Source organism: Lethenteron reissneri, chromosome 3 (assembly GCF_015708825.2).
Source record: "Lethenteron reissneri isolate LAM-NWPU_2019-01 chromosome 3, ASM1570882v1, whole genome shotgun sequence".
Classification (NCBI taxonomy): Eukaryota; Metazoa; Chordata; class Hyperoartia; order Petromyzontiformes; family Petromyzontidae; genus Lethenteron; species Lethenteron reissneri.
The window spans coordinates 8,742,627-8,867,186 of NC_083781.1; the positions used below are offsets into that span (position 1 = coordinate 8,742,627).

A 124,560-nucleotide genomic window follows, 5' to 3' on the forward strand; every position below is an offset into this window, starting at 1 on the left:
TCAGTACAAAACAGCAACATTGTAAAAAATCATCACGTACTATTGTTGAGGATAATGGGTAATTAATAAATACAACTGCTATACAATTAGGGGGGGGGGGTGACATGGCCAAGCGGTGGCGCATGTTCGTCGCTTGTTGCAGAGGTTCACAGTTCGATTCCATCAGGCCGCCCTGGTCATTAATGCGGCAATGACCAGGGCGGATGAAGCACCACACGGATAACGCAAAACGTGTGAAATAAAAATAATAAAACATTCATGTAGACTGTAGCCTGGTTCTTAATCGGAGTGAGTGTACTGGCAGTCTATAATGTAGACTGTAGCCCGGTTATTAAGTTTGGTGAGTGTACTGGCAGTCGATAATGTAGACGTAGCAATGGTTAAGCTGGGTGAGTGAACTGGCAGTCTATACTATCGACTGTAGCCTGGTTCTTAACCTCGGTGAGTGTACTGGCAGTCTATAATGTAGAATGTAGCCTGGTTTTAAGCTGGTGAGCATATTAGCAGTCTATAATGTAGACTTTAGCCTGGTTATTAACTTGAGTGAACGTACTAGCAGTCTATAATGTAGACTTTAGCCTGGTTATTAACCTGAGTGAACGTACAGGCAGTCTATAAGTCTATAATGTCGACTTATTCTGGTTCTTCAGTAATAAAAATAAAAAATAGAAACAAAAACCACGACGTTTCGATCACGACACAAGCGGTCATCATCAGGAAAAGGGGGGTTAGCCTCTAAAGGCAAACTCTTTATAAAGGTTTAGAGATGGGCGTAGCCCAAGTGTGTCAGCAGCATGGTCGGGGTAGTTAATGTAGGAGAAATCAACGCCAACGCAGCGGGTCTACACCAATCAAAGGGCCGCCAGGCAATCATTGCACCTAGCTCCACAACCTTTTCCTGTTGCGATCAAAACGTCGTGGTTTTGGTTTTATTTTTATTACTGAAAGAACCAAAATAAGTCTACATTATAGACTGCCAGTACGCTCACTTAGGTTAATAACCATTGCTACAGTCTACATCATAGACTGCCAATACGCTCACCAGCTTAAAAACCAGGCTACATTCTACATTATAGACTGCCAGTACACTCACCGAGGTTAAGGACCAGGCTACAGTCTACATTAGTGGTTTTTAGTTTTTTATTATTACTTTTTTTATTATTATAAATGTTCTTCCATCTACATGACTTTACCGAAATAACCAAATAATAAATTATTTTCCTACGTACAATGGGGATGAACGAGGACAGAAAGCATCATCTGTTTTTATTCCTTCTTAAAGTAATCGATTTTCTTGCTGACGTGTTTGCAGTCATGTGGGCACCGAGTCGCTAACCGTCGACAAGTAAAGAGCAGCCAGTAGTACAACCGATAAAACCAGCACGCCACAAATATTTATTTTGTTCACAAGCATGATTAATCCACAACCCGGTAAATCCATTCACGGATAATCAAGAGTTAACTGTACTGCTACATTTACAAACACAGACAAACCCTCAAGGCAAATTCAACATTACCAATCTTTCAAAAGAACACAAAAAGCATTTTTTTATCTCCACTCTTCCATCCTGAGAAACATCACTTTTAAAATCTATTTTCAGAGACAGATCTACAGTATTACAACCGTTATCGTGTTTTGTTTTTTTAAAACAGCACGCAAAAGCGTTTTCCATTGCCCGTGAGCATAATTCAGTGTTGTACTCTCTTGTTATTGCTGGTCCGAGGAATGTAACGATGATAACACACACCGATTCATCAGTTAGCCATGTCCGCTCAGCCGATCATCACCCCCACCTGGCGGGTCGGTTAAACCACCTCGTGGGTGTGTCAATCCCGCACGTTGTAGTTACGCACCCGTCCCCGTCCCGGTGTGCGCGGCTTGCCCGATGAATTCGTCGAGTCACCCCAAGGGTTACGCCCGGCCACCTTTCGGGGTCGGGCGTGCGGGGTCAGCCCCCGCGCCCGCACTGCAATCTCCTCGGGCCCCGCGTCGCGACTGGGCTTCTCCGGGGTGTGGGGCTCCCCGGTGACGGCAGTGGCTGTAGGGCATCTGGGCGAGCGGGAGGTCGAGGGACGGGCTGCACCCTTGTCTGCAAAGAGGTTACAGTGGTTAGTATGGATCTGGTCACATGAATGATATTCCTGGCCTTGGGTAATGTCGGTAGCGAGCGATATGTGAATCCTCGTCTGTTATTTGTAGCGGTCACCGTGGTTAGAAAGGTGCACTTGGGCACCTGGCGACCCGAGTTCGATTCTCACCTAAAGTCTGAACCCTTGACTGGGGTTGATGTTAGACTGTACCGTTGACCTGGAGAGTTAAATTTTTATCAGCCATGGTTAATGTCATTGGCGAGTGATATCTGCACCCGTCTTCAAGGAAAGCAAATCAATAATTGCCGCTCTTTGTGGTGGTCGCAGTGGTTAGTGTATTGCACTATGAACCTGGTGACCTTATTTTGATTCCTGGCCATGGCTAACATCAGTGGCGAGGGACATTTGAACGGGTCCTGGTCCCCCCACCCATCCGCCAACCTGCATTGAGCAGCGTGGTGAAGTATGCTCAAACGACTCACGTGACTGATACAGCACGTGGTGGGGGGGGGGACGTCATTAATTCAGTGTATTGACAAAGCGCTGTAAATTATTATTATCCTTGTTAAACTTATACAAATAAAACAATTCTGGGTAAGTGGGATAACTTTTTTAAGTACTTAAAATAGTATTGTTTTGTTAACAATCCCATATATATATTCTTGGTTCTTTCGGTAAAGTCACGTATAAGGGAGATAATAAAATAATATAAATATAAAACAATACAAATTCTCACGACGTTTCGACTGCAACACAAGCAATCGTCATCAGGTGATGATATTTATATTATTTTATCTCCCTTCTACGTGACTTTACCGAAAGAACCAAGAATATGAATCTCTGCAGTCACGAAAGCTTTAAATCACAATCCCATATATATTTTCCAAAACCTTTCACTACTCAAACAATCCATACCTATTTCAGCATCAAGCCAGGCAAGTGGCCGTTGCTTCTACCGGCTCGGCTAACGGCTTGGCGGGTGCACACAGTATTTTTAAAGCGAGCAGGTGAAAAGCGTTGCGCGGCTGAACAGAACATGCCCTCCTCTCCTCGCGACGCCGGCTTGGCCACTCGCCCCAGCTCTCTCCTCGGGGGGGGGGGGGGGGCCCCGTTCTTCCGCTCGCCGAGCGTCGCTGGCGTGAGAACCACGCAGCGCCGCGCACACAAAGCCCCCTCTGTGCGACGGCGGCAATGGGTCTCAAAGCCCCGCTGCGCGAGGACTGAACGCACCCCGCGCTTTCTCAAGATCGAGTGGACTCGTTCGAGGCGAGATTTCTCTTGATATATTCTCTCATGAGAGCCAATTTGCTTCGTACAAGATTGAAATACTTAACGGCCAATCCTTCTGCTGCCCCCTCCCCCCCTCCACAGCAAAGTTCCAATACAAGCGATATATCTTAATAACGCAGCCGAAGTCACCCAAGTGTGTTTAGTCTCATCCACACGGCTGCGTTTAATCACCACACTGAAGGTCACAACACTTCCCCCTATGCTCTTCTTCCCTTTGTAATTACTTCCCATGGTCTCTTATCCCAAGCTCTTATAATAACCTAGCTCAATTTAAGAAACGTGTTACACTCTTATCTGTGATAATGGGGTGCTGTTTGCTGCTGGCCGCTTGGTGTTTGTGTCTGTGCTCAACAACTGTGACCATCACATTCATGGTCCTACGATGCGACTATCCATCGAGTGGTTCACTGAATGTCTTACCCCAACGTGTTATCATTTATTTCTGTTTGCTCTGTTTGTTTTGTGATGTCATCCTCGGTCTCTTTTCACAAATCAACGAGATGTGTGTTTAGTGGAAATTGCAGCTGTCTTGTAATCATTGTGAAAGCTATTATGTTGTTTTTATTAAGATGCACTGCCATAGCAAACAATTTAAACCGTGGTGGTTCTGATATTAGGGTTATGGTAAAACATGTTTTTATACATTTATAATTGCCTAAAATATTGTAAAAAAAAATCTTAATCAAACTTCGTCTGAGATTGTGTTTTGCTGCCTTGTGGTGAGCAGACAGGAGAAGGGCAGCCACTCGTGGTGTTGATTTTTGGCCAAGATTCCAGCCTAGTTGGGCAGGATTCATGTTCTGCTTTTGGTTGCCAGTAACCAGAAGCAATTCTTAACAGAGTAAAAACAAAACAAAACACTCATCACATCTATCAATACCACTGCCTCCTTCAAAGAAAAAGTATATACTGTAATAGTCGACGTTTCGGGGAATGAGCCTTCTTCATAGCACATAATTGGAGAATTACCCTGACCAGAAATACCGTTATATATATTTCTAAGGAAGAGCTTTTTTTAAAAAAAGTGCTTTTTTGTTGTTAACTGGGCTTGTGTGCAACTGCCAAGAAATCAGCAGCATCACTAAATTATGAATGAATATTCTGAACAGAGGAAGTCATTTAACAAAAAGGTCACTTGTGAACCTTTTAAAAGTGGGTGGAAAACAGCTCAGGGGTAAGGGATATCCAAGGGGTAAGGAATAGCGCCAAAGTGATTTCCTACTCAAATGAACATCGTGGGACTCTGATGCTCCTCATCTCGCCTTCTTACTGCCCCTGAACGAGCGGTACAAATTCCACATTCCTACGGCGGAAGTGAGTCTACACATACGACAACCACTGTTATCTTGCCCCCCCCCCCACCTCGCCCCCAAAGTGGTGACCATTTTATGGATCCGAGAAGGATGATGGGCTGAGCAAATCTCCAACTAGGATTTGAACTCACGATCTCCCGAATGCTAGCTACTCACTCTATACCGCTATGGATATTTTTTTTACAAAATAATAAAGTCAACAGGGCGTTTCTTGCACATACACCCACAGCCTTACAGCACTATTTTATTGCAGGCCTAGATTAGTGAGAAAAAAGGATTTAAAGTCACATTCAAGTGCGCTCTATTGAAGTCATTGCAGCGCCACTCTCATGCTTCTAGTACGACAACTCTGTAGTTGTTCATCACAGGGTTCTCAACAACCAGTCGAAATGCCCGAGTCTCAGAGGGTCAAAGAAAGGCATTCAGCCAAGTCAAAATCACCCATCCGCACCTTTACCCATGTCCTATAATTATGTGGCCCCCTAAATGTAATTTACCCCATTCCCACGTCACTACATTGTGTCCTGTGCCCTAGGAGCATGTGCCTTGTGCCTCTGTGCCACCGTACCCGTGTCCCACATCCCCCCCCCCCCCTCTTGTGTACCCTGTGTCACTGAGCCCTGCATTCTCATGCCTCGTACCATGTGCACCGACACAGCCCCCTGTGCCCCAATGCCCCCATAACTCCCACACCCCCATAGCTCAATGCCCCCCACACTCTGCGAACTCTGTGCCCCAAGCCATTTCTCCAGCGCCCCTCCCCTGCCCTCCCGCCACGTCTGATTTGAATTTGAATCGAGAGTGAATCGGACCGTGCCGCGTGTTCGCTGCAGCCCTTCCAATCTCAAGTGGCTCCGAGCGGTTCGTAAGGAGCTTTCTTCGTGAATGTGGCCTCCCCACCATTTTAACCCCAACCACCCAATGCACCCGCCTCAACCAACCAATCACCCACCCTTTCCCCCCCTAAGTGGATGGCTCCTGTTTGGCATTGATGCCTCTCGCTCACATGGGGCAGAGGATTTCATGTCATGCATTGGAGGGGGGGGGGGGGGGGGTAGGAGAGTGCTGTGCCTAATCCTATAAAGTTAACTCGTGGCGTAGCGTGGTTGGCATAGGCCCTGGTCACGCAAGGAATTACAATGCGTCCGCCCCTGTGCAAGTTCCCAGCCCCCCCTCCCAGCATCGTATCCCGGCACCTGGGCTATGGTGGATCGACAGACAGACAAGACGAATGCACATATGCTTTAAACCTTAAGTTGAATAAATAAGTAATATTTAAGAATACTTTTTTTTTTAAACACGCCTTAATGAAATGTACCGTACGAGTAATGGCAGAACTCCACGACTCCAGGTAGTGGACCCGAGGCTTGCCATAACGTAAGGGACTGTGGTGATTTACAGCCAACGTGAGTTGAGCATGGACAATTAGACCCAAGGCGAAACATAAGATATAAAAAGATGACTTAAAAATGTTTATTTAAAATTTTTAATGATATAATATAGTATTGTCATCAGTATGACATAAGTATACCAAAGTTTGCAGTCCATACCACATTGGGAAGTGGGTTAAAATTGAGTTACAAGATTTGAGGATACGACAACAACAGACAGAGTGAATTCATAGAAAGCGTGTAAAAAGATAGTTAACATTTTTTGTTTATTTTTTATGATAGAATATGGTATTGTCAACAGTATGACATAAGTATACCAAGTTTGCAGTCGATACCACATTGGGAAGTGGGTTAAAATTGAGTTACAAGATTTGAGGATACGACAACAATAACAGACAGAGTGAGTTAAATAAAAGCGTGTAAAATACAAAATAATTAAAAACAATATGTGAATAAACAAGGCGTCAAGGCTCACCTGCTCATCCAACCGCCTTGAAAATCCACGCTTCATATGAAATCACGATGCCCATGACCAAACGTATAATATTGCACGGCAGTATTATACGGGAAATTATTTACGTGGGAATACAATGGTGCTGGGAGCTCCGTTTGAATGTCACATTTGGTGGGTGGGGGGGGGTGGTTTCCTCCCCTTTTTGTTCTGGGACGAAATAGAATCGGCGATAAACCTCTGCACAAGATCTACCTCGCTGCGTTGTACGCTATTAAAATGTCAATGTGCACCATACTGTACCAATTATATACGGGCAAAGGCCGGCAGCGATTTCCGTGCCGACTGCCCACGGTGCCAAATAGGCTCCTTACAAACATACGGCGGCCTCCTCGCGCATTCTGGCTTTGTCCACGCATTCAAGAGCTCTTAAAAACATTCTTCAACACTTCAATACATCTTGTGACACCACAACGCCTCTTCGCGCCAGAAGCCTGCTCATTGGAAGACACAAAACAGCTAGCTCCCTGCTAAACCACAAGACCATCCAATTACTCTTTGGATAATTATTTTAAAAACTGGTCATCAAAAAATATGAAAAAGTAATTAGGCTCCACGATGTAATGTGCAATCTCCACATTTTATTACCCACTCTGGCCTCTAAGTTGTGCGCTATGAAGAAGGCCATTGCCCAAAACGTCACCTATAATATATTTTTCTTCGGAGGCCACAGTGTTATTGATGGACGTGTTGAGGTTTTTTTTGTTTATTGTGCTTGAACACCACTGTCAAATAATGCATTAATAATTCATTAATAACTTGAAGGCATGATGGCAGTTGGTCAAGAACAATGGGTGGCAGCCAAGGAACGCGACTTGAGAATCAACCACTGAGGAGACGGAGTGATGGAATCAGCTCGTGTGCAGGTGCTAGGCGGATTATTATATCACAGGATAGTGAGAGATGGTGGCAGCTTAGAGAAAGCCAAGGTGAAAAACAAACACAGACATAATTTCAACCGTGATGATGGGTACAAACTTAGTAATCATTGGAAAGATGTTATTAACCATGCAAAAAAGATTTAACTACACATTTTTGGACCATCTTATCTGACAGGCACTATTTAACTTTACCGAGTGTTAACCTCCCCAGCGTTTAACAGTACTCTCTTTATTGTCAGCCAACACTGGGCATTTTCGTTCTCTTCTATCAGGTGCTTGTGCACAGGCATGTCCACGTACACGTGCACCTCGTGCTCTCTTTTAGCCCCCCCCCCTTCCAATACGTTATCATGCGCACCAACAGGGACTTGCGCACAAACACGTCCATGTCTACGTGCACCTCGTGCTCTTTTAGCCCCCCCTCCTTCCCGATACGTTCCATTCATTGGCTACCACATTCTGATAAGCTCCCCCCCTCTCCTCCCCCTTAACTTGTATTTAAGAACTTGCATCTTGGAATCCCTGCCTCACTTGATACAGCAAATCTGGCTGTGACGGTCCCACCTGATGATGGAGACTTGCGTTGCCTCCGAAACGTCGTGATTTATTATTATTGTATTTTTATTAATTTTAATTTAATTTTTTACCTACGTGACTTGACCGAAAAAACTAAGAGTATAAAGCCTTCATCCCTCAGTGGGTTGACCATGGCCGATGATGATGTTGATGTTGAATAGGCATTCGCTAACAGCCATTGCCCTTGAGCCAATGGGTTCAGCGTGTGAACACGCCGCCCCGCTACGCCGCGTCACAGGCGTCATCGAAAGCAACGCTCACCGCGTTCGGTCAACATAAGAGACCCCATTGTCTTCCGTTTTTATTTCAATGGAGCGAGCGAGCCTAGTGTGTTCACAGGTCGCCCCGTTTCATTGTCCAGCCTCACCCATTAATTCTAGAGTTGAAGCTTTCGTGACTGCAAGGATTCATATTCTTGGGATTTTTCGGTAAAGTCACGTAGGTAAAACATTTAAATAAAAAAAAAGTAAAATAAAATAAAAATCACGACGTTTCGAAGACGGAAGCTTGTGTTGCCTCCGAAACGTCGTGATTTTTATTTATTTTATTTTTATTAATTTAAATGTTTTACCTACGTGACTTTACCGAAAAAAACCTAAGAATACAGCCTCAGCCACTCACAACACTGCTGCACCCTACCAAACACTCTGGCGGGGGAGGGGCATATATTAAGGAAAATGGTACATGACAAGATGATATGGACAAGACGATACACCGCCAATGGATACCCATTGTCATTTATATGCAGTCATTAATCTCTCCCCCACTTCGCGCAAGAAGGACACACAAGTGACGCCATCACATCTACCCCTCTATTTAAGGAACGAAATAGGGGGAATTTCTCCACAAATCTGGCTGTCGCCTGGTGAAGCTAGTTGTAATTACTGGCAAAACGTCGTACTCAGATTGTAAATGTGGCTTGGCTCTCCAACACACCGGTGTGCTGCACTAGTAACGAATTGGCATGTTCTGTTTACGTGACAACCCTTACTAATTGGCTGTCTGGTGGTGGCGGGTTTAACGACACATTTATATATTTACGTGATCTAACCCAAAAAAACCTGTATTATGGACATACCTGGCTATCGTTGATCACACGGTGCGATGGACTGCAGAATGCACTAGGGTATTCATTTGTTTGGCCGAGTCGGGCTACAGAAGAATCAGGAATGTTTGGATATCGTTCATAATGTGTCGTAGCCAGGGATCACAAGCCAGGTTGAGTGTAGTGCAGTTGACAAATCACTGCGCCATTGCTCCCAGCCTTGCCTCTAAACACCATGGATCTGTCTGTCACAACCAAATACCATCACCACTATAACTCAACTAGAGCCACCAGCACTCCAACTACCATCCCAATCACCACTGGAAACTACCACCATCGTCAGCATCCCAACTACTACCATCACTGCAACCACAATCGTCACCACAACCACTACCCCATAAACACCAGGCAACCACAATCACCACCTCCACCACAAATATCACGCCAACCACGACTGCCACAAGCACCACAACCACCACTAAAACCATAAAACATCACCTAATGACAACTACGAATCTAAACCCTACCACGACAATCACCACCTCCACAACACCCTAACCATCACCATACCCATCACAACCACCACTCACTTCCTCTCTTAAGCCGGGCCCGCACAGTCGCCCGTTCTCCCACACGCATTACTCACGCCGACCTTCAGCTCAACAATCGCGCCATCATCACAAGAACCACCCCCACCCCAAAGCCCGGCCGTTCGTATCCAACCGGAGAACGCCATCTCGCTCTGCCCCGATAAACATCCCAGTACCACCCCCACACCGCCCCTTGCCGTTTACATTACGCGGGACAACGGCATGGCTTGGCTTCATTAGAGGACTCGGTGCTCCTCATTGCTTGAACATGCAAAACCAGCACCTCCGTCATCAGCAGCAGATGTGGTCTATCCACCGCTCCATGCCGTCGCCAGCCCTCATGGCCCTTGTGATTCTCTCTGGGTGGTGGTGGCACACGTCTGTTATCCAGCACTGTGGAGAAATGGGTTGGTCCATCGCACAAACGTGAAACTCCCTTCTCACGGGTGACAAGGTACCATACCCTGGCTCACGGGCAGACGGCAGTACAGCAAGTGGACTCATCGCCATCTGTACGGGGATAGAGTGTGCTGCCCTCTCGCACGTGTTGGTTTTCTCCGGGTGCTCTGGTTTTCCCTCGCACGCAAGCACAATCATTATTAATTGGCTGAAACAATCTTAAGGTTAAAACCCAAGGGAGGACCCTTCTGAAAAAAAGTTCTCCGACTTGGCGAGGCTCTCCTGGATAAATAATAACAACTATTCACCGATCTCAGCACTTCATCTCTGCGGTGGTGTTGCTCTCAGGCGAGCTCTCTTCTTTGGCTGCCATTCCATCACAAGTCTTGTCGATCAGCCATGGTCCCTTCCAGCCACGTGTGCTGCCTGAACTCACGCCCAATTTTTCAACAGCCAATGTGGTCTCTGAAATGCGTTTGTTCCCCGACGCAAGTGTTCCGCACCTACGATTAGCGCGGTTGGCTACCTACGGTGCCAAAGAAGTTCAACGTACATACGTATAACACGTAGGCTTTCGCGACCAATATCATGGGTTAGATCGCGTAAATATGTAATGCGGGCGTAAATGGGCGGGGCGGATATGACGATCCGAGAGGGAGGAGTCAGGGTCACGTGGGGGAGAAGTTATAGCGGGGAGACAGGAAGCCATCTGGGTCAGTCGGGGGAGTGAAGGGTGGTGAACACGTTGGGTGGTCGCCGTGCCTCAGCCTGGTGGCTGAGGGGCTCATGACGGCGCCAGCCAGCGGGGTGGAAGAGAGTTGGGGATAGAGCTGAGGTTGGAGATGGCGAGATAGCCACAGAGGCCACGCAGGGCTGAGGTTGGAGGTGGCGAGATAGCCACAGAGGCCACGCAGGGCTGAGGTTGGAGATGGCGAGATAGCCACAGAGGCCACGGAGGGCTGAGGTTGGGGAGTGGCGAGATCGCCACACACGGTAAGACTCGGCACCGCCGGCCAGCGGTGACCGAGCACGGAGGAACAGGGAGCAGCGGTGGAGCTGCTGTGAGAGCAGCCAGAGGGCTGCACCAAGAGCCTGCAGCGGAGCTGCAGGAGCGCGGAAGGCTACGGGAGCGAAGGCAGCTGTGGAGCTGCCAGGCAGAGAGTCTCAGGAGGAGTGCCGTGAGGGAAGGAGAACGCGAACCCAAATAAAGGACACGGAGACAGAACCAGGGTCGAGTCCTTTATTACAAATATATAAACGTGTCATGTGGTGGCGGGTTTTAACGACACATTTATATCTTTACGCGATCTCACCCAAAAACCTCTGTTATGGATACATACACGTATGCTCCACTTTTCGTCTCCCAATGTAATTCCGAAAAATACATTTCTCCACGCTCCTGTGCCCTTTTCAGCTTTTGTGGCATTCTCTTTGTCGGTGTCCCTGTTTCTGGTCAATGTGCCATAGCTGGCAGTATATACCGATTGAAAACTTTCCTCTTCAGGTGCATTGGGAATGGAAAGCAACATGATAAACATGGTTGTCAGTTAGGAGTTGGCGTTTATCACCCAACAAAATTCTCTAGATAAACGATATTCTACACCCCATTTTGGTCTGTTTAGTCAATCAAGTTGCACTTTAGCAAGTAATTCTTGTAAAAAATAAATATTTTCCAACGATGAGTTCCTCTGGTTACTTTTAAATTGTTCAGTAAATAAATTCAGCTTCATAATTTTCCAAGCCAAAACAACTGAGAGGACTATCTCAGTGTTCAACACAGAACGCTCGACTCGCAACATGAAGGGTGAGTTCAATTCCCGGCCTGGGAATGACTCCATCCATTATTACTTTTATGGTTGTGAATGTAATTTATTTTAGCGTTATATATAAAAAAAATAAAATGCAAAAATAGATATAAAAAATATATGATTTTCTACATTGATTTAAATGAGTGAAGAATAAAAATAAATGTCCAGCCGTGTGTGTCTTGTTGGAACGCACCACGCGGTGACCGATGGGGCCTTGCCGCTGGTGCCTCACGGTGGCTGTCGCCGGCCAATCCACGCTGGAACGCGACGAGCGGTTTCAACGTCCCGCTCCGTTCAAGCGTCACTAAAATTGAACTGGAGTCGATTACCGATTTCATGATGTTTGCCATCATTTATCGACTCCGAAAAAGATTGTCGATAATTTAGTTTTTTTGTATCAATTTACAACCCAAACAACTTCGGGCACGATAAAATCAGCACCACTCTGTGAGCAGTCAATAAAAAAAGTTATCTCTCTCATGTATATACCCATGCCCGTCATAGGAATGTGGAATATCCAATTCTGTCTCAGGACCTCCGCGGACGATGAGCACACACCTAGCCAACGAGGATGCACTCCCGACTTTAAAAAAATGTTTACGGCGGACATTTAATCTGTCCCCTCGTGTTCCCATGAGCGTCACTGATCTTAGCTCCGCTGCCAACTGGGTAGCCTTGATGAATGGGGTTGCTGTGTACAGGGTGAAGGCGGATTTGCGGTGGGGGGCAGGGGACACAGTGGGGGGAGGAGGTGGGGGGGGCACAGAAGAGCCACATCTTATCCCCTCAAGTTTTTGACTATGGAAGAGTAGTCACCGTATACAGAGGGGGAATTTGCGGTGGGGGGCAGGGGACACAGAAAGGGGTACATTTTAGCCCCCCATAATTTTTTTAATATGGGAGTGTAAAGTCATATGCTGTCCAGATGAAGAGATCATCATGGCTAATTTTGTTGATGCCACCCCATACCTCTCCATCGCTTCCTTCTCCGAGATATCACAGCCGTTCTAAAGTGGACAACTTGACCTGCAAGTCTCACCATCGCCATCATTTGACTTCAAGGCCTCCTTCCCCTCATTACGCAGGGACACATCGTGCACGGGGACTACGCTATCTCACCACTGAAATGTATTTTTCACGACACAATAAAATACGACACCACCAAGTGGCTTTATGTTTTCCCCTTGGTCGCCAACCTCTGGGTGTCACTCAAATGCCTGTCCCAGTAACCTGCCCTCTCTCCTCCAGCCTGCGTGTGTCCACGCTAGTTATGCTGCACTCCCTATAATAGCTCGTAAACAAACAGCGAGAGCGAGATTCTCTGGTGACGGCAATAGGCCGGCCCCGGAGTGGTGGGTGACCCGCCTCGTAGCCAGCCACACGCACCTCGTCACTCGCCCAGTTCACGTGGTTGCTCCTCACCAAACGCGACACCCAGGCTCAGATGACAACAAAGTTTGCTTAAAGGCAGGCGTAGTATGGAGACACTGCTGTGTGTTTGATTGTGTGTGTGTGTTGCTTTTTTGGAACGTAGTCACTGAGCACAGGCCCAAAATACACAAAAACGCCAGGCGGGCAGCAACAAATAGCACTGTCAAAGCTGTAATTGATAAGAGTAATGCAAAATGTTTCTGGAATTGTACGAGGCTATAAGAGACCATGGGAGGGAATTCCAAAGTTGAACAAAGTTACGACTAATATGCGAGCAAGTGTGTGTCTGTGGGTTGTGTGTAACATGTTTGGCATATGCATTAATGAGAGTTTGGCTTCATGTGGGAGGAAATTGGAGTACTTAGAGAAAACCCACGATGCATATATGATAGAAAAACTCCATGTTCCACACATGACAGATGCAATAATCCATTGCTGCGCTGCTCCTCATGACCATGCAACCCAAGACTACAACACCTTGAATAATTATGTACTGTAGTCTACTATCAAAAGTATTGTAGATGCATGTTCTTTGCGGTGGGAATTATTTTATTCTAATTCAACACGGTGGTCAGTGCAGGTTTATGAAGGCGGAAAGTATATATGTGAGAACACGGAAGTGCAGTACAATAATGGACTTTGGTGTACTGCCCTCAGCTGCCCACCATGTGGCCCCAAGGCCTATAACAGCTGTCACACACATGGTGGTTGCGCATCCAAGAACAATTCAGGCTCATCCGGGCTTAGCTTGCGCAATCTGGCACATTCAGGACGATTTGGTTTTGATTTGGGGCCGGGTTGACCGAGGAGGAAGCCAAGGCCATGTTCTAACACATACAAATATCCAATCGCATAGCACACCCGCAGTGTCAAGGATCGAACCCGGGTGGCCAGTAGTCGGCACACGCCGTCAAGAGGTGGGGCGACGCGCGATCGTTGCGTAACGGCCGTGCAACGTCGCGTCAAATCGCGACCACGAGGTTCGCACCCACGCGCACAACCCCACACGCTCTGCGCTCGCAAGGCTTGCACAACACCGCCGTGCGTGACGATAACGCGCGCCTCCGCCCGCCGCCGTTGCACAAACGCGCTCATTAAATAAAGGTGCGATCCCAGCGCCAAACAGCGAAACGCGAGCACACAAAGTGAAAATGGGGCCGCGTGATGCGACGAGAGACGTGGGCTAGGGATTGCGGCTAGGGTCAGGGATAGGGCGAGTACGAGGAGATGACTGTCGGCTCGTTGTGATTTTGGATTTAGGAAGAGGGCTCAAGCTATGGTTTTTGTTTAGCCAATTCGATAGGTTTAGGAGCAGGGTAGGATTAATGCTATGGGCTAGTTAGTGAGTTCATTAGATGTTCGGCTCAGGGGTGGTGGCTAATATGTTAGGGTTATGATCACAGGTGGAGCTAGTGCTAGGATCTGGCTGGCTACTTAATTACGTGAATGGCTAATTATTAGGGTGGACTGGCTAGCTCATTAGAATTAAAGGGGCCAATGCAAGGGAGCTGCTTGGGCAATTATGGTTATGAGTATGGATAACAATATGGAGGGATTTGTTAATATTAGATCTAGGGCCTCGCTTACTTGTGCTGAAAGACATGCTTGGGGATATTGGTAGTTTTAGGGAGTGGTTTTCTAGTTTTCTATGATTAGACATAGGTCTAATTTCTGGTTGTCCATTATGGGTGGGATTCGATGTAGTGTTTGGTTGGCTAACAAGGTTAGGTCGAGTGCTAATGTCTCGTTGGTTGGCTGCTACGCTGTACTCTCTACAATCAGCCGCTTCCTCACTTATGAATGTTGCCTTTTAACTTTTTGTTCACTTTCACACCTTGGTTCCGTGTTCACACCCCACTCGAAACAGCCGAAACCCCCCCAGCAGTGTTCGGGGGGGGGGGGGGGGTGGTGGGGAGAGCGACCTGCGGCGTTGTTGGCGATGCAACACCGGCATGTTTCTCGTCCCCTCTCACCACCCCAAAAATAAATTTAACAAAAAACTCGTGAATCTGGAACACTGTGTTTCCAGGCACATATGCACACACCCACATCGAGGAGAGGGATCATTGGTCTGGCATTGTGCCACGCAGCCCCTCTGCCCTATATTCCCCGGCCAGTCTGAGGTTAGGAGGGATGAGGACGGCGATATGCTGAGAGGGGGTGAGGGTTAGGGGTTGAGAGGATGAGGGGGGGGGGGCTGCAAGTAAGAACAGGCAGAGTTCAGTTCAGGAACATGGGTAGCTCTTGTCATTCGGCACATTATGATTAATCGATTCAAATCAGTTCTTGCAATAGTGAAATGCGATGGAAATCATGCGTGCGAGTATTTGTTCCTTATGATTCATATGCTGTTTTATGTAAAGCAGTAGCTATTATCATGTTGTAAAGTAAGAATCTTACCAATGTACCTCTATCTCCACTGCTATTCCAGTGTCCAGATTTTGGATTACGATTCCATTGAAGAATCAATATTTTTTTCCCTATTTGGTTAGTACTCTTTTGGACCGTCTTATTAGTATTGTGTCATCTTTCATGTCTGGACATCTGTGCAAAAGAGCTTTATAGCTCCAGATTCCTCCAGTCTAAATAAAGATTCTGATTCTGTCTGTTTTGTCTGTACCATCTGTCGCGTTTTTTATATCTCGTTTGTTCTGTCCCGTTTGTTTCAATCAATTGCCTTGAAAAAGATATATATATATATAATGCCTATAGTTCATACCCTCCACGATTCAAAGAATTGTCACGAATAGGGATCAGGATTATCGGATTCATGAATACATTACTTGTGGCTTTGAAGTGCATTTCAATTTCTTAGTGTCTGCAGAATTTACAAGAAGCACGTAAAAATAGGAGTACTACATTTGAATTTTAGGGCATCAATGCTTACACTCTTAAATGCACGTACCATCATAAAAAAAATTTGAGTGATGAATCATTACACCCCAATTGAACCGAGGCCACCGTGGTGTAATGCTTAGCACACTGCGAACTTGCAATACAGAGGTCTCAGTGCGAGTTGAAACGATGGTCACGTCATAAATATGCCCCCCCCCACCACCCCTGTTCACCTCAGCAGTATAAATGGGTACACGCCACGGTCGGTCAGTAAGTGGCGTGTAGTGGCGTACGGTGTAGGCACCCCCAGCTCTTCCAAAACATCTGCCCAGCATGGAAGAGTAGGCCATATAGCCTCTGGAGGGGCTCTCTAGAGCTCCCTCTATTGGAGGAGCTCTTGCCAGCAGTGGCGTGAGCAATTAATCAGAAGCAGAATATATTTATTTATAAATGGAGGGCTGCACCCTTAACAACCAAACTGCATGGCATGAGAGGCAAGGGCATAGAGGAGGAAGCCACAGAGCAGTGAGCACCAAAACTGCAATGCGAACACAAAAGTGAAATCGGCCCTGGTGAAGGGGCACAGGTGAGGAGGTTAGGGTTAACGGTCAACAGGAGGGCTAATACTCACAGCTAATTGGTTAGATGGTTCGGGTCAATGGGAGGGCTAGTATGAGTGGCCAATTGGCTTGTTGATTTTGGATCGGGATTATACAAGTGGATGATGAGTTTGTGTTCATGTTAGAGCTCGTACTTGTGGCTGGTAAGAGAGTTAAGAGTTAGAACTTGTACCCGTAAGCGAATTGGATAGGGTTAGGGGCTCGGACTAATTCTAGCATTTGGTTGGCTCGTGTGCTCCACTCCCATATTGCTGCTTGTGCCCCTTTTCATCATTGGTTTGGTTTCTGCTGCTTTCAACTCTACTGTGTCGTGCCAGGCGACTCATCACTAATATCCAGCCAAAATGTCAGGCTGCCATGGTCCAGAGTCCAGGTGATTTCGGATAACAATAGGGGGGAGGGGGGGTAGATGGGTGGAAGCTGTAGTAAGTTCAGGGAGCGGTGAATTTGAAGGTCAATGGCAGGTGAGTCTTCTGTCCCTCCTGCTGCGCATGTTTATGCCGATATTACAAAAGGTCATTCTGCAGAACCTCCTATTGCTGCTGCTTTAGAAGCAGCTGCTGCTGCTGCTGCAGCTGAGAAGTAACAGGACGAGGAGGAGCATCTCTGTCAGGGGGGCGGGTGTGAGACTGTGGAGACTGGTGGCGTGACGCTTTGAGGCCGGGTAGAGCAACATTCCTGAGACCTCCCACTTCCTAGATACATAATGATTCGATTCTAACAGACTCTTACATTCACGGTAGCCAATTCGAATCATGCGTCGCGTACAAATCAGTCAGTCGCGCTTAATGTTAACACCGCGAGGCTAATGGAATGAACCGGACAGAACAAACAACAACACAAGATGGAGCGCACGAGAAAGAAAACACAAGCGAGGCAGCAGAAACGAGATGAAGAGTATCCGTTCTTGAATCGAATCGTGACAATCCGAATCGCGACAATTCGTCGAGGGTGGAGGGAGGAGTGAATTGTTACACGTCTACCACTTCCAACCAGCTTCTCCAAGAACATGTTTTGCCTTAGGACAGTGTTGGCTTGTGTCTAAAAACCTCAAGCTAGCAGCTATGGCTGTTACCCTTTGAGAGATATGCTCACGATTTATTTATACTCCCCCCCCCAATCCCAACTCATCCTTAGTTCTGGATCATTGATGAAGTGAGCACAGAATCAGTTTAGGTGTCACTCACCATTAATTTTAGCCAAGGCCAGGAATAAAACTTGGGTCATTGTATGTTTAACTTTTTTCGCACCGTACGGAGCCAACCATACTAAATCGGAGGTGCGGAACATTGCATTTATAGATTTGAAGCTTTTGTGACTGCAAGGATTCGGACTCTTTGTTTTTTTTGGTAAAGTCACATAGGTAAAACATTTTGTTGTTGTTTTCATTTATTTTATTTTATTAATATTTTACCTACGTGACTTTACCGAAAAAACCAAAAGAGTATTGCATTTATAGTTTATTGCTAACGGTTACAGGTTGTGAGCACGTCTCTAATTTTCCTCGCTGTCACCACTGTCTAGAACTCCATCCCTCTAGCATTTCTCACTGCCACCCATGAGAGATGCAAGATATGACAATCAATAAAATCCATTGTTACTTTTTCGATTTAAAGCTTTCGTGACTGCAGGGATTCATCTTCTTGGTTCTTTCGGTAAAGTCACGTAGAAGGGAAGTAATAAAATAATAAAAATAAAACATAATAAAATAATTCTCACGACGTTTCGGCTACAACGCAAGCAGCCGTCTTCAGGTGAAGAATGAGACACTGCCAAGCTAGGAGCTTATATATATGCTGGGTTGGAGGTGCAAGAAGAGCGCCTTAACAAAAAGAATGTGCATATCAAGAAGAATTTAGCATATTCATGGGAAATGCGTAGGAGGTGGGCGGGGGGGTTTCAAAGTCATATTATGCCCATGCAATTGTCTTGAATTAATTTCTAGTTTGTTTTTGTACCTGTATAGATCGTGGTTTTATTGCACCAGAATATATTATCAGGTGGAGCAGTGGCACAGTAATTCCCGCACTGCGCGATATACCAAGAGACCCAACTTTGGTTCCAAGCTATGACTAAACTGAGTGGTGAGTGATACATATGAACAAATCCTGGCCCACTTCTTCGCTAATCCCCCAGTGATCAGCGTGAAGTATGGTCAAACAAATCCCATGACCAACATGGCATGGGGAGAGATTGCGGGGAGATTCACCATTTTATCTTTGGAGAAAGCACTTCCCACTGTGGTGCCTAGCAAACTACATTACCCAACCAATACAAATTCCACATGCACCACGAGTAACTTTCTGACCCGACCCTACGAGGCCATCTGTGAAAAAGAGCTTCGGAGCTCATCGGATTTCTCCGGAATAAAGATTCTGATTCTGAAAGATAAACCACTGCTGAATCGAATCGTGATCACAAAATCACGACAATGCATTGCATCATAGATTGGCTGGATCATTACTCAACGCCTGCCGACTCTGTTGAAGTATTGGCTCGAAACTCCTGCGGTTAACCACTCAACTTTAATTCCTATCCTCGGTGAGCTCACATTTCATGACTGCAATGTTGGTTTCTTAAAGCACAGGGCGGCACAATGATTAACACAGTGAGAAGTCCCTGGGTTGTTTGCCGGACTCGGGCATCTTTCTAAGTGGAGTTTATGTTTTCCTCTTCTTCTGCATGCATTTAATCTGCTTGTGTCCGTTTCCTCCCATAGCTAAAACACACGTGTAGTCTAACTGGTATTGGCTAAACATCCCAATGCAAAAATAAAATACCTGCAAATTACTCAATTCGGATTACACGTAGCAACATGACCGCCTACTGACAGAACTCTCCTGAAAACGAGTCCAGAGACTCGTTGAGGCGTTACCTTGTTAAAAAGATAAATGCTTGACAGCACGCACAGCAACACAGCACCCCCTTGTGGACACGAGTTAACACTCAAAATATAATAATAGCTCTGTAACTAATTCGAGGAAAACTTTACCGAGTCTCGAGATTCGTTTCAGGGCGCATCCTGTAAGTGGGATATTTGGCCAATGTAATTTCGTGAGCTTTTTGGCATATGGGAGTAAACTAGTGTACCTGTATAAAACCCACCATGAGTGCGAGGTTCAACAATGGCCCGCTATACAGAAAGAATCACAGGCCAATTTTCTAGACTATACTGCCATCGCCTGGCCACCTCATCGCGCAGAGCGTTGAGTGTTTTCCAAGATACCTGTGTGATCCACCAACCATCAGCACCAACATCCGGATTTAATCCAAGTACTGTAGTGACTGAATCGGTTTGGGGCCCCCCCTAGGTCGACTGGACATTAAAATGCGTAGCTTATGCAGTGTGTGAATATCAGCATTGGGGAGGCAAAGGTGTCTGGGCACGGCGATGGCCACACCACCACTTCATGCGCTATACCCACCTTGCGAGGGGATCACTAACAGCACTTGCCCTAAGAGCTCGTGTAGGCTATACGGGGATATGTCCTTGTTGTGTATATGCGTATGTGCACGCGTGTGTGGGTATGTGACTGCACTGACCGTAGCTGGGAGAGCTGCCGGGGTCGTCTTGTTCCAGCATCTTCCACAGCTCGTGGAGCGAGCTGCCCCCTCCATCCGACGAGAGCAGTGCCTGGACAGGAGCACGTCCGGCACCGTCGTCGTCGTCATCATCATCATCAACCATTATAGTCAACAGCGACCTCAAGCTTAGTTTTAAAACACTACACATTTTGGGTTTCCTCCAGGTTCTCTAGATTTCCTCCCACAGCAAAAGAAACAATGTCACTGGCATTGACCAAATAGCCCAATGCTGAAAACGTACCTGCAGATTACTCAATTGGGATTACACACAGCAACGTTGCCCCCAATTGCAAACATTTGGCAAAACCCTCCTGAAAAATATTCTTGAGACTCAGCGAGACCTTGCGGGATAAACAAGCAATTTGATAACAGTCGTAAATAGTGACACCCCGAGTGCCGACAAACAGTTGATCTCTCCTGTCCCCATCACCAGAGGTCGCAATCGGGTACCCGATACCCGTACCGTACCCGATACCCGGCCGGGTACGGGCACCTGTTTGCGACCCTGGTGCGGCCGGGTACGGGTACGGGTAGGCCGTGAGTCACTGCTGAGTATCCGTTTGTCACTCATTTCGGGTAGGGTACGGGTAGGGAACGGGTACCCATTTGCGACCCTGGTGCGGCCGGGTACGGGTAAGAAAACAAAACCCGTTTGCGACCTCTGCCCATCACTACTGACCTCACGCTGGGCCGGCGTTGGCGCCGTCAGGCTGCTCCTGTCGGTCTCGCCGGAGTCGGCCGGCGCCGGGAGCGGAGGCACGCGGCGGGAATGCTGGGCAAACTGCAGCTCCTGCAGGTGAATACGCACCATCTGTCTATGTGCAATTAAGTGGATGTGTGTCGGCAGCTGAGTACATGTGCGGGTGTGCACTTGGGTTTTTTCTTCTGCGTGCATGTAAGTGTATGTGCATGCGTGTGTGTCAAAGTGCACGTGGGACAGTTATAGCGGTCGGTGCACTGCGTTACAAACCCAGCAACCAGAGTTTGAATCCCACTCACGGCCAACATCAATGGAGAATCTCGTAACTGGTGCTGAGCCTCCCCTATGTCGACTCAGCGTTAAAATAAGTACCCGGAGTGGTGTGCAAGTCATCACTGAGAAGAAAAAGGGCGGATGTGCGTGGTGCTGTTCCGTGCTGGCCTTTATAGGTGCTCGCGAATATAGCACTTGCCCCAACAGTCTGTTAAATACTCTACGGATATTTACATTGTTTTATACAAGTCTGTGTATGTGTCAGCATATATATTAGAATCTATTACTCATCAGCGGCCAGCCTATAGACCCTATTGACTATGGAGTCATGACCTCTGCTGCACAAAAACACCCACTAAGCAAGTGAGGTGTGGTTTTTCATGTTTGTAATCCAGTGCTTTGGTAAGCAAGGGTAGGTGGGTCACAGACATTTGTGATGCTCCAACATCCTTTGGGTTGCGAGATGGTCAAGAGATAGCAGCACAACAAGTCGGCGTGTAGGTTTGTGAACCCATCGCGTTTCTTCCACTTGTACGCATGGTGGGTGTTCTCCGGGTACTAGTTTCCTCCCGCATGAAGCAAAAGACTCCTTAATAAAGGAATTGGCCAAGAATGCAATGTAGCAGAACCCTCCTAAAAACAGTACAGGCAGTCCCCGACTTACGATGGTCCGACTTACGATATTTCGATCTTACGATGGCGATAGCGATATGACAAAATTGTCAAATATTTTACATTTCGCGCGGCAGGCAAACGCAGCAGCGTAAGAGGTATGATACTGTACGTTGGGACGCTGCCGGGATGTACTGTACGCATATAGTTTATACAGTACGGTACTGTAAATTGCTCTGTTTTGCTAAATTATCACCATTCTTTAAGACTCCTGGGTAGGCTAGGCCATTTTCGACTTACGATATTTTCGACTTACGATGGGGTCGTCGTAACGCATCTCCATCGTAAGTCGGGGACTACCTGTATTGAGACTTGGCGAGACTGTCTCGGGTAAATAAATCTCAATACTATTATTTGTATGTTGTAACGCCACCTGTGATGTCAGCTGGTACTGTAGCTCCTCCAGCTGGGACAGCCGCGTCTTGTCCCCGTGTCCCCGTGCAGACAAGCGGCGCTGTCCGGGATCCGTATCCTCACCCTCCGACTGAAGTTCATCCTCGGACTCTATTGAACAAAAAAAATAAACGGGGTTTAAATGATGGATAAATACCGTTTGTGGGCCGTTTCAAAGCGTGGCAGGCCTCGAGTGGTTGTGGACATATGACATAAAGTTGCGGGAATGGGCCATAGGTCCCCCACTCCTGCTGTAGACTGACAACTAGTTAGATACATTCCAAAGATGGTTGGCCACTAGACTGCTCTGGTAGCGTCTAGTGGATTGTGAGTGAGCCTCCTTCGTGTAGTTTTATTTCACAGATGTATGTAAATGTTTCTTCGCAGAGTCCCGGGATTTCCAATGGCAAGGATTTGTGCCTAACCGCAGACCACAGCAGGAAGCTAGAATTAGACTTGCGACCTGCATGAATGAGAATGCCAACTTCCGTAGTTCGCCGCACTATGTACGTTGAGCTTCTTTCGCACCATACGTAGCCAACCGTGCTAATCAGAGCTGGGACAGTGGTGGGCGATGGGAGGGTGGATGCTGCAATGCTCTGTCCCGTCATGTATCCTCCCACACTTAAACAACCCCTGCCTAAAACCTCATCCGGCCCTCACCGTGCAGGCCTGGCGCTGGCCAGCCGAGCCCTCAGCCGGTTCCCCAGCTCCAGCAGCTGCTGGCGCTCACGGGAGAGTCGTGCCACGTGCCGCGCTGCTTGCCTCAACCTGACCTGCACACGGTACACACCACGTGGATGTTACCACACACGGTGGTGGTGCTTAACAGTGAGGTGACGTGGTGGTGAGCAGTAAGTTGCAGGTGGCAAGGTAATAAGTGAGTAGTGAGGTTATAGTGGCAGCTAGTGGTTAAGTGGTGGTGGTGTAAAGTGAGATGTAAGCCAATGGTAGTTTGCGGTCATTGGTGAGGTGGTGGTGAGGGATGCGATGGAGGCAGTGAATGGCGAGGCTGTGCTTGCAATGTGTTGAGGAGGCAATGGTGTCAAGCGGTGAGGTGGCGTGGTAGCGAGTGGTGAGCAGTGAGGTAGTGGTGGCAGCGAGTGGCGAGATGGCAGTTGTGTAGTGGTGAGTGGTGAGGTCACGGTAGTTGGGAGCCGTGGGCTGCGAGGTGGTGAGCGTTGCCTGCAACTCGGCGACACGAGGATGGGAGGTTTCGGCAACAGCGGCGCCACCGGGATCAGCGATGAGACGCAGCCTGCGCAGATCCTCCTACTCCGAGTGGATCGTGTCACATGGGTCGGAGCGGTAGTGGTGGAGGGTGGATACACACCAACCAGGGATGGAGGGGACAAACACGGGATGGGAATAAATTGCTCCAGTGAAACCGTGAAACTTTCCTTGTTTGGAACGTTCATACTGCTTGGCGTCCACCTCCTGTTCCATCGAGTTTCATGACTTTTTATTTAAATAAGCGTTGTTTATTCAATTATAAGTGCAAATGTTTGAACACCCTCGCTTACTTGAGCATGCATGCACACACATGGACGCACACACATGGACGCACACACGAATACACAAGTGGTGGCGACGTCACCGTGGTGCCTATGGCTAGGCTCGTGTGTAGGCGTGACTGACACACAGAGATACAAACACGAACAGATACACGAATGCACTCACACACCAATGAACGCACACACGCAAAGTACACACACGCACACACGCAAAGTACACACACTCACACACACACACACCTGCCGCGTCAGCTGGGCCACGGTAGCGGCTAGCCGTGCTACCTGCCCCGCCTGCCTCCTCACGGTGGCCTCCAGCTGCGGCTCAGCTCCCCGTATCGCTGGCGCCACACCGGCCTCCCTGATGGCCTTCCCGCCAGCGCCCGTGAGCGCCTCCATCTCCCGCCGCATCTCCCCGATTACGGCGCGCAGGGCAGCGTTCTGGGCGCGCAGGGATGAGTCATCCGTGCCCGCCAGATCGGACTCCTCATCCTAGCAGCAGCACCAGCCACCAGAACAGCAGCAGCAGCAATTAACAAAGCAGCAGCAGCAGCCGCCATAGAACACTACTGGCCAAAGTAACAGCAGCAGCAAATATAACAGCAGCAGCAGTTGGGGCAGCAGCAGCCATATAATAGTAGGGGCTAACAGAACAGCACCAGCAACAGCCACCAGAACATCAGCAGGCAATATAGCAGCAGGAGCAACAGGCAACAAAACAGCAGCAGCAATAGCTGCAGCCAACAGAAGTGCACCAGAAGCAATAAGAACAGCAACAGCAGAAACCAACAGAACAGCAGCAGCCAAATAATGGGAAGCAGCAGCCAAACCAGCTTAGGCATGCTAAGGATTTAATCTATTAATTGATTAAAATCGATTCTTATGCTCACGATACGCACATAGAACCGTGCACGTGAGAATCGCGATTACCTGTGTGGCTCGTTATTCGGAGACACGTTACCTGCGGTTCGGAATCCTGCATAGCGATGCCGTGCTTGAGAAGAGTCGCCACGGCCCTGTCGCGTTCGCGTCTCAGCCGCGCCCCGGCAGACGCCGCCTCGCTGCGCTCGCGTTCCTTCAGCCGCAGCACGGCCTGGGGGCAGCACGAGCAGAGACACACGACGACGCAGAGGGATGGAAGTGATACGACAGGAACATACGGGGAGATAAGAGGAACACACAGGAAGAGTGGGACATTGTGGCACCAGTGGGAGGTACACAGACAGAGGGAGACAGACACATCAGGACACAAGAGTGACAGCCAGACAGTCACAGGAAGACAAAGACAAAGGTTACCCATATAGCCTTAACAGATTGTCGAGGTAAGTGCTGTTAGCGAAGGCCAACACGGCACACAAAGGGGTGGATGGCCAGCACCACTCCCGCCTGCCTTTGTCTCCCAAATGGCGATGTTTACACATTGCACAAGGTACTCATCGAAGGCTGAGTCAACCTCGGAAAGGCCCAGGGCCGGTTCAAATAATTGTCACCGGTGTTGGCCGAGAATTGGAATCGAACTCGGTTTGCTTGGTTCATAGCGCAGTGCGCTAACCACTGCGCCACTGCTCCCCGAAGCAAGATACAGAGTGACAGCCACAGAGACACCGCAGGACACACAGAGACTTGAGCACCTGGTCTCGCGCATGCATGATGGGTTGCAGCACTTTGTCTCCCTGCCGGTGGAGGGCGCTCTCCCGCTCCTCCGCCCTGCGCTGCGAGTCCAGCGCAAGCTGCTCGCGCTCCCTCTCCAGCTCTTCCTGCCGCTGCACGGCCAGCGCCAGCTCTTGCTTGTACCTGCGAGCCAGACGAACCACCGGTGAGACGGCAGAGATGCCACAAGCAGCGAGCGCCTGCACATTCACTTTACAGAAAACGCCACCCAAAAATATAAGCGGCCTCACCTATGCCTCGTGGGGGTTGTATGACCATACTACACCATGCTATTGTATGATCAGTGCAGGTAGACATCACGATATTGCCCACGTTTTGCGGTTTCTGGCCCATATATTCAACCACCAACTTACTGACCAACGAACCCACTCACACACTTTTGCAGAATCTGGCCCAACTACTTGGGGAACTCATTGCCAGTCACTGTCCGCAGTAGACTCAAGACGCAAATGTTCTGTAATGCTTGCAAAGAATAAAAGCACATCCATGACAGCCTTTAGGCTATGAGAACAGCACAAATAATAAACGTACCATTCTATGGTTTATTAGTATTTAATTGAAGAGGCATGGTGGATGCTAAGAACCGGCACTGTATCAACATAAATATATTAAGCTATTGTAAGTCAATGCGAGCTCGGGTATTTAAAATACATGAAAGCTGCGCTTGTTCCTAGGACGGGTTAGAAAGGATTTAGGGAGAATACCGGCGATTTGTATTTATTTATTTAAGACAGACCATTTAAATTTAGACAATTCCCTATATCGATGTTGCTTTGGAAAAGTAAATATGACACTCACGCATGTAACAATTCACCCTTGTCCCTATTATTTGAACAGTAAAAAATTCCGGGTCACGAATTGAAGTAACTCCTTTTGTCTGCTTTGTATATTCTGTCTTGTTCAATCCATCAGCCTACATGTAACATTATATCGAGGTGCATTATGATTCGCTCACACGATGATTCCATCATCACAAATCCGGGTCACGATAAGACTCAAGTTTGCATTGTGTCTTGTGTCTGTGGACTTTTGGCTCCGTCTCTATCACTGGATTAGCCTCAATGTGATATGAGCATTAGGTATGTAATGGGGTCGCGATTTGATTCAAGAATATAATCGTCTTCATCTCCCTTTTGCTGTCTCAGTTGCACTGAAAATAAAATTAAACGTTGTATACAATTTGATTGTTAAATTGGCATCATTTGTAAATAACTTGCATGCACAATTCAATGCAAATATCAAGAGCAATGGGTGTTGCCATGGTGGCGACCTCTGGACTTGCAATCCCAAGGTCGCCGGTGCGATTCAATCTCCCGGTGCGACAATTGAAACGATGGCGCAGCTTTCTTAAATCCCCCCCCCCCCACATCACCATCCACCAAGCGGTATGAATGGGTTCATCACAAGATAGTCTATCAGCAGGTGGTATGTGGTGAAGTAAAGTGTGGGTACTCCGATCTCTTCCAAAACGTCTGGCTGGACTGGAAGAGAAGGCCAAACACACCCGAGTGAAGGCTCTTCCACCAACAGTGGCGTGAGCTTAGAAATTTCAGTGCTGTGCCTTTAGCCGGGCAGTGGTGGCGCACGCCGGTAATCCAAAACTGTTGAGGCGAGGGTTGGTGGATCGCACGAATGTTTCGAAAACTCCATTCCCGTGGGCATCAAATCCCACACCCTGGCTTTCCAGAAGCCAGTACAGAAAAATGCGGATTAATATCATCGATGTCATCTACATGGGATAAAGTGGTGTCCCTTCACAAGCGTGGTTTCCTCCAGATGCTCCAGTTTCCTTCAACATGTTAACACTAATTAAATGGCTGATAACATATTCTATAGAAATTCTGCAGAGTTTGGCAAATGGTTGGCATCGGCTCATCGCCTGGCTGCTGCCTTCCAACTTTGTTCCTCTGCAATTGTTTGTGGTTCCCCAGGAATTGTGAGACGCAATTTGCATGAATGAAGATGCTACATCAAACATATTATTACGACCAATTCATCACGAACAGGAGCATCAATTCAAATTGAAAATGGAGCAGCGAGCCTAATTTGGGCTCCCTACCCCACCCCAGGGACTCTACGAAAGCTGGCAGCTGATGGTGCCGCCATCAGCCGCAAACACCAGAGATCTGGTACGAGCCTGGCGGAGGCGTCCTGACATGCGATGAGCTCAGCGCGCATCTTGGCAAGCGCCTGCCGGTCGGCCTCCGTCTCCACGTCCCTGCGCACAGTCTGTCGCGCCTGCTGTGTCACGTGCGTGTCCCAGGCAGTGCGCGCCAGCTGCAGCTCCTCCCGCAGCCTGACACAAACATTCCCCACATAAGGATTTGCATTTATAGGGCGCTTGTTCATATGCCGCAGCAACTCAATGCCCCTTACGTCACATCTCATCTAAACCGTTTCCATTTCCCTGCTGCAGCCTTACTTCGGGAACCACCAGTGGCAGCTGTGAGTGTGCGGCACAATGTGTACACAACACTGGCCAAACAGTAGGGGGGGGGGTGATGCTGCGGTGTGATTTTTCATGATGTAGTAGTTGGCAGTAATTCATAAAATTTGGAAGACTTCGACCGTGTTGCCAGGACAGATGGCCTACTCTTTTTCGAATAACGTCATAGGATCCTTTATTGTCAACTGTGAATCAGACGTGAACATTCTACGGTTAATATTCCCTCGATATTAACCTGGGTGGCCCCTGGCCTCGAACCGCAAAACTCTGTAAACAAGCAGCAAACGCGCTCCCACATGTCGTTTATTACCCAGCTGCCTTTATCTCCCTAGTGCTGAAGTTCACACGTGGCCAGTTACTCATGTTACAATGCAAAAGGTGATTTATAGGCTGCAACAGACACAATTGGGACCATTAAATCGGTCCTCCCATCATGACTTGCATATCACATGACATCACCATACCGCGTGTATAATTCACAGAGCCTTGTTTTAGACCACCAACTCAAGATCCAAATTTGTGGCCATGTTTTGTTGATGATTTACTCTTACACATTTCCAGCCTGGAATAACTTTTCCACTCGATACATTTCTCAATTTACATGAAGCGTTAGAATTAGTTTAATGTTGACAGTTCCTCCGATTGAGAGACGGATAACGACGTTGATCCGTGCGCGTCTCACTTCTCCATGTCATGGTCCTTGAGGTGTAGGGCATCAGCGTGGCTCCACTCCAGCCGCTTGCGCTTCACCTCCCCATCCTGGAGCTCCCCGCGCAGCTCCCGCAGCTGTGCCTCCAGCGCTCGCTCGCGCTCCGCGCCAGCCGCCCTCACTCGCTCCAGCGAGGCGGCGCTCTCCCGCGTTTGACGGTCCAGCTCAGTGCACCTGCAGCCGCCCAGGGGAAATGTGCATTCTGGATAAGACTTATGGGTTCACGTGTTCCTTGCAGCCACTGGAGGAGCTAGGTTATCCAAAGTCGAAAAAAACATCGATTCGTGTCCCCCCCAAACGTGACGATTCATCGAATGATGGAAACATTCGAATCTGTGGCATTTCAACCATTGGCTCAGTTAAGGTCAGCCACACCATAATGACACTATAACGACATCACTCAAATCCAGGGTTCTCAAGTGTTGCGAGTAGATGGTCTCTCAGCCTGGTCACCAATGGCTGCACATTAAAACTCAGCACATCAAATTTGGTTTTAATCTATTTTGGCTAAATATTAGCTCTTGAGAATTAAAACAAACATTTGGAAAGGGCATGTGGGAAAGCTCGGCACCGCGAGTGTGTGGACAAACAACAAGTCCATTGAAGGGATCTCAGAAGCAGTTCTGTTATAAATCGTGGCCATTCTCGCACTTGCGGTTCAGCAGCTCCAGCTCCTTGGCGTGTGCCGACCGTGCATCCTCAGCCCGTTCCTCCAGCTCCTTGATCCTGCGGCAGAGATAATGGATCGTCGGCATTACCCATTACGTATGTATGTTCAACTTCTTTCACACCGTACATAGCCAATCATGCTAATCGGAGGTGCGGGGGAAGGACAACAAACTAAACACAGCGGACCACCACAGCAGCAAAAACCGCGACCACCCAGAGTTTGCTTGTGTTGAACCAATGCTGTTGAAATTGTGCGCTCGCATAAGGCTGTATGGCTGATGGGATATGTCAAATATAATATTATTGTTTACTGTGGAAGAGTTGGCAAGGAGGCGTATTATCTGCTTATTTATTTTGCTACTTATATTCTTATATTCTCCACGATTTGTGTGAACAAAAGCCAACAATGCAAAGGAACATCAGAACTTAGGGCCGAGACCAAAATGGAACAGAGCAAGGGATCAAAGATTAATACAAAGCACTTGACCCTGTTCTCATCATTCATCAGTTTTTCCCATTCTTGCAGTATTGTTACTATCACCCAGCTTGTTCAGCACCTTGATATTCAGAAGTAACGAGGAACTTAATAAACACAGATTCTACAATTCAAACAGCCTCTCTACTTTAAATATATATTAAAGGTATACATCCATACCATGTTCGCCAGATTATAAAGACACTTCAAAAAGTAATATGCACCCAGGGTCAAAAAATGTATACAAATGTGGTCACACACACACACATACCAGATTATAAGATGCACTGGCAATGATTTATTTAGAGAATAAGGTATATATATCTACATGATATATTTTTAAAACCAGATGACAGCCCATTGAGGAATAAAATCTCTTTCACAAGAGCGACCTTGGGTAAAACCCTGCCAGGTTTCTGATAAAGCCGCCCCAACGTCGTAAATAATCTTCTCAACAGGGCTAAGCAATGGCGGTGTCGCCAATGGCAGCGACGGCAGCTATAGTGCAGCAGCGGTCGTCACCTGGCGTCACGCACGGCCACCTCGTCCCGTAGGGCCCACTCGGCCTCGCGCAGACGCTTCTCCAGCTCCACCTGCGCCTGTCTCGGCGGCTGCCCAGCGCGGCCCCATAGCGCTCGTTCGCTGCCTGAGCTGCCTCCAGCTCCTTGCCCAGCAGCCGAACCTACAGTCCCACAGCAGCATGGCGCTCAGCTCCAGTCGGAAGGCCTCTAAACATTGCTGAACCAATGCTGCTGACATTATGCACTCCCAGGAGGCCGTGTAGCTGATGGGGATGTGCAAAAATATATACTTATATGTTTTATGTGGCGGGACAGATATGTGGAGGCATATCGTCTGCTTATTTATTAATTCTAATACTTTTATTCTCCACAGCGACGCTAATGATATTTTAGTCCTACATAAAGCAGTTCTGAGAACAAAATTTGTTTGATTGACAAATGTGCCGAGTTTTATTTTATGAAGATTTAGTAGGTATAGCTTGGCCCAGAAATGCATCAATAAGTATAAAATTGGTCTTTGTTTCATGACATGATGCCGATAGAACAATTTGGATACAAACCAAGGGAAAAGACAAAATCTACTTGTAAAAATAACATGGCAAATAAAACAAATTCATCAAATTGATGAAGATACGATGGGAAAAAATTCAATGGTCTAACAGTGCAAGGAAATTCAATGTGTCCTACAATACAATGGCTGAACACAATACGGATGAGGAAAGGAGTCATTTAAATGGTTGGAGGTGCCACTTTGTGAAGTTAATGGGAACAATGATCACAGTACTTACAACAGATCTATGTTTTGTCCGTTGTGTCGTGCATTACGTGTGCCTGCCTGCATCACTTTAATAATCACCATTAGCCACCGGAACCAATGGCATTGCCGTGGTTACCTTGAGCTCGTGTGCCAGCACCGTGTTGCTCATCTGGTCGGCATGGAGACGGAATTCGTGCTCGCGCTTTTGCAAGTGCACATCAAACTCGGCGAGCAGCTCCTACAGGACGACACAAGAACACACACAATGCACGTACGCATGCACACACACACACATTTCATACACACGTGCATCACACACGCACACATGTGCATCGGTGCACATACACAATATATACATGCACTGCACACAAAGACATCATGCATACACATTTAGATTGCGCATACACACACCATTCACACACATGCATCTCACTCGCCATACACAAAAGTGCATCGCACAAACACATACATATGTAGCGAAGTAAATTGAGTCACTACGGCGTTTTGCGCCAGCTACTGAGAGGAGAGTGCAACTGTGCGTGTTAGAGCCTCTCTCTGGCACCAGAGTATGTATGGCATGGAAGGGGGCCCTAGGGGGTATGGTTCTGGTGACAGCCAGAGAGAGGGCGGTTGAGGACGTGACAGTCTAGGCCAGGGGTCGGCAACCTACGGCTCCGGAGCCGCATGCGGCTCTTTACGGGCTGCTTCTTGACGATATGTACGTATGTACAGTATGTTATCAGATGCATTGCGGCTCTTGAAATACTGAATGTTGTACCGAATTGGAAAGAAATGTCTCTTCTTGTTATTTTGGTTGCCGACCCCTGGTCTAGGTGAACCCGAGAGAGCACGTGACCAGGACAGGACAATGAGGGGGGACAAAAGGTGGCGAGACTGACACGTGATGTATAGCCCAGAACCTTCTAGTAGGATCTAGAAGGGGGCGTGGCCGACGGCAGAGCCAGGCCACGCTCAGGGGCATAAAAGGGAGGTCCCCGAGAGCTGATCGAGGCTGTCTGTTGGAATGAAACTTGTCGGTGCTACGTCTCTTCAATCCTCGGTCTTCGGTCTTTACGCTCGGGACAGTGGGTCAGGCAGTGTGTTACTGACTGACCTGGTTATGTAGTTACCCCGTTGTGGTCTAGTTACCCCGTTGTGGTCTAGTTAACCTGTGTACGTTTATGTAGTTACTCTGTTGGGTTATGAGAATAAACGTGTTGCCTCCAAAGTCAAGTGTATGCGTCCAGTAAACCTACGACACATGCACCAAAAGCTGACATTTTCACACATGCAGCCAGACACAAATATGCACACACGCAGCAAATACACATGCTCTGAACACAAATACACACAACCACACACAAGCACATTTAGCTCACGCACACACACACACACAAAAACAAAATGTATAGCTTAACATACACACATGCATCACAAACACACTCAGCATACACATCCAGTGAGCATCTACTATTGGGCGGGGATGGTGTAACCAACACCATGCCTGAATATGACATTTACACATCACAACAGGTACTCATTTAAGGATGCGTCAACATCCGTCACTAATGTTCGCTATGGCTCGGAATCAAATCGATGTCACTGGGTTCATAGCGCGATGCCCTAGGCATTGTAGCCGCCATTCGCTACGGCAGTTGTACCACCACACACACAAATTATGGCTAGGCTTTGAAATCCACAGCGAAAAACCCACAAATGCATGCATTCACTTGCCACAGACAAGAGGCCTGCCGTGGCATCTGAATTTCAGGAATGGATGGCGCTCCGAAAGAGTTGCAGCTAAACTGCCCCCTCTCCACGCACCTGCTTCTGCAGGCCGAGCTCCCCACAGGTCTCCTCCACCTTTCTCTCGAGCTCCCTCCTCAGCCGCTCCAATTCCTCGCTGCGCTGGCTCAGCTGAGCCTCCACCACCCTGTGCACATCGCACACACAAGCAACAGTTCAGCACCAGGGCAATATACAAACAAGCTGACAAAGCAGAACATTATGGGCACCTCTATTCTGATACGATGCACTGCTGGAAGGCAATTTGGCAAACAGGTTGTGTGAAAAATATTTTTATATTTATTTATGTGGCAAGACAATTATGAGGTTATTTATTTGATTAATGTTCTCCACTGACATTTGATAACTTTCTGTTCTGATACACGAGCCCACAAACACCCACTAGCGATAATCGTGTTGGTACACATTGTATAAAAAAGTGCTATATATAGTAAAATGCAATTATCTGATTCCCAATCTTACTCCGAAAACTATATGCATCTGGGCAGTGGCATTGGGGAGCTGTGGTACGTTTCGTAGTGATTGCTTTAAGGGTTAATACAGTTTTCGTGGAAACGTGGGTAACGTTTACAGACATACAGACAGACAAAACATTTCCCGGGCATAGCAATAAGAAGCCTATGTTACATGTATAGTGTGGGAATGAGGCTTCTCCACTTCGTGTGGGTCAGAGGGGTTATCTGACCATACTTCGGCATGCTGGTCATTGCGGGTTGGTAAAGGCGGGGGACAGATGCTGGAGCATAGCATAGTACTACAAGAGATGACTGCACTCACCTCTGCTGACAGCTAAGCCCTGCATCTAAAAAGATTGGAACATTCTGGATGCTTATGCTAGCAGCCTACTCAAGCAATTAGTCAGGAAATCATGTGTAAAAACAATCAATAATTATATTTACAACACCTATATTCCCACATTACATGCTATTTTTTTACGCTCGCATTACACATGTAAAACACACTTTTTAGTTGGTGATGTGTTGAACTAGAGCTTCATGTGTCCATAAACCCATTCATATGCAAATGAATTCCGCAACGTAATTAAACAAATATGCTAATAGCTAAATACACATTTGACTATTAGCACAGCAGGGTCATCTCTACCATTAGCAATGGGACTCCACATTCAACATGAATGCCAACACATTCGTTTTGCACGTACATCTGTAGACCTTTGTCAATCCGCTGCTGGCTGAGGGGTGCTCCCTTCACCTGAGCACGTTGTGGAGATAACTTTACCATACTTCACCACCATTACTGTGGTTCGTGCAAGTTGGTGGAAGTGGGGAGCAGACGTGACAAAGATCCCCCATATAACCCTTTAACAGACTATTAGGGCAAGTGCTGTTCGCAAGCACCTACAAAGGCCGGCCACAGGGCACGAGGTGGTGGGTGGCCAACACCACGCCCAGCCGCCGTTGTCTCCCCCAATGGAGATGTTTACACACTGCAACAGGTACTCATTTGAGGCCGAGTCGACCTAGGGGATGCCCAGAACCGGTTAAGATAATCGTCACTAGGTGTTGGCCTTGAGCGGGCATCGAACTCAGGTCGCTGGGTTGGTAGCGCAGCACGCTAAACGCTGCACGACAGCTCCATGATTTATCCGTGTTGAATGCTGTACGCCAGTGATGGGCAACCTCTGATTAGTACGGTTGGCTATGTACGGTGCGAAAAAAGTTCTACATACATAGTGAGTAATAACATGAGCCCCCCTTCTTCAACTCAGTGGGCCACAAGCTTGAAATCGTGCTTGTGCACTAAGCATGAGCCAACGCACAAACCTAAAGACACTAAAAACAGGCCACCACGAGGGGCACCTTGAGTCACAAGTTGCCCACCACTGCTGTACGCAGAAAGAAAACATTTATATCAGTGAACACATAAAATGCAGGCATGCAGCGTGTTGCGTTTATAGCAAAAACTTTACCAAGGGACTTATTTTTTTCAAGGATTTTACGGGTCACTACAGTTCAAGACAGTGGTTTTAAATGTTACAGCCTACGCTGTGCACATGAACTCCTTGACATCTTGAAACCAGCATAATAAAATGTTTCTCAACCACAAATAATGTTTGCGGTTGGGAAACATTTTTGGTTATTTTCAACATACTTATCCTTACACTATGGGGACCTCATTTGCCAGTAAAAATATGATAATTGGTTCTTTAACCAGATAGAAGGGTAAAGAACCAATTATCATACTTATCCTTCACGCAAATATCAAACATGCATAATTAAACCATTTAATATAGATCCTCTTCTCGTAAGCCACATTCCTTTCGACAATTCATTGTGAAAGTGGCACATTTTGTGCCCTGACCAAGTGCTGATTTCACGCCAGACAAAAATGAACCTCCGGCCCAAGTTTTTAAACAGAACCGTCTGCTGAGTCACAACCAAAGTCAGACCGACCCACGTGCCCTCTCCGTGTCCAGGCGGAGTTCCCGCAGCCTTTCACGGTGCTGCGCCATCTCCTCCTCGCCGTCGCGCCTCGCAGCGGCCAGGGCGGAGCGCAGGCGGTCGGCCTGCACGCTCAGCTCGCTGACGTGGGCACGTAACTCCACGTTGTCGGAGCGTGCGCTCGCCAAATCCGCCTCGCAGTGCTCCAGCTCACCATCGCGCTCCTCCAGCAGCCTGAGGTTGAACTGCACACGATGGAGATGAGACATGGTGCAAAGTCATGATTAGAGTTAAGATAATTGATTTCTGAAGTAATGAATTGGCTCATGCTTAGTGCACAAAACAGCTCTTGCATGCGTTATGTTTATTTGTCTTTGACTTGACAAAAACCATCAAGCATATCGGTGATTACGACTACACACCAAAGACAAGACTAAATTAATGAGTATGAATGAAGACACAGGCTGAAATCATTTGGCAATGTTGAGAAACAGCAGTAACTGAGAAAGACCAAATATGATCATTGGTTATACAGTATACGTATTAAAACATGTTTTGAAAAATATTATGTACCCCTCACACCAAAATGTAATAACCAAGAGCATCTGACTTGAATGTCATTGACTAGACTAAGAGAATTATGAAATACAATCCAAGACTCGACGTCCACTCCACAGGTCGTCGTCATCAACTAAACCGAGGCTAAAAATAAACAATGCAAACTAAGTTAACACTGGGATCCCACGAGGCACCTTGAAGTCATCCTTGAGCTGCAGGAAGCGCTCCCTCTCCTCAGCAGTCGCCCTCTCCGCTCGCCGCACCGACTCCGCCAGCACACGCGCTCGCAGCTTCTGCAGCTCGTGCCACTCCCGCTCCTTGTCCCCGAGGAGCCGCTCCAAGCGGCTGCTCTCCTCGTCCACTTCGGCGTCTGGTACGGCGCACGATAGGGCCACCAGGGGGGCCACCGGCAGCGGTTCGGGTTCACCGCCCAGCATCGCCGGCGTGAGAAGCTGCTCGGGAGGAACCGGCATCTCCTCCCATTTACACCTGGGGTCAGCGGTGGCGACGTGAGGGCTTCAACTCTAAGAGACATGGCAAAGGAGGTTACTGGGTTTCCGATTCACTTATTCAGTTAATGAAGACGCTTCCAAGCACGTGCCGAACAATTGTTTTTTCCGCAGCTAAGGTCCACTGAGCTATATAGCTCTTTTTCAGAAGCAACCTGGCCACAAATGGTAGCTCAACGAAGTGGCTTAATATGTGGAAATTTATAGCAGCGAAATACTCTAAACATGGAGGACCCGGAGGAATCCACGCGACCACAGGGAGAACATGCAAACTCCAAATATAAGCAGGCGTCAGGGTTGGGATGAAACCCACAACCTCCTGTATACCAGGTGAGGCAGTTAGCATCTCGCCACCATGGCACCCCAACGCACGGGACAACCCAAGAACATTGAGTACAACCAGGAAAACCTATGCTGTAGTATGGTTAACTTTTTATTTCAAGTGACCATTATTCGATATAAGGTGGTTTGACCAGCATGGTGAAGTATGGTTAAATAACCCCAATGGCTGGCATGGAGTAAGGAGCCCTCATCCAGCAGTGGATTGGCAAGGGCTGTACAAATACACGGTAATTTGCATGTTTTGTTACTGCAGGTTCAACCTGAACTAGAACTGAATTGGCTTCTCGCAAGCGGTACTCCTTAGTGTCCTTGAAATATCGTGGCCGGATAATACCTTGTCCCTACATGTGATGTATTTTTGGAGGGCCAAATAAAACCTGTGAAGAACATTGTAACGGGACACTGGAAGCTCAAAAATGTAACAACGTGGAGAACTATGCTGCCTTGTTATCCATAATACAGTTTTTTTTTGGTATTAAGCTGCCTTGTTGTTATCTGGGCCCGAAAGTTGCACATAAAAGTCACGAGGCATGCATGCAATCTGTTTAGTTGTGCAACGACTGTAGCATTGGGACCGTGCATTCCAACTTGTATTTTCAGTGGTTTTAACCTTTTCCTTGTTGCTATAGGTATCTTACATTACAAGCTGTAATTGGACGGATTTGGTCTTCATGGAAAGAATAGGGGTTTTGTGATTGCTCCAACTCAAAGGTCATACCCATTTACATGGTTTTAAAATTGGGTGGGGAGCTTTCAAACACTTTTCCTTCAATTACATCCTTTGCTTTATACACTCACTGTAACCTTTGCAATATCTACAGGGCCAATCATGACAAATCCAATTTACCCCGGTATTTCCAGATCACGTAGTGCTTCTTCATTGGTCATTGTGCTGATCATAACCAACCAGATTGATGCTGGATTCTGCTCTTGTTACAGAATTCAGCATGGCAATTGCTCAGGGTCTCAATACATATACAACTCCTTTTAAAGTTCATAGCTGGCTGAGGGCCTACCTACAAAGTACAGTACGGCAATGTTTCCTGGCCATACTTCTCCACACTTGGGTGGTGCAGGCTAGGATCATAGACAGAGTAGAAGTGATTTTCTGAACCTGCTATAAATAGGATCCGACTCGACCTGCCAATTTTAACATAGCCCGACCAGCTCAAACTTCACCCATCCTGACCTAGCAAAAGTGAACTTGACCCGAGCAGGCCAAACTTGACCACGTAACACAACCCTTACCCACAGACAACCAGATCTAGCCTAACTTGGTAAATACAAAACCCAAGCGGAACGTGTCAGAACATAGAAAAATAGCGTGGTTCAAAAACGTGGTCATTGTCAAAAAAAAGTGTGCCAAGCATGAAAGATTAATGCTTGCAATTACGGTACAGTATATACGAAGGAACGCACGGTACAGAAAACATACGCAGGTAAAATTACACGATTCTAACCGCTTATTAAAGTGGGCTTGGGCAGGACAAGTGGCTACAAGCCACTATGAACCACGGTGAAGAGTTGTCAACCACGACCACCAACGGAGTGACAAGACAAGGAAATAGAACGTGGAGACGGAGCGATGGCACGGGCTCGTGTGCAGGATCTAAAGTTACATCGTAGGATTGGAAAGATAGTGGCTTTGCATACCTGTCAAACCCTTCTTATCACCCTATTGCAGACCAACTCAGACCTTACTGGTCACCATGTGCCCCTTATAAAGCTCAACGTTCAGCCTGCAACGTCCCATCGCTAAGAAGAAACACAAATACTCACCACTAGTACACTCACCACTAGTACACTCACCACTAGCACACTCACCACCAGTACACTCATCACTACAATCACCACTACTACACTCACCACTAGCTCACTCACCACTAGTACACTCACCACTACACTCACCACTAGTACACTCACCACTAGTACACTCACCACTAGCACACTCACCACCAGTACACTCATCACTGCACTCACCACTACTACACTCACCACTAGCACACTCACCACCAGTACACTCATCACTGCACTCACTACTACTACACTCACCACTATTACACTCACCACTAGCACACTCACCACCAGTACACTCACCACTAGCACACTCATCACTAGCACACTCATCACTAGCACACTCACCACTATTACACTCACCACTAGCACACTCACCACTGCACTCACCACAAGCACACTCACAACTGCACTCACCACTAGTACACTCACCACTGCACTCACCACTGCACTCACCACAAGCACACTCACCACTAGCACACTCACCACTGCACTCACCACTAGCACACTCACCACTAGTACACTCATCACTGCACTCACCACTACTACTACACTCACCACTACTACTACTCACCACTAAATACCTGTCAACCCATTATCAGTGCCTTACCTTATTACAGACCAACTCAGACCTTACTGGTCACCCCGTGCCCCTTATACATCTCAATGTTCATCCTGCAAAGTCCCATCACAAGGGAGAAACACAAATAGACACTCACCACTAGTACACTCACCACTAGTACACTCACCACTAGCACTCACCACTAGCGCACTCACCACTAGCACATTCACCACTACACTCATCACCAGCACACTCACAAGTACACTCACCACCAGTACACTCACCACTAGTACACTCACCACCAGTACACTCACCACCAGTACACTCACTACTACTACACTCACCACTAAATACCTGTCAACCCATTATCAGTGCCCCATCTTATTACAGACCAACTCAGACCTTACTGGTCACCCCGTGCCCCTTATAAAGCTCAATGTTCATCCTGCAAAGTCCCATCACAAGGGAGAAACAAGAAACACGTTGTTGTTCTGTTGTTGTTGTGTTGTTGTTGCCCGCACTGAAACGACTGTACGCCGTCTGGCCGTGACAACTCAACTTTCCCTGCACAACAACACGTGGTGAACCGTACGGGTTGACAGGTATGGCTTTGACGGGGGGAGGTGGGGGGGAAGAGGAGGCCTTCATCCAGCAGTGGATTGACCATGGCTGCTGAGGAGGATGATGAGGAATGATGAGGAGGAGGATGATGATGAGGATGATGATGATGAGGAGGATAAGAAGGATGATGATGAGAAGGATGACGACGATGATGAGGATGAGAAGGATGATGATGAGGATGATGATGATGATAAGGATGATGATGATAATGATAAGGATGATGATGAGAAGGATGATGATGAGAAGGATGATGATGAGGATGATGATAAGGATGATGATGATAATGATAAGGATGATGATGAGAAGGATGATGATGAGAAGGATGATGATGAGGATGATGATAAGGATGATGATGAGGATGATGATGAGAAGGATGATGATGATGATAACGAAAATCCGAACCCACGCGGCTCCTCACCCAACGCGGCCGCTCTCGAGTCTGAGCCCAACGGCCGCTTCCGTCGCCCGGCTATTTATTTATTTATTATTTACAAATCTCGCGAGACTTCCCCACCCCGCCGTGCACGTTCATGGGAGGGAGAGAGGGGGGGGGTAAGTCTCGCGAGATTTTGAAAGCGCGCGAAATTTGATTAACTTGTATTAGTCGGCGGTCTACCCGATGTAAACAAATACGATCACAGTAACTTGGGACCGTCGGCTTTGATTGTAAATCGTGTCACAGACTAAATTGGCCGTGCGTTTCTCTCATTACAACTCAGAGGAGGTTTGATCGATTGCCTCAGTGTTGTGCATATGCAAAGCTGTCATCCCATACGGTTTACGCCGTGTTCTTGTACAGGGAAAATTAATACTCTTAGGTTTTTTCGGTAGTCAGGTAGGTAAAAAATAAGTAAATATTACAATAATAGAACTACTAATATAATTTTTTTTCTATACTATATCTATTAGAAATAATATAAATAATAATAGAAAAATAATAATAGCATTTTTTTTTCTATTATTATTTCTATTATTTTAATATTTACTTATTTTTCCCCTACGTGACTTTACCGAAAAAACCTAAGAGTATAAGTTTTTCCTGTATAAGAACACGGGGTAAACTGTATGGGATGACAGCTTTGCATATGTACAACACTAAGGCAATCGATCAAACCTCCTCTGAGTTGTAATGAGAGAAACGTAGGCAAAAAGAAGTAAATAATAAAATAATAGAAAAAAAGCTAATCTTATTTTTCTATTATTTTTTATATTATGATATAATAATATTTATATTAATAATATTTATATTATTATATAGATTTATATTATTATATAATAATAATATATTTTTTCTATTATAGAAATAATATTTTTTTATTTCTATTATTATTTATATTATTATATAATGTAATAGAAATAAAAAACAATAGTTATTTCTAATATTTAATTATTTACTTACTTTTTCCCTACGTGACTTTACCGAAAAAAAACCTAAGAGTATGAATCCTTGCAGTCACGAAAGCTTCAAATCTAGAATCAGGGAAAGTTAATTTTCAGGTCCATACGGCGTACAGCCGATTCAAGACGGACAAACAAATTGTCTATTTGTTTGTGTTCCTAGCGATGGGACTTTGTATGATGAACGTTGAGATTTATAAAGGGCACGGGGTGACGTCTGAACTTGTCTGTAGTAAGGTAAGGGCACTGACAGGGGGTTGACAGCTATGCATCATATGTAATGCACATGTCCCCATGCCTTTTGTCACAGCACTTCTGAAGATGCCGTGGAATTGAGCAAATTAAATTTCGATTTAAAGCTTTTCGTGACTGCAGGGATTCATCTTCACCTGAGGACGGCTGCTTGTGTCGTGGCCGAAACGTCGTGAGAATTTTATTTTATTGTGTTTTATTTTAATCATTTTCTTATTTCCCTTCTACGTGATTTTACCGAAAGAACCAAGAAGTATTCTTTGGGTTTTTCGGTAAAGTCACGTATAAAGATAAAATAATAAATTCAATAATAGCATACGACGTTTCGATTGCAACACAAGCAATCATCATCAGGTATAATGAAATAGCGACATAGAATCTAACCAGAAAACTATAGACAGACATATAAGCACACATATATCACCAAGATACACAGAGAGAGCAACCCAGAGAGCAACCCCTCTCTGTACTTGTGTTGCTCTCTCTATGTATCTTGGTGATATCTGTCTGCTTATGTGTCTGTCTATAGTTTTCTGGTTAGATTCTATGTCGCTATTTCATTATACCTGATGATGATTGCTTGTGTTGCAATCGAAACGTCGTATGCTATTATTTAATTTATTATTTTATCTTTATACGTGACTTTACCGAAAAAAACAAAGAATAATTCCTGCAGTCACGAAAGCTCCAAAATTAAGATTGAACCAAGAAGATTGTGCAAGTTCCCCGCTGATTTCGCCATTTAAGCACGAGGGGGAAAGAAATCGGTGAAAACCGTTGCACACCACACACACGCGACAATAACAACAACAACAACGTTTAAATCGTATTCTTGGTTCTGTCGGTAAAGTCACGTAGAAGGGAAATATTAAATAATAAATATATAAAACAATAACAAAAATTCACGTTTCGACTGCAACACAAGCAATCATCATCAGATGTGAAATCCACAGCGAGAAAAAAAAAATCTTTTTTTTTCTTTTTCAAGATTTCTTGCTGTGGATTTCACACCTGATGATGATTGCTTGTGTTGCAATCGAAACGTCGTGAGAATTTTATTTATTGTTTTATATTTTTATTATTTCCCTTCTACGTGACTTCACCGAATGAACCAATAATATGAATCCCTGCAGTCACGAAAGCTTTAAATCAAAATTTAACGTTCACATCGTTTGAATCACAAGGTCAGGTTGTATTGTGATCTAAAGGACATCTCGTATCCGACCCTGCGTGTTGGGGGTAAGAATCACAACAAGCACGACCCACCAGCTACCTCCTAAACGCTAGACTACAATCAGTGGTTGGTAGAAATCTCTTAGAGGTGTATTAAAAAAAGTATTAATTGCTTGGGGGATATAAAATACTGTACTTTAAATGTACAATACATTCCTGTGGTATGTAACGGCTGGATGAAGCCAGGGCCACGGCGTCTCGGTCAATGTGGTTGTGTGTTCATAGTTGACACAGTTGGAAACAATAGGGGGGGGGGGTGTGCACAGCCCAATCACTTTAAGATGTTTTATTGTTTTTGTTTTTTGTTTGTTGCGGTTGCACCCGATTCAAGAGCCGAATGGCTCACAGGGCTCTCCCAAAAAAATGAAAAACTGAAAAAAAAATCTCAGTCGGTCGACCCCATGGCACCTGCCAGCGGGCGTTCGACACTACCACGTGGCCTTAACGTGCACGTAGCCTGGCACCGGCGCCGTGGCGACATCACCGCCACCTAGTGGCGAATGGCGGTTGTTGTGTTCAACGTGGGGAGCGGTGGTGTAGTGGTTAGCGCGCTGCGCTGCGAACCCGGCCACCCGAGTTCGATTCCCGTTCACGGCCAACACCGGTGACGATTATCTGAACCGATCCTGGGCCTCCCCTAGGTTGACTCAGCCTCAAACAACTACCTGGTGCGGTGTGTAAACATCGTCACTGGGGAGACAAAGGCGGCCGGGCGTGGTGCTGGCCACCCACACGTGCCGTGCCGGCCTTCATAGGTGCTGCTCGCTAACAGCACTTGCCCTACAGTTTGTTAAGGCTATACGGGGGATCTTTGTCTTTATCTTTGTCTCCGTGTTTGTGTGCGAGGGTGTTCGTATATCTGCGTGTATCTGTGTTTCAGGAGAGTCCTGACAAGGTTTTAACAGCAGGGGGCGATGTTGCTGTGTGTCATCCCAATTGAGTAATTTGCAGGTAAATTTATCAGCATCGGGATGTGGGTCGTCCAATGCCATTTACAGGCTGCGGGGCATTATTAGTTTTAGATATGGGAGGAAACTGCAGAATTACGCACGTTTAAATCTAAATTTAAAACACATTCTTAGGGTCTTTCGATAAAGTCACGTGCTTTCCTACGCACCTTTCGGGGTTTGTTCGACCCAAACCATCGGCGGTGGAAATTCCACACTGCCGTGTCTCGGGCTGTCCGTCTGTATGTCTGTCTCCGTATCTGTTTCCGTGTCTGTTGTGTGTGCGTCTGTTTGCCCAACATCATAGTTACCCTATGAGCTGCCCTTCACACACACACACGTGTAGACTCTTCTGACACACACACACACACCTCTGTTACGAGGGTGATTTCCACAGTGAGATTTCCACGCTTCTTGGCAAGGGCTCGTACTTGTGCCTCCTCGCATTGATTCAGAAGTCACCAGCAGCCCCCGCTAACTTTCATTATCTCACCGGGCATGGGTCCTAAAAAAATTTACCCGTAAAAACAAAGTTTTTCACTATAAATCCTTTATATGCGTGGCATCGGTTTTATTTTATTATTCATTTCTGTTTTTCTTGAGTAAGAGTTTCATTTTTATCACATTGGTATTTTAAATAAAATATGAAAAAAAAATTCCACAGACTCGTTGTCACGAACAACGAGTCTGTGTGCAAAATGTCAGCTCGATTGGATCACGGGAAGTGGGTTAAAAAACGACCGAAAGATTTGCACGGTCGTAAGCTGCTCAGGTAGGTCCTGATTTGGGAACGTTTTTAAACCCCTGATGTTGTGTATGGTGCATTTTTTTAATGTTATGCATTGATGCTATGTCGTGTATAGTGCATTTCAATTGTTTTACAGTGATGTGTATAATACTGCACATCCTTGAAACAGAGCTTTTTTAGCTCATCGTATTCCTCCAGTTTAAATATTTGATTCTGATTAAAGGGGATAGAATTTTAACATGGAACAGAGTAGCAAGCTACTGTTAAAGTAGATTATCGGTAAAAATACTGTTAAAGCAGATTATCGGTAAATATTGATATTAGTGTACGAGTCTGTAGCTTCATCTTATACTACTTCTTCAAATTAGCTTCTCAAACATTGGTGTGCCTATGTGTTCACATGTGGAACAGCTGCAACTGTCTTGGAACTTTTAGGCTGGGCTGCCTACGATCCATCATCCTGGGTTTAATCAGGCTGGATGTATAGTCATTCCTAATCTAGTGTTTAACTTTTTCAATAATTACAAGATATGTTTTGCCCGCCATTCCCTACCCAGATACTTGGAGAAAATCATTGCCCAGTGGTGTTTCTTATGGGCCACGGTTCGAGAATCCTCTGCTGGAATATATCTCTTCTACCTTTAAGAATTGTGATCAGTTCCAGATAGGAAACCAATTCTGATGTATCTTCTTGGTTCTTTCGGTAAAGTCACGTAGAAATAAAATAATAAAAATAAAACATAATAAAATAATTCTCACGACGTTTCGGCTACAACGCAAGCAGCCGTCTTCAGGTGAAGAACAGGTCTGTCAAGGAGACAGAGTCTGAATGGCCATTCAGACTCTGTCTCCTTGACAGACCAGGGTCTGAATGGCCATTTAAGACAGACCAGAGTCTGAATGGCCATTCAGACTCTGTCTTTTTGACAGACCTGTTCTCCACCTAAAGACGGCTGCTTGCGTTGTGGCCGAAACGTCGTGAGAATTATTTTATTATGTTTTATTTTATTATTTTATTTCTACGTGACTTTACCGAAAGAACCAAGAAGATGAATCCCTGCAGTCACGAAAGCTTTAAATCGAAATTCAATTCTGATGTAGTTTGTGATGTAATTAGAAAAGAGCTAAATGGGTGATTGCTGGATTAGATGATGTCACGTGCTTAGCCACCCCATTAGAATATCAGTGAGTTGACTATACCGATAAGGGGTCATTCAGTTCATCTCGCTCAGTTGGGGGGTGGCGGTGGTGATGAAACGCAAGCTGTGAGAATCAGTGCTGGACTACGAGACAATCGCCGGGCTGAAAGCATTTAAAGTACGATTTAAAGCTTTCGTGACTGCAGGGATTCATCTTCTTGGTTCTTTCGGTAAAGTCACGTAGAATGGAAATAATAAAATAATAAAAAATAAGAATACAGCATAATACAATAAATCTCACGACGTTTCGGCCACAACGCAAGCAGCCGTCCTCAGGTGGAGAACAGGTCTGTCGAGAAGACAGACAGACTCTGTCTTCACTATGGGGACCTCATTTGCCAGTAAAAATATGATAATTGGTTCATTACCCTTCTATCTGGCAACAAAACTGACACCTTTTTGCAAGGAGTCATGTTTGCATAGACCGCAATACCTGCAGTCATAATACAAACAAAAGAACATAACTCTGATAATGTGCAATGTGCACATTATCAGAGTTATGTGAAGAACAGGTCTGTCTTTCCGACAGACTTGTTCTTTCCGACAGGCCTGTTCTTCACCTGAGGACGGCTGCTTGCGTTGTGGCCGAAACGTCGTGAGAATTATTTGATTTGATTATGTTTTATTTTTATTATTTTATTATTTCCCTTCTACGTGACTTTACCGAAAGAACCAAGAAGATGAATCCCTGCAGTCACGAAAGCTTTAAATCGAAATTTCAGAGTGAGGTGTTTTGGGTAAGTGAGCGTAAACAAAATGAGTGTTCAAGTTCATCGTGTTAACGCAGTTGAGAACGCAAAGACACCTGGAGAGTCCCTTTTGCAAGAGGGACCCTTGGTCACTCCGAAATGCCAAACAGCAAAACAAATAAAGTCGAGCAATGACGCGAGTGAAGCTGAAGCAAACGGAAAGCCCAGGGAAATGAATGACCATGGGTGATAAATACGTTCAAACAAAGACCCCCCTTGATATTGGGCAACTGCAGGCGCCACATTATTGAAGTGTCATCGAATAACCGCATTGACCGGCAGGTGCCTTGGAGAGGCCTTCCTCCAGCGGATGATTGGTGACTGACAACGAACTGCAAATTATTATTTACAGCTTTGTGACGGATTAATATTAGTTCAAAGAATATGTAAACCATTGGAACCTCATTTGCCAGTAAAAAATATGATAATTGTTTTTTACCCTTTTATCTGGCAACAAAACTGAGGTTCCAATGGTGTAAATGCTTACCCCGAGTTCTCATACTCTGATGGTGCATTGTCTTTGAGTTGTGCACCTTTTGGCGTCATCTGGCCCAACACCATGTGAGACTAGGCTCTAAGGAAAGCTGTCTCGGGTGTGGACCAATGAACTTCAAGGACAGTGCATACATTATCAGAGTTATGTTTTTTGTTTGCATTATGACTGCAGGTATTGTGGTCTATGCAAACATGACTCCTTGTAAAAAAAGGTGTCAGTTTTGTTGCCAGATAAAAGGGTAAAAAAACAATTATCAGAATATGTAAAGTCCGCACCCTAAAGTGTTGGCAAAACCAGCGACAGTCCCCCATCGTTATCATGACTGTCACTGGCAGGCCCGAGTAACCATTTGCTGCATAGAGACAGCTGTCACTGGGGGGGTCTCCTCCTGCGAATGGTTGAGATGGGGAATTTAAGCAATGTCCTATGAATGCAGCAAACATTATTTACGACTGTCATTATCAGTTATTGAGGTTAATCTACAGGTGGTGTTGGTGGTAGCATGTACATTGGTGTGTAACCCCTGTGCCTACCATATATTTTAGCCGTCTAAAAATATAATGAAATGGATACTTATCAGAAGAACAGGAATGTTTTCTGCCGCTTTCATCCACTTATTTTCACTACACTAAAAGTACAGCGGATATGCGTAGGTTTACTTTCGTATGCGATACTGGGCCTATGACAAAATCACCTGGAATGTGTCCGATCTTGTCTCAACTGGGCGGCTAGGCTGGGTTGCCAGTGGCTACCGAGGGATCATTGTGTGTCTCGGCCTCGATGTGCACTGCGTTGCAGCACTATCCGAGTAGTAAAACCTCGCATTCAATAAACCTTCAGAGCCAGGGTGAACATCCGATTCCAACGTATTTAATTAATTAAACGAGGTAAAACCGATGGAAAAACAGCACAAAATACAGCATCTTTTAATACTTGCAATATCAATACAATTAATGAACACTTCAGCATCACAACATTGTCTTAGATAACATGAATCTCAACAATAGGTCCTAGATGGACCAGGCACCTACATTAGCACTGAATAGCTATACAAGAGAATAAGTTATTGTGTTAAATAAGGTCACTTTGTGTAATCACCATACTGCAGCCTAAATGAACAGTGCTGCATATAACACTGAACTGTGGATGAGAAACTTCTTCATCCTTGCTCTCAAGATCGCAGTAAAGTTACCTTGGCACAAGTCTGGCTCGACTTATCCAACTACAAATAACTTTCACAATAATGCTAGTGGCAGGATTCGTTGTTAACTAGGCCCCATATTCATCTTAACAATTTAACAGCATTATAAAGGCATTTACAGCATTATAACGGCAATCCCAAAATTATAACAGCATTCCCAGTATTATAAGAACATAAACGAACTTACAGACAATGCTTCTTAAAGTCTCGCAATGAACAGATGCACCCGTCTTCACTGAAACGCTAATTGTGCCTCCATTTTGTACTCTGTGTAATGGCTGACACCCCCGCCTTGCCTCGTGGCTTCGAGACCCTTAACTCGTAACTTCCTGGTCACGTGACCAAACTCAACACCATCATATCAGGAAGTTCTTGTGTAAGCACACCCCCATATCTGCCGTGGGGCAGAACATTGTGCTATGGCCAATTCACTGACCCGACATAGACGGACCGCATCGTTTTTTAAATCCAGTCACGCGTGTTCACCAACATGGCCTAAACAACGTTCATCAACGTTGTTTCGTCTTGGCTCACTAAACACATGCGCAAAAACGCAACAGATAATTTGTGATGCAGAGGGCTGACTCTGGTTGACGACCCACTATTATCTCAAGGCTTTTACTTAAACATTACTTTATTGCCTTTGAATTTTGTTTTAGTCTACAATGTATTGATACCCCCTTGAGTGGAGGTGATATTACATTTAAAATGAATCCGCTTTCACGGTTGATGGTACATCGAGTGTCAAAGCCAGTCCAGAGTTTGCTTGCGTTGAACCAAAGCTGCTGAAACCATCGACTCACATAATTCTAGATTTGAAGCTTTCGTGACTGCAAGGATTCATACTCGTAGTTCTTTCGGTAAAGTCATGTAGGTAAAAAACTAAATTAAAATTAATAAAAATAAAATAATAAGATCACGATGTTTCGGAGGCAACACAAGTCTCCGTCATCAGGTGGGACCGTCACAGCCAGATTTGCTGCATCAAGTGAGGCAGGGATTCAAGATGCAAGCTCTTAAATACAAGTTAAGGGGGAGGAGAGGGGGGGAGGAGCTTATCAGAATGTGGTAGCCAATGAATGGAGCGTATCGGGAGGGGGGGCGGGGCTAAAAGAGGGCACGAGGTGCTCGTGGGTGTCGTCGACGTGGACAGAAGCCCGTGTGGCTGATGGAGGGTTGTCTTGCGTGTCTATTTAAAGGCTATTGTATAGGTGAAGGGAAGTCTAAGAGCCTCTCAGCTGACAGTGATGTCATCCACATGCATGGATCTTGCATCAGTGGCCATCAGCAAAAAAACATAATATCTAAATATACACTGCACAAACCACATACCTTGTGTACGATGCATATTGCACAATGCTCACTGCGAGGCTGACGAGTGGAAACAACAAGCTCAAAATATCCCAAGATACTCTTTAAAAAAATGCCTTCCATTTAAATAAAGGCTTAGTGTAACGAAATCTGGGACCCGCATTGATAATAGACAGGGCCCTTGAATGTAAACTGGTTGAAGCAAGCCTGACTGTCGATATAGATGTGAATCTGCTTCGTAGAATTTGTACGCAGGCAATTCGCCTCCGCGCATGCATCTCTTCCCGTAAAACTAAATATCGGTATATTTATTACACAACCCATCAGCTGATCAGCCGTACGGCTTTCTGGGACTGAGTGCATCATTTCAGCAGCCAAGCAAACTCTGGACCGGTTTCCGGCGTGCGTTTGTCTCATTGGCAAAAGTCAGGCTTAAATTTCGATTTAAAGCTTTCGTGACTGCAGGGATTCATCTTCTTGGTTCTTTCGGTAAAGTCACGTAAAAGGGAAATAATAAAATAATAAAAATAAAACATAATAAAATAATTCTCACGACGTTTCGGCCACAACGCAAGCAGCCGTCCTCAGGTGAAGAACAGGTCTGTTTTATTATTTTATTATTTCCCTTCTACGTGACTTTACCGAAAGAACCAAGAAGAAGTCAGGCTTACTTTAACCAATGCTGGTGAACTCTGAAATCCCGTGTGACTCCGTCGTCTGTGAGGGGTTCAGCTACACACGCTTAGAACAGGTGCAATATCACTTAAGTAAACTTCTTCTACCGAGGCTGCTACGGTGGGGTAATGATTAGCAGTGCGTTGGACAATCCAAAGGGCGTCCGTACGATCCCATCTGCCTGAAACAACGGGGCAGGTTTAATTAATCGATTGGCAGGTTGCGTGTGGTGGGTTACGTGTGGGTACTCTCACATCTCCCAAGACATCTGGACATTGTGGATGAGAAGGCACAAAAATACCCTCCCCAAGACGGGGTCTCGAGTGGGAAGGAGATTCATCAGAAGCTCACGTCTCTTCATTTTGTTTTATGTGCTGTTCGATGTAAACACCACCACCACCAACAACAACAACCTGAGTTAGTTCTAGATTTGAAGCTTTAGTGACTGCAAGGATTCATACTCTTAGTTCTTTCGGTAAAGTCACGACTTTACCGAAAGAACCAAGAGTATGAAACCTGAGTTAGATTCTGGGCCATGGCTAACATCAGTGGTGAGTGTTTATATGAACCACCACCAACACGCCAACCCGCATTGCCCAGCGTGGTGAAATATGGTCACCCCCCCCCCCCCCATCAAGGATATGGCAAAGGGGAGGGCCTCCGAACAGCAGTAGATGAGTGTAGGAGTGGGGAAGGGTAGGCGATTGTTTGCAGCTGGCAATAAAGGTAAATTATTTACCCAACTCAACTAACACCTTTGCCTTGTGGGCGAATGTGATAAGGCAAGGCCAAGTAGAAGAACACATTGATGCGAGCAGAGCCGGCCCAGCCACTAAGCGACCCTTGCAATTGCAAAGGGCCCCGTGGCCAGCAGAGGGCTCCCTAGAGTCACTGCTAGCTAGTGGGTGAAAAAAATCATACATCAAAGGGGCCTCCAACCACATTTTGCTTAGGGCCCCCAAAGGTCTAGGGCCGGTTCTGGATGCGAGTGTGAATGCCGACTCATAAAAGCAAATGATGAGAGCCTTTCAGAAGGCCTGAAACAAAAAGTTAGAGAAAGTGGACACCCCCCCCCCACCCCAGGTGTGGGGGTAAAACATTGATCCAACAGGTTTCCAAAAACTGTCGACTCCTCCCCAAAAAATTAACCCCCCCAAATGTTTGTATTTATTTTGTAGGCATATATACCTGCACACCCTACTACAATAGTAGTATCTGCATACATTAGAGGGGAGGACATCAGTGGGGGCGACGGGTGAGGCGCCGAAAAGCCCTCTGCAGGAGCTACAATTCCGTAGGCCGCCGAAATTCTAATTTATACAAATTTAGGCCACGCGTGTAAGTGGCGGTCAGTTGAGTGTCCGCGTTATAAGTTTGACCATGACCATCTCCGGGCGTCAAGCGCAAGAGTGGAGATGGGGCATTTCGTGTCGCCCGCGTCACGGTCCAAATTTGCCAAATTCGAAAACTGCCCCGCAATGTATTCAATTGTCACGCAGCAGCAGCAGCAAACATCGCGACCCGCTGGCCGATCAATGCCCGGTCTTGCAGGCCAGTTGCCGAGCTGATGTTGTTGCAGCACAGGGACAACTGCCACTGGGGGTGCCCTTTCAAACTTGTTGAGATCATCGCGCGAGTTAAAAAAAAATATCCGAGACATCCCAGCGTAACGTACAGTCCGTCAATAAAAAACCTAAACAACCTTCTAATTATTCTTTGAAAGAATCGTAAATTTTTAAAGATTACAAGTTTATTGTGGCAACTCGAGCAAACACGAGAACACAACCGCGTGATGTTCGGGTCGTAAAGGAGTCCAATAAGCGAAGTGAACACGCGTGTCCAAAGTGGCCTCAATGTTAAAGCTGTAACACGTAGAGGCGCGAACATATTAGATTACATAATAATCACCCAGGAATGTCCTTAACGCTCGTGACGTCACTCCTCATCGAACAGCCCCCCTCATTAGCACATTCAGACGCTGTCTTTCCGACAGACCTGTTCTTCACCTGAGGACGGCTGCTTGCGTTGTGGCCGAAACGTCGTGAGAATTGTATTTTATTATGTTTTATTTTTATTATTGTATTATTTCCTTTCTACGTGACTTTACCGAAAGAACCAAGAAGATGAATCCTTGCAGTCACGAAAGCTTTAAATCGAAATGTAAGCCCCCCTCATTAATAATCATTATATGGTGACGTCCTCCAAATTGACACTCCCTCCATTCATAATAATTAGCGGCTGACGTCACTCCACATGGGGGGGGGGCGAGGCGCCTCCTCCCCCCTCCTCGGCGTCAACTGACAACCTTCACGACAAAGGCAGAACCCTCACGTCATCACGTGATCTCCGCAACGCTGTTGAGACATCAAAGTAAAAAGGACGTCTTGATGAACAAGGGATTATAACCTTAAAATGAAATAAGTCTGTGTCAACGCGCCCTTACAAATTGCACACGAATGGATGCAATGAATATATCACATCGAGGTCTGCTTTTCGCTCGCAAGTTTCGAGATTTACTGCAATACATCCGTCCTTGGACGGGCAAAAGTCGAGTTGATAATAAAGACTTCTCTCGCGCCTCGTATAATCCACAAGGGCTATTAATGAAAGTGCACGACGTGGCGTGTGGGTGGCTAGCACCACGCTCGGAGCGTGTCGCTTCAAAGCTGATATTTACCGGGTACTAAAAGGCTGAGTTGACCTAAGGGAGTTGGGGGAGGGGTGCTTGTGGAGGGAGGCCCAGGACCGGTTCAGATGTTCGTCACCGATATTAGCATTGGGCGAGAATCGAACTCGGCTCGCCGGGTTCGTAGCTGCAGTTACCGCCGCTGTCCAAGAGTACCTAGACACACACGGACAAACACACACACACGCATCTCTAAACAAAATGTAAAGCAATGATAGATGTCCGACCTCGGGCTATTTCAGTTAAGTATATACCCGCTCAAAATATAAAAGACATATAAGTTGCTGGATTCCTGGAGGCCCGGGACAAAATGCACATTGGAGCCCCCTTACTCATTCGCGACGACAACAAAAACCCAGGTTTCCCCTTTTTTTTTTTACTCCCACTCAGCTCTTCTGTCCTTTCCCTGCACCTCCGATTAGCACGGTTGGCTACGTACGGTGCGAAAGAAGTTCAGCATGCTGTACATACAGGGCGTCGAGGTCGCCATTTCCATCCACACTTGCCAGGGTGTATGATGGGAGTGCATCAAGACATGCCAGGGTATGAAGCGGGTTGATTTCCATCTCTCCGTGGAATGAGTGCGACCCATCGTTTTTCCTCCCCACGTGTATTTAAAACTAAAACTCCCTTCCCCTCCCCTTTCGCCTTCCTCCGATGTTGCGCTTCGCTCTTCCCAGGCGCTTCCCTCTTCTGGGCTTCCTCTCCTTGCGCCCCTCCCCTTTTGAATTCCCTTTTGCCTGTCCCCTTGGTTTGGTAAGTTGGACAGCCAGGGAGTGACGGCCACGTTCTGGGCCAGAGCCAGAGGTCGCAAACGGGTTTTGATTCCTTACCCGTTCCCGGCCGCACCAGGGTCGCAAATGGGTACCCGTACCCGTACCCGGCCGGGTACGGGTACGGCCGGGTACGGGTACCCGTTCCCTACCCGTTCCCTACCCGTACCCATACCCTACCCGAAATGAGTGACGAACGGTTACTCACCAGTGACTCACGGCTTACCCGTACCCATACCCGGCCGCACCAGGGTCGCAAACGGTGTACCCGTAGCCGGGTATCGGGTAGGGTACGGGTATTGGGTACCCGGTTGCGACCTCTGGCCAGAGCCCAAGGCAAAAGGGATACCTCCACAACTATTTGACCTCCCTTAGTCTCCGGCAACCGATTCAGATATTTTTCCTCCCTGCTTACCACTTTTTCTCCCCATCATTCCCTTCCCCTTTTGGACTACGTCCATTGCTCCCTTATCATTACCATGGAAAAAAACAACTCCACACTAGGGGAATTGCACCATGCATCCCAATGTAGGATCACAGGAGCTTGGGCAATTGTTGGTAGCGCAAGTGCCTTGGCCTCTCGCCTATCTTCTGTGGTTTCCTCCTTCTCCTCCGTGGGAAAAAAATGAAAAGTAGAAAAAATGAAAAAACTCCGTTCACACTAGGGGAATTGCACCATACATCCCAATGTAGGATCACAGGAGCTTGGACAATTGTTGGTAGCGCAGGTGCCTTGGCCTCTCGCCTATCGTCTGTGGTTTCCCCCCTTCTCATGCGTGGGTAAAAAAAATGACTGGAGGTGGGGCACAGCGTCGCGGTATTTTCATCTGCACTTTGCGTGCTTGACGTCGCTATAGGGAAACAACAATAACAACAAAAAACACATGATCGTGAAAAAAAATACCGGTGTGTACACAGCAACCGCGTGACAAAACAAGGCGAGACAAAGCCACCGGAACGGCGATGTTTAGAGGACATGAATAAATGAAATCGAGAATATGAGACGTAATTTTAACACCGCTCGCATGAGTGCCAATGTACCGTTACAGTCCGAGAGTCGAGATACTTTTTCTGCCGAGTGCCCGTGGTCGCCGTTTCGTGCGACCCGAGTTTGATTCCCGCTCACGGCCAACACCAGTGACGATTATTTGAACCGGACCTGGGCCTCCCCTAGGTCAACTCAACTTCAAATGAGTGTTTCAGCCACACCGAACCTCACAAAAATAATATTCAGGGCCTACCTTGGCTCCTCCCACCCTCAACCAGTATATATACAAATACTGTGTTCTTGGAATTTCTCTCACTTGATACAGCTATTGTGCTGTGACGGTTCCACCTGAAGACGGAAGCTTGTGTTGCCTCCGAAACGTCGTGATTTTTTTATTTTACTTTTTTTATTTTAATTTTTTATCTACGTGACTTTACCGAAAAAACTTAAGAATATTCAAATGAGTACCTGGTGCGATGTGTAAACATCGCTACTAGGGTGACAAAGGCGGTCGGGCGTGGTGCTGGCCACCCACCCCTTCGTGTACCGTTCCGGCCTTCATAGGTGCTCGCTAACAGCACTTGCCCCAACAGTCTGTTAAGGCTATACGGGGGATTGTTGTCTTTTTACATGTGTTCACGCAAGCTTGACTCGTGCTCCTGAGACACGGAATGTGGATACGCGTCCAGAGTTTGGCTCCCTGCTGACATGTTTGCTCTTCCTCGAAGGTCGTGTGGCTGATGGAATGTGTAAAGTAAATATACAAATACACGTTAATGTCTATTTTTACGCGGACTGACAGATATGGGATCGTTGCATTATTTCTCAGATGCGCTCACATCGAGGTGTGTCCTCCAGAACACAGGTGTGTGTGTTTTCACCTGCCCAAAGTTGTTGTCAGGTAGCCAATGGGGTGGTAAGTTACCAGAGACGCGACATGCGGGGGGGGGGGGGGGGGTGTAGTTGCCATGTGTATCTATGTCGGCCCTACCTGTGCCAGGTGAGCGTGCCGCGTGCCAAACAAGACAGATCATTCGCCTCCTCATGTACAGGGTGCTTGCTTCAAACATTTGTTTTTAACACTTACGTGGGGCTATCGTTTTTAATGGAAAAAGAACGGATAATACTACACTGTAACATGATAACAAATGTGATGTTATTAGCTTCAAAAACTCTGCACTTGTTCGCCATCATTGTCAACACGTGTCTGGAATCTTCACCAGGTAGTCTTCAGAGCTCAGAGCTACGTTTCTCGTGGTACTGTTGCAAATTCTCCAAAGTGTTAACATATTTTTGAAGCAGCTAGTATGTTCCCTACCTCAAAGGGTCCTCCTCTACTGGAGCCGATAGTATTTCCGTCTTTGCTCTGCGAACTGTTGCTCACATAATATACCAGGTACTCATTTGAGGATGAGTCGACCTAGGGGAGGCCCAGGACCGGTGTTGATGGCCGTGAGCGGGAATCGAACTCGGGTTGCCGGGTTCGCAGCGTAGCGCGGCGATCCGTTTCACTGCCGCTCCAAAATAAATGTTGACACCCAGACATTCACAACAGCAGACATTGGACCGGTGGTGGTTTGTGGTGGTTTGTGTTGGTGGCGCTCCGGCTGTAAATGCACTTGAGGGCGTGTGAAGCGAGAAAGACTTCAACGATGTGGTTCACGGGACATACTACCCATGAACGTTGTCGTGTGCTACATGACTGGAATGCACACACACCCAGCGCAACGAACGCACGCCCTTACAAGGACACACGCACAAACACCGAGGATTGCCCAATGGGCTTGCTGGGGCGAGTGCTGTTCGCGGGCACCTCCGAAGGTCGCCACGGGGTACAAAGGGGAGCAACAGAACGCTGGACCAGCTTTGTCTCCCCAGTGCTGAATGCACACACAGAATCCACACGGCGCGATCCGCGAGCGCGAGGCCTCACAAAAGCTCTTTTGCACAAAGTAACCCAAAAGCTCTTTTGCACAAAGTAACCCAACCCTAAACAACACCCTTCACGAATGCAACTGAAGAAAAGAAATCTAAATGAAATATATATGAAACGAATAATTACGTTATTACACTAAACATTATTTTTTTATTTTACGAGGTAAGTGCCAATCAGCTATGTAGCTCTTTTTTAGAAGCGACCTCAACAAAGTGGCTTATCATCATGTGGACATTTATAGCAGCCAAATGCTCTAAACGCGTGATGTTGATTCTAAATGTGGAGGGAAAACCGGAGGACCCGGAGAAAAGTCCACGCGACTATACGGGGAGACAGACACGCAAACTCCAAATATACATCAGGCGTCAGGGTCGGGATCGAACCCACGACCTCCGGCACACCAGGCGAGGTAGTTAGCATCTCCTAGCCACCGTTATGATTATTAGAGAGACGCAAACTCCAAATATACATTAGGCGTCAGGGTCGGTTTCGAACCCACGACCTGCATACCAGGCGAGGTAGTTAGCATCTCCGAGCCACCGTGATGATGATTAGGGAGACGCAAACTCCAAATATACATTAGGCGTCAGGGTCGGTTTCGAACCCACGACATCCTGCACACCTGGCGAGGCAGTTAACATCTCCTAGCCACCGTGATGATGATTAGAGAGACACAAACTCCAAATATACAGCAGCAGGCGTCAGGGTCGGTTTCGAACCCACGACCTCCTGCACACCAGGCGAGGTAGTTAACATCTCCTAGCCACCGTGATGATGATTAGAGAGACGCAAACTCCAAATATACAGCAGCAGGCGTCAGGGTCGGTTTCGAACCCACGACCTCCTGCACACCAGGCGAGGTAGTTAACATCTCCTAGCCACCGTGATCATGATTAGAGAGACGCAAACTCCAAATATACAGCAGCAGGCGTCAGGGTCGCTTTCGAACCCACGACCTCCTGCACACCAGGCGAGGTAGTTAACATCTCTTAGCCACCGTGATGATGATTAGAGAGACGCAAACTCCAAATATACATCAGGCGTCAGGGTCGGGATCGAACCCACGATCTCCTGCACACCAGGCGAGGTAGTTAACATCTCCTAGCCACCGTGATGATGATTAGAGAGACGCAAACTCCAAATATACAGCAGGCGTCAGGGTCGGTTTCGAACCCACGACCTCCTGCACACCAGGCGAGGTAGTTAACATCTCCTAGCCACCGTGATCATGATTAGAGAGACGCAAACTCCAAATATACAACAGCAGGCGTCAAGGTCGGTTTCGAACCCACGACCTCCTGCACACCAGGCGAGGTAGTTAACATCTCCTAGCCACCGTGATCATGATTAGAGAGACGCAAACTCCAAATATACAGCAGCAGGCGTCAGGGTCGGTTTCGAACCCACGACCTCCTGCACACCAGGCGAGGTAGTTAACATCTCCTAGCCACCGTGATGATGATTAGAGAGACGCAAACTCCAAATATACATTAGGCGTCAGGGTCGGTTTTGAACCCACGACCTCCTGCATACCAGGCGAGGTAGTTAACATCTCCTAGCCACCGTGATGATGATTAGAGAGACGCAAACTCCAAATATACAGCAGCAGGCGTCAGGGTCGGTTTCGAACCCACGACCTCCTGCACACCAGGCGAGGTAGTTAACATCTCCTAGCCACCGTGATCATGATTAGGGAGACGCAAACTCCAAATATACATTAGGCGTCAGGGTCGGTTTCGAACCCACGACCTCCTGCACACCAGGCGAGGCAGTTAACATCTCCTAGCCACCGTGATGATGATTAGAGAGACGCCAACTCCAAATATACAGCAGCAGGCGTCAGGGTTGGTTTCGAACCCACGACCTCCTGCACACCAGGCGAGGTAGTTAACATCTCCTAGCCACCGTGATCATGATTAGGGAGACGCAAACTCCAAATATACAGCAGGCGTCAGGGTCGGTTTCGAACCCACGACCTCCTGCACACCAGGCGAGGCAGTTAACATCTCCTAGCCACCGTGATGATGATGAGAGAGACGCAAACTCAAAATATACAGCAGCAGGCGTCAGGGTCGGTTTCGAACCCACGACCTCCTGCACACCAGGCGAGGTAGTTAACATCTCCTAGCCACCGTGATCATGATTAGAGAGACGCAAACTCCAAATATACAGCAGCAGGCGTCAGGGTCGGTTTCGAATCCACGACCTCCTGCACACCAGGCGAGGTAGTTAACATCTCTTAGCCACCGTGATGATTAGAGAGACGCAAACTCCAAATATACAGCAGCAGGCGTCAGGGTCGGTTTCGAACCCACGACCTCCTGCACATCAGGCGAGGTAGTTAACATCTCCTAGCCACCGTGATGATGATTAGAGAGACGCCAACTCCAAATATACAGCAGCAGGCGTCAGGGTCGGTTTCGAACCCACGACCTCCTGCACACCAGGCGAGGTAGTTAACATCTCTTAGCCACCGTGATGATGATTAGAGAGACGCAAACTCCAAATATACATTAGGCGTCAGGGTCGGTTTTGAACCCACGACCTCCTGCATACCAGGCGAGGTAGTTAACATCTCCTAGCCACCGTGACGATGATTAGAGAGACGCAAACTCCAAATATACAGCAGCAGGCGTCAGGGTCGGTTTCGAACCCACGACCTCCTGCACACCAGGCGAGGTAGTTAACATCTCCTAGCCACCGTGATCATGATTAGGGAGACGCAAACTCCAAATATACAGCAGGCGTCAGGGTCGGTTTCGAACCCACGACCTCCTGCACACCAGGCGAGGCAGTTAACATCTCCTAGCCACCGTGATGATGATTAGAGAGACGCCAACTCCAAATATACAGCAGCAGGCGTCAGGGTCGGTTTCGAACCCACGACCTCCTGCACACCAGGCGAGGTAGTTAACATCTCCTAGCCACCGTGGCGCCGCACTAAATTGCGTATGGCAGCAATTATGTTGAGGGTTTTAATGCCAGTGTCGAGATTTGCTGGCCACGACGATATGGCTTCGAGATAGAGAGTTCGTGTCGCGTTGCTGTTTCTAATCCGTAGAAGGAGCGCAGACCGCAGGTCTATAGTTTGTATTTCATGGCTACAATGTAACTATGAGTCTATGTGCAGTGCCTATATCAGTCTCGATGTGTCCATGTATCTCTATTGGTCTGTTTGGGTTAATAACGATACAGTACAGTCCACAGCGCGGGTTGCATCGCCAAAATCACAGGATGCTAAGTCCACTGATTTCCACATCCTTTCGTCACCACATAATTCCATCTCATCTCCAGCACGGGCCGCACCCGTTTAGCCCCCTCGAAATCCGCCCCAACAGAAGCTGCTTGAACATGCAGCGGCTGGGCATGCGGGCAACATGCCCCAGCCAACGCAGCCTCGCCCGCCAGAGGAACTCACGAATGATTGGGGACTGTGTCCAGATCTGTGAGCCCCCCCCCCCACACACAATCTACTGCTGAACGTCTCTGAGAAAGAGCGAGATAGCTCATTGGATTCCTCCAGTATAAATAAACATTCTGATTCTGATATACATTTATCACTGTCACTGAGCACAAGCTCACAGGTCCAAAACGCCAAGCATCCAGCAACAAACAGCACTTCAAACGCTGTAACAGGTCACGCGTTTCTTGAATGAGCGATGATCTAGGACAGGGGTCGGGAACCTTTTTGACTGGGAGAGCCATAAAAGCCAAATATTTCTAAATATATTTCATTGAGAGCCATATAGTATTTTTAACGTATAATAAATTAAATGTCTTACTTTTAATGCGACTTCTGGTCACGGGACCCGTGACCCGAGAAATTTTATCTTCAAAACTAATTTCTGTTTACTTTAAATTAACACAGTATTATTAAGCAATATCACAAGTATTTTAAAATCAGTTCCAAACTGATTTTTTTATTTTTTTTATTTTTGTTTTCCAACTCAAAATTGTCTGGGAGCCATATGCCGTCACCGGAAGAGCCATAGGTTCCCGACCGATGATCTAAGAACTTGGGAAAAGAGACGATGGGAGGGAATCCCAGAATGGAGGTGTTGTGCGAGCTGCAGTGCGGCGAGCGGGTGGGCGTTTCTGTGACTTGTAGCGTGGTGGTTGAACCCAGAGTGATGGATGAGTCGGTGTGTGAGTGACTGAGTGTCCTGTTGCCACCTGCAGCGGGGTGGTTGAACCCAGAGTGGTGGATGAGTCGGTGTGTGAGTGACTGAGTGTGCTGTTGCGATTTGCAGCGGGGTGGTTGAACCCAGAGTGGTGGATGAGTCGGTGTGTGAGTGACTGAGTGTGCTGTTGCGACTTGCAGCGGGGTGGTTGAACCCAGAGTGGTGGATGAGTCGGTGTGTGAGTGACTGAGTGTGCTGTTGCGACTTGCAGCGGGGTGGTTGAACCCAGAGTGGTGGATGAGTCGGTGTGTGAGTGACTGAATGTGCTGTTGCGATTTGCAGCGGGGTGGTTGAACCCAGAGTGGTGGATGAGTCGGTGTGTGAGTGACTGAGTGTGCTGTTGCCACCTGCAGCGGGGTGGTTGAACCCAGAGTGGTGGATGAGTCGGTGTGTGAGTGAAAGAGTGTGCTGTTGCGACATGCAGCGGGGTGGTTGAACCCAGAGTGGTGGATGAGTCGGTGTGTGAGTGACTGATTGTCCTGTTGCGACTTTCAGCGGAGTGGTTGAACCCAGAGTGGTGGATGAGTCGGTGTGTGAGTGACTGAGTGTGCTGTTGCCACCTGCAGCGGGGTGGTTGAACCCAGAGTGATGGGTGAGTCGGTGTGTGAGTGACTGAGTGTGCTGTTGCGACTTGCAGCGGGGTGGTTGAACCCAGAGTGGTGGATGAGTCGGTGTGTGAGTGACTGAATGTGCTGTTGCGATTTGCAGCGGGGTGGTTGAACCCAGAGTGGTGGATGAGTCGGTGTGTGAGTGACTGAGTGTGCTGTTGCCACCTGCAGCGGGGTGGTTGAACCCAGAGTGGTGGATGAGTCGGTGTGTGAGTGAAAGAGTGTGCTGTTGCGACATGCAGCGGGGTGGTTGAACCCAGAGTGGTGGATGAGTCGGTGTGTGAGTGACTGATTGTCCTGTTGCGACTTTCAGCGGAGTGGTTGAACCCAGAGTGGTGGATGAGTCGGTGTGTGAGTGACTGAGTGTGCTGTTGCCACCTGCAGCGGGGTGGTTGAACCCAGAGTGATGGGTGAGTCGGTGTGTGAGTGACTGAGTGTGCTGTTGCGACTTGCAGCGGGGTGGTTGAACCCAGAGTGGTGGATGAGTCGGTGTGTGAGTGACTGAATGTGCTGTTGCGATTTGCAGCGGGGTGGTTGAACCCAGAGTGGTGGATGAGTCGGTGTGTGAGTGACTGAGTGTGCTGTTGCCACCTGCAGCGGGGTGGTTGAACCCAGAGTGGTGGATGAGTCGGTGTGTGAGTGAAAGAGTGTGCTGTTGCGACATGCAGCGGGGTGGTTGAACCCAGAGTGGTGGATGAGTCGGTGTGTGAGTGACTGATTGTCCTGTTGCGACTTTCAGCGGAGTGGTTGAACCCAGAGTGGTGGATGAGTCGGTGTGTGAGTGACTGAGTGTGCTGTTGCCACCTGCAGCGGGGTGGTTGAACCCAGAGTGATGGGTGAGTCGGTGTGTGAGTGACTGAGTGTGCTGTTGCGACTTGCAGCGGGGTGGTTGAACCCAGAGTGGTGGATGAGTCGGTGTGTGAGTGACTGAGTGTGCTGTTGCGACTTGCAGCGGGGTGGTTGAACCCAGAGTGGTGGATGAGTCGGTGTGTGAGTGAAAGAGTGTGCTGTTGCGACATGCAGCGGGGTGGTTGAACCCAGAGTGGTGGATGAGTCGGTGTGTGAGTGACTGATTGTCCTGTTGCGACTTTCAGCGGAGTGGTTGAACCCAGAGTGGTGGATGAGTCGGTGTGTGAGTGACTGAGTGTGCTGTTGCCACCTGCAGCGGGGTGGTTGAACCCAGAGTGATGGGTGAGTCGGTGTGTGAGTGACTGAGTGTGCTGTTGCGACTTGCAGCGGGGTGGTTGAACCCAGAGTGGTGGATGAGTCGGTGTGTGAGTGACTGAGTGTGCTGTTGCGACTTGCAGCGGGGTGGTTGAACCCAGAGTGGTGGATGAGTCGGTGTGTGAGCGAATGAATTTCCTGTTGCGACTTTCAGCGGGGTGGTTGAACACAAAGTGGTGGATGACGAGACGAAACAGTCAGTGTCTGGGTTAGGCAGAGTCCTCAACATAGGTGGAGGAGGAATCAACGAGTGAAGTTCCCAGGAACAGCAACCATGGTGCAGAGGTCGCAACCGGGTTACCCGATACCCGTACCCTACCCGATACCCGGCTACCCGTACCCAGCCGGATACGGGTACCCGTATGCGACCCTGGTGCGGCCGGGTACGGGTAGGCCTTGAGTCACTGGTGAGTAACTGTTTGTCACTCATTTCCCAACGTCTTGTCTCTTCTCACAATTCAAGTTCCTAGAATCAACCCACCCGCGCCTGCAACATGGCTTCATCCCAGAGGTCGCAATCAGGTACCCGATACCCGTACCCGGCTGGGTACGGGTACGGGTACGGGTACCCGTTTGCGACCCTGGTACGGCCGGGTACGGGTACGGGTAAGGAATCAAAACCCGTTTGCGACCTCTGCCATGGTGGTATTAGTAGTAGTAGCGATAGACGAGTGATAAGTAGGTGACTGACCAGCGGCGAGCGAGTGGATCATTGAGTTCACTCTGTCCGATTGCATCAGTGAGGGCGGCACTGGGTGCTTCGCCCAATAAATGACGAGCAGCAGAATTCTCGCGTGGGCAGAGTTCGTGCTCTGCGTGTCCGTATGTTGATCGTATTTCGCGCCGTACGGAGCCAATCTTGATAAGTTGGAGCAGCAGCAGCAGCAATTGTGCGGAGTTCACGGATCAGAAAGCCACGGCACGCGCAAGTGTGATTGTTGCGGGAATTCGGTTGAATCCAGGACGTATCGTGGGTCGAATGTTTCACGGCCGGCGTAAGTGTTCTTATGTTGTGCTTCCACGTGTCGCCCGGCATAGAGAGGAGAGAGGAGGGGACATAACTGTGGCGGAGAAGAGCCGGGGAGCTCCGTGTTGGAACGACAGTGCCAGGCAGTGTTTCGCGACCGACGAAAAGTTAATGGCGCTCGATTGACTCGGAACGAGACCTCCACTGCCAAACCGGAGGTGGCCATGTGCACACTGACCAGGTATAGAAAGTTAACCGCCCTCTTGACAATTGCTCATAAAGAGTTGAATGAAGGGAGGGCGGATGTTTTATATCATAAACTACCCAGGGCAGGTTTTGGTCCGGCTGATGGTAAGATGTCTTAGTGGCACGCTCTCCAAGTTCACAAAGCATATTTTCCGGAGCTCAGTCCCGGATGAAAAATAAGCTCTGGTGCCAGTGTACAATGAAATGCAAAATTTACATCGAGATGTGTCACTGTGACCGAAAGGAAATATGTAAAGGAAAATACGTTTTTTTTTTTAAATAAGAGAGCTTGTGCGACAAGCCCGACGGGTTTTATACAAAGTCGTGGTTCTCACGCATCGCCGACACCTCGCGATGCACATTCACGTTGTCTTCCTTACACAAAGGATGCTTTCGGAGTGATTGACGTGAATTCTTTAGTAATGTTCTACAAGGGCTCGAGATTAAACAAACAGAAACGCACACAAACACCGATTCAAAAATAAAAACATCTATCCAAAAGGCAAAACAAGTTTAACTTTTCACCCCAATAATGATGTCGCCCGGACGTCGATTGGAGTCACACATTCTGTCTCTGATCCACGCGCCTCTCGTTCTATCTCTCAGCGTCATTCAAATTCACGCATTGCACCCTACACGAGACCTGCCACGCTTCTTTGCGCACTTTCCAAAATAATTACAAATGAAAAGTTACTAACACATATATCAATATATAAAAACACACAATATATAATATGAATATCCATAATACACTTTTTTTTGGGTTAGATCACGTAAGTATATAAATGTGTAGTTAAACCCACCACCAACCGACAAAGCCAACTAGTAAGGTTTGTCACGTAAACAGAAAATACAAATTCGTTACTAGTACAGCACACCGGTGTGTTGGAGCGCCAAGCCACAATATTTACAATCTGAGTACGATAATTATATATAGTAATAATATTAATCTTCTTGGTTCTTTCGGTAAAGTCACGTAGAAGGGAAGTAATAAAATAATAAAAATAAAACATAATAAAATAATTCTCACGACGTTTCGGCCACAACGCAAGCAGCCGTCCTCAGGTGAAAACCAGGTCTGTCGAGGCGACCTGGTCTGTCGAGGCGACCTGGTTTTCACCTGAGGACGGCTGCTTGCGTTGTGGCCGAAACGTCGTGAGAATTATTTTATTATGTTTTATTTTTATTATTTTATTACTTCCCTTCTACGTGACTTTACCGAAAGAACCAAGAAGATGAATCCCTGCAGTCACGAAAGCTTTAAATCGAAAATTAATAATATTAATACATACATATATTTGTATACATAACCCTAAAAAAATTACGGGGCAAACAGGGTCACCTTTAAATAAAACCCGGTTATGTATCGCTGCAATCAACAACAAAAATCTCAGTTATAAGTTTTCCAAAAAGCGTGACGAAACCTCGACCAGCGATAACCACGTTCCAGGACCGGCCCGGGCCGTCGTGAGCAGCAGGAACAGGCGACGATGACAGCCCGAGGCGGGCGCGGACTGTCCAGCCTCAAAATGAACACCCGATGCGGCCGGGCGTGGTGCTGGCCACCCACCCCCTCGTGTGCCGTGCCGACGTTCATAGGTGCTGCTCGCCAACAGCACTTGCCCCAACAGTCTGTCAAGGCTATACGGGGGATCTTTGTCTTTTGTGTTTGTGCCTATCTGTATAGGGTATTGTATATACTCTTTGGTTCTTTCGGTAAAGTAACGTAGGTATGTGATTTATTTTATTTTCTACCTACGTGACTTTACCGAAAGAACCAAAGAGTATATGGATTGCTGCAGTCACGAAAGCTTCAAATCAAGTATTGTATATACATACTGCTGGGGACAAATCGATGACCGAGCAGCTTCTTGAACTGCAGTTTTACCAATAACACTGGTCAACACACTTTTTCTGGCATAAGGTTTTCCAACGGTTTTAAGGTAATTTTGGGGTGCTGATTCCAAATCTGGCATCAGTTTTTGAGATATCAAATATTGCATTTTCAATAAAAACTGCAGAAGAAAAATATTAAATAAATGTGGATATCTACATAAAATGATATTATAAACACACTATCCTAAAATACAGCACCATATTTTAACACTAAATCAGTCACTGACTCGCAACAACTTGCAATCATAAGTGACAGAGATAATTTCGGGTAAAATCAATGAAAATGGGGTATGCCGATAGCATAAAAATGAGATGTGATAGAGCAAATCTGAGATCAGATTTGGAATCAGCACCCTGAAATTAGTCTAGAACAGCTGCAAAAGTCCAGGCCAGAAAAAAAAAAATTTTGGTTGACTAGTGTAACGAATTTGCCGTGAGTCTCGTGACCACTTCAACTTGACAGCCTGCACGGCACTTCAACGCGACTGCTGGCAGCTGCTAAGCAGCAACAGAAGCTGCACAATTAAATTGTCTTCTACTCGACAGTGGCGTCGTTACATTACGGTGCTCGAGAATTGAAAACAACACACACAAGCAAGTTTAATGGACGGGTAACAGAGCTATTCACTTACAACTGTAACTTAAACTCTTGCTTCGATCGACCACAAAGCCTAAACCACATCCGCTGTGGCAGTAGCAACAGCAGCAGACGCGAGGGCTTGTTAAATGACAACCTATGTAAGTCAAGAAATTACAGCCTCTACGGCAGTCCGTCGTCACCACCCAGAACATAACCACGGGGTTTATTAACTTAGACTCAAAGGCCGATTCATATTCTTAGTTTTTTTCGGTAAAGTCACGTAGGTAAAAAATTAAAATTAATAAAAGTAAAATAAAAATGAAATTTAAATCACGACGTTTCGGAGGCAATACAAGCTTCCGTCTTCAGGTGGAACCGTCACAGCACGATAGCTGTATCTTGAGAGAAATTCCAAGAAAACAGTATTTGCATATATACTGGTTGAGGGTGGGAGGAGCCAAGGTAGGCCCTGAATATTATTTTTGTGAGGTTCGGTGCGGCTGAAGCACGCTGTTAGGAATGAGCCTTTGTTGTGTAAACTAGGTGCGGATGATGTAAAGGTGCGTGTAAAAGGGACTGAGCCTTTTTGTTATGTAGAGATGATGCGGCTGAAATCGCTGCCAGGAAATGAGTCTTTGTTGTGTAGAATGGTTGACTGAGCCTATTATTTTGTAGAGGTGGTGCGGCTTAAATCGCTGTTTGAGTTGGTATCGCGTGACTTTACCGAAAAAACCTAAGAATATGAATCCTTGCAGTCACGAAAGCTTCAAATCTAGAATCAAAGGCCGATTCACAAGTGCAAAGGAGGAGGCATGCACGCATGTTTGTTTGGAAGTATGTATGTTGAACTTCTTTTGCACCGTGCTAATCGGAGGTGCGGCATCATCGACAGAGGGCCGCTGAGTAGCGAGTTGTTATCGATCACGAACCCTGATGACGCTCGCCGTACATTTGGAGTTTGCGTGTGTGTGTCTCTCCCCCCCCCCACACCACCACCCCAACCCCGTGGTGGCCGTGTGGGCTTTCTCTGGGTTCCTGCGGTGTTTTTCCCTCCCCGTTTATAATCAACATGCGAATTGATGATTGGGCTGCTTGAATGTTCCTCGTTGGGCAAGCGTTTTTGTGGCCAGGTCGTTTCAGCGGGCCTGACCTGGTACATTTAAAGTAAATAGTAAAATCGACAACAACAAAAATACCCACTCCGCTACTCATCCTGGCTCACCAACCACCCTCGAATTCCAGCCGCCGATCTCGACATCAACACCAATCCGACAATTGTTTGAGTTGGTATCGCCGTTGCTCGAGCACAGACCCGAAAAACGCCCAGCGGTCTGCACACAAACGGCTCATTCAAACAAAAACAAAGTTGTAACCATATTCCTGGTTCGTTCGTAGAAGGGATAAAACAATAAAATAATAAAAATAAAACAATAAAATTCTCACGACGTTTCGATTGCAACACAAGCAATCATCATCATCAGGTGTGAATACCACAGCAAGAAATGTATCTTTACCGAAAGAGCCAAGAATATGAATCTCTGCAGTCACGCAAGCTTTAAATCGAAAGTTGTAACCAGTAAGGAGAAGGCCAATCTAAGGCAATTGCCACATTTCGTGACAGGTAACCTACAGACTGAGAAATGTCAGTTGCGGCAATTGAGGGAGGGAGGTAGAAGGCGCAGGGGCTGGGAGGGTGTGTGATCTGAACACACCCTTCCCCTTCCCCTCGTCCCACCCCCCCCCCGTTACCTGTAGATTTACCTGTACTTGCCCGAGGATACAAAGCAAACTCGCATCGCCTAGGTAGCCACAGTCTGCGCTGTCAGCTGCTGGGGCAGGAGGCCGTGTACGTGCGGTGAGTTACGCGTCCATACAAGCGCACTCACAGAGGTAATTACTTGCCACAGAGATGATTACACACTCACACAGCCACAGAGATCATTGCACACACACACAGCCACAGAAACAATTACACACACACACAGCCACAGAGACAACAGTGTGCGCGCGCGCGTGTGTGGTCTTACAAAGAAATTGATATTATAACAGGCGACGTTTCTGGTAAAAGACCTACTTCATAGCACATAAACACTACGAAGAGGTGCACACTGCCCGAAGAAGGGTCATTACCTGAAACGTCGACTATCATTCTTCCTTATAAGACTGCACACATTGACGAATATGTTGATTTTTTTTATGTGCGCGTGTTCACCACTGTTAAAGGCATTAGCAGCAGCATCGCAAGATACAATGTGCGTGCATGCGTTACAGTTGCATATCTTACGTGTGGACGTGTGTGTATACGTTTTATACTTGTGTGTGTATACGTGAGATATGCGTGTCCGTTCCGCAAAACATCGTTGCTTATTTTCATTTCTCTAATTAGTTTTAAGACTTTAATATTGCACATGTCTGCGTGTATTATTTTACCTGGCGTATGGTCATTAGTGATGAAGTATGGTAAAAACGACGCTCCCCCCCCCCTCCCCACTACTCCTGACCGACACGGCGTTGAGAGAGAGGTGTCCATCTTTCACCACGGGTAGAGCTGAGCACACACAGGCCAAATGGCTACTCAGCGGTAACGCGAGCGAGTTTAAATCCTGGTTGGGAGTTGACTCAGCCCATCATCATCCCTCCCTCCAGGGTCGATAAAGCGAGTGCCACTTTGTGTGGGGAAGCCAACGGTGGTCGTTCTATGGACACTCGCACCCCCCCCCCCTCTCCTCCGTCACAAGGATGTGGAATTTCAACCAAATGGCTCAGAAGAACAAGAACATGGATTGAGACGATCCGAGGCACGAACCAGGGCATTCGCAAGAGTGGCCTGGCCCGTGAGTCTGCCAGGAGTGGTCGTGACGACTGACGCTGCTGCTGCTGCTGCTGTCGGTGTGGAGATTCCCCAATTGAGTGAATGTGCGGCCTCATTTTCGAATTTTGTCAAATTTTGGCCCGCGACGCCGGCGGCACACGGTGGACCCCCCCCGCCCTCCGGCTCTCGCGCGCGACGCCAGTGGATCTTTAACGTCCGCAACTGCAAACAAAACGCCGGACGGCGCCGTTACTGCAGACCCCGCAGCATTGACCGGGGCGACCGCCAGACCCGAACCGTGAACCTTCTTGCAACAACAGCAGCAGCAGCAACAGCGACAACGAGAAGTGGCGGCGGCGGCGAACGCGCGCGCCACCACCGGGTCAGCCCTCGTGACGAATCCTGTGGTGTGGTATTGGCGTGAAACGGAAACTTGCGAGGGGACACGGCCACAGCGGGGGGGGGGGGGGGGGGGGGGGCGGGGGGGGGGGGGCTGTGGCGACACTTTGCACGACGCCGGCGCTTTTTCCTCCTTGGCCACCCCGAGCACAACGGCCTCCTTCCTCGTCCCTCCACCCTCGATCTGCTCCTCCACAGCCATTTGTTTATTTGGGTCATCCTCGTTACCTTCCTACTGGTGAGCACAGGTCTCCCCCCCCCCCCTCCCCTTCTCAATTCCTCCATTCCTCAGTGTGTGTCTGTGGGTCCCTGTGTGAGTCTGTGGGTCTCTGTGTGAGTCTATGGGTCTCAGTGTGAGTCTGTGGGTCACTGTGTGAGTCTATGGATCTTAGTGTGAGGATGTGGGTCTCTGTGTGAGTCTATGGGTCTCTGTGTGAATCTGTGGGTCTCTGTGTGAGTCTATGGGTCTCTGTGTGAGTCTGTGGGTCACTGTGTGAGTCTATTGGACTCAGTGTGAGTCTGTGGGTCCCTGTGTGAGTCTATGGATCTCTGTGTGAGTCTGTGGGCCCCTGTGTGAGTCTATGGATCTCAGTGAGTCTGTGGCCCCCTGTGTGAGTCTATGGATCTCAGTGTGAGTCTGTGGGCCCCTGTGTGAGTCAATGGATCTCAGTGTGAGTCTGTGGGTCACTGTGTGAGTCTATGGATCTCTGTGTGAGTCTGTGAGTCTCTTTGTGAGTCTGTGGGTCACTGTGTGAGTCTATGGGTCTCTGTGTGAGTCTGTGGGTCCCTGTGTGAGGCTGTGGATCTTGGTGTGTGTCTGTGGGTCCCTGTGTGAGTCTATGGATCTCAGTGTGTGAATGTGGGTCTCTGTGTGAGTCTATGTGTCTCTGTGAGTCTATGGGTCTCAGTGTGTGTCTGTGGGTCACTGTGTGAGTCTATGGATCTCAGTGTGAGGATGTGGGTCTCTGTGTGAGTCTATGTGTCTCTGTGAGTCTATGGGTCTCAGTGTGTGTCTGTGGGTCACTGTGTGAGTCTATGGGTCTCAGTGTGAGGATGTGGGTCTCTGTGTGAGTTTATGTGTCTCTGTGAGTCTATGGGTCTCAGTGTGTGTCTGTGGGTCACTGTGTGAGTCTATGGATCTCAGTGTGAGGATGTGGGTCTCTGTGTGAGTCTATGGGTCCCTGTGTGAGTCTGTGGGTCTCTGTGTGAGTCTGTGGGTCTCTGTGTGAGTCTATGGGTCTCTGTGTGAGTCTGTGGGTCTCTGTGTGAGTCTATGGGTCTCTGTGTGAGTCTGTGGGTCACTGTGTGAGTCTATGGATCTCAGTGTGAGGATGTGGGTCTCTGTGTGAGTCTATGGGTCTCTGTGTGAGTCTGTGGGTCACTGTGTGAGTCTATGGATCTCAGTGTGAGGATGTGGGTCTCTGTGTGAGTCTATGGGTCTCTGTGTGAGTCTGTGGGTCTCTGTGTGAGTCTGTGGGTCTCAGCGTGAGTCTGTGGGTCTCAGTGTAAGTCTATGGATCTCAGTGTGAGTCTATGTGTCTCTGTGAATCTATGGGTCTCAGTGTGTGTCTGTGGGTCACTGTGTGAGTCTATGGATCTTAGTGTGAGGATGTGGGTCTCTGTGTGAGTCTGTGGGTCTCTGTGTGAGTCTATGGGTCTCTGTGTGAGTCTGTGGGCCCCTGTGTGAGTCTCTGGATCTCAGTGTGAGTATGTGGGCCCCTGTGTGAGTCTATGGATCTCAGTGTGAGTCTGTGGGCCCCTGTGTGAGTCTATGGATCTCAGTGTGAGTCTGTGGGTCCCTGTGTGAGTCTGTGGGTCTCTGTGTGAGTCTGTGGGTCTCTGTGTGAGTCTATGGGTCTCAGTGTGTATCTGTGGGTCCCTGTGTGAGTCTATGGGTCTCTGTGTGAGTCTGTGTGAGTCTATGGGTCTCTGTGTGAGTCTGTGGGTCACTGTGTGAGTCTATGGATCTCAGTGTGAGGATGTGGGTCTCTGTGTGAGTCTATGGGTCTCTGTGTGAGTCTGTGGGTCTCTGTGTGAGTCTGTGGGTCTCAGTGTGAGTCTATGGATCTCAGTGTGAGTCTATGTGTCTCTGTGAGTATATGGATCTCAGTGTGTGTCTGTGGGTCACTGTGTGAGTCTATGGGTCCCTGTGTGAGTCTGTGGGCCACTGTGCGAGTCTATGGATCTCAGTGTGAGTCTGTGGGTCCCTGTGTGAGTCTATGGATATTAGTGTGAGTCTGTGGGTCTCTGTGTGAGTCTATGGATCTCAGTGTGAGTCTATGGGTCTCTGTGTAAGTCTATGGGTCTCTGTGCGAGTCTATGGGTCTCTGTGTGAGTCTATGGATCTCAGTGTGTGAATGTGGGTCCCTGTGTGAGTCTATGGGTCTCTATGCGAGTCTATGGGTCTCTGTGTGAGTCTATGGATCTCAGTGTGTGTCTGTGGGTCACTGTGTGAGTCTATGGGTCCCTGTGTGAGTCTGTGGGCCACTGTGCGAGTCTATGGATCTCAGTGCGAGTCTGTGGGTCCCTGTGTGAGTCTATGGATCTCAGTGTGAGTCTGTGGGCCACTGTGTGAGTCTATGGATCTCAGTGTGAGCCTGCGGGTCTCTGTGTGAGTCTGTGGGTCTCTGTGTGAGTCGAATGATCTCAGTGTGAGTCTGTGGGTCTCTGTGTGAGTGTATGGATCTCAGTGTGAGTCTGTGGGTCCCTGTGTGAGTCTATGGATCCTAGTGTGAGTCTGTGGGTCTCTGTGTGAGTCTATGGATCTCAGTGTGAGTCTATGGGTCTCTATGTAAGTCTATGGGTCTCTGTGCGAGTCTATGGGTCTCTGTGTGAGTCTATGGATCTCAGTGTGTGAATGTGGGTCCCTGTGTGAGTCTATGGGTCTCTGTGTGAGTCTATGGATCTCAGTGTGTGTCTGTGGGTCTCTGTGTGAGTCTATGGATCTCAGTGTGTGAATGTGGGTCCCTGTGTGAGTCTATGGGTCTCTGTGTGAGTCTATGGATCTCAGTGTGTGTCTGTGGGTCACTGTGTGAGTCTATGGGTCCCTGTGTGAGTCTGTGGGCCACTGTGCGAGTCTATGGATCTCAGTGTGAGTCTGTGGGTCTCTGTGTGAGTCTGTGGATCTCAGTTTGAGTCTGTGGGCCACTGTGTGAGTCTATGGATCTCAGTGTGAGTCTGCGGGTCTCTGTGTGAGTCTGTGGGTCTCTGTGTGAGTCGAAGGATCTCAGTGTGAGTCTGTGGGTCTCTGTGTGAGTCTATGGATCTCAGTGTGAGTCTATGGGTCTCTATGTGAGTCTATGGGTCTCTGTGTGAGTCTATGGATTTCAGTGTGTGAATGTGGGTCCCTGTGTGAGTCTATGGATCTCTGTGTGAGTCTGTGGGCCACTGTGTGAGTCTATGGATCTCAGTGTGAGTCTGTGGGTCCCTGTGTGAGTCTATGGATCTCTGTGTGAGTCTGTGGGCCACTGTGTGAGTCTATAGATCTCAGTGCGAGTCTGTGGGCCACTCTGTGAGTCTATGGGTCTCAGTGTGTGTCTGTGGGTCCCTGTGTGAGTCTATGGATCTCAGTGTGAGTCTGTGGGTCACTGTGTGAGTCTATGGGTCTCTGTGTGAGTCTACGAGGTGTCTGTGCGAGTCTATGGATCTCAGTGTGAGTCCATGGGTCTCTGTGTGCGAGTCTATGGATCTCAATGTGAGTCTGTGGGTCTCTGTGTGAGTCTATGGATCTCGGTGTGAGTCTGTGGGCCCCTATGTGAGTCTATGGATCTCGGTGTGTGTCTGTGGGTCCCTGTGTGAGTCTACGAGGTGTCTGTGCGAGTCTATGGATCTCAGTGTGAGTCCATGGGTCTCTGTGTGTGAGTCTATGGATCTCAATCTGAGTCTTTGGGTCTCTGTGTGAGTCTGTGGATCCCTGTGTGAGTACGGATCTCAGTGTGAGTCTGTGGGCCCCTATGTGAGTCTATGGATCTCAATGTGAGTCTGTGGATCTCAGTGTGAGTCTGTGGGTCTCTGTGTGAGTCTGTGGGTCTCTGTGCGAATCTATGGATCTCAGTGTGAGTCTATGAATCGTGGTGTGTGTCTGTGGGTCCCTGTGTGAGTCTATGGGTCTCAGTGTGAGTCTGTGGGTCTCTGTGTGAGTCTGTGGGTCTCTGTGCGAATCTATGGATCTCAGGGTGAGTCTATGAATCGTGGTGTGTGCCTGTGGGTCTCTGTGTGAGACTATGGATCTCAATGTGAGTCTGTGGATCTCAGTGTGAGTCTGTGGGTCTCTGTGTGAGTCTGTGGGTCTCTGTGCGAGTCCACGGGTCTCTGTGTGAGTCAGTTAGTCCCTGTGTGTGTCTACGGGTCTCTGTGTGAGTCTATGGATCTCAGTGTGTGAATGTGGCTCCCTGTGTGAGTCTATGGATCTCGGTGTGAGTCTGTGGGTCTCTGTGTGAGTCCATGGGTCTCTGTGTGAGTCTACGGGTCTCTGTGCGAGTCTACGGGTCTCTGTGTGAGTCTATGGATCTCAGTGTGAGTCTATGGATCTTAGTGTGAGTCTATGGATCTCAGTGTGAGTCTGTGGGTTTTCATGTGAAGGAGAGATATGCACGGTGGTGGGGTGGAAAAAGGTGGTAGGAGGATATGAAAGTGGTGGAGGTGGTGGTAATCGTAGTGGTCGGAGGAGATTGTGGATAGTGGTGGCGAGGGGCGGTCAAGGTGGTGGTGGTAATGAACACTTGGAGGAGGTAAAAGTGTTGGTGGTTGTTGTGATGGTGGTGGTGATGATGGTGGTGGTGATGTGTGGAGCGGTAGTGCAGCGGCTATCACGCTGCGTTACGAACCCGGTGACCCGAATTCGAATCCTGCTCACGGCCAGCACGTAAGTGACGATGATCTGAATCGGTGGTGGGCCTCCCCTGGGTCGACACAGCCTCGAGTGAGTGCCGATGTGTGTACATTTGGCTACTGGGAGGCAAAGGTGGTCGGGCGTGGTGCTGGCCACCCGTGCTCGTGTACCGTGCCGGCCTTCATTGGTGCTCTCTCACAGCACTTGCCCCAACGGTCTGTGAAAGGCTACACGGGGGATCTTTGTCTTTGTGCTGGTGGCCACAGGCAGATCCTGCTGAACTACGCGGTGTACCGTGCGGACGTGGGCTACACGCAAGGCATGTCGGACCTGCTGGTGCCCATCGTTCTAATGTCGGCGATGATGGTTGACGGCGGCGATGATTGACGGTGGCGGTGATTGACGGTGGCGGTGTGATCACCAGGTGGCAGCGGATGTTGCGGCGGTCGCTCTGAAATCGTCCGCCGTTGCATCTTCTGGTCGTCGTCGTCGGACGCGGAGGAGGAGAGCGTCACGACCCGCACAGGAGGAGGCGGAGGAGTTGGCGGCGGTCGAGGCGGTCGAGGCGGTGTCCTCCATGGCCCCGCGCACCCGATGCTCGGCCCTCCCGTCGCGCCGCCGCCTGCTGCTGCCCGCGTGCGTCCTGGGCCTCAGCCTGGCCGTGGCGCTGCAGTTGTGGCAGGCGCTGGCGCCGCGTGTCGCCGCGGAGATTCCCCGGCTCGGCCTGAAGCCGCTGAGCGGACACCTCGAGCGCCTCTTCTGGTCGGGCCACGGCGGCGACGATGACGACGGTCCGCGGCAGAACGACACGGCCGACGACAACTCGTCATCGGCGTCGTCATCGCCCGCGTCACTGATAGAGCTGGCGAGGGAGCTCGGCGGGCGCGTGTTCACGATGAGAGACGACCGCTCGGAATACTTCGTCAGGACGCCCGCCGGAGCGCTCTGCTTCCGCGAGGGCTCCCTCCGCCCGGAGGAGCCCTCCTCCCTCCCGGTTCCCGTCGGCTCGGTCGGCGGCGTCGGCCTCGAGCCGAACGCGAGCTCCGGCCCGAGCGTGCCGCCCGCGGCGGGGTGCGCGTGCCGGGCAGGCTGGCACGGTCGCCACTGCTCGGTGCCCTCCGTGGTCCACCACTCGAACCTGGGCGCACGGCACCGCGCGGCGCTCGCCCCGCGCGCCGTGCCGCGCCGCGTCGTCAACGCCGTGAACGTGAACCACGAGATGGAGCTGCTGGAGGCGCGGCTACACGAGCTCAACGACACCGTGGACGTCTTCCTCGTGTGCGAGTCCAACTTCACGGCCTTCGGCGAGGCGCGCCGCCTCCACTTCCTGAGCGCCCTCCTGTCGGGCGCCTTCGACTTCGTCCGTCACAAGATCCACTACGTCTTCCTCGACCACTTCCCGAGCGGCGGGCGCGCCGACGGCTGGATCGCCGACGAGTACCTGCGCGCGTTCGCGACGCGCGACGGCCTCGCGCGCCTCTCGGGCCTCCGCGACGACGACGTGTTCGTCATCAACGACGCCGACGAGCTGCCCTCCCGCGAGGCGCTGCTCTTCGCGCGCCTCCACGACGGCTGGCCCGAGCCGTTCGCCCTGCACCTGCGGCGCTCGCTCTACGGCTTCTTCTGGAAGCAGCCCGGCTCGCTGGACGTGCTGGCGGGCAGCACGGTGGGCGCTCTCCGCGAGGTGTACGGCGGCAACGGGATCATGCTGCGGCGGCGCCACTACTACGACATGCCGCGCTTCCGCGACTACGAGCGCCGCAGCGGCACGCGCATGGAGCGGTGGTCGGTGGGCACCGCGTCGCGCCACGCTGGCTGGCACTGCTCGTGGTGCTTCCCGCCCGAGGGCGTGCGGACCAAGCTGGTGTCGGCGCAGAACGGCGACTTCCCGCGCTGGGGAGACTACCCGGAGAAGCTCGACGTGGACTACATCAAGAACCTGATCCGCACCGGCGGTTGGTTCGACGGAACCGGCGCCGGGATACTGCCGCTCGCGAACCCCGCGGAGAAGATGTACGCGCCGTGGTACGTGCTGGAGAACCCCAAGAAGTTTGGCCACCTACTGCGGAACCCGTACCTCTAGCGCACGCCGCCGGTGTCGCAGCCGACAGCGCGGTTCCTGTGGAAAACGCGGCGACTTCCACTGGAGGTTGTTGGCCCACCTCCAGCAACTTCTCGGCGACATCGTGAGAAGAGAAATTTGCTTGGCTTGTTTGTGAGCCAGTTCCGTCTCTCCGTCCGTCATTCTCGGCACGCGCGGGGGGGGGGGGGGGTCGTCTCGTCTCACGAAGAGCCCTCGCTCCTTTGCTTGGATTTGAAGTTTCTGATCTCTCCGAGTTGCTCTGCAATGTTTAAAGTCAAGAGCTGGGAGTAGTTTTGTTTTACGTAGATGCCAACCTGACTCTCCTGCCCCTCGTTTGTTGTTTGTGTTACGATCGCGTGCGTGTCCACATCGGCCACTTTGCTCTGAAGAGGCACTGAGCTGTTGGCGCGATACAATTAAATTTGGGATTGTGCAAGTTTAGGTAACGAAGACTGACCCCGCCCGTTTAACAGATTGGCGTTAGAACCTCTCCCATGGAGTGGCCCGAGTTTACACGTCGGTCTTGTGCGAATGTTAAATTGACGCGAAAAAATGTTTAGTACCAACGGTTCTGTGCCATCATCATCATCACCACGAGTAATGGAACAAGCGTCCAGGGTGATGTGATGGTTGTGACTGCTGTGATGGTTGTGATGGTTGTGACTGCTGCGATGGATTTGATGGATGTGATGGATGTGATGGATTTTATTTATGTGATGAATTTGTTGGTTGTCATGAATGTGACAGATTTTTTGGATGTGATGGATGTGATTGATGTGATGGATTTTATGGATGTGATGAATGTGATGGATTTTATGGATGTGACGGATTTGATGGATGTGATGGATGTGATGTTTACTGATTGCGCCAGTCTACCGTGTGCTCAGCTCGCGGTGATATGGTCATCTCTTGGTCGCCAAGTAATTGTTAATGTGTACATTGACTGTAAATATGAGAAGATGGTGCAATAAATGCAAACATTTGGTGCCTGTATTTCATAAGTAATGTTGTAAATTAATTCAAAAATATATATTTTCGACCCTTTGTCAATCCACTGCCGTGTCGGTCATGGCAATTGTTTGGCCATACTTCACCACGCCGGTCAATGCGCATTGGTGTAATGTGGGAGGCCAATTTATTTTCTGACATCATGCGCCACTGATGTTAGCCGTGAATGGTAATGGAGCTCAACGGTGGTCAGTCGTCTCCTTATCATCCCTCGATCGTTACTTCCATGGTTACTCTTCCGGTAAACCTTCACTCGTCGATTCCTCGATTCGTGTTGAGGACTCGGTCCTCAACCACAGGGACTCACAGTCTCACGCTGTTCAGCGTTTCACCATCGCCAGTGAACCATAACACTGGTCAACCAAAAAAAACATTTTTTTCTGGCCTGGACTTTTGCAGCTGTTTTAGACAAATTTCAGGGTGCTGATTCCTAATCTTACTTTCTCTATCACATCTCATTTTATGCTATCGGCATACCCCATTTTCATTGATTTTACCCGAAATTAACTCTGTCACTTATGATTGCAAGTTGTTGCGAGTCAGTGACTGCTTTAGTGTTGAAATATGGTGCTGTATTTTTAGGATAGTGTGTTTATAATATCATTTTATGTAGATATCCACATTTATTTAATATTTTTCTTCTGCAGTTTTAATTGAAAATGCAATATTTGATATCTCAAAAACCTGATGTGATAGACAATTGCCAGATTTGGAATCAGCACCCCAAAATTACCTTAAAACCGTTGGAATACCTTATGCCAGAAAAAGTGTGTTGACCAGTGGCCATGATCTATCCGCTGCTAGGACGAAGCCCCCCCCTCCCCCCTATGTCGTCACCATCCCTCGGAGTCCACGCGGGGGGGGGGTGGGGGGGGTGGACGCGTCATGGACACGTGGACGGCCGCGTGCCTCCGCTCACGCTGTACAGCGGTCGACCTTTTATTTCAAACGTTCGGTTTGGCATCGACTGTGACGAACTTTTCCGTACGAGCTTTTAACAAGGTCACGGGGGTCACGGGGAGGGGGGTGGGGGTCACTGGTCACCCCCCCCCCCACCACGACCTCCAACCATTAAGTAACAAGATCAATATTGGAGACGATACGCCTCCTTGACTTTCCGTAGGAACAAAAAAAAACCTCTTACAAACATCGTTTTGGTTTGTTCGTTTCCAAATCCCTTCTGAGAGATCCAATAATTTCCAGCAGGCGCTGCTGGTTCTAACAACAACAAAACCCATTGGAACCGGTTTCGACATTTTTCAAGCGTCTCGTTCGCACGGTGACCGCTTGCTTGGCAGCAATGCCGGTGACGTTGCCAGACGTTATTGTTTTTGTTGTTGTTTACAGGCAAGAACCACCTCTCTTTGTGAGATGTGGATCGTCGGTGCGCTTAAGGGTGCAGACTCGGGTGAGCACTCAGCTCTCTTGCAATGGCTTGCCACGTTACGTCTCTCTGGAAAATAATCGCTGTGACCATACCTGTTAACCCACACGGCTTAGCCCCATCGGAGACTTTTTTGCCCACTACAGCAATTTGTTTCTTGCCGTGGCTGTCCCACCTGATGACGGACGCTTGTGTTGCTTCCGAAACGTCGTGATTTAATTTATTGTATACCTACGTGACTTTACCGAAAGAACCAAAGAGTATGGACCCCGTATTCTTGTGCAGGGGAAATCGAGTTTTTCGGTCCATATGGCGTACAGCTGTTTCAATATGAGTTAAAAAAATGTTTTTGTCTATTTGCTTGTGTTTCTCCCTTAAAACTCGACTTAAAGCTTTCGTGACTGCAGGAATTAATTTGCTTTGAGTCTTTCGGTAAAGTCACATAGAAAAAAAAATCACGACGTTTCGATCGCAACACAAGCAATCACCTGATAACGATTGCTTGTGTTGCGATCGAACCGTCGTGATATTTTTATTATTTTTTCTATCTACGTGGCTTTACCGAAATACCCAAAGAGTATGTTTCTCCCTTGTGATGTGATTTTGTAGGAGGAACGTTGAGATGTAGAAGGGCACGGGGGTGACCAATACGATCTTAATTGGTCTGTGTAATCAGGTAGAGGGCACTGATAATGGGTTGACCGGTATGTATGAAAATCTGTTATTTTATTCTACTTTTATTGGTTTTGATTTTTTACCTACGTGACTTTACCGAAAAACCCGAGAATATGAAAATCTGTTCTTCAATAACGCTGCGTATTTTCACGACGCGAATTGGATAGAACGCGCGATGGATGCATTCGGTAATTCGCGTAACACGAATTGGGTTATGTTCGCGACCGTGCGAACGGAAGGAGCAAGCGGCCGTGTGGCTGCCTCGGCGGAGCGTCATCGCACAGAGGGAAGCGGGATGCTGCTGGATGCTTCTGGATCGCTACCCACGCGCCGCCCGGTCTTTGTTCAGCCTGCGACGCGCGTCATCGCGGACTCTGCTTTACCCCTACATTATATATTGCCTATTCTAACGCGATTGTTCCATAACGCGGCGTCCTTCCGGAACACAACTACCACCGCGTTATAGACCCTATTATCATCATCATCATCGTGAAGCGACTGTAGGATGACGTTCGTTGACGCGGAGAGGCACTCGCCCTTTTGCAAACACTGAACTCGCGCTGACATACAAAGGGGTCTGCCTAACTCAAACACGTGGTCACCACAATGCACACATCTCCTAAACGCCTACCGAGGATACAGCTAAGCCCTCACACTAACCCCCTCCACACCCACCGCGTGCCCCGGCAAGCCGTGATCACGGCCGTCATTACAGCAAAGCGTCATCGGTGGTTTTTGCCGAGTGATGTTGACCCAACAGAGCCCACCACCAACGAACCCCATTCACCATCGGAGACTCTGTGTGTCTCTCTTGCGCGCTGGAGGTCACTCGCTTGCGAACAGAGGACACGGGAGGCAGGGCCGGATTAAGATTGTGTAGCCCCCCTGGGCGACAGGGTACCGTGAGGGCCCCCCCATCCGCAGTAATATTTTCACAAGGAAAACAAACGTTTAAGAAAAATAAAATGTCTTTTTCTACACGGCTAACAGCAAATACAATTCAGCATTTATAAAGGAAATAACTTTTCACTTGGAGGCCCTCCAGCTGACGGAGGCCCCTGGACTTGCAGCCCCTAAAGCCCCCTGCACCTGCACGGGAGGTCTCATCAGCGTGCGGCGTTATCGCGAACGACTGCCCCCAAATCGGATCAAACAAATCCACGCGGCTATCCCCCCCCACCATCCCCGCCCCGAAGCAGTCGAATGGGAAATCAAATCTCGACATACAATTTGTAATCTGTTGCAATCCCCCCCAACCACCACCACCAAATTCCGTACGAAAGAAGAGCAGGACACGGACGTTCCCGGAGCCGGCCGTCACGCTGTGATGGTCAGCAGCAGGACGCCGGACTTGCAATTCGAAGGTCGCCGGTTCGATTCTATCTATTCTTAGGTTTTTTCGGTAAAGTCACGTAGGTAAAACATCAAAATGAATAAAAGTAAAATAAAATAAGCCTCACCTTACCATATTAATAAAAAGTGTGCTGTACTTGGCCCTTACCCCCCCCCCCCCTTCTCCAACCATTATATAAACGGAGTGGTAGCTCCTGCAATCTCTCATTTACTTGATACGGCTGTCGTGGCTGTGACGGTTCCACCTGAAGACGGAAGCTTGTGTTGCCTCCGAAACGTCGTGATTTTTATTTTATTTTACTTTTATTAATTTTAATGTTTTACCTACGTGAATTTACCAAAAAAACCTAAGAATATGAATCCTTGCAGTCACGAAAGCTTCACATCTAGAATCGATTCTATCTCCCGGAGCGGCAGCCGAAAATAACGATGCCGCTTTCTTGAATCTCTCCCCCGCCCGCCACCGCACAGCGATGTAGTTGGGTAGCGACAACCGCCGTGATGCGACCTGAATGTCGCGTGTTGTGGTGGGGCAAAGTGTGGGTAACTCCCAACTCTTTCACGTACAGCAGCACTCGAGGGCTCTCTCAACTCTCCCCCCACGTCCACCAGCAGTGGCGGCGGTTAGCAGTTGCAGGGCTGCGCCTTCGGGTCGCGCGCGGTGGCGGCAGGGGGGGTTCTATACTTTCACCGCTTGCCACGGCTTACGTGCCCCCCCCAATTTTCACCAACCCGCACTGAGCGGTGTGGTGAAGTATGGTCAAATAACCCCCACGGGGGCACCCTGTACACGGTGCGGCGTCGTTACGAGTTCTTCATTGCAAGGCCCGCGGGCCCCTGGTGGACCCCAGTGGCCCCCGACAATACGCAAATGTGACCCCCCCCCCCGCCATCACCGTGCTGTCAAACCCACATGGCTTCAAATGTGTGGCGGCCCCTCACGCTGATGATGTCTTATCGGCGAAAGTGCCCCCCCCCCTGCCCCCCCCCCCTCTGAAAATGAGTTTAGAACACTGCCCCCCAGACTCTTTGTGCAGGAGGGCCGTGACACGTCGCTGTGGGGGGTGGGGTACGACGCCACGATCTTGGCATTCCCAATTTTTCGATTTGAAGCTTTCGTGACTGCAGGGATTCATCTTCTTGGTTCTTTCGGTAAAGTCACGTAGAAGGGAAATAATAAAATACAGTTTAACGCGTAGGCTTTCGCGATGAGTTAATGATGACGTCACTCTGCTGCTGCTCTATATAAGAACGGGAGACACAGCAGAGCCTCACCATTCTGGCGAATTGCCCGATGATGCTGGATGCAATTACCAGCGAAACGTCGTACTCAAATTGTAAATTGTTGTGGTCTCACGCTTCAACACACCGGTGGGCTAAAGCAGTGAACTAATTGTCTTTTGTCAACGTGACACTTTTTTACTGATTGGCCGTGTCGGGTGGTGGAGGGTTACGACACATTTATAAATAACGCGATCTAAACCCAAAAACGTTGATGAATAAAAATAAAACATAATTAAATAATTCTCACGACGTTTCGGCCACAACGCAAGCAGCCGTCCTTATTGTTTTATTTTATTGTTTCCATTCTACGTGACTTTACCGAAAGAACCAAGAAGATGATTCCCAATTTTATTGGCCAATTTGGGCCGTTAACGCCGCGGTACATAACGGCTGGCTCCTCTTCTTCTACCGATGCCACAACGTGACCTTTGAAACGTCGACCGCGAAGCAGCCGGTGGCGCCCAGGAGCGTCGTTACCGCGGTATTTTGCCGGGGCCCGCCACGGGCAAACGCGGCGCCGCCGTTTCGGAAGCTTTGGTGGAGCCGGATTGCACCGTCGCATCGCGGGACCGTGGGAGATGGCTTGGGAAGGACTCCAGCCAGCAGCGGATAGACCATGGCTGACGACGATGATCGACGTCGCTAGACGCGGTCGGAGGGAGCACGCGCGTGTCGCCAGCCCGCCGCTCGCATCTTCACGAACACCAGGCTCTCTCCGGCGGTATGCAGAGTTTTTTTTATGTCATATTAAACACAGTACCGTGACAACAAAACATAACTCCCCCCCCCCCCCTAAAATCAATAACAAAGCTGAACGTTATAAAAACACAAGACCCACGAAATAAATATTTACAGACACAGCCATTCCCTGGTCGTCGCTGGGTCTGGGCAACTGAAGACCAAGAGACTCGAAAGACCCTGGGTTTCGAGCAATTCTGGATCTTGTCCATTTATACGGCCTGCCACAAAGACAAAGATCCCCCGGAGAACTTCAACAGACTGTAGTAGGGGCAAGTGCTGTTGGCGAGCACCTACAAAGGCCGGCACGGCACACGAAGGGGTGGGTGGGTCAGCACCACGCCCGGCCGCCTTGTGGCGATGTTTACACACCGTACCAGGTACTCATTTGAGGCCGAGCCGACCGAGGCGAGGCCCAGGACCGGTTTAGATAATCGCCGGGCTGTCACACACACGACAGGCAGACACATCGTGTGCACATACAGACATACGCTGAGGCAAGTGCTGTTAGCCAGCACCTATGAACGCTGCATAGCGCATGAGGTGGTGGGTATCCGGCACCACGCCCGGCCACCTTTGTCTCCCCGGTGCAAATATTTTACACATCGCACCAGATACTCATTTGAGGCCGAGTCGACCACGGGGGGAGGAGGCCCAGGACCGGTTCGGATAACCGTCACCCGTGTTGGTGGTGGCCGTGAGCAGAAAATCGAACTCGGGTGTTAGCCGGTTTCGTAGCGCGTGTGACTACCGCCGCACTACCGCTCACAGACAGGCACAAACAGAAACACAATCACACCGACAGGCACATCACACACACGCGTGCAAGCATGCATGCACGCACGCACGGACGGTCAGAAAGCTTTGAGGGCCAGCGGAGGAGACGATGCCTTGATCGCCGAGAGCGCTACTCTGTTAAATTCGCCTCTCATCCCTTTCGTCTCGCTCCCCTCTTGACATCAATTCTGCAAATCCAACTCAGCAGTCGAAATTATGACTTTGCTGTCGTCTCTCGCAGCAAGCGTTTGCATCGACCGGGCAGCGTCGTCCTATTTGGCTACGAAATAAGACCGTGAAAGCAGGCAACGGTATTCGCCAAATTCACTTCCTGAAATGCGAGGCTCCGCAAGGTTTCCCGGCACGTGGTGCGAAACGTCGGACGCCGCGCCCAACGCGGGAGAGATAAACAAAACTTTGGCGGCAGCGGAGACGCCCCGGCGTTCCAGATAATTCCTCCCCCTGCCGAGTAATTCACCCATCCACACGTCGTCACGTGAGGCGAGCAAAACGTAACGTCACCTTGAAGTCTAGGGTAATATAGATAAATATTGTCCGCTGTATAACGCTCGATGGCATCCTCGGGCTAATCATTACCTGCTGGGTAGCACAATATTAACGAGAACCTGGCACTGCAACTTGCAATGTCACCGGTAACTCCTCTAGAGAAACAGCGGTTCGACGGACGCAGGGGCAGTAGCTCCTCTCGGTGAGAAACTTGCGAAAACTACCAATAGTTTCACCAACGTCCTCACGCGACCGACGCGCACCCACTCGTTCCGTTGCGGAGGCGACGTCGGCGGCACGGTTCTGGTTCTGCGGTGGAAAACCGGCCCGGAGCCTCCCGAGCCACGCTGGGCTGGCTCGGCATGGCTCGGTTGTGGGCTGTAAAAGCGTACGCGGTGTTCTCGCCGTGCAGTGTTGACTATTTTAAAGCAGCGCACCTGGACCAGCGTGCACAGGTGCATCGCGGGTAGAGTTACCCACGATGCACCTCTTTGAGCAGCGTTCATTGCCGCCTGTCCTGGTTTTCTCCCCTCCGCCTCCGGTATTGCAACATATTCTTCTTCCCCTGATATGTTCCGGTTTAATTGGAGCTCAGAGGTGGGCAAGCATAGCTGAAGGCTCCCGCCCTCCTCCCCCACCACTTGATAGAATGGAGATTTGCAAGCCGAGTCATGTTGACCCTGACCCTTGCAGTACGGAGGGGAGGGGCTGGTTGGGTGGGGGGTGGCGGCTTGCCCCAACCCCCGGCTCGGCGGGCAGATACACGACATCCGATTGGCCGTTTCCGCTCCTGTCGTGTTTTTGTACCGTTTGTTTGTTGTAACGTTCTGACCCGCCCCTACCGGACACGCGTGAGAAAGAGCTTTACAGCTCATCGGATTCCTCCAGTATAAATAAACATTCTGATTCCGAGTAGGACGGCACTTGATTTGACGCCAAAGTGACCTCTGTATGTGTATGTATGCGTGTTGAACTTCCTTCACGCCGCACGTAGCCAACAGTGCCGATCTATCCAGCCCTCGGGCACGAGCCCTCGATATACTGGTCAGGGACTGGCACCGAGAGTGGCACAGGAGGTCAGGGAGTAGCATGGAGGTGGTCGCGTGGGGGGGGGGGGGATTAAGAGGAGGGGGGGGGAGCAAGGGGAGGGGGGTCAGGGAGACAGCATGGCAGCGAGCAGCGAGAATAAAAGGAAACGGGGAAGGTCACGGGAGGTCACGGGAGGTCACGAGAGGGCACGTGGGGGGGGTCACGGAGCGGGCTCGGAGGCCAGCGAGGGGGGCAGCCCCCCGTAGGGGCAGCCGTCGGCGTCGAGATGGTCGCCCGTGCACTCGACGGCCGGCACGTAGCCCGAGTCCCACATCCCCGAGCCGCAGCGCACGCACAGCGAGTGCAGGCTGCACGGGATGCGGCGCAGCAGGCGGAAGCGGTACAGCAGGCCCCGCGCCTGCATGGGCCACAGGGAGAGAGGGTGGGTGGGAGAGTGGGTGAGTGGGTGGGCGAGTGAGTGGGCGAGTGGGTGGGTGATTGGGTGATTGAGTGGGTGAGTGAGTGGGTGAGTGAGTGGGTGGGTGAGTGGGTGGGCAAGTGGGTGGGAAAGTGAGTAGGTGAGTGGCAGAGTGGGAGGGAGAGTGGGTAGGTGAGTGGTTGAGTGGGTAGGTGAGTGAGTAGGTGAGTGGGTGGGTGATTGGGTGAGTGAGTGGGCGAGTGAGTGGGCGAGTGGGTGGGCAAGTGGGTGGGAAAGTGAGTAGGTGAGTGGCAGAGTGGGAGGGAGAGTGGGTAGGCGAGTGGCTGGGTGGGTAGGTGAGTGGGTGAGTAGGTGAGTGAGTGGGCGATTGGGTGAGTGAGTGGGCGAGTGGGTGGGCAAGTGTGTGGGAAAGTGGGAGGGAGAGTGGGAGGGAGAGTGGGTAGGTGAGTGGCTGGGTGGGAGGGAGAGTGGGTAGGTGAGTGGCTGGGCGGGTAGGTGAGTGGGTGAGTAGGTGAGTGGGCGATTGGGTGAGTGGGTGGGAGAGCGAGTTGGCGAGTGAGGAGGTGAGTCAACCGTTTATTCTCACAACACGACGCGCGTCTCGTCAGCGACAGGATGCCTCGTGACACACACGGCCATCTTTTTCAACTCACTGCTGGACGAGGGCCTCCCCACGCCGTGCGGGTCGTGGCGGTCATTTGTCCATACTTCACCACGCCGGTCAGTGCGGATTGGTGACGGTGGAGGGGGAGCAGAGATGCTGGAGCATCGACGTACAGAACCATGGAATCTGCTGCCCTCTGCTGCCCTCGACAGAGCCCCACAGCCGCTTATGAACAACCTGGGATTTTTTCCACACAGCGTTGGTGTACGGTGCTTTTTCTGCAATATTTTGCTGTCTTTTCTTGGATTTTCTGTTTGCACATAGTCACTTTAAAATGTCTTCTGGTTCATGTTTTTTATTTGTTGCGGTTGCACCCGATTCAAGAGCCGAATGGCTCACAGGGCTACACCGAATAAATGAAACTGAAACTGAAACCCGGCGTGATTGGTGGTCGCCCACCCAAGCGACTTCCCATGCTCACACTCTGCGGTGGCGACATGGTACAAGCGGTCGCGCGTTCGCCGCTTGTCGCGGAGGCTCGCGGTTCGAATCCGACGGGACCGCCCCGGTAAACACCGCCGGCTGTGTTAACTGCTGCCATGCACCGTTCTGCTTCACGTCGCGGCGGACGTTCAAGACCCCGTGACGTAGTGAGCCGTCGTGCGACGGCGTCACGGTCCGCATTGTTGATGAGTACGTAAAATGACACCGCAAATTACTCCATTGGGATTTACACATCGCCCGCCCGCCCCCCCTGCTCCCCACCCCTCGCCTCCCCTACCGGGGGACAAATGTAAATATTTGCAAGGCTGGTGCCGAGTCCTCGTCTTGTGCTACGGAGGGACGGCTGCTACCGGGAGACAGCCTGCGAATGCTTTGAGATGAGGTGGGATGGAAGGGCGCGCGCCGAGTTGCCGACGCATTTAGGCGTAAACTATAATTTTTATTTGCTTAGTTCTTACTGCTTATTCATCGTTGTTATTTTCGACAAATGGCGATGATAACGTGGGGGGGGGGGGGGGGGGGCATTGCAGGCGCTTGGGTCGTAGGCTGACGAAACTTGCGGCAACGGCGCACACAGAACCACCCTGAATAATATTTTTGTTAATTAAAAATGTACAATTAAAAACTACGGTCTCTTAACGACGTGACCACACCCAATCGGATTCCGTCCATCAACGCCTGGCGGCAGAATTATTATTAAACATTTTAATTGTTTCAATAACTTTTTGTGGTTTGTGCTTTTTGTTTTTGGCCCTCATATATAATGAATGTACAGTGTTGTGGGATGCTGTGGGCATCAATGACGCTACGTAAAATTTAAGTATTATTAATACTATTACATAATGCTCAGCAGACCCAACAAAAGGCTTCAGAGCACCATGCAGAGAAAACATTTCTAGAAACAAAAATTCTCGAATTTTTGTATGGTAAGTGGGGGGGGGGGGGCAAGGGGTGGAGGGGGGGCGCCCTCTGACCTTGATGAGTACGAGCTTCCCGCTCATGTGACCGGCGAGGTTGGTGAAGTGTAGCAGCATGGCGTCTGCGGAGAGCCCCCGCTGCACCACCACGCCCCCGTACGTGTCCATGATGGCCAGGCACACAAACAGGTGGAAGTAGTCCGTCTGGAGGAGCACAAAGACAATGATCCCCCATGTAGCCTCAGCAGAGCGGTTGGGCCAAGCTCTGTATTGACGAGCTCCCGCGAACAAGGCTCTGCGCGGCCGCACCGCGCCCGGCCGCCTTTGTCTCCCCAGTGCTCACGTTTTACGGACGCCGCACCAGGGTACTCATTTAAGGGCCGAGTCAAACTCAGGGAGGCCCAGGACCGGTTCAGAAATTCGTGAGCGGGACTCAAACTCGTGTCGCCGTGTACTAACCGCTGCGCCGAGGCTCCCTTACCCACGATCCCACCAGGGAACACATGCACACCCTGGAGTAGCAGCTAATCAGACCGACTGTTTAGTCTCGAGTGCTGTGTTCAACCACCACACTGTGAGAAACAACAACACACCCATTCGTCCATTCACTCACTCACCCACCCACACACTCACCTACTCACTCACCTATGCAAAGGGCATGCACGCACAAGAAGCACCACGCGTTCACCAACACACACAAAGCACGCGAGCGGGAATGTGCAAACACGCACAATGTACACGCACGCACGAAGAAATACAAAGACAAACGGCACAACAAAAACAAAGATCTGCTATGGCCTTCACAGACGGTTGGGGCAAATGCTGTTAGAGAGCACCTATGAAGGCCAACACGGCACAGAAGGGTGTGGGTGGCTAGCACCACGCCCAGCTGAGTCGACCTAGGGGAGGGCCAGGACCGATGTTTGGGCCGTGAACGGGAATCTAACTCGGGTCACCGGGTTCATAGCGCAGTGCACTAACCACTACACCACCGTTCCCCATAACAGCACGCAACGTACATGGGCACGAGCGCAGTTTGTTTTGTGTTTGTACCATCAGTACACGAGTTCACGGAACACACTCAGTCCACACAGACGGATGGAGATAACAAACTCAAATAAGATACAGAGGAAGGAACGATGTACGGCACACGCGTGGCATTGCCAGCGGAGGGTCTCCCCCCCCCTCACCTCCCACCACCACTCACCTCCCGCTCAGCCAAGGTTCGCATGAAACGAGCAGAGAGAGAGAGAGCAGGCGTCAGATCGAGAGCACAGCAGCGGTGGCAGCGGTGGCAGCGGTGGCAGCGGTGGCAGCGGTGGCTAGCGGTGGCTAGCGGTGACTAGCGGTGGCAGCGGCGCGCGGTGGTCATGATCGAAGCTGATTGTGTGACCAGGCGAAAAGCTGAATGGACCAGGATGAGCCTTGCTGGCTAGAGTACAGCGGCGCTGGGGCCATCGGTCTGCCTGGAGTAGGGGGCGAAGATGCTTGCTGCAGTGTGAATCATAGCAAATCGAGGGATTTGCGGTGTGATTTTCCCATTTTGGAAAATTTGCACACCGACGCCGGCACGCGTTGGCCCGCATCTTTAAAGTCCACCGTGAGTTGGAAGTCGACGGCGCGTGGCGGTATTATTTTCGTTATTGCCACACGTCGCAGTATTGACCAGGGCGGCCGCCGGATTCGAGTCGCGAGCCTCCACAACAGCAAGCAGCGAGCACACTACCGATGGGCCACCGTGTGATCATCGCCTCGCGCCACAGAGGGGGCCGTTGGCGCTGGTTATGACAGCGGCAGCGGCGGTGGCTATTCACGTCGACGGCTGCTGTGGTGGCGATGGCTGTGGGGATGTTATCGGCTTTATCAGTGCCATTGGTGACGGTGGTGGTGACGGTGGTGGTGCTGGCGGTGGAAATGGGGGCGGGATTGTTGGCGGCAGTGATGGTGGGGGTGGTGGTGATGGTTGTGACGATGGTGTGGCGGTGGTGGTGGCGGCAGTGACAGTATTGGTGGTGGCAGTGGTGGTAATGGTGGTGGTAGTGACAATAGTGGTGATGGTGGTGGCGGTGACAGTATTGGTGGTGGCAGTGACAGTATTGGTAGTGGCGGTGGTGGTAATGGTCGTGGTAGTGACAGTAGTGGTGATGGTGGTGGTGGCGGTGACAGTATTGGTGGTGGTAGTGACAGTATTGGTGGTGACGGTGGTTGTAACGGCAGTGGTTAGTGACAGTAGTGGTGGTGATGGTGGCGGTGACGATATTGGTTGGCGGTGTTGCCGCGGCAACTGATTGGCGCCACCCCCACCTGGTAGTGCGCCCAGCAGGCCTCCCACATGCGCAGCGCCTCGGACTCGCGGAACTCGCGCTTGAAGCAGAGCAGCACCCAGCGGTGGCAGAAGAGCATCTGCAGGCCGTCCTCCCCCAGCGACTGCAGGTGCTCAAAGAAGCGCGGCAGCATCAGACGCACCAGCTCGCGCAGGTACGTCTGGGGGACCGCAGGGAGGGAAGGGGGGGGGGCAAGGTGACGGGGGGGGGGGGCCGTGGGACCGCCGGGCGCGTTAGCTTCGATACGCCGTTGGCCTTCGCGACAAATATTATTATTCGTTAGTATTTTTTCCGTTCAGATCGTGTAACTGCGGCCACTCCTGCCGTCCTGATGCCCCAGGTCACAATACATTGTAATCTAACATCACGTCCGTCACCTAACGCCAATACATTCAGCTCGAGGAATCACTCTTCCTGCCACCTCCTGCCACCCTAGGGGGGCGCACGCCGATGGCTTCACACCACCTGCTCAAGGCCCAAGACCGGAGGGCATTTCAAAAGCTTGTGTTGCCTCCGAAACGTCGTGATTTTTATTTTATTTTTATTTTACTTTTATTAATTCAAATTTTTTAAATACGTGACTTTACCGAAAAAACCTAAGAATATGAATCCTTGCAGTCACGAAAGCTTCAAATCTAGAATTTCACAATCCTGCCCGATGACGCCGGCTGTAACTACCAGCGGAACGGCCGGAACCCAACCGTTAAACGCGCGTGCGGATCGCTCTCCAAACGACGCGACCGGTGGTGCCGCATTCGTCCGTCGCGTCCTGACAACTTCAGCAATCGGCCGTGTCGGGCGGAGGAGGGCGCGCGACACGCAAGTTTGTTCGCGCGGCGATCCGACAAAAAAACAAATAAAAACGATCACGAGCCACCGTCACTGTTCGTCGGGTGCTTTCAACTTTTACTGAAACGCCTACGAAACAACCGACGGTAAACAAGAGAACCCCGGCCCGGCGCTCCGCACCAGCTGCGTCTCCATGTCCTCGTCGCGCGGGGAGCTGAAGAAGATCGTCTCCTGCATGAGGCCCACGAAGCACCAGAAGGAGTCGGCCTCGTCGCGCACCTCCGCCAGGATGGGCGCCAGCAGGTCCGACATGCCCTGCGTGTAGCCCACGTCCGGACGGTACACCGCGTAGTTCAGCAGGATCTGCCTGTGGCCACCAGCACAAAGACAAAGATCCCCCGTGTAGCCTTTAACAGACCGCCGGGGCAAGTGCTGTGAGGGAGCACCAATGAAGGCCGGCACGGAACACAAGCACAGGTCGGCAGCACCACACCCGACCGCCTTTGTCTCCCCAGTGGTGATGTTTACACACCGAATCAAGTACTCATTTGAGGCTGAGTCGACCTAGGGGCGGCACAGGACCGATTCGGATATTCGTCACTGGTGTTAGTGGCCGTGAGCGGGAATCGAACCCGGGTTGCTGGGTTTGTAGCGCAGCGCGCTAACCGTTACACTACCGCCAGCACACGCACACCCCCACACACACACTGAGACAAAGGCACAGGTCCCCTGTACGGACTACACGGACTGTCGTGGCAAGGGCTGTTAGCGCGAGGGGGTGGTGTGCTTGCCCGTTCAGTAAGGAAGATGTCCCTCACCCCTGCTCTAAGGAGGTGTGGCTAACGGTGATTGTGTGTCTGTAGGTTGCTTGGCCGATGCTGGTATAGGTGATAGTGGTGGTGTGGGCTGATCGTGGTGTTCTGGCTAGGGGTGGTGTGGCTGACTGTGGTGTGGCTGCCTGTATTGTGACTGACAGTGGTGCTAGATATGGCGTGGCTGTAGGTGGTGCGGCTCGGGGTGGTGTTGTTGATGGTGGTGTGGTTGTGAATGGTGTGGCTGGAGCGCGGTGTGGTTGGCGGTGGTGTGCCTGTGGCTAGTCTGGCTTGTTGGTGGTGTGGCCGAGGTTTGGACCTCATGATCTCCACGTTGGGGTTGTCCTCGCCCTGGTAGAAGGGGTGGGAGCGGTCGGTCCGGACTACGTCGCGGTCCACCGTGTACTGCACCTCCCGCCAGAAGCGCTCCTGATCCTCCTGAGACATGCCCAGCCTGGCACACGGGGACACGTGGGGACACGTGGGGACACGTGGGGACACGTGGGGACACGCGGAGACACGTGGGGACACGCGGAGACACGTGGGGACACGCGGAGGCACAGGGGCATGCACGGGGACACCAGCAAAGGACTCATGCACGAAGATATGTGTACACCAACGCAGGCACACACCAATACACACAGGTATACGTGCGAGCTGCCGTGGGGATGTTCAGGTATGCACAGGTACAGGGGAGGCCCAGGAACGTTTTCAGCAGTGACTAAGAATTGAACGCAGGTCGCCGGGTTCGTAACGCAGCGCGCTAACCACTGCATCACCGCTCTGGTAAACACACGAAAAAGACAAAGATCCTCCATTTAGGCTTAAAAAACTGTTGGGGCAAGTGCTCTTATTGAGCACTTATGAAGGCTGGCACGGCACACGAGGTTTGTGGTTTGCCAGCACCACGCCCGATCGCCTTTGTCTCCCTAGCGGCGATGTCTACACACCGTACCAGGTACTCATTTGAGGCTGAATGCGACTTAGGGGAGGCCCAGGACCGGTTTCAGATAATCGTCACCGGTGTCGGCCGTGAGCGGGAAACGCTAACCGCTGCGCTGCCGCTCCCCACCACACACACGCACACCCACAGTGTACATGCGTGCGTGCGTACCGTGCGAGCTGCACGTCGGCGTACTCGCGGCGCTTGTGCTGGCGGAGCTGCTCGCGCTCGTGGCTCGTGGAGCGGAAGGAGTAGTACTTGAGCAGGAAGGGCCACACCTCGCCGCGCACCTCAGTGGCTACGCCGGCAAAGAAGATCGACTGGGGAGGACGGGGGGAGGAGGATGACGAGGAGGATGAGGAGCATGGGGGACCGGTCACGTCGCTTGCTTCACAGTGGCCAACGCGGCCATTGTGAGCCAGCAGTAACGCTGGTGCCTTCACAGCGAGAAGAGTCTGGGTTCGATTCTGAATTGGGTGCATTTCTGTGTGGAGTTTGTCTGTTCTTCCCCCCCCCCCCGCCCCGTTCTGCCGAATGTGAGGGAGCGTGTGCGTGAGTGTGTTTGCGAGTGCGCGAGTGGAGTTAGTGTGTTCTCCTCCTGTTCTGCAGAGTGAGCATGTGTGTGCGCGAGTGTGTGTGTGTGTCGAGTTTGTATTCTCTCCCCTTGTTCTGCAAGGGTTTTCCTCCGGTTTCCTCCTCCCAAAGCAAAAATAAAACCACGCACAATGTAACTGGTATTGGCCAAAACATCCCAATGCTGAAAATTCCCCTGCAAAATACGCAATTGGGATCGCACACATCAACAGAAGCAGCAGTGGCAACATCGCCACCCGAGTGCGAAAACTCGTCAGTGGATTATCAACAGTAACATTCAGAAAAAGTCGTGAGACTCGGTAAGACTTTTCTGGGTGAGTAAGCAAATGCTATAAAGAATGACAATTCCATGGCTCGCCCGCCTAACTAACCAATATATGTTTGCGTGTTCGCCTTTCGTGCCGTTGTTGGAGTGCAGGGCATTCCGAAGCATGGGGCGACGATTGCTGCTGCTGCTGCTGCCGCCGTGCGACCGAGGTGTCGCTTTTAATTTTTTTCAGAAGCGATCTGCTCACAAATGATAGCTCAACGAAGTGGCTTACCATCACGTGGCGGGAAATTTAGAGCAGCGGCCAAATCATCCACGCAAAAATATACAGCAGGCGTCGTCAGGGTCGGGATCGAACCCACGACCTCCCGCATACCAGGCGAGGGAGACAACATCTCCGAACCACCGCGTCACTTCAACGAATCTATCCGCCACGGGACGTGACGCCGGCCGAACAACGCGGTAGCTTCGATACGCCGTCGGCCTTCGTGACAAATATTATTATTCGTTTTTATTTTTTCCGTTCAGATCATGTAACTGCGGCCACTCCTGCCAGCCTAATGCCCCAGGTCACAATGTATTGTAATCTAACATCACGGCCGTCACCTAAAGCGAATACATTCAGCTCGAGGAATCACTCTTCCTGCTACCTCCTGCCACCCTAGGGGGGTGCACGCCAATGGCTTCGCAGCACCTGCTCAAGGCCCAAGACCGGAGGACATTTCACAATCCTGCCCGATGACGCCGGCTGTAACTACCAGCGGAACGGCCGTAACCCAACCGTTAAACGCGCGTGCGGATCGCTCTCCAAACGACGCGACCGGTGGTGCCACATTTGTCCGTCGAGTCGTGACAACTTCAGCAATCGGCCGTGTCACCCGCACTACGCCCGGCCCGGCGCGGTGCGGGTCCTTGACGTCCCCCCAGCTCGGCGGAGCGCGACGTGCGGAGCGAGCCGTGCCCACACCTTGCGGATCTTGTAGTCCTCCTCGACGCGGCCGTCGGCTGTGAGGTGCTCGAGCCACGAGCAGCGGCTCAACTGGCGGTAGCAGCCCTCCTCCGGGTGCGCCCCCCCCTCCACTCCGCCCACAGGCTCGTTCACGCAGAAGTGCAGGTAGGAGCGGCTGTCGCTCACCTGCGCGCGCACCGGGCGGTGTCGACATCGGAGACATTTACAAGTGGCCGTGACGTACACACACACACACAAAGGCAAAGATATCCCCCGGATTAGCCCAGAATAGACTGCTGGGGCAATTGCTGTTAGCGAGCGCCAATGATGGCTGGCGTAGTACACAAAGTGGTGAGATGGGCAGCACCACGCCCTGCCGCCTTTGTCTCCCTGGTGCTGATGTTTACAACACACTGCACCAGGTACCTAGGGGAGCGGTGGTGCAATGTGGTGCTGCGGGCGGTAGTGCAGTGGTTTGTCCTACAGCTGGTATATGGGGGTTTTTGTGGTGCGGTGGCGTAGTGCGGTGCTGCAGGGGAAAGTGTCACATGTGGTGGTTCGCGTGGCAGTTGGTGCGGTGGTTGGTGCGGTGGTAGGTGAGGCTGGGGTGGTGGTTGGTGCCGTGGTAGGTGTGATGTGGTGGTTAGTGCCATGGTAGGTTTGATTGGTCTGGTGGTTGGTGCGGTGATTAGTGTGGTGGTAGGTGCAGTGGTAGGTGTGGTTGGTGCGGTGGTTGGTGCAGTGGTAGGTGTGGTTGATGCGGTGGTAGGTGTTGTTGGTACGGTGGTTGGTGCAGTGGTTGGTGCGGTGATTAGTGTGGTGGTTGGTGCGGTGGTAGGTGTGGTTGGTGCAGTGGTTGGCGTGGTTGGTGCGGTGGTAGGTGTGGCTGCTGCGATGCTGCCGCGTCTTGCCTGGTGTGTGGGCGAGGCGAGGGTGCAGCACTTCCATCGCTGGAAGACGTCGGCCAGGCGGTCGAGTCCTCCGCAGTGAAAGTGGAAAACCTTGTACTGACTCTCTCGGCTCGCGATCACAAAGTGCCCACTCGAGCCACCCTCCTCGCTGGGCAGTGGCACACGGGGATCGGTGGCACGCGGGGTTCAGTGGCACACAAGAGGCGGGGTCACAACGAGACGATGTATTGACCCTCCCGAATCGTAATCACAGTCGTCTCCACTAGAGCTGCCCTGCTAGCTGAGTTAGTGTCAAATGGGGACCAGTCCATTGGCATGTGGGGATAAGTGTCAGACTGGGAGTCATGTCACGTGGGGAAAGTGTCACATGGAGACTAATGGGGCCCATTCTCACAGGGGAACCAGTGTATTTTATAATATTATTTTATTATATATATATTTTATATTAATTTAAATTTCATTTTTTACCTACGTGACTTTACCGAAAGAACTAAGAGTATGGGAACCAGTGTGTTCATAAGGCCGGCACAGCACACAAGGGCGTGGGGTGGCCAACACAATGCCTGGCCGCCTTTGTCTCCCCAGCGCTGATGTTAACACAACGCTTCGGGCACTCATTTAAGGCCGCGCGACTTTTTGCCCGCTTGCCGATTAATCTATCAGTTTCCAAACCTGTGCCAATAACGGGTTTACTCGCCACCTGCAAAACCTAAAGAATCATGATAACAGGGTTTTCCCCTTTTGTGTGAAGTGCTACAAGCCCGGCGACGTCAGTGAGCCCCTCACCTGAAAAACAGCCGCAGCGACCTCATGTGACCGAGGTCGACGCTGAACACCCCGTCCACTTGCTCCAGCGTTGACAGCTTTAGCCGCTCGTCCCAGCTCATCTCCCCGGGGCCCCCCTCAACTCCCCACCGAGCCCCCCAGCCGGGGTCCGTTTCCCAGGGGGCCCTGGGGGACACCTCCTCCTCCTCCCCGCGGGCCACACCGCCCCCTTCGCCCCGCCCATCGCCCCCCCGCTCAGATGGTGGCTGCCCCCTGTCCTCCTCGCACACCAGCAACGGAGGCACCCATTGGCTGCCGTCCTCCGCGATGGTGGCCAACGGGGTTGCCTTGTTATTGTTGCCATTGCTGTCCTTGCTGTCGCCGCGGGTAACGGGGAAGAGGTTGCCCTCCGATTGGCCGTTGGTAGGGCTCGGGAGGAAGCTGGGCTCCGATTGGCCGTTGCCGGGGCTCGGGAGGAAGCTGGGCTCCGATTGGCCGTTGCCGGGGGTGCTCAGTTGAATGGTCACATCTGATTGGCCGTTGCCAGGGCTCGGGAACAAGCCGGGCTCCGACTGGCTATCGCCAGGGGTGCTCAGCTGAATGGCCACGCCCGATTGGTTGGTGTCGGTGCTGGGTGGGCAGGAGAAGGAAGAGGCGGCGCTGGGCTGGACCAAGTCGGAGGAATTCTGGGAAGAGGTTGCCGTGGAGCTGGTTTCCTTGGAAACCGGGGACCCGTTGCATCCGGCAGACGAGACCGAGGTCAAAAGGCAATCGCTGAGAGACAGAAAAATCACACACGACCAGACTCGATTACTTTCTTTGCAATTTTATCTCCAAAACAACGTCCAAGGGGGTTCATCGCGGCTGTGTCAGAAACGCGGCGCTGGCACCGCCAGGCAGTGCCAGCTCCGCTCTCGGCGCTGTGACCTCGAAGCCACACGGGCGCCACGACCCCAAACACCACTCTTAAACAGAACACAAACTCACGGCACGCCGCACCCTTCACAAAAATATCGAACTTCTCCTCCCTCTGCTCATTTCTCTTCCATCATCTCTTTCCCAAAGTTCTGCCGGCTCCGCTGCTGCACGTGGCCGCTGCCCCTAACCCAGCACTGAAGTGGAGGCAGCAGCAGCAGCAGCGATGGGTTGGCGGATCACCGCACAGATGGGCTGCGAAACTCCCTTCTACCCGTGGATGGGCTCGCCAGGAGAAGGCGGTAGAGCGAGTGAACTGATTGCAATTTATCTTCTTGGTTCTTTCGGTAAAGTCACGTAGAAGGGAAATAATAAAATAACAAAAATAAAACATAGTAAAATAATTGTATTATTTTATTATATTAAAATAATAAAAACAAAACATAATAAAATAATGTAATATAATCAAATAATATATTAATTTTATTATGTTGTATAATTATTATTTTATTATTTCCCTTCTACGTGACTTTACCGAAAGAACCAAGAAGATGAATCCCTGCAGTCACGAAAGCTTTAAATCGAAATTTGATCGCAATTTGTTTCCAACTGCCTTGCCCCCTTGCGCAAGGCGTGGGGATTTCTCCACGTGCTCCGGTTTCCTCCCACACAGATCGTAATAAACACTCACTCACTGGCTGAAAACATCTGAAAATAAAACTCCCAATGCAGGACCCTCGTGAAATTCATAGGGGATTCATAGGTATGTATTATTATGATAACCTGTCCCAATTCAAGAGACATGTCAACCCTTATTATATTGCACCTCCAAAAGTGCTGTTTGTTCCTGGCCAATTGGTATTGGTGGTAATTAGGTTGAAGTTGCTCAGCAACCGTGGTTTTCAAAAATATATTAAATCCACTGCTGGATGAATGCCTCCCCGTGCCGGGTCGGAGGAGACTTCCCCATACTGCTGGACATCTGTAAAAAAAGAGCTTCACAACTTATCGGATTCCTCCAGGAGAAATAAAGATTCTGAATAAAGATTCTGAACCTGGGTTCCAGACACCATGCGCCACTGATGCCAACCATGCCCAGGAATCAAGAAAAATAAAAAAGTTCGGCGCTAAAACGTGAAGACGGGCCTGTAGTGCGATGCGCTGGATAAAGATGCACGATGCGCGACGCACCCATGCGGCCCGGGGTGACTCGCTCCGCACGCCTCCGCCACGGAGGGGGGGTCCTGGCCGTGGGAGGCGTGGGCCCCGTGAGCGGGGGGCCGCTCCAGCGAGCCCCCTGGCAGCGACAGCGAGGAGGAGAGGCGGTCGGGCCGCACGGGGCCGTGCGTTGGACTGCACTCTCCGACCGTGTGTCGCCTCTTGTTGCTGTCGCACACAAACAAAGACAAAGATTCCCCCGTGTAGCCTTTCACCAGCATCGGAGCAGGTGCTGTTAGCGAGTAGAAGGCCGGAACGGCACACGAGGTGGGTGGCCCGCACGATGCCCGGCCGCCTTTGTCTCTCCCCTCCCCCACCCCCTCCTCACCTGGTGAGCGTGGCAGACCCCCGTCTCACGGGCGAGCTCTCGGGGGTGACGTAGCGAAGCGCCTCCTCGTCCTCGCGCTCGATGCGAGCGTTGGGGACCCAGGTGAGCAGCAGGGAGCCCCCTCCGCCCCCCCAGCCCTCGTCAAACTCCACGCACAGGTAGCCTACGCGGGGAGGGCGGGATGGGGGGGGGGGCAGCAGTCACACACACGCACGCATGCACGCATGCACGCACGCGCACGGTGCGCGTACCGTTTCATTCCGCACCAAGTCAAACGTTTCGCTCCGCTTGCCAGGGAGCTTCTTCAGGGGGCCGAACTGAATTCGGAAGAAGCTCCCGGGCACTCGAATTGAAACGTCGGACTTCGCGGAGATCATCTCGTGCGCAGGAACTAAAGGTCGCCATTGCATCGTGGGATGGAAGCGGCTCTGGGAGGCCTTCATCCAGCAGTGGATAAATCACGTGCGATGATGACGATGATTGATGGTTGCAAGAGTGAAGCAAGGGCGCTGCTATGTTGTGCCAGGCCCTGTGAACCTGCCCAACCCTGTAACAGGTAAATTAAAACGACAACAGAAGTTCTGGGAAGAAACAGGTAATACAACACCTGTGATTATTTTATTTTAATTTACCTTCTGTTTACCCGAACTTTATACCTTGGGGCGTGGAGCGCCGTGCTATGAACCCGGCGACCCGTGTTTCATTTCTGGCCATGATTGACATTAGTGGAAAATATTTGAACTGGTCCTGGGCATCCCCCAGGTTGACTCAGCCTCAAAAGAGTACCGTACTTAGTGGGGTGTGTAAACATCGCCACTCGGGAGACAAAGGACGGACGGGGGCGGTGCTGGCCACCCACCCCCTCGTGTGCCGTGCCGGCCTTCATAGGTGCTGGCTAACAGCACTTGCCCCATCATTCTGTTAAGGCTACACGGTGGATCCTTGCATTTGTCTTTTGCACAGTTGGCAGGAGGGAATCCAGGTGGTGTATCTGCCAGTCGTCTCTAACCCATAACACCGGGGTGTGTCCTGTTACCTCCTGCCAGCAGCGAGCCACTTAGTCGCGATTGGCGGCTGTTATTGTTGCTGTTATAGTGAAACCACACAGACCCGGGTATGTCAGCATGCTTCCATTGTGTGCACGTGCATAAATGTATCCATGTGTATGTACGTACACCGTGTGCGTGTAATGGCACGCTACTCGGTAGAGTAACTTGTGTGTGTAAGTATGTGCGTACGTGTACATATCTATTGTATGCATGTGCGCGGTTACAACCCACTTGGGTAATATAGCTCGCGTTACATGTGTGTGTGTGTCTCCATGTGTGCACGTGTTTGCACGTGTGTTCACACACACACCTGGGTAGTGCATCTCTCCCCCTACTTGTGTGTGTGTGCACGCATTCACAACAAAGAAAAATATCTCCCGTATAACTTTTAACATGACTTATTGAGGCAAGTGCTGTTAGCGAGCACCAATGAAGGCCGGCACGGCACACAAGAGGCTGGGTGGCCAGCACCACACCCTTTGTCTCCCGAGTGGCCATGTTTAGACACCACGCCAGGTTTTCATTTGGGGGCGAGTTGACCGAGGAGAGACCCAGGACCAGTTGAGGTAATCGTCACTAGTGTTTGTGGTTGCGAGCGAGAATCAAACTCGGGTCGCAGTGCGCTAACCACCGCACCGCCGCTGATCACACGTGCGTGCAACAACAACAACCGCCGTTCACCATACAGTGGCGGTGACGTCATCACGGTCTCGTGTCATGCGAGGTCAACTTTGAGGCCACGTCAAGTGTCCAAGGCCCGTTGGCAGGAGGTCACGGAACAGACCAGGTGCCATGAATTGACTGAGATGACTGGCAGAAGCACCAACTGTGCTCCCTACTAGGCAAAGCTTTCTGCGTTATAGCCACCGAGCGCTCTGCAAGGACAAAGATCCCCCGTATAGTCTTAACAGACTGTAGGAGAAAGTGCTACTACATTTCGATTTAAAGCTTTCGTGACTGCAGGGATTCATCTTCTTGGTTCTTTCGGTAAAGTCACGTAGAAGGGAAGTAATAAAACAATAATAATAAAACATTGTTTTACTATGTTTTATTTTTATTATTTTATTACTTCCCTTCTACGTGACTTTACCGAAAGAACCAAGAAGATGAAAAGTGCTACTAGCGAGCAACTAAGAAGGCTGGCTTGGCATACAAGCGGGGTGAGTTTCCAGCACCACACCCGGCCGCCTTTGTCTCCCGAGTTGGGATGTTTAAACACCGCACCAGGTCGACCTACGGAAGGCCCAGGACCTGTTCAGATAATCGTCACCGGTGACGGCCGTGAGCGGGAAACGAAGCCGCGTCACCAAGATTCGTAGAGCCGCGAACCACTGCGCTACCGCTAACTGCTGCGCTACCGCAAACACGCGGGCCACGCTCTCTCACCGGGGTAGTGCAGCTCCTGGCCGGCATGCACGCCCTCCGTGGGGTGGACGCAGACATTGTTCTTGGAGAAGACGATCTCCCCGCCGCGTGCTCCGCGCGCCGCCGCTGTTGCTCGCTGCGGCGACAGCAGCTCCGACGCGTGGCGGAAAATGCGCCCCAGCGACATGGCCACCGTCACCGTGGCAGCGGCATTGCCGCCCGCGGCAACCGGCGGGGCGCTGCGGGAGGTCAGGTCAGGGGGGGAGAGGGAGGTCAGGGTTAGAGGTCAGCGGGATCCACCGGTCAAGTATATTGCCCGCGACGACACCAACGCTCGTTCTGTACGATAAGGACATGGGTCCTTGCCGATAGACATCTGGCGGTTTGGCAGCTCTGGATGAAGCGAGCCGTGCCCGACTGCTGACGAGACTCCGAATGTCGAAACTGCTCCAGAGTTTTATCGAACCGCCGCTGCTAGAAAACAATTACGAGGACAGTCCAACGTGGGGGAGAGGTTGAGTCATCGACTTAATTACTTTGCTTACTTATGTTCTCCGCTTCACTGGCACGAAATTATTATTCTATTTAAATGCCGTCGATTACGTTTGGTGTTGGTTAAAGTGGAATTAAGTACCAACAAAAAAAAATACAGTGCGCAGAGAATCGTGGAGAGAGAAAGAGAGACGTGCTTGCATTGCTTCTTTGACCTTTCTGTATCCCCGGGCCATTGTCAGTCGGTCAGTCAGTTTATTTCGGGTAAATGACATCATAATTATTACTTCAAGGTGTACCGCACACAGGAGAGGCTCACTCTCATACAGAGAGGACGACTTGGAGGCGACAGACGAGTGGGAAGGCAGCAGCAGCCGCTACGCGGTGAGCCGGTGCCAAATTCTCCCCCACCCCAAGCTCTGCAGTCCTCTATATATCAAGGTTTTTCACCGGCCAATTAATCAGTGTTTGCATGCGGGAGGAAACCGTAGCACCCGGAGAAAACCCACACGTGCGAGGGGGGAGACACTCTATCCTGCAGAGACGGTACACACGGAGTTCACATGTTTAGCTGAACCACCTTCCACAGGAAGGGAGTTGCACAACATTTTGTTGCAGTGATCCAACAACTCCCGCTGCTGCCTCCACAGCGCAAGATTACAGGCAGGAGCCACATGCTGCACAGCCACCACCACCACTAACCACCACCGCTACCAACCCGGCAAAGGCCCATTGAGCTAAACTGCTGTCTTTCAATGGCGACCCGTCAACCCTCAATTATTTTAAATCCTTTATATTAAGTTCACTTGCTTGCGCGCTTACGACCGTGCAAATCTTTCGGTCGTTTTTTAACCCACTTTCCGTGATACAATCGAGCTGGCATTTTGCACACAGAATCGTTGTGCGTGACAATTTATTTTCGTGAAAATTTTTTTCCAAAATTTTCCACTTTTTAGGAAAAAAGAAAATTTCACTAACACAATCATATATTGTTCCTAAACAAAGAAAATTATTCAAGAAAACAACAAAATGTACAATATAAACAATCATACAAAAACTGAAAACCTTATAACCCTTATATACGACTTTCCTTATATTTAATTTAAAATACCAATGTGATAAAAATGAAACTCTTACTCAAGAAAAACAGAAATGAATAATAAAATAAAACCGATGCCACGCATATAAAGGATTTATAGTGAAAAACTTTGTTTTTACGGGTTAATTTTTCTTCAGCTCAAACTCAGTGCCTCCTCCTCCTCCTCTTCTCACCGTGCCCCAGCATTGTGTGGGTCATGGGCGTCGGCTGAAACTTTCCCTGGGCGAGTCCCGTGGGGCCATCGTGGTGAGGCTCTCGCCCAGACTGGTTTTACCGGTTTGTTTCCCTCCCCACAGTCTCAGGCACCCCTTGAAGTTAAAGTTTAAATCGTCCGGCAGACAGCTGGCATTATGAGTTCTACTCCTCCTTGCACTGTCTCCAGACACTGTATATACCGACCGACAGTAAATGAAACGCGTAACACATTGGCGATGCTTGCTGCTGCGTTGGCAGCGGTGCACAAGCACAAATAACAAAAAAATGTCACATTCATCAGTGACATTGTGGACATACAAAAAAAAATATTTCAGGCGATGTTTTGCTAAATGTCCCTTCTTCAGAGCACATGAGGGAGGCCAGAGAGTTGGAGGCTGAATTATACACCACGGGGCCCTCATTATTAATTTCAAGAATGTTTAAAGATGAACAGTCTTAAATTCCCCCCCCCCCCCACTTCGGCATCACAGTATCTCACCAAAGCTCTCAGATGTAATTGGCATGAATTCTACAGGAGACCTCGCTGCCTATCTCTACACAAGTACTCATGAGGCTTTCATCTCAAAAATACGGACCATTTTAAGATCCTCATATCACTGCAAAAACACTTTTAAAGTGGAAAATCCCCCTCCGCCCCACCCCGACTCAAGACAAAAATGATGTCCAGCTCATCTTCTGTTTACAGCCCTGAGACAATGATAGAATATACTCTTTGGTTCTTTCGGTAAAGTAACGTATAAAGATAAAATAATAAATAAAAAATAGGAAACTATTAATTTATTATTTTATCTTTATACGTGACTTTACCGAAAGAACCAAAGAGTAATTCCTGAAGTCACGAAAGCTCCAAATTAAGAATGATAGAAGATGTCCCCGTTGCGATGACAGGGACGAGATCATCCACAGAACCACTGTTGACTTCCTTACAAAGTGTTAGGAATCATTTTATCGACCCCTAGAGGGATGATGATGATGGTGGGCTCAGTCGTCCCCCCACAAGCAGAATTTGGACGCGCAACCTTGCAATGACTGCTCACTCTACCCGCTGAGCCACCTTACCGGATGCATCTCTGTAAATATTATTCACCGAGCTTAAATATTTGGCCCGATTTCTTACGTGATCTGGTAACTGCCTCGACAAAAACTATCGGCAAACAAAATATTGTCTCGAGGTGGGAAGCTCGGGTTGGGTTGGCATGGAACGAACCCCGTGATTTTCTCCGTCCACTGCTGGATTAATTTTCCCGCCACACCATGCACGTGCTGACCGTAGGGATTGCTTGACTATGCTTCACCATGCCGGGCAATGTAGGCCGGTGAAAGTAGACGGGTCAAATATCACCGACTACTGATTTGAATTTAAAGGATGCTGGCTTAAAAAGTCCCAGCATCTCTAAGCACCTTTTTTGATGACATCCCATCTCAAGCATTACAATCATGCCCAGCTGTAAATCTATTATTCAGTTGTGGCCAACCGTGCTAATGGCACCTCCGATTAGCACGGTTGGCTACGTACAATGCGAAAGAAGTTCAACATACAGGGAATCCTCTACTTACGAACTTTCAGAGATACGAACAAACCCGTCCTATGTCCAGTTGCCTGTTCGGATCAAGAGTCGTAAGTTCGACCGCTGCACAATAGATGGCGGTGGTTGTTCGGTGTCAAGCACAGGCTTGTTTTGAGTCTCAGGACCCAAACACTGAAAGGTTTAGCAAGGTGTCGGCTATTGACTCTTACAAGTTGATTTATGGAGAAGAAGAAGAAGAGACCAACTGTGCAGACATCTCTTGGTAAGTTTTTCAAGAGAGTAGAGAGGAAACAGAAGCACCAAAGGGAATAATCATCTACATCTGCAGAACATGAAGAACCAGTGGCATCTAGATCTATAGGAGATTATAAACTTTTAAAGCCTTCCCCGTGTTTAGTGTACATGCCGTAAAACATGTTTGGAATGGACAGGAGTAAAGTTGAACTTACGAACAAATCGACTCACGAACAGACCTCTGGAACCTAACCCGTTCGTAAGTATAGGAGTCCCTGTACATACATACATTTTTTTTTTACTCGGGTTGCCGGGTTCGCAGTGCAGCGCGCTATCCACTTCGCCACCACTCCACTCCATGCTGGTGACGTGCCCCAGCGGTGGCGCCTTTACCACTCGCTGAAGAGGATCGCGGTTCGGATCCGGAGGCCGCCCCGATTAATACTGCGGTGCGTCTACCGTGTAAAATCACTGCAGAGGACGTTACAGATCTCGTGACGTCACTCACAAGCGGAAGCCATTGCACCGGAGTCGTGGTCCAAATTTGAAATATTACCCGCATTATTATTCCCTGACCCCACTAAATTTGAAATATTCCCCGCATATTACTCGTTTTTAATATAGACGGTGGCAATCATCGCCTGTCTGCCTCCCCCCCAAAAAAAACTTGGCAAGAACCTCCTGAAAAAGAGTCACGAGACACAGGGTTGGCTTTCTTGTGTAAACAGGCGTAATAATAGAATTACAAAAAATGTAGAGGCAATCGTCATCATCGGCCATGATAAATCGGCTGCTGGATGAAGGCCCGGCTAAGCCGTTGTCATTTCTCAACAGTGTTTTGCTTTAACAAGTCACAGAGCGCACGGGTCCACGACACTGGACTCACGACCTCTTTTCAGAGTCTCTGAATAAAGGGAGACGTGGGATTAATGAAGTATAAACTCGAGAACGGGAATGAGACAAGCTTTCAGATGTCCCCTCACCTGACCAATAGCTCCATCACACGAGCAAATCCCTGCTCACTTCGTCCCACCTGAGACCACGTGTTTAATCACGTGGTCATGCGTCTTCTCACCTGCTCACCTCGTCTCCTCACCTGACGTGTCTCATAGGAGCATCTGTCAGCTGATCTGGCCACGTGTCTTCTCACCTGCTCACCTCGTCCCACCTGAGACCACGTGTTTAATCACGTAACCACGTGTCTCCTCACCTGCTCATCTCGTCTTCTCACCTGACGTGTCTCATAGGAGCATCTGTCAGCTGACCTGGCCACGTGTCTTCTCACCTGCTCACCTCGTCCTACCTGAGACCACGTGTTTAATCACGTGGCCACGTGTCTTCTCACCTGCTCACCTCGTCTTCTTATCTGACGCGTCTCATAGGAGCATCTGTCAGCTGACCTGACCACGTGTCTCCTCACCTGCTCACCTCGTCTTCTCACCTGACGTGTCTCATAGGAGCATCTGTCAGCTGACCTGGCCACGTGTCTTCTCACCTGCTCACCTCGTCCCATCTGACCACGTGTTCTCCTCACCTCATCTCCTTATCTGATCACCCGTCTCCTCACCTGAGCACGTAACTCCTCAGCTGACCACGTGTCCTCCTCACCTCACAATTGTCTGTCTACTTCACCTTTATAGACCAAAAATGACGGCGATTATATTACGATGACTTACGGCACAGCAGTACAACACACCACAGCACACTCAATGAACAGCTAAACGCGCGTTTAACAGCAACAAAAACAACGACCCACAACATCAATCGGGCAATTCAAGTGACACGGAACCACTCACCCACAGCAACGTGCATCACCATCATCAACTCAAGCGGCAGTAGCTACGATCACATTACACGCCAGGGGCAGGCAAGGCAAGGCAAGGCAGGCAGGCAGGGCAAACACGCTCGCCCCGTGGCTCGCCAACCAATACAGCTTTTTATCTCTTTTCGACACACATTCATCAATGACAACAACAACAAAAAAGTAACCTTTTTGTTAACAAAAATCGTCACAATGCGTCGATAAGTGAATAAAGATACATACGGCTACAGACGAAACCGCCCGGCCGCTCGCTGTCCGGTGTTCGAGGTATACGTGGCCACGGGTTCCGAGGGTGGGTGGCAACGAAACGCGTTTTTGTTTACCTCGGCGAGGATTGACCCCCGCCAGCCGCCGTAGAAGCGCCGCGTCACTGCCCCGCCCCCGCCTCTTCCCTCCCCTCCCCCATGCCTATCCGCTCTAGGAAATACGGTGCGAGCGCGCGATTGGATATCGTAGCTACGATAAGTGGGCCCGAGGATTGACGTCATTGAGTGGGCGCGGTGCGGCTGGTGTGTGACGTCACACTGGTTTGGGGGGGGAGGGTGTAGACACGTGTGGGTGGGCGATTTCGATTGTTGTAGAACAGGGTTCGGGAACCTTTTTGACTGGGAAAGCCATAAAAGCCAAATATTTTTAAATATATTTCATTGAGAGCCATATAGTATTTTTAACGTATAATAAATTAAATATGTCTTACTTTTAATGCGACTCCTGGTGCTGCATGGTTTTGCTGATGGCCTTGTAGTCTGGTTCATACGTGGTGAGGTTGAGCTTCATGCAGACGTGACCCGTGAAATGTATCTTCAAAACTAATTTCTGTTTACTTTAAAATGACACAGTATTATTAAGCAATATCACAAGTATTTTAAAATCAGTTCCAAACTGATTTTTATTTATTTTTTCAACTCAAAATTGTCTGGGAGCCATATGCCGTCACTGGAAGAGCCATATATGGCTCGCGAGCCATAGGTTCCCGACCGCTGTTGTAGAATCTTAATTTAGACTGCAGAGGTAGGAATCCGATAAGCTATAAGTTGTCTTGTGGTTGTTGTTGGTTATTTGACTTGCATCCCACTGGGATTTTTGCACACAGCGTTGGTGTACGGTGTGTTTTTCTGCAATATTTTGCTGTCTTTTTTTGGATTTTCTGTTTGCCCTCAGTCACATATTCACTTTAAGATGTTTTTTTGTTCATGTTTTTGTTTTTTGTTTGTTGCGGTTGCACCCGATTCAAGAGCCGAATGGCTCACAGGGCTAAACCTAATAAATGAACTTGAACTTATGTCCGTACGGTAGGGGCGCGGGAGTCAGCGAGTTGCATCAACAATTAAAACACATAAAAAGTGCAACATCCAGAACAACACCGGTGTGTGTTGTACTTAGTAACAAATTGGCCACGTTCTGTTTACGTGATAAACCTTACTAGTTGGCTGTGTCGGGTGGTGGCGGGTTTAACGATGCATTTATATTTTCGCGATCTAACCCTAAAACCTCTTATGGATAGAGAAAAGGGTAAGCAAGTCACTAAAAGTAAATCAATTTTTTATTTGTAAACACCAAATGCAAGCTCGGAGCAAGGCAGCAAATTTCACACTTAACTTCAAATTTAGCAACCTTTGGAGATCGTAATCAACCAGGTTATGCGTTAGCTGTGCGTTAGCCGACTCTCTGTGTTGCATTACATTACAATTCCCAAAATATTTGCTAAATTTAGTTTTATCAGACTATTTCTCTCTCTACAATTTACCAGGCTATCGTAGGGCCATTCCATCTTCTTTCCATCGGTCGCTTCGGGGTGGATTCATTGGCATGCTAATTTCTATTGAAAGCTTTCGTGACTGCAGGGATTCATATTCTTGGTTATTTCGGTAAAGTTACGTAGAAGGGAAATAATTTTATTATTTTATTATTTCACTTCTACGTGACTTTACCGAAAGAACCAAGAATATTCTAATTTCTCTGCTCCAGCAGTTGCCCCAGCAGACCCACCTCTCTCTCTACCCCCCTCTCTCTCTAAGGCCTCCACACAGAGGCATTGGGTCTCTGTGTGTCTGTGTGTCTCTCTCTGCTTGTGTGTCTCCGTGTCTGTGTTTTGTCTCTCTCTCAAATTTAGTTCTACCTGATGACGGTTGCTTGTGTTGCAATCGAAACGCCGTACTCTATTATTTAATTTATTTTCTTTCTACATGACTTTACCGAAAGAACCAAAGAGTAACAACAAAGACAGTCCCAGGACCACACCAAGACACTGCAATTACAATGCACATTAAAACTGAACTATATCGATACACTGGCAAGGTTCAAAGTTACACAGATCACGAAACGTTGATATGAAATTGAAACGTCGTGAGAATTTTATTTTTTCATATTTTTCTTATTTTATTGTTTACCTTCTACGTGACTTTACCGAAAGAACCAAGAATATGAAATTAATCTTTCAATTTAAAGCTTTCGTGACTGCAGGGATTCATATTCTTGATTCTTTCGGTAAAGTCACATAGAAGGGAAATATTAAAATAAATAAAAACCGCTAGTTGCTGTCCGTGGTGCTAACGTTAAGAAAAAAACCGCTACTTCTTTCAAATGTTCGTGCTGTGGTTTTCACACCTGATGATGGTTGCTTGAGTTGCAATCAAAACGTCGTGAGAATTTTATTGCTTTATTTTTATTATTTTATTACTTCCCTTCTACGTGACTTTACCGAAAGAACCAAGAATATGAAATTGATCAATGAGTGATTGTATAATAATTTACATTTATTTGTAAGGCGCCTTCCACTGTCTCAATGCGCCTTGTAAGATTAAGGAAAGGACAAGAGGGGAGAGCTAAATAGAATAAACTAACTTAAGAAAAAGTGTTTTTAGACGCGACTTAAAAGTATCCACAAGTATCCACATTGTCGGTGATACGAATTTCTACCGGTCGGGAATTCCACAACCAAGGCGCAAACGCAGCAAATATTTCCGTTTGCTGCGTTGGCGGTGGTGGACAAACAACATTAACCAAAATGACACGCTCGCCACGTGCGCCGTTCCTCGAAATCTCTTTGCTACTCGAGTATCTGCGACGTCAGAATGTACCCGCTGCCGGAAACTTAAACTTAATTTCGCCTACAAAGGGCCGCGTCCATAAATGACGTCACGCGATTTTGGACGATTTTGGACCCCCCCCCCTCGTCCGTCACACGGCGTCACAACAAGTCAGACCCCCCCCCCCCTCAAATATGACGTCACAAAGCTCTGCCCCCCCCCAAATAAAACATGATTCAAACCGCGCAAATATGCCCGACTGTGAGGGTGGGCACAAGCCGGCGTGAGTAGGTTAAACGTTGAGTTTTATAAGGGCACCACGGGGTGACCAGCCCCTCCCCACCCAGCCCCTCCCCACCCTCCCCACCCAGCCCCTCCCACCCTCCCCACCCAGCCCCACCCTCCCCACCTAGCCCCACCCCTCCCCACCCAGCCCCTCCCTACCCGACGGACGGACACAATAATCCCCTGTGGGCTGGTGGAACCAGTGGGTTCCTACCAGTATAAATCTCTCTGATTATTTGTCGTTTAGCTCCTGAGCATATTGCCCATCAGACTACGATTAAACGCACTTGCATGCTTAATTGGACTACAAAATACAACCCACTTTCGCTTAGCAACCTCCCTTTAAATTTCGATTTAAAGCTTTCGTGACTGCAGGGATCCATCTTCTTGGTTCTTTCGGCAAAGTCACGTAGAAGGGAAATAATAAAATTTAAAAAAATAAAACATCATAAAATAATTCTCGCGACGTTTCGGCCACAACGCAAGCATCCGTCTGCTTGCGTTGTGGCATCCGTCTGCTTGCGTTGTGGCCGAAATGTTGTGAGAATTCGTCCTCACCTGAGGACGGCTGCTTGCGTTGTGGCCGAAACGTCGTGAGAATTATTTTATTATGTTTATTATTTTATTATTTCCCTTCTACGTGACTTTGCCGAAAAATAATAGTAGGTTTTTACCCTTTTAACTGGTACAAAACTGACACCTTTATTCAAGGCATCATGTTTGCAATGACCACAACACAAGTAGTCAAAAAAGCAAACAAAAAGAAGCAACTCTGATAAGGATGATAATATGCACTGTCCTTGAAGTTGATTGGCCCACACCCGAGACGGCTTTCTTTAGAGCCTAGTCCCCATTGGTGTAGGGCCAGATGACACCAGAAGGCGTACAACTCAAACACAGTGCAATATCAGAGTATTGAGAGCTCAAACCAAGAAGACGAACCTCCCTTTAATAAACACGTGGCTTCTCCCCCCTCATCGTCACAGCCCCGCCCCTCGCACCCTCGCCCTTGTAGCCCCGCCCCTTGCCGCCGTGGCCCTGCCCCTTATTCGCCGTCGTCACGTGACAGCGCGACCGGTGGTCTCCTAGCAACGCCGACTCTCTTCAACCGGGGCCAGCCATCGAGTGTGAGTCATAAAGGTTCTCTCCTATTATTAATATTGCAGAGTATATGTACTCTATTGTATGTGTGTATATATATACGAAGCAATTAAACATCATAACAAATGTGTGTACGTTGTAATTGTACTTGACCGCGACGCGTGTTTGACTTTACGAAGCTGTGTTGTTACGGAGGCTCAAGGCGCAGCCCTGCAAGTGCTCGCTCGGGCTCCTGCTGGCGGTTAGGGCCTCCGCTCGAGCGAGGGGGGGTACTTTGGCCTACTCTTCCACTGCTGGCGCACCCTGCCCATCATAGACTCAATGTGGATGTGTGGCCCCGTGGACAGAGCCAGCTATGGCTGCAGGGTTTGGTGGTACAAGTTGTTTGTGTCGTTTATTGTGAAAATTCGGTCACAGTTCCTATGCTTTTATGGCTTTATTTTGGTGATTTCGAAAAGTTGTGTTTGTTGTAGTACGGAGTTAGACTGATGGCTTTGATCTAAGTTGTCTTGTGGTTGTTGTTGTTGTTTGACTTGCATCCCACTGGGATTTGTGCACACAGCGTTGGTGTACGGTGCTTTTTCTGCAATATTTTTGCTGTCTTTTCTTGGATTTTCAGTTTGCACCTAGTCACATATTCACTTTAAGATGTTTTAGTTTTTTGTTTGTTGCGGTTGCACCCAATTCAAGAGCCGAATGGCTCACAGGGCTTTACCAAATAAATGAAACTGAAAAAACTGAAAATGAAGAGGTGGGCGGAGGGGCGGATGTGACGAATCTTGCAACACTGCTTCTTCACCTGCCGCACCGGGAGATCGAATCGGTGATCTCTGGATTTGGAAGTCCGGTGTGCTCATCATTGCTGGACTCCAGAAAAAATGTTGTTTACTTTGCGAGTTAGGCGTGCGCGTACCGTGTCAGCCCACACGGTTTTACCCCGTATTTTTGACCAGCGAAATTAAGTTTTCAGGTCCATACGGCGTACAGCCGTTTCAATGGGGCAACATTTATTGCGTCTATTTGTTTGTTTCTTCCTTGTGATGGTGACTTTGCAGGATGAACGTTGAGATTTCTAAGGGCACGGGGTGACCAATAAGGTCTGAATTGACCTGTTGTATATAATAAATAGGATGCACTGATAAGGGGTTGACAGGTACGCGTGCGTGTGTGGGTGTTGTCCGTTATGTCACCTGGCACAGGTACCGTGGTGACGTCACTGTCGGTATTATGTTACCTGCGTTTCTCTAATCTGGAGGTCGATTGTTGCAGGTGAGTGGCCGAGACATCGCGGCTCACAACATGGACCAGCCGGGGGCTGAGGACGGGGAGCGAATGGTGAGCTCGGACATCGGCCGTGAGTTGGCGGTGGAGGTGCTGTTGGTCAGCGAGGGTGGACCTTGAATTGCAAACGTGAAGTTTCCATCATTGGGGCTCAGAAATGCCAATGGGTCAGTACATCCATCCTCCACTAACCCGCGCTGACCAAAGTGGTGAAGTACGGTCGAACGACCTCCTGCGACTGGCGTGGCATTAAAAGGCCTTCATCCGGAAAAGGGCTGCTTAATTTGCGATTAAAACATAGTAAATACATTTATGTACAGCTTGATTTCGGCTGGATCTGCCTGGATCTGCCTGGATCTGCCTGGGTCGTTGTGAAAAAGAGCTTTATAGCTCGTCGGATTCCTCCAGTCTCAATAAATATTCTGATTTCACTGCCACCTCCTGGCTCTACGAGTGATGCGATAAAACAACATTAAATGCGATATGAATCCCTGCGTGTGTGTGTGCATGTGTGCACTCGCTAACACCACTTTCCCCAACAGCCTCCAACAGTCTGTTAAGGCTATACGGGGGATCTTTGTACGTATGTTTTTATTTTGTACGCACGTGTGGCAGGGCGATGTAGAGACGGAGCCCAGTGGCACTGGCGAGTGGTCAGCCGGCGCGTCAGCGGGGAGCCGCTCACATCCTCGCTCCCACGCCAGCTCGGAGCAGAGCAGCCAAGACCGGCGCCCAGCCAGCGCCGCCGCTGCCCGCACCTCCACCTCCACTCTAGGTGACACCGCTAGCGGCCTGCCTCAATCTTGTTTCCATGAGAACGTTGAGCTTGACTTGGAGGGGCGCCACAGTGGCGAGATGTTAACTACCTCACCTGGTATACAGCAGGTCGTGGGGTCGATCCCGACCCTGACGCCTGTATATTTGGAGTTTTCATGTCTCTCTCCCTGTGGTCGCGTGGATTTTTTTTCTGGGTCCGCCAGTTTTCCCCCCCTAAATTTAGAAACATTCGTTTAGAGTATTTAGCTGCTATAACTTTCCACTTTAATAAGCAATTTCCTTGAGCTATCACTTATGGCCAGGTCCTTTCTGAAAAGTAGCTATGTAGCTCAGTGGGCCTTACCTGGTGAATGCAGAGGTCAGAGGCACTGAACCAGCACCACTGAGACCCTGGGTTGAGTCCGAGTTGACAGCCGCCTAACCATGATTAAACCAAATGATCAAGTGTAGTGGGTTGATGGTTTCAGCCTGGTCACCAATGACCTACACAGAGACCCATTGACTTATGTAGATAAACAGACCTGCGTAGAGGTTAATTGACTTATATAGACATTCACACATATACAGTCAAACACTCTTTTCCCATCTCTGGGTCTGACCAAAAAAAACATTCCTGTGGAGGGAGCTGGTAGGAACGTTGGGTTGCTTGGTCAATGGCCAAGGTCAACGGCGGCGTGGTGTATTCTGCAAATATGGCCGACTGTGAGGGCAGGCAAAAGCCGGTGTGAGTAGGTTAAACGTTGAGTTTTATAAGGGCACCACGGGGTGACCAGCCCCTCCCCACCCAGCCCCATCCCTGCCACCCCCCACCCAGCCCCACCCTCCCCACCCAGCCCCTCCCAACCCTTCCCTCCCGACCCAGCCCCTCCCCCCCTCCCCACCCTCCCCTCTCCACCCAGCCCCACTCCTCCCATTTTTGGATGCACGACGAACGGACGGACGGACACAATAATCCCCTGTGGGCTGGTGGAACCAGGAGGTTCCTACCAGTATAAAGAGTATATCTCCGTCCGTCAACCCTGCCCACTTTTACAAAGCCACACCCACTCGATCGCTATCACCGCCCCCCCTCCACAGCGAGTGGCACTGCTCTGAGGCCCCGCCCACTGCTCAAGTAGCCCCGCCCTTAACTTGTATCCTGCCTTGCACATTTTGATTATTGCCGTTACACTTGTTTGCCCAGGAAAGCCTCACTCTCATAACTCTTCTTTAGGAGGGTCCTGCCAAAGTTTTTAGTAGAAGTGTGATTTTACAACCACAAATTACTTTGGCGGAGGTGGAGAGCGGGATGGACCTTTTGAAAACCGGGACTGTCCCGCCTGTAAAACCCACACACCACGTCTCCCTTTTCTAGGCGGACCGGAGGGAGTTACGGAGGTCGGAGGTCACGTTGACAGCGATGACAGCGATGACGAGGACCAGGAGGACGCGTGGCGGAACGCAGCGACCTCCTCCGCCATCGCCGCCGCTGTCGCCACCGCCACCGCCGATGACGATGATGATGATGACAATTATGAAGAACAGGGAGGATGGGAGAAGCCCGGGGATCCGTCGGGGGGAGGAGAAAGAGAGGAGGGAGGAGAGGGGGACAGACGTGGGGACGAAGGCTCGGAGCGAGGAGGGAGTGATGCGGAGGACGACCTTGTTGTGCTCGACCCGGATCACGTGGGTGTCGCTCCTGTTGGCTCACACGCACACCTCTTGTCCACTAGGGGGAGCATAGTACAGTACAGGAAGTCTTTGTTTAATGCGGAAGTAGATGTGCTCCTGAAAGTTCCGCGCTAAGCGAAAAACGCGTGAAGCGAAAACAATTTCCCCATAAATGATGTAACGATAAAGTTTGCCGAGATGCGATGTACTATTACGCACAGTGAGAAGGCGGGACAAATAACTGAGGGGACGCCGTCGCGTTACTGTATTATTCCGCATACTGTATCACTGTACTGCTCAGCCGAGCAGCTCAAGAAAGGAGTACGTTGTCGACCACTCAGATACTGCGTTATAAACAGTGGCATTCTGCGTTATAAACAGTGGCGTTCTGCGTTATAAACAGTGGCGTTCTGCGTTATAAACAGTGGCGTTCTGCGTTATAAACAGTGGCGTTCTGCGTTATAAACAGTGGCGTTCTGCGTTATAAACAGTGGCGTTCTGCGTTATAAACAGTGGCGTTCTGCGTTATAAACAGTGGTGTTCTGCGTTATTAACAGTGGCGTTCTGCGTTATAGCAACGGGCGCGTTCGTTGTTGCGCAAAAAGTGTTCCCTTTGGGAAGTACCGCGTTATAGCGAAAACACGTTGTGCAAACACCGCGGGTTAAGCGTTGACTTACCGTAAAACGTTTGATTTCGCTGCACTCGCTTAAGATTTGCCCACGACAAATCTTATTTTACAACCGGACAACGCGTGTCCACCCCGTGCCCCCAAGTGCCGCGACCCGGCGAACTAACGGCATCGAACCAACGCTTGTGTTTCTCCGTGGCAGCCGCTCATGAAACGCTTCCAAGTGGCGCTGAAGAAGCACCTCGTGAAGCAACTGGAACGCGCCGACCTCGAGGCCAAGGAGCTGGTGAGAGCGACGAGGAGACTGGCACTGAGTGTGACGCCGTGATTCATATTGTTGTTGATGCTTTCCAGAAAATGTTTAAAGAAAGCTTTCATTAATTAGCTCTGTCCGTTCATATGTAACCTACCTGCCCACCTGGATACCTATATACCCACTCACCTCCCTACATATAAACTGCCCCACCTACATATCTATCTCACATGCCCACATACCTACCTGCCTGGAAACCTATACACTAGGGTGGTTATAATCAGTTTTTCTGCATTACCAGTAACCACAGGGAATACAAAACGGTAAAAACGGCTTTGCCGTCCTCCCATCGCAGCGCGAGGTCCTGCGCAAGCGGCGCTCGGAGCGGGAGGAGGTGGGCGTCACGCTGTACGGGGCGCAGCAGGAGCTGGCGCGCCAGCAGCAGCGCCTGGAGACGCAGCAGGAGCAGCGGTCGAGCCTGGCCGCCCGGCGCCGTCGCGAGGAGGAGGAGCTGGAGGCGACGCGCGGCCTGCACAAGGCTCAGCTCGACGCGGTCAACCAACAGCGCAAGCAGGGTGCGGTGCATCCACCACCCCCCCCCGCCCCAGCCCGTCGCTTCGACTGGCGCTCGTAAAGGCCGATGATGATGATGGTGGCGTTGGAGACGTTGCTGATGATAGCAGCACTGTAATGTCACAGCAGAGATCCGAACCGAAAGCAAGAAACCAGGATTAGCCGCTTATTTTTGAACGGCCGAATTTTAAATGATATTTGGTGTTCTGAATTTGGTTATTAACTTTAACCAGTTTTAAAAATTTTTAATTTTTAATTACCACTTTGTTAGCTGGGCTGTTAAAAGCGAAATTGACCGTGATCCCACTTGAATCATCGCTGCTGCTGCCCCTTCCCCCCTCCCCCCTGCCCTCCCACAGTGGCGAGCGTGCAGGCGGAGGTGGAGCGCGTGGCGCTGGCCGTGCTGTACGCGCAGGAGGCCGAGCGCGACGTCTCCGGGGACGTGGCCGTGCTCAAGAGAGCCGCACAGAAGGCCGACCTCGAGAAATATCAGACGGAGGAGATCAAGATGAAGCAGGTGCATGGGGGGAGGGGTCAGGGGGGGCACGCAGGGGTACAGCTCCTCCAGACTCTGCGTTCATCCGTTGGCCCCGAGACACTTTGAGGCACACAAAGGGGGTGGCGTGGTCAGCACCACGCACGGCCGCCTTTGTCTCTCCCCAAACAGCAAAAAACTAATTTCGATTTAAAGCTTTCGTGACTGCAGGGATTCATCTTCTTGGTTCTTTCGGTAAAGTCACGTAGAAGGGAAATAATGAAATAATAAAAATAAAACATAAAATTCGATTCTCACGACGTTTCGGCCACAACGAAAGCAGCCGTCCTCAGGTGAAGAACAGGGCTGTCGGAAAGACTCATTCAGACGCTGTCTTTCCGACAACCCTGTTCTTCACTCATTCAGACGCTGTCTTTCCGACAGCCCTGTTCTTCACCTGAGGACGGCTGCTTGCGTTGTGGCCGAAACGTCGTGAGAATTGTATTTTATTATGTTTTATTTTTATTATTTTATTATTTCCCTTCTATGTGACTTTACCGAAAGAACCAAGAAGAGCAAAAAGCAATATCCGCCATTCACCACTAAGTGGCGATGACGTCAGGACAGCGTCTGTGCGAGGCTCGGTGCGCTTTGAGACCACGTGAAGCATCGAAGGCTCATTGGCATGAGGCCACTGGACAGACAAAGCTGTTATTTTGATTTCAAGCTTTCGTGACTGCAGGGATTCATATTCTTGGTTTTTTCGGTAAAGCCACGGAGAAGGGAAACATTAAAATAATAAAAATGTAAAACAATAATTAAAACTAATTAAAACAATTATTGTTTCATATTTTTAGTATTTTATTGTTTCCCTTTACGTGACTTTACCGAAAGAACCAAGAATATAAAAACCTGTTATTGGTTGACCGACTGGGATGAGCACTTCGCTGTATTTTAGCCATCGCTCGTTATTGTGAGCATTGCACCTCCGCACTCTGTTCTTATTAGAGGGCGGGTGCGTCCAACTGACCAGTAGCGTCCTTCACGAGCCTCCTCCATACAGACATGGCCGTTATAGCCACCACCGTCACAATAACCACCAATATCAGTGACGAGTTTAGATCTAGACTTCCGAGAATCATCCCGTTCAATCGATTACAATCGTGGGCTAGGCCACGTAATGATCCGGCCAGATTTGTGTCATGGAGGCTCTCCACCATCCAGCCAAACAAAGTGAAAGGAGCTTAACGACACTCATTATGAATCACGATCCTGGCCGAGAAACGCCACGCGTGAAGCTGACTCGTTGAATTACGCTCACGATGAATGCCGAGTGAAGTATACTGGATGTGGTGTGCACACACCTAACAATAGGTGGGGGTGGTTTAATTTTATTTGTATGTTTTTGGACGATTTGTTCGCCTTTCCTGTACTTTGCACTACTGTTGTGTTTTTGTAATATTTGTTGTTGTAACATTCTTACCCGCCCCGACTGAACATGTGTGAAAACGAGCTTTATTGCTGATCGGGTTTCTCCAATATAAATAGTCTGATTCTGAATAACCATCTTCCTCTTTGCGCACCTCCCGCCCCCCCGACCAGGACATGCACGTGGAGCGACTGACGCGGCAGGCAGACGCGACGCAGGAGCGCATCGCGATGCTGGAGGCTCAGCTGAGCGCACAGGCCCAGGACACCCAGGCGGCACGGGCCGGCGCGGCAGAGGTTTGCCACGGAGCGGACCCGCGCGTGTGTTGCGATGAGAGGCAGGGAGAGGCTGATGGTGGATGGGGTGAGGGTTAGCGTCTCGGAGTCTGGGTGGTTGGTTCGCTCGTGCGGTGAGGATTCGAGTTAGTGTTAAGGCCTAGGAGCAAGCACGAGTGTTGGAATTCGGGATGCGATTGGTGATTTCTCGCACCTCCGATTAGCACGGTTGGCTACGTACGGCGCAATAGAAGTTCAAAATACATACATACAGGGTTAGGGATAGGGTTTGGACTAGGGTCTGATTGGTTAGTGTGGGTAGGATGAGGGAGAGCGTTTGAGTTGGAGCAGACGCACAAACACGTGCGCACACGGCGTTTGTAACGTACCACCGTTCCGTCTCCAGTCCGCGTTCCCTCATGCCGGCGCTGCAGGTGTGCAAAGGTCCCCCGTATAGCCTTAACAGCCTATAGTGGCAAGTGCTGTTAGCAAGCACCTATTAAGACCGGCACGGCATACGGGGGGTGGTTGGCCATGCACCACACCCCAAGTGGCGTTGTTTACACACCGCACCAGGTACTCATTTAAGGCTGAGTCGACCTAGGGGAGTCCCAGGACCAGTTCAGATAAACATCACTGGCGTTGACCGTGAGCGGGAATCAAACTCGGGTCGCTGGGTTCGTAGTGCAGTGCAACAGTCTGTTAAAAGGTTTACGGGGAACCTTTGTCTTACAAACATTCATACACAAACCCGCACGCGCACACACGCACACGAGCGTGCGACGTTCCTAACGCGTACTCTGGTCTGCGGGTGCCTCTGGTCGGCGTCGCAGGCTCGCGCGGAGATCGATGCGATCGTGTTGGAGAAGCGCCAGCTGCTGCAGCACTGGAACGCGACGCTGCAGGGGCTGAGACGGCGCGACGAGGCCCACGCCGCCATGCAGGAGGCGCTCGCGTGAGTGGCGTCCAGCGCTGGCGTCGCACAAGCGGCACCGTCGCTCAGGGCCCAAACAGAAAATGTTATCCTAAACGCAGTGGTCACGCCTTGCGGCAAGAAGAGCCAAGGTTTCAGTCCCAACTGAGGCGGCGTTCTCTGTGGAGTTTGTATGCACTCTCTCCCCCTGTTTTGCAGAGTGTGAGTGAGTGCGTGTGCACGAGTGTGGGGAGGGGCAGTGTCGTTAACACACTGCACTAGGAACCAGGCGACAGGAGTTTGATTCTCGCTCATGGCCAACGCCAGTGATGATTATCTGAATAGGTCCTGGGCCTTCCCTAGGTCGCCTCAAATAAGTACCTGGTGTGGTGTGAAAACATCGCCACTGGGGAGACAAAGGCGGTCGGGCGTGGTACTGGCCACCCACGCCCTCGTGTGCCACACCCACACAATTACACCAACATGTATGTCATGTTGAACTTCTTTCGCACTCTACGTAACCAACCGTACTAATCGGAGGTGCGGGGGGAAGGACAACAAACTAAACACAAAAAACCGTTCTAAGGACATTGCTTTTCAATCTACATTAAACAAAAAATCACATCGCCGATCGTAAACCAGCTCCCGATTGCCGTGCGGCCGCAGCGAGTCCCGGCGGGAGGCGCTGTCGGCCGACACGGAGCTGAGCAACTACAAGCGCCTGATCCGCAAGGAGGAGGAGCGCCACGGGGCGCTCACCGTGGTGCTGCACCGCGCCGATGCCGAGGTGGCTGGCGTGCGCCGCCTCACCGCACAGTGCCAGGAGCAGCAGGAGGCCCTGCGTGCCGACTACGCCACGTACGCGCGCACGCTGCAAGAGACGGAGGTGGCCCTGGCACGCGCCGTCAACGTGAGTGCAGCGAGCGCGCGTGCGGGCAGTCATCCTCCAGCAACAACGGAGGGCAAAGGAGCGACGCTCACGACAACCAGCGAAAGTGCTCATGGGCTAAAATGCAGCAAGTTGGCATGGCAGGGGGCACAGCTGGTGCAGCTGCCCAGTCATCTCTTTCAGTCAACCCATGGCATCTGGGTCTGTCCCGTGACCTACTGCCAGCAGCGAGCCTTCGGCACTTCACGTGGCCTCAAAGTAAACCTGGTCTTCACCGTCACTTAGTGGCAAATGGCCGTGGTGGCGCGTGTCCGCCGATCGTCGGCGTTGGCGGAGGTTTCGCGGTTCGAATCCAGCGGCAGCCTCCCAGTTAATACCGCAGTGCGTGCAATTACTGTACCGCGCGCCGTCTGCTTCGCTTCACAGCGGATGTTAAGGGTCTCGCAGTGCGACGACGTTTCGCAGGAGTAGGTGTCGTGTCGCCAAGTAAAAAAAAAATGATAATTGCAATAATTAATCATAAATAACAATACATACCCGCATGCACACATGCACGGGCACATCCACGCTCACATCCACGCTCACACGCTGGGCGACGCCCGCATCCTAACGCTACTCTTTTTCCTGCCTCGCTTTCTCGCCCCGCTCCTCTTCCTCGCTCTTTCGCCCTGCTCTCTCCCCTCCCGTTCTCCCCCCCCCCCGCCCCCCCGGTGTAGGAGCGTGGCGCGCGGGAGAGCGAGCTGACGGTGCTGCGCTCTCGCTGGGAGCGCGAGCACGCGGCGCGCTCGGCCCTGGAGGACGCCATCATGGAGACACTCCGGGAGCAGCTGACACGTGACAAGGCGGCGCTCTACTCCAAGAAGCTCGTGGACAAGATGCGCGCGCGCAAGAAGGAGCTGGTGCGCCTCATGTGAAACTCCGGGGCGCTCGGGGGGGCGGGGCGGAGCTAATGAACAGGGGGCGTTGCGGGCAGGAGGGGGGGGGAGCAAAGAAACGGTGGACCCCACGAAGGATGTTGTGCGTAACGTCGTTGTGGCAGTGTGTCGTCGTGTGTTAGAATTGTGTCGTCGTGTGGTGGCTTTGTGTCGTCACGTCGCTATGGCATGCTGGGGCTGTGTCGTGGCGTATGCCATTGTGTCACCGTGTTGTGGCGTTGTGTCGCCGTGTTGTGGCGTTGTGTTGTTGTGTTGTGGCGTTGTGTTGTTGTGTCACCGTGTTGTGGCGCTGTGTTTTTGTGTTGTGGCGCCGTGTGTTGTTGTGTCACCGTGTTGTGGCGCTGTGTTTTTGTGTTGTGGCGTTGTGTTGTTGTGTTGTGGCGTTGTGTTGTGTCACCGTGTTGTGGCGTTGTGTTGTTGTGTTGTGGCGCCGTGTGTTGTTGTGTCACCGTGTTGTGGCGCTGTGTTGTGTTGTGTTGTGGCGCCGTGTTGTGTCGTGGTGTTTTGTCACTGTGTTGTTGCGTCATCATTTTAAGTTCCTAAAAGCAAGGAGGCCGTGTGGCTCAGGCACTCAGAGGGCCGAGCCGACACCGCTGAGAGCTTGGGTTCGAATCTCGGCAGAATTAAGGTGATCGGTTATCATCATAGATTTTTGTGTTTACGACGACACTCGATGATTTGACCAAACGAGCATCAATGAAACCTTCCACCACCCGACACGGCCGGGCAACCTCACGTGTCGCGTCCCCGACAAGGCTGCGAGCCTCCGTATGCGTGCCACACTGCCGGTGCCCGCGTCGTCGCAATCTAAGGAGAGGTGTCGTTGACGTCCGGACTGATGGCGCCCTCCCCCCCCCCCCGCGCATGCGCGGCCACAGGAGCTGGACGTGGCGCGGGCGGAGAACGAGCTGGCGCGTGCCGCGCTGGCCGTCACGCAGGCCGGCGCCCGCGAGGCCTCGCGCGCCCGCGCGCTGGCGGCGGCCGAGGAGGAGGTGCGGGCCCAGGAGGCCCTGGTGGCGCGGGCGGAGGCGGAGGCGGCGCGGCGCACGGCCCTCATCGCGCGCAAGCAGGCGCTCGTCGACCTCAACAACAAGAAGGTGGAGCAGCTGGTGGCCAGTGCCGGGGTGAGTGCGGGCGGACGGGCGGGCGGGCGGCGAAGGGATGGAAGAGAGGTGAGGGTACAAGGGTGAGGAGTGGGGTGAGAGGCGGGAAAAGATGAGAGAGGGGGGAAGGAAGAGAAGGAAGAGGAGCGTTGGGAGGGGTGACGGGTGAGGAGAGAGGAGGGTGGGGAGGATGGAGAACGGAACGAGGATGATGGCGATGGAAGGGGGGTGAGGGTAGAAGGGAGAGGCGAGGGGAGAGGGACGAGGAGAGTTGGAAGAGAGGAAAAACGAAACAATTTGATGGAAGAAATGTGGGCGCAGGAGAGGTGTGAGAGATGAGAGGAGAGAGGATGGTAGGAGAAGAGAGGTAAGTCTGTTGGGGCGAGGAGTGAAGGGTGATGGGAGAGAGGTGACGGAACAGCGCTGAGCGGAGAGAAGTGAGGAGAGGGAAAGGGTGAGCGTAGGAGGATGAGGGGGGGGAGGGTGGCGTGCGAGTGGAGGCTCGCGTCCATTTACCGGCGTGAAGTCTGCGGAGCTGCCTGCTCGTGCGAGCGCCGTGAGGGAGGCGTCATGCCTGCCGGTGCGATGTCACACCTGTTCGCTTGCTCGCTCGCGCGTACCTGACGCCAAGCTCACACCCACTCGTGCAGGAGATCACACCTGCCGGCGAGTGCACTTGTTAGCTGTTCACACGTTCGTGCGGCAGCTTGTGTGCGTGCCAACGCGCGTTTGCGTGTGTGCGTGCTCGCACGCGCGCGCACACGCGTGGGGAGCGGCAGCCGCCAACACCACCAGTGACAATTATTTGAACCGGTCCTGGGCATCCCGTAGGTCGACTCGGCCTCAAATAAGTACCTGGCACGGTGTGTAAACATCAACCACACCGTTCTTCGTAGGCGCTGCCTATCAGCTGTGGCCCGGATGACTACACGGTGGGGGGGGGGGCGTCTTTTTGTGTGTGTTCGTCTCGCCAGGGCGTGGAGCTGGGGCCCCTGGAGCTCCACATCAAGGAGCTGCGTCGCCAGCTCGCGGAGCGGCGGGCCCAGTCCACCGAGCTGCAGGCGCAGTGGCTGCGTGCGCAGGGCGAGCTGGTGCGGGAGAGCCGTGAGCGCGAGGAGCTGGCGCGCACCGTCGCCGCGCTGCGCCAGCGCCTCACCATCCTGCTCCAGCGCAAGCTGCGCGTCGAGGGTGCGTGCGGGGGATAAGGAGCGGTGGGGATTTTTTTTTTTACATCCGTCGGCAGTTGTTGTTACGGTTCAAACGCACCGCGGTGATATCCGGGGCGGCCTGCTGGTTTCGAACCGCGAACTTCTGCAACGAGCGGCAAACGCCCTACCGCCGGGATATAAAAAAGGACGAGAATTCCCCTATGTAGCCTTAACAGACTGTTGGGGCAAGTTGCTGTGGACGAGCACCTCTGAGGGCCGACACGGCACAAGAGAGTGTGCAGCACCATGCCCGTCCGACCTTTGTCTGCCTTGTGGCGCTGTTTACTACGCACTGCAGCAGGTACTCACTACCCCCCCCTCCAACTCACCAACAAACACGTTGTTGTGAAAGACCCAACGTAGAAGATCCCTGTGCTTGATCTTCCACGAAGCTTATGGTCCACCCAAAATCACATCCGCACAAACCACGGCAGATGCGGATACACGGTGCACAAATGTACAATTAGAAACTGTGTTCATCCAGAACAGACCGTACAACGTGTAACGATGCAATGCCCACAAATACGAAGGAGACATCACAGCGGTGCAATTGTCTGGGCTTGACCACTTGAATGTGAAATTGTAGTTGTCGCTCTGCATCTACGTCAGCCATGAGAACGACCCACCCCCCACCCCCCACCGACAGGCGAGGTCGTGCAGCAGCAGCGCGGAGTGCGGGACACGGAGCGGTGCACGGCGGCGCTGCACCACTCGCTGGAGCGCCTGTGCTCGCTGCTGGAGCGCGAGCGCAGCACGCGGAGCGGCCTGCAGGCGGGGGGGGCGCTGCTGGAGGGGGAGGTGGTGGGGGTCCTGCGCGAGGCCGAACGCGACGCCGTGCACCTCGCCGAACGCCTGCAGGAGCTGCGCGACGACAAGGGCAGGCTGCTGTCGGCGCTGCTGCAGGCCGAGTGAGCGCACGGTGATGGCTGTGACGATGACGGCAATGGTGAAGATGATGGCGATGATGATGATGGCGATGATGATGATGGCGATGATGGCGATGATGGCGATGATGGCGATGATGGCGATGATAGCGATAATGATGATGATGGCGATGATGATGATGGCTATGATAATGATGGCGATGATGATGATGATGATGGCGATGATGATGATGATGGCGATGATGGCGATGATAGCGATAATGATGATCGCTATGATAATGATGGCGATGATGATCACGTTGATGGCACTGGTGATTATGATGGCGGTGATGACTTAAGACAAGGGCAGGCTGCTGTCGGCGCTGCTGCAGGCCGAGTGAGCGCACGGTGATGGCTGTGACGATGACGGCAATGGTGAAGATGATGGCGGTGATGATGATGGCGATGATGATGACGATGATGGCGATGATAGCGATGATGGCGATGATAGCGATGATGATGACGATGACGGCAATGATGAAGATGGCGATGATGATGATGACGATGATGATAATGATGAAGATGATGGCGATGATAATTATAATAATGATGATGATGGCGATGATAGCGATAATGATGATGGCTATGATAATGATGATGGCGATGATGATGACGTTGATGGCAATGATGATGACGTTGATGGCAATGGTGATTATGATGGCGGTGATGACTTAAGACAAGGGCAGGCCTATGTAGCTCAGTGGCCCTTGGTAAAATAAAAAATAGTTTTAAAATAGTTTGAACAGTTCATGCGGACGGATCTCTGCGTTTGTCTGCACGGTGCCCAGGGAGCAGATCCTGCTGTGGGAGCGCCG

At 50.0% G+C, this 124,560-nt stretch overlaps 6 protein-coding genes across 16 annotated transcripts in view; 2 read left to right on the plus strand and 4 right to left on the minus strand.

Moving 5' to 3' along the window:
- Nucleotides 1-1,187: 1,187 nt before the first annotated feature.
- On the minus strand, nucleotides 1,188-22,935 carry LOC133347887 (uncharacterized). The gene is made up of 5 exons (XM_061560614.1): nucleotides 22,908-22,935; nucleotides 22,385-22,515; nucleotides 21,046-21,156; nucleotides 20,325-20,415; nucleotides 1,188-2,090 (listed from the first exon to the last, which is right to left on the minus strand). Exons 1-5 carry the CDS (start codon nucleotides 22,933-22,935, stop codon nucleotides 1,828-1,830), a joined length of 624 nt encoding a protein of 207 aa, XP_061416598.1. The 3' UTR covers nucleotides 1,188-1,827.
- Nucleotides 22,936-23,055: 120 nt separating this feature from the next.
- Nucleotides 23,056-29,208, minus strand: LOC133347895 (coiled-coil domain-containing protein 57-like). The gene is made up of 8 exons (XM_061560628.1): nucleotides 29,195-29,208; nucleotides 28,715-28,915; nucleotides 27,724-27,882; nucleotides 25,547-25,709; nucleotides 24,877-25,008; nucleotides 24,159-24,407; nucleotides 23,590-23,676; nucleotides 23,056-23,180 (listed from the first exon to the last, which is right to left on the minus strand). The coding sequence occupies exons 1-8, from the start codon at nucleotides 29,206-29,208 to the stop codon at nucleotides 23,064-23,066; spliced, it is 1,122 nt and encodes a 373-aa protein (XP_061416612.1). The 3' UTR covers nucleotides 23,056-23,063.
- On the minus strand, nucleotides 28,757-40,228 carry LOC133346022 (coiled-coil domain-containing protein 57-like). Of its 2 annotated transcripts, XM_061557280.1 has the most exons (9): nucleotides 40,176-40,220; nucleotides 39,185-39,249; nucleotides 36,124-36,453; nucleotides 35,384-35,616; nucleotides 32,988-33,096; nucleotides 31,300-31,401; nucleotides 30,408-30,567; nucleotides 29,393-29,467; nucleotides 28,757-28,915 (listed from the first exon to the last, which is right to left on the minus strand). In XM_061557280.1, the coding sequence occupies exons 3-8, from the start codon at nucleotides 36,400-36,402 to the stop codon at nucleotides 29,400-29,402; spliced, it is 951 nt and encodes a 316-aa protein (XP_061413264.1). In that variant the 5' UTR covers nucleotides 36,403-36,453; nucleotides 39,185-39,249; nucleotides 40,176-40,220; the 3' UTR covers nucleotides 28,757-28,915; nucleotides 29,393-29,399. The 2 variants fall into 2 exon arrangements, with proteins under 2 accessions (XP_061413264.1, XP_061413273.1); XM_061557289.1 differs by lacking the exon at nucleotides 39,185-39,249 and having other exon boundaries at nucleotides 40,176-40,228.
- Nucleotides 40,229-42,377: 2,149 nt separating this feature from the next.
- On the plus strand, nucleotides 42,378-77,169 carry MGAT3 (beta-1,4-mannosyl-glycoprotein 4-beta-N-acetylglucosaminyltransferase). Of its 7 annotated transcripts, XM_061557300.1 has the most exons (4): nucleotides 42,378-42,646; nucleotides 43,521-43,591; nucleotides 63,401-63,570; nucleotides 74,518-77,169. In XM_061557300.1, exon 4 carries the CDS (start codon nucleotides 74,671-74,673, stop codon nucleotides 76,174-76,176), a length of 1,506 nt encoding a protein of 501 aa, XP_061413284.1. In that variant the 5' UTR covers nucleotides 42,378-42,646; nucleotides 43,521-43,591; nucleotides 63,401-63,570; nucleotides 74,518-74,670; the 3' UTR covers nucleotides 76,177-77,169. The 7 variants fall into 7 exon arrangements, with proteins under 7 accessions (XP_061413284.1, XP_061413303.1, XP_061413293.1 ...); XM_061557319.1 differs by lacking the exon at nucleotides 63,401-63,570; XM_061557309.1 differs by lacking the exon at nucleotides 43,521-43,591.
- Nucleotides 77,170-85,005: 7,836 nt separating this feature from the next.
- On the minus strand, nucleotides 85,006-106,362 carry TBC1D16 (TBC1 domain family member 16). 4 transcript variants are annotated; one of them, XM_061557397.1, is made up of 13 exons: nucleotides 106,341-106,362; nucleotides 100,647-100,864; nucleotides 98,212-98,374; nucleotides 97,857-98,051; nucleotides 95,772-96,524; nucleotides 94,986-95,133; nucleotides 94,093-94,260; nucleotides 92,435-92,583; nucleotides 91,640-91,774; nucleotides 90,689-90,875; nucleotides 89,700-89,879; nucleotides 87,453-87,599; nucleotides 85,006-85,349 (listed from the first exon to the last, which is right to left on the minus strand). In XM_061557397.1, the coding sequence occupies exons 2-13, from the start codon at nucleotides 100,810-100,812 to the stop codon at nucleotides 85,152-85,154; spliced, it is 2,589 nt and encodes an 862-aa protein (XP_061413381.1). In that variant the 5' UTR covers nucleotides 100,813-100,864; nucleotides 106,341-106,362; the 3' UTR covers nucleotides 85,006-85,151. The 4 variants fall into 4 exon arrangements, with proteins under 4 accessions (XP_061413381.1, XP_061413362.1, XP_061413371.1 ...); XM_061557378.1 differs by lacking the exon at nucleotides 106,341-106,362 and adding an exon at nucleotides 106,240-106,314; XM_061557387.1 differs by lacking the exon at nucleotides 106,341-106,362 and adding an exon at nucleotides 105,763-105,827.
- Nucleotides 106,363-110,397: 4,035 nt separating this feature from the next.
- CCDC40 (coiled-coil domain containing 40) overlaps nucleotides 110,398-124,560 on the plus strand; it is a 15,348-nt gene continuing 1,185 nt past the window's right edge. Inside the window, exons 1-15 of the mRNA XM_061560641.1 lie at nucleotides 110,398-110,458; nucleotides 111,702-111,767; nucleotides 112,329-112,488; nucleotides 113,845-114,155; nucleotides 114,972-115,055; nucleotides 115,378-115,597; nucleotides 115,955-116,112; nucleotides 117,673-117,795; nucleotides 118,608-118,729; nucleotides 119,354-119,597; nucleotides 120,293-120,475; nucleotides 121,390-121,635; nucleotides 122,589-122,802; nucleotides 123,469-123,730; nucleotides 124,534-124,556. Coding sequence (XP_061416625.1) covers nucleotides 111,732-111,767; nucleotides 112,329-112,488; nucleotides 113,845-114,155; nucleotides 114,972-115,055; nucleotides 115,378-115,597; nucleotides 115,955-116,112; nucleotides 117,673-117,795; nucleotides 118,608-118,729; nucleotides 119,354-119,597; nucleotides 120,293-120,475; nucleotides 121,390-121,635; nucleotides 122,589-122,802; nucleotides 123,469-123,730; nucleotides 124,534-124,556 — 2,386 coding nt within the window. The 5' untranslated portion in view covers nucleotides 110,398-110,458; nucleotides 111,702-111,731. The remainder of the gene's footprint in view (nucleotides 110,459-111,701; nucleotides 111,768-112,328; nucleotides 112,489-113,844; nucleotides 114,156-114,971; nucleotides 115,056-115,377; nucleotides 115,598-115,954; nucleotides 116,113-117,672; nucleotides 117,796-118,607; nucleotides 118,730-119,353; nucleotides 119,598-120,292; nucleotides 120,476-121,389; nucleotides 121,636-122,588; nucleotides 122,803-123,468; nucleotides 123,731-124,533; nucleotides 124,557-124,560) is intronic.

What these genes read in the sequence shown, in the direction of transcription:
- LOC133347887 (XM_061560614.1), bottom strand. Translation starts at nt 22,935, where the DNA reads ATGGTGCGAAAGAAGCTCAACGTACATA. An exon ending in AGTACCAGCTGACATCACAG is followed by an intron (nt 21,157 to 22,384) that starts GTGGCGTTACAA and finishes ATTCACCTGCAG; the next exon opens with GAGCTGCAGTTTGCCCAGCA. An exon ending in CAACGCCGGCCCAGCGTGAG is followed by an intron (nt 20,416 to 21,045) that starts GTCAGTAGTGAT and finishes GCTCCTGTCCAG; the next exon opens with GCACTGCTCTCGTCGGATGG.
- LOC133347895 (XM_061560628.1), bottom strand. An exon ending in TGCAGGATTCCGAACCGCAG is followed by an intron (nt 24,408 to 24,876) that starts GTAACGTGTCTC and finishes TGCTGCTGCTAG; the next exon opens with GATGAGGAGTCCGATCTGGC. An exon ending in TGGCCCAGCTGACGCGGCAG is followed by an intron (nt 23,677 to 24,158) that starts GTGTGTGTGTGT and finishes CACTCGGAGTAG; the next exon opens with GAGGATCTGCGCAGGCTGCG.
- LOC133346022 (XM_061557289.1), bottom strand. Translation starts at nt 36,402, where the DNA reads ATGCCGGTTCCTCCCGAGCAGCTTCTCACGCCGGCGATGCTGGGCGGT. An exon ending in AGCTCAAGGATGACTTCAAG is followed by an intron (nt 35,617 to 36,123) that starts GTGCCTCGTGGG and finishes CATCGTGTGCAG; the next exon opens with TTCAACCTCAGGCTGCTGGA. An exon ending in TGCTGGCACACGAGCTCAAG is followed by an intron (nt 30,568 to 31,299) that starts GTAACCACGGCA and finishes GTGGGACTGTAG; the next exon opens with GTTCGGCTGCTGGGCAAGGA.
- MGAT3 (XM_061557300.1), top strand. Translation starts at nt 74,671, where the DNA reads ATGGCCCCGCGCACCCGATGCTCGGCCCTCCCGTCGCGCCGCCGCCTG.
- TBC1D16 (XM_061557369.1), bottom strand. Translation starts at nt 104,555, where the DNA reads ATGGAGTGGAGTGGTGGCGAAGTGGATAGCGCGCTGCACTGCGAACCC. An exon ending in AACCCGAGTAAAAAAAAAAT is followed by an intron (nt 100,865 to 104,484) that starts GTATGTATGTAC and finishes GACCTCCCGCAG; the next exon opens with CGCCCCGCCGGTTGCCGCGG. An exon ending in AGTCACCCCGGGCCGCATGG is followed by an intron (nt 96,525 to 97,856) that starts GTGCGTCGCGCA and finishes TCTGTCTCTCAG; the next exon opens with CGATTGCCTTTTGACCTCGG.